At 44.1% G+C, this 143,502-nt stretch overlaps 3 protein-coding genes across 7 annotated transcripts; 1 reads left to right on the top strand and 2 right to left on the bottom strand.

Annotated features, from left to right (window-relative positions):
* Positions 1-21,435: 21,435 nt before the first annotated feature.
* On the bottom strand, positions 21,436-22,892 carry LOC118093130 (melanin-concentrating hormone receptor 1-like). The gene has a single exon (XM_035131958.2). It carries the CDS (start codon positions 22,485-22,487, stop codon positions 21,525-21,527), a length of 963 nt encoding a protein of 320 aa, XP_034987849.2. The 5' UTR covers positions 22,488-22,892; the 3' UTR covers positions 21,436-21,524.
* A 9,279-nt stretch (positions 22,893-32,171) lies between these two features.
* LDAF1 (lipid droplet assembly factor 1) lies at positions 32,172-42,900 on the bottom strand. Of its 3 annotated transcripts, none has more exons than XM_035131529.2 (5): positions 42,608-42,900; positions 40,203-40,341; positions 38,597-38,765; positions 36,251-36,389; positions 32,172-33,112 (listed from the first exon to the last, which is right to left on the bottom strand). In XM_035131529.2, the coding sequence occupies exons 2-5, from the start codon at positions 40,272-40,274 to the stop codon at positions 33,019-33,021; spliced, it is 474 nt and encodes a 157-aa protein (XP_034987420.1). In that variant the 5' UTR covers positions 40,275-40,341; positions 42,608-42,900; the 3' UTR covers positions 32,172-33,018. The 3 variants fall into 3 exon arrangements, with proteins under 3 accessions (XP_034987420.1, XP_034987418.1, XP_034987417.1); XM_035131527.2 differs by having other exon boundaries at positions 32,172-33,115; positions 42,518-42,894; XM_035131526.2 differs by having other exon boundaries at positions 32,172-33,115; positions 42,608-42,894.
* Positions 42,901-44,601: 1,701 nt separating this feature from the next.
* DNAH3 (dynein axonemal heavy chain 3) lies at positions 44,602-139,538 on the top strand. 3 transcript variants are annotated; one of them, XM_060282550.1, is made up of 63 exons: positions 44,602-44,709; positions 45,377-45,516; positions 47,585-47,620; positions 49,594-49,695; positions 52,599-52,824; positions 56,042-56,114; positions 60,085-60,274; positions 61,170-61,359; positions 61,747-61,942; positions 62,685-62,810; positions 63,647-63,842; positions 65,528-65,707; positions 66,880-67,016; positions 67,470-67,575; positions 68,286-68,464; positions 69,214-69,398; positions 70,398-70,521; positions 70,898-71,051; positions 72,887-73,031; positions 73,506-73,717; positions 76,286-76,377; positions 77,976-78,090; positions 79,167-79,283; positions 80,897-81,076; positions 81,823-81,959; positions 83,478-83,679; positions 85,402-85,494; positions 86,403-86,513; positions 87,068-87,182; positions 87,512-87,710; positions 89,384-89,492; positions 91,042-91,155; positions 91,836-92,012; positions 92,636-92,727; positions 93,358-93,577; positions 93,794-93,928; positions 94,279-94,390; positions 96,383-96,624; positions 98,517-98,617; positions 103,498-103,603; positions 105,420-105,549; positions 107,194-107,430; positions 108,605-108,708; positions 109,195-109,489; positions 112,228-112,407; positions 113,791-113,914; positions 115,774-115,930; positions 118,148-118,291; positions 119,377-120,043; positions 120,138-120,303; positions 121,361-121,577; positions 122,494-122,676; positions 124,292-124,490; positions 125,581-127,722; positions 128,910-129,129; positions 131,227-131,471; positions 133,018-133,134; positions 133,883-134,040; positions 134,528-134,695; positions 135,343-135,485; positions 135,903-136,107; positions 137,626-137,763; positions 138,986-139,538. In XM_060282550.1, the coding sequence occupies exons 2-63, from the start codon at positions 45,484-45,486 to the stop codon at positions 139,337-139,339; spliced, it is 12,252 nt and encodes a 4,083-aa protein (XP_060138533.1). In that variant the 5' UTR covers positions 44,602-44,709; positions 45,377-45,483; the 3' UTR covers positions 139,340-139,538. The 3 variants fall into 3 exon arrangements, with proteins under 3 accessions (XP_060138533.1, XP_060138534.1, XP_034987527.2); XM_035131636.2 differs by having other exon boundaries at positions 44,618-44,690; XM_060282551.1 differs by lacking the exons at positions 128,910-129,129; positions 133,018-133,134; positions 133,883-134,040; ... (3 more) ...; positions 137,626-137,763; positions 138,986-139,538 and having other exon boundaries at positions 44,602-45,516; positions 131,227-131,315.
* Positions 139,539-143,502: the final 3,964 nt, after the last annotated feature.

Genomic DNA, 143,502 nt, shown 5'->3' with positions numbered 1-143,502 from the left:
GTTTTTTAAAAAATTGCAGACTGATGTGGAGAACCAAACTCAAGGGTGGAAAAGGGAGAAACTGAAAGAAACCGAAAATGACAGATTCTCGTATGAGAACCAGTGTGGTGTAACAAAGGCCACATTCACAACATTCATTTAAAGCTCTGTGACGCCACTTTAAGCAATGATGGCTTCCCCCCAATAATTCTGGGAAAAGTAGTTTGTGAAGGTTGCTGAGAGTGGTTAGGAGACCCCTGTTCCCCTCACAGGGCCACTGTTTCCAGAGTGGTTGAAAAGCAATCCTTCACAGGGAACTTGGGGAATTATAGCTCTGGGAGGGAAATAGGGAGTCTTTAGGGAAGAAATTAGCCTTTCTGTGTAGGGGTGTGTGGATGGTTGGTTGTACATACATAAAAGTACGCAGCCACATTCAGACTCTGAAGTGGGTAGCAAAAAAGTGCTTTGTTTATACTATAAACTACACAAAGAGACCAGCTTATATCTCCTTTGTTTAATTGCACTTTGTCGACTATGCCATGGGGTGGAAGTATTAAGTTGGCTGATGAGTAACTCTGCTCAATTTTCCAGAAAATAAATGTGTGGAAACCCACTGCACATTATTTATTTATTTATTTATTTAGACCCAGAAAATTGTGGGATGGAATACTGCAGTGTTTCTCAACCAGTGTGCCTCCAGATGTTTTGGGACTACAACTCCCATCATTCCTGACCACTGGTCTTGCTAGCTAGGGATGGTGGGAGTTGTAGTCCCAAAACATCTGGAGGCACACTGGTTGAGAAACACTGGAATACTGGGGCAGACAAGTCACAAACAGTTCCCAGAGTTTCCACAAAAGGGAACTCACCGGGAGGAACACTTGACTAAGTTCAGTTTCCTGTTCCTCCAGACATGCAGATGAGATGGATTAGCTGGCAGATAAAACCCCTAGCCAGCAGCAATTATCTCTCTTAGCCATCTCTTCTTGAATGGGATCACATCTCCAGAGAATCTACAGTTAGGATGGTTTCTCTCTCTGCCTGCTGCCAAGAGAGAGACCAGATGGAGCCTCACTTTACCATGTAGTCTCCACATGTACATAAATGTAACTTTTCTAAGCAAGCCTGGATTTCTGAGATTATGCTGTTAACTCAGGATGTCATGTGAGTAAACTCTATCTTATTTTAAGACTATTGTGTCGTGTATTTCTTTTAAGAGGGATAAAAGGTGATTTGCCAGGAAGTATAATATTGTTGTATAGGTTTTTAACAAACCTAAACGCACACATCTTGCTGCGCACAAAAGGGGAATGCCACTCTGCTGATATTGGAAGCTTGATAACACAAGCTCGGATAGGATCTATCTAATAATATATCCTAATCCACATCCCTAACATTCCCACAAAATGACTTCTTGACCAATCTGTTTGCATTCCAAAAATAAAAGGGGCATTGCAGTTTGAGTCTGCATTGCCCTGTAGAGTATATCCAATTGAAAACAGAATGTGTGTGTATGCTAGGGTGGCCACATTCCCAAAAGTGAGCTGGTGGATATTCCATGTTCTTTGGCTTTGGGGAGTATGTGTAGGAAGAGGGCCGGCCCACATATGAGGCAAGGTGAGGCGACTGCCTCAGGCAGCAGGATTCACAGGAGCAGCAGATCCTGATGCAGATCTTTATCCCCCCTTGTTCCCGATGTAGATCCTCTCTTACCCCCTTCTTCCCTGGCAGGGTGGCATTTTGTGGATCGCCTCAGGTGCCAAAATCTATTGGGTCAAGCTTGTAGGAATCAACAAGACTGTACAGGGTTGTTGTTTTCAACAGTCATGGGGTGGGGTGGGGTCAGTTGATGGCCTATTACTGTATCAGATTCAGATTGCACAGTTGAAGCGGAGTTGGAGCGCTTGCCCAACAAAGCTATTTACCCCAAAGATTGGACCTGTTATGATTTTTTTTAAAAAAAGTGAAGGGAAAATGCACTGGGAAGTGTGGCACAACACTTTTGATTCAATGTCATTTAGGTAAAGGTAAAGGGACCCCTGACCATTAGGTCCAGTCGTGACCGACTCTGGGGTTGCGGCGCTCATCTCGCGTTATTGGCCGAGGGAGCCGGCGTACAGCTTCCAGGTCATGTGGCCAGCATGACAAAGCTGCTCCTGTGGAACCAGAACAGCACATGGAAACGCCGTTTACCTTCCCGCTGTAGCGGTACCTATTTATCTACTTGCACTTTGACGTGCTTTCGAACTGCTAGGTTGGCAGGAGCTGGGACCGAGCAACGGAAGCTCACCCCGTCGTGGGGATTCGAACCGCCGACCTTCTGATCGGCAAGCCCTAGGCTCAGTGGTTTAACCCACAGCGCCAGCTGCATCCCAACAATGCCAATTAACCTCCCTGCAAACAGTTCAGAATGAATGCTCGTTAAATAGTTGACACCCGGTTTGGGATGAATGTGCCTTAAACAAGCCAGCTTGAAGTGCCCTGGAAATAATTGTATGCCCTCCAGCATTTCTCCAATGAAAATAGGGATGCTCTATTCCATAATAATAATTTCACTATTTATTCCTCTTCCACCCCCCACCCCCCCATCTGACTGGGTTGCCCCAGCCACTCTGGGTGGCTTGCAACATATATAAACACATAATAAAACATTAAACATTTTAAAGCTTCCCTATACAGGGATACCTATAGATGGCTTGAGGGTCAGATAACTCCATACCCCCTCCCCCAACATTGATGAAAATAGGGACATCCTACCATACCCTCCAACATTTATCCGATGGAAACAGGGACGTCATAAGGAAAAGTGGAACATTCCAGTATCAGATCAGAAACTGGGACAGCTTCTGTAAATCTGGGACTGTCCCTGGAAAATAGGGACACTTGGAGGCTCTGTAATTGCATTAAACAGAGTGCGACTTGTACCTTTTCAAGGAACAGGGGTGAGGGGCCCATATAACTCAGTGAAATGTGAGCTGAGGTTCTATACTCGCTTACATGCATGCAAGGCCCATTAGGTCGCATGGGGTTTACTTCCGAGCAAAGGATTGTGCCGTTCCTTACAGGTGTCACCTGTAAGTTGATAGAGCCGTTTCCATCCTCTGTTCATGAGTAAAAATTGTACAGTGTGGGACATGCACTGGCAGAGGAAGAGGAGTGGGGGGGCGCACCGCCCCCGGCAGCGCGATCCCAGTGGGGTGACTTCGCGGCTGCCCCCCCCACCCGCACTGGGCACCATGCCCCCGTAGGCGGCATGCCCCGCCCCCAGGATGCACGCCAGCCCCGCCCCCGCCTGCTCTCTGCCCCCCGGAGAGGGACTGGGGACATGGTCACACTTAAGATGTAAAAAAAACCAAATAAAAAAAATTAATTTATAAGAGATCACATTCCTCTGTGTGTATGTTTCGATGTTTTCCTATTACATTAAGGCCCCGCCCCTTCATCCCCGAGGAGCCCAGGAGTGCCTTCACTTACATTTTGTATTTCAGCATAGCAGATTTTGCCAAAGATCACTCAAATGAACCAAATTAGTTCATTTTTGTAAAGGAACAAACATGAACTGAAATTAGTTCCTTTTTGGACATCTTAAACTCGTTCCTTTTTAAAATTAACTATCCGTGCTCTGACATGCAGCACAATCACAATCCAGAAGTGGTCTAGTCAACCTTTGACCAGACCTGTTCGAGACTCTACCAATTTAGGTAGTTTAAAAACAACAACAACAGGGAGTATTGCAACCTTCCTTATGTTTGCCCCAGGCATCTGCTTAATGAAGGGTACATCTGAAAGTTACCGTATATTCTGCAGAACTGAGGGGGTGGGTGTGTTGTTAATGGATAAGCAAATATTGAAAGCCTCCATTCTGAGCAACTGCAGTTTAGATCTCTCTCTCTCTCCCTCTCCCTCTCCCTCTCCCTCTCTCTCTCTCTCTCTCTCTCTCTCTCTCTCTCTCTCTCTCTCTCTCTCTCTCTCTCTCTCTCATCATACAGTCTACTAATCCTCCCTTCTGTCTCTTAAAATGAAAAGCTACAGGCGAGCCACAAATTGGAAGACTCATTAAGAACTTGAAGGAAGAATCACTGTGTTTGCCTAATCTCGGAACTGGAGAAAAGTGTAAGCAATTTAATAAACTATCTGGACTTATTAAAGATCTCAGCACTGTATTCCATAGTTGTTCTGCTTCCTGGCATTCAAGCAAGACTGGAAATAGATGCAAAGGAGCAGCTTTCGACTGGAAGAATTGAGCTAGAAGACTGTGCTCACAAATCCAGTCTGGCAAGTGAGAAACGGAAGGTATTTTTGCTGAGGGCTGCCGTGCCAGAGTCACAATGCAAAGGAAGCAAATTTGATGTTAACGAAGCTGTTATTTCAGTAGAGAGACCCTCAAGTCTTCTTTGTGGATGGTGTGCTACTCTTCGAGTTTTTGTAGATTGTCGTCCCAGTCCAGGGAAGCTTAAGGGTTTGACACACAGTGACCTGACCCGTTTCACCCAGGGAGCTTCAGGGATGAGTGGACAATTTGAACCCTGCTCTCACAGACCAACACGCTAACCAATACACTATGTTGGGGAAACTGTACGAATCGCCTGGCTCAATTGCCTGAATGCAAAAATCCAGTCTTGAAAAATGTAAGTAGTGGCCGCGGGGGGGGGGGGGGTGTTAGATAGGGAGGCAGAATTTAACCCTTTCCAACTATGTTATGGTCCTGAAGAAAATGGCCCACCACTTCCTCCTGTTGTCTATGCTGACTGGCAGCAGCTACCCAGGGTTTCCAGGCACCTACCTGGAGATGCCACGGACTGAACCTAGGACCTTCTGCATGCAAAGCAGATGCTCTTATCACTGAGCTGCGACCCTTCCCCAAACAACAGTGTGTGTGTGTGTGTGTGTGTGTGTGTGTGTGTGTGTGTGTGTGTGTAAATATTTGAAAATGCAAAGTAGATACCCATGGTAGAGACTCATACATCCAGCTAGGACAGCCCATCAGAAGACAAATGTCTCCAGTTGTTTCTGGAAAGTATAGATAATGAATACCTGTCATAACTCGACAGGTTTGCTGTTTCACAGAACAGGGGCAGCCACATTGAAATGGATACATTGATAGAGCGTATATTTTCTTCTATTCCCAGTATGAGTCAAACATCCCATCCCAGTGTCTCCAAATTCTCTTGCTATCTAATTTAATAGTCTGTAGCAGGAATGGGGGGACTGCGGTTACTCTAGATCAGGGGTCCCCAGACTACGGCCCGGGGGCCACATACAGCCCCCAAGGCTCTTTTATACGGCCCCCGGGGACCCCTGCCGCCCGCTGCCACCGCCTGCTCTTAGTGGCACGGTGCAGCGCGGCTGCCGACTTCCGACCCAGAAAAGTGACGGAAATAGCTTGTGCGCATGCGCAAGCGTCATTTCCGGTGTACTTCGGGGTCGGAGGAGGCTTCTGCACATGTGCACAAGCTATTTCTGGCACTTTCCAGGTCGGGAGTGTGCCAGAAATAGTGTTTGCACATGCACATGGGCGTGCACTCCCCCACCCTCCGGCCCACCACGCAATTGGCGCGGCGGGCATCCGGCCCAAAGCTGGGTAAGTTTGGGGACCCCTGCTCTAGATGTTGTTTGGCCGGGGCTGATGGGAGCTGGAGTCCAAAAAGATTTGGAGGGAGGAACAGAGCTTCCCCATCCCTGGCCTTTTTTTTTTTTTTGCGGGGTAGGGACTCTTTCTTCTTTCCAGTAACGCCATGAAGGCAAACAGGATCTCAAGGTGCATACTTCGATGAGGGCATGTGTTAGGGGACCACCAGAGGTCAGCAGAGAGCCCAGCCCAGCGATGCAAGGGCTCCCGCACAGGAAGGAGCCCAGAGAGATGGTGCAGGGGGAGAGGGATGCTACTGACTCAGAGTAGCCACAGGAGGTGTCGGGAGCATCAGAGCACAATTCTGGGAAAGGGAGGTTTCTGGGGAAAAGCTACTGAGCAGCTCAGGAGGGGAGGGGAATGTTGTCCCTCCATCCCCCCCCCCAGTTACGCAGAGGGGGAAAGCACCAGGAACAGAGGAGGAGATTTAGGGCGCCAAGGATGCTTTGCTGGAGAAAGTCCCACCGAGCGGCACTTCCAGATTCTGACTCGGACTAAACGGTCATGGACATTTTTTTCTCTGTCTTGTGTACATATGTATATAACAAAACTCTGTAAAAACCAGCTAAGGAGTTTGGACCGCGTTACTCATGAGAAAGCAACTCAGGACCATTACAGCATGAAATAGCAAATTACATGTTATTTCATAAGCAGTTTCAAAAGAAGCCAAGTGCTATTGAGTTCAATAGTGCTTATTACTAGGAAATCACACACAGGTTGATTGCAGTTATGCTGGTCCTAATAAATTGTGTATTTTGCAATGGCCTGTTGCTCTTTGCTCGCTCGCTCTCTGCTTGTCTGTATGTGTGATATACGAAGCACAATTATGATGAGAGCTCCTGCAGTTCAAAATCTATCACTGGATCTAGCTTGCCTAGTGTTGCAATCAGTCTGCTGCCCAGAAGGCAAAATCCTTTTCAAATGCTTGCTGAGCCACAGCACGCCAGTCTGAATTCTGTAGACCGAAATGTATTGATTTAATTCGCTTATGCAGAAGAAAACATTTTTCCTTGGCAGGACATATATGGGCTTGCTCTCCATCACCTTATCTAGTTTGGCTTCAAGTTCCTGATTGTGTGAATCATCGGATGGTGCTTTAGAGCAGGGCAGACTGTTTATCCATCAAGCTCAGCACGGTCTGCTCTGTTAGTGGTTCTTCAGGCCTGCAGGTAGTGGTGGCTGGTGTCCATTGGGATGGGTAGGGCAAAAGGCAAGGAGACTAACAGCATGTGAAGCCACAGCCAATGACGGGCAATGATTGTCTGTAACAGCTGGGGTAGCTCAGTTGGCAGAGCATGAGACTCTCAATCTCAGGGTCGTGAGTTTGAGCCCCTCATTGGGCAAAAAGATTCCTGCATTGCAGGGGCTTGAACTAGATGACCCTTGACTTAAAATTTACAGCATGCTGTGTGCTGAAGGAGAACTATATGAAAATGATGTATCGGTGGTATTTAACACCTGTATGAAATTAGCAAAGATGTATACTGTAGAACTGCCTCAAATGTATGTTGGAAATGTAAGACGAAGGAAGGTACGTTCTACCCACATGTGCTGGACATGCAAGATAACAAAAGCATTCTGGGAGATGATATAAAATGAGTTGAAAAAATGTTTAAAATAACGTTTGTGAAAAAGCGGAGGCTTTTTCATTAGGAATTTTAGGTGCAGAGATACCAAAGGAGCAGAAACGACTATTTATGTATGCGATGACAGCAGAGCAGATACTACTGGCCCAGAGATGGAAAGAAGATAAAGTCCCAACCAGGGATGAATGGCTGATGAAGATGATGGACTATGCTGAAATGGCAAAAATGACTGGGAAAATCAGAAACCAGGAAGAGAGGACCTTTACGAAGGAATGGGGGAAATTCACAACGTACTTAAGAGAACACTGTAAACAACTAAAAACTTTGGCAGGATTTGAGTAACAGTGTAACACTTGTAATGTACTAAAAACCAAGGTAAAAATGGATTATTTAAGAAAAACAGAGAAAATATATGAAGCAATGGGGGAAAAAATGTAAATGGTAACCATGGAAGGATGGAGGGGGGTCTAAGGCAGTGTTTCCCAACCTTGTGCCTCCAGCTGTTTTTAGACTACAATTCCCATCATTCCTGACCACTGGTCTTGCTAGCTAGGGATGATGAGAATTGTAGTCTCAAAACATCTGGAGGCACAAGGTTGGGAAACACTGGTCTAAGGATTCAGGGAATCCTAAATGAGGATGAGGATGTTTAATGTTTGAATTTAAATGTGCAATGTAAAACTTAATAAAAAAGTTACAGGTAGGTAGCCGTGTTGGTCTGAGTCGAAGCAAAATAAAAAAATTCCTTCAGTAGCACCTTAAAGACCACCTAAGTTTTTTTTTGGTATGAGCTTTCGTGTGCATGCACACTTCTTCAGATACACTTGAAACAGAAGAGTCAGACCCTTATGTATATACGGGGGGGGGAATGGGTGATGGGCTGATGGGAGTGGTAAACCTGTAGATGGCTGTTAACGACTGCTGATGACTGCAATTGGTCCTGCGGGGGAAAAGCAAGGGCTGAGGTGCTAAAGAAAGCTTGATCATGCATAATGAGATAAGAATCCTATGTCTTTGTTCATCCCAGGTGGCTCCATGGTTTTAAGCTTGGTAATGAGTTCCAAACCCAGATGCCAGCTTTGCTGCCACATACACCCGGACAACATCATTACTGGCCCCAACAACATCCAACATACCATCTCAGGACTATTTAATTGCTCATCTTCTAACATTGTGTATGCCATCAAATGCCAACAGTGCCCTTCAGCTCTCTATATTGGACAAACAGGCCAAACCCTACGCCAAAGGATAAATGGACATAAATCTGACATCAGGAACCACAAGACAGAGAAACCAGTAGGAGAACACTTCAGTCTCCCAGGACATTCTATACAAGACCTCAAAGCAGCTGTTTTATTACAGAAAAATTTCAGGAACAGACTGGAAAGAGAAGTTGCTGAATTGGAACTCATTATCAAGCTTAAAACCATGGAGCCACCTGGGATGAACAAAGACATAGGATTCTTATCTCATTATGCATGATCAAGCTTTCTTTAGCACCTCAGCCCTTGCTTTTCCCCTGCAGGACCAATTGCAGTCATCAGGAGTCGTTAACAGCCATCTACAGGTTTACCACTCCCATCAGCCCATCACCCATTCCCACCCACCCCCACCACCCTCTGTATATACATAAGGGTCTGGCTCTTCTGTTTCAAGTGTATCTGAAGAAGTGTGCATGCACACGAAAGCTCATACCAAAAAAAAAACTTAGTTGGTCTTTAAGGTGCTACTGAAGGAATTTTTTTATTTAATAAAAAAGATTATACAAAAAACAACTAGATTACCCCTTTGGTCTCTCCCAACTCTACAATTTTATGAGTCTGAGTTTCACTATGAGGAAAATGCAGGCTTCTGCTTTGGGGTGAAATGAATAAAAAATCTAATGAATGCATTGCTCCAAAATGTTTGGCAAAAACTACATGAGGAAGGAGTATTTTCCAAATTGGTCTTCTTCACCCTGGTGCCCTCTAGATGTTTTGGAATGCAACTCCCATCAGCCCTCGCAGCAGGGGAAGGCTGTTTTAAAGGTTGAGTTGGTGCTCAGGAAAAAATGTGAGCTATATTATGTTGCTCCCCTCAAGCGCAAGGGGGAAGCTAATGCAGGCAGTTGATGCCCCTTGGTCTTTGGACTGTCAAATTCTTCCCAAGTAGCTTCACACATAGCTGAAATGGCTTGGCCATCATCCAGGATTAGTGATGGCATACCTGTGTGCTAGCTTGAGGCTGCAATGTCCAGGTGAATAATGGTGTGGTACCTCATGGCAGGGCTGGAAAGATTCAAATATAAAGAGAATTCAAGCATCAAGTTGCCCAAAGGTCTCAAATTGCCTGGTAGATCTCCCTCAGGAGGGAGTTATAAAGTGAAGATCCCACATGGGGGAAGGGGTGTCTTTCTTTCTGTTTAGGTAAGGGTCTAAACCAGGCTTCCTCAAACTCGGCCCTCCAGATGTTTTTCGCCTACAACTCCCATGATCCCTAGCTAGCAGGACCAGTGCTCAGGGATGGTGGGAACTGTAGTCTCAAAACATCTGGAGGGCCGAGTTTGGGGAAGGCTGGTTTAAACCACTGAGTCTCTTGGGCTTGCTGATCAGAAGGTCGGCGGTTCAAATCCCTGTGACGGCGGGAGCTCCTGTTGCTCTGTCCCAGCTCCTGCCAACCTAGCAGTTTGAAAGCATGCTAGCGCACGTAGATAAATAGGTACCACTGCGGCAGGAAGGTAAATGGCGTTTCTGTGCACTGCTCTGGTTTCCGTCACTGTGTTCCGTTGCACCAGAAGCGGTTTAGTCATGCTGGCCACATGACCCAGAAAGCTGTCTGCGGACAAATGCCAGCTCCTTGGCCTGAAAGCGAGATGAGCGCCGCAACCCCATAGTCGCCTTTGACTGGATGAAACGATCCAGGAGTCCTTTACCTTTTTATTTTTTTTACCTTCGGTAAGGACAAGACCTGGCACCAACAGGTGGCATCCATGGGCAACTACCTAAACCCCAGTGCAATGTAAGGACCCAGTTCATTGGGTGACTACTCTGGGCCTCATGGCTGGGTTGGAGAAACACCCACCAATTTAATTTCCCAAGTGATCTGGAGGGATACTATGGAAGGGGGCACTGTGGGAAATTAAATGGGAGTTTGCTGTGGCAGCACCAGATGACTCGCCAATGGTAGGGGAGTATCCTTTGAAACTTTTGGATCTTTTGCCATGCAGTTCTCGAACCCAAAAGCCCAAACCCCCAGTAAGTTATAACCAATGCTTTTCCTACTCAGAGTAGACTCATTGGATTTAATAGGCATGATTCACTTAGTTTCACTCATTTCAAGGGGTCCATTCTTGAGCATGATTCGGTTGAATACAGTCCCATGTATGTTAGGGAAGATTGTGTATAAGGTAAAGGTAAAGGTAAAGTCCCCCTGACCATTAGGTCCAGTCGTGACCGACTCTGGGGTTGCGCGCTCATCTCGCATTATTGGCCGAGGGAGCCGGCGTACAGCTTCCAGGTCATGTGGCCAGCATGACAAAGCCGCTTCTGGCAAACCAGAGCAGCACATGGAAATGCCGTTTACCTTCCCATTTACGTTAGGAGAATGCACATAAAAATGGGCATGAATTTTCAGAGTTTTTTTTTATTAATTGCAAACAGAGGTGGAAATGGTGCAAACTGAACTTGAGATGGAAAAAAATTAGAAACCAAGGACTCCGCTATATAGCTGCAAATATAAAGTTTTAAGTGTGTTTTAAGTGCATTATACAAATGGGACACTAGATGGTGCTGATGGGCTAACGGCAAATTCCATATAAATTTTAAAACGCTTTTCACAGCGTTTTTAGTATCTGTGTAGATTTGGCCCAAAAATCATAGATTTATCCTAAACAATGAGGCTGGAAAAAAATGGCTGCATCGAGTGCTCACCCTACTCAAAGCAGACACCTTGAAATCAATGGACATATTCACTTAGGACGGTTCATTAATTCCAGCATGTCTACCCTGAGTAGAATGTAGTCAGAGTGGCACCGCGGGGCTTGTCAGCACCTTGGCGCAATTCTGTGCTGCAAAATTCCCCTTTCCTGTCTTACCTGACTCTCTCACTAATCGCCCACCTCCTTTCTCCTGTATATAGAAGTCCCTTTGAACCAGACAAGCATTTCATCTTGAGAAGGGGTGTGGGTGGAATGCCTGATGCTCTGTTACCTTCCTTGCACTTCTGATTAGGCCCTTGAGTTCTCTGTCTTCTGTCGGGGGACTTTTATTGCCAGGCCTGCGGTTTGATGCTGAAGCCTTTTCTCTTTGCATAATTCAGAGGATCAGTCGCTTTTGGATTGGCCTTTGATGTTCCCCTGCAGGCTGAGCATGGCTTCTTTTCCAAAGATAACACCGTTTCTGGTAACCCTTTCAATGCGCATGTACAGGTGAAACTCGGAAAATTAGAATATCGTCGAAAAGTGCATTTATTTCAGTAATGCAACTTAAAAGGTGAAACCAATATATGAGATAGATGCAGGACATGCAAAACAAGATATGCCAAGACTTTATTTGTTGTAATTGTAATTATTTGTCGTTTGTAAAAATTAAAAGAAAAATAATAAAATAATAAGTTGCATTAGTGAACTAAATGCACTTTTCGACGATATTCTAATTTTCCGAGTTTCACCTGTACACACATGCGCTCCCATGGGCCATGTCGCTATTATGCAGCCTCAAAATCCAATAAAATGCAGTGGTTCGGTGTAGGCAATAATAAAGTATGCTTCCTCCAAGGAACTCAGGGTGGTGTATCCTTGTCTCCTTTTTGTCTTCACAACTATCCTGATAGATGTTAGTTTGGTGTTCCCATACTGTCTTTGGACTACAATTCCCATCATCCCTGACCACTGGACCTGCTAACTAGGGATGGTGGGAGTTGTAGTCCAAAAACCGCTGGGGACCCAAGTTTGTGAAACACTGGTTTAGAGAAAAGATGAGTGAGGGACAAACTGATATGAGTTTATAAAATTATGGCAGGCTCTCCAAGTGTACCTATTTTCCAGGGACGTCCCTGATTTAGAGAAGCCGTCCCAGTTTCTGATTTGATCCCGGAATGTCCCGCTTTTCCTTAGGGCGCAGGCTGGGTGGCACAGGGCTCCAGGGCGCCGGGCCGCCAGGGGGGTGCGCGCTGTGCGCAGCGCCCGCCAGACAGCCGCGCTGAGAAACGGGGCGGGGGGGCGCACCGGAGGGATCACCGCACCACGGCACCAGGGTGCCAGATATGCTTAAAACAGCCCTGTTAGGGCGTCCCTATTTTCATTGGAGAAATGTTGGACGGTATGGAGTTCTCCATATCAATTGGAGAAATATTGGAGGGTATGGAGTTTTAAACAACCTCAGATATGCAGATGACACAACCTTGATGGCAGAAAGTGAGGAGGAATTGAAGAACCTTTTAATGAGGGTGAAAGAGGAGAGCGCAAAATATGGTCTGAAGCTCAACATCAAAATAACTAAGATCATGGCCACTGGTCCCATCACCTCCTGGCAAATAGAAGGGGAAGAAATGGAGGCAGTGAGAGATTTTACTTTCTTGGGTTCCATGATCACTGCAGATGGTGACAGCAGTCATGAAATTAAAAGACACCTGCTTCTTGGGAGAAAAGCAACGACAAACCTAGACAGCATATTAAAAAGCAGAGACATCACCTTGCCGACAAAGGTCCGTATAGTTAAAGCTATGGTTTTCCCAGTAATAATGTATGGAAGTGAGAGCTGGACCATAAAGAAGGCTGATCGCCAAAGAATTGATGCTTTTGAATTATGGTGCTGGAGAAGACTCTTGAGAGTCCCATGGACTGCAAGAAGATCAAACCTATCCATTCTGAAGGAAATCAGCCCTAAGTGCTCACTGGAAGGACAGATCCTGAAGCTGAGGCTTCAATACTTTGGCCACCTCATAAGAAGAGAAGACTCCCTGATGTTGGGAAAGATTGAGGGCACAAGGAGAAGGGGACGACAGAGGACGAGATGGTTGGACAGTGTTCTTGAAGCTACGAACATGAGTCTGACCAAACTGCAGGAGGCAGTGGAAGACAGGAATGCCTGGCTTGCTCTGGTCCATGGGGTCATGAAGAGTTGGACACGACTCAACGACTAAACAACAACAGCTTGTAAAGAAGCTGGTAAAATGTGGGCTAGACAATGCTACCATTCAGTGGATTTGTAACTGGCTTACTGACCGAACCCAAAGGGTGCTCATCAATGGCTCCTCCTCATCCTGGAGAGTAGTGACTAGTGGGGTGCCACAGGGTTCTGTCTTGGGCCCAGTCTTGTTCAACATCTTTATCAATGACTTGGATGATGGGCTTGAGGGCATCCTGAGCAAGTTTGCAGATGACACCAAATTGGGATGGGTGGCTAACACCCCAGAGGACAGGATCACACTTCAGAATGACCTTAACAGATTAGACAACTGGGCCAAAGCAAACAAGATGAATTTTAACAAGGAGAAATGTAAAGTACTACACTTGGGCAAAAAAAATGAAAGGCACAAATACAGGATGGGAGACACCTGGCTTGAGAGCAGTACATGTGAAAAGGATCTAGGAGTCTTGGTAGACCACAAACTTGACATGAGTCAGCAGTGTGATGCAGCAGCTAAAAAAGCCAATGCAATTCTGGGCTGCATCAATAGGAGTATAGCATCTAGATCAAGGGAAGTAATAGTACCACTGTATTCTGCTCTGGTCAGACCTCATCTGGAGTACTGTGTCCAGTTCTGGGCACCACAGTTCAAGAAGGATACTGATAAGCTGGAACGTGTCCAGAAGAGGGCAACCAAAATGGTCAAAGGCCTGGAAACGATGCCTTATGAGGAACGGCTTAGGGAGCTGGGTATGTTTAGCCTGGAGAAGAGAAGGTTAAGGGGTGATATGATAACCATGTTCAAATATATAAAAGGATGTCATATAGAGGAGGGAGAAAGGTTGTTTTCTGCTGCTCCAGAGAAGTGGACACGGAGCAACGGATTCAAACTACAAGAAAGAAAATTCCACCTAAACATTAGGAAGAACTTCCTGACAGTAAGAGCTGTTCGGCAGTGGAATTTGCTGCCAAGGAGAGTGGTGGAGTCTCCTTCTTTGGAGGTCTTTAAGCAGAGGCTTGACAGCCATCTGTCAGGAATGCTTTGATGGTGTTTCCTGCTTGGCAGGGGGTTGGACTGGATGGCCCTTGTGGTCTCTTCCAACTCTATGATTCTATGATTCTATGATTCTAACAACAACAACAAATGAAGTTATCCAACCCCCAAGCCGTGTGAAGGTATAGGGAGGTGTTTTTTTATGTTTAATGTTTTATTGTGTTTTTATATATGTTGGAAGCTACCCAGAGTGGCTGGGGCAACCCAGTAAGATGTGTGGGGTATACATAGTAAAATTGCCATTATGTAATGGGATGTCCCTATTAAAATGTCGGAGGGTATGCTATGGATGGCATGGGGAAAGGTTTTGTCTCTTTCTCATAACTCTAGAACTTTTGGGCAGCAAAAGAAGCTGAATATGGAAAGATTTGTGAAAGCTTGGAAGAAGGGGGCTGCCTCATTTCGCCTGTTAGAGTCAGCCCTGTCAAATCACATCTGCGTCAGTCCTAATGCTGTGGCTATAGGTGTGCCCCAGTAATCCCATTCCCTCTATGCAACAAATAAAGATGTGATCCACCAGGATCCACTAAAGAAGCAGTGGTTCAAATCTGAGCAAATAAAGAGTGATTCACAGCAAACAGGAACCTAACTCCCTCAGCTTAGCTAAGACCTCTAAGATTCTTAGCTCAGTGGCAGCCACCAGCTCAATTTGAAACCAAAATGTTGCTACTAAACTGTTGTTTTGATTTTTACAGAGAAGACATTCTGGCTTTGCAGAAGAAGATTTGACCTTCCTTGTGATATAAGTGAATTTCTCAGGGATTCTGTCTTTCTGGTGTATCAGAGCGGTGAATCTCAGGGGAGCAGAGGCGTCGGTCTGTGGCAACCAAACCAACAAAGAATATTGGGGCACCTTAAAGAACCACGTTATCAGAACCACCATGTTTAGCTGCACAGGGTCCCTCTCTCACCTGGTGGATTGAACATACAGAGAAGTGCAGGATGCAAATAGTGGGGCCATTTATCTGAGCTTTTGTTTATCACAAATATTTGTCTACCACAATTTCATAACCTCAAAGCATATTACAGCTGTGATAAGACAATGGAAAACACATAAAGATTAAAATAGATCACCAGCTGATGATAGAAATGTCACAGACTCACTGCCACCCCTTAATTTCATGGCCTAACATTTTACAATTTTTAATCTGTCTCTCTACTTTTTGCAGGGTGTCAATCTTGCAATTCCATTGACAGGTGCAAAAGACCCTTCTGCCTGTACATGCCTCTTCAACCACTGGAATATTTTAACCATTCCTGCAATCCTAGTGAAAAGAAGTCTTTAATGCAACGGCTGTTCCGTTTGCTTGTTAGGGCAGAGGATTAGGGTTGTTATAATGGGCTAATGGTCTTAGCACTGGCATTCTCTGCCCTTTCCCCTATAAGCCATTTAAACTGGCGTACCTGGATTTAAGCCAATTTACTTTTCGCAGGCAAGTCAACAGCACCAGACTGGAATGCAAGCAAGGGCCATACTTAGGCTTAATCGGTTTTTGGAACAAGCTGTATGGGAAGATAGGAGAAGAAAGCTCCCTAGCTCCTGTCAGGAATCAATCAATAGCTTTTAACAGCTCGTTGTCATTTTCTAAGTGGAAGTTGTTGAGTTTTTGTTGTTAGAAAATCTATTGGGGGAAATTGGAGTTTGAGTCAGAGTTTTTTATATAGGCAAGCTAAGGAACAGAGCTTTTATACTATCCGTGCACCATTGGCACACATAAGAGGTTGGGGAAACATTTTCTATTGATCAAAACTTTGGCTCTCTTGCATCATAAGAACCCTATTGCATCAGGCCAATAGCCCATCTAGTCCAGCATCTTTTACTCACAGTAACTGATCAGATGCTTATGGGAAGCCCGCAAGGAAGCCCTAAATTCAACAACACTCCACCTGCCTCAGATTGCCAGCAGCTGGCATTCAGAGACATATTGCCTCTGATAGCGGAGGTAGGACCAGTGCCGTAGTAATGGGGGCGGGGGGGTGCCGCCCCAGGCGGCAGGCTAGGGGGGGTGGCAGGCTGGACAGGGGTGATCACCTCCGACGGCCGCCGCCGCCACCATCGAGGAGAAGCCCCCATGTCCTGGCTGCAGGGGCATAGCCACCTGCCACGCGGCGCCGCAGCAAACCCCACAAGCAGAGCCGTCTTTCCTACTGGCGCCCCAGCAAGTGGGGGAGCTGTGTGGAGCAAGCGCCCCTCGCCACCCACGTGGAGGCGAGGCCGGGGTGCGCTGCAGAAAGAGCTCCAGCGGCTTCCGAGCACAGCTCCTCCACTGTGTCTCCTCCCTGCCAGAGGAACCGCCCTCCGCCGGCAGTGCGGCCCTCTCTCACTGACACGTACTTGCCCCCTCCCCCAAATCAGGGGTGCAGGCTCCTGGGGGGCGGAGGTACTTCCCCCCAAAGTTTTTAAGCATTGACCCCTCAATGTCGTTTGGGGCTCAAGTCACAGCAAGACAAGATGTGGGACCACACCTTGGTTGGCACATACATAACATTCCTGGATATGCCAACGTTTACTGCCCAGATCTCAGGTGTCCTTCTGTATCCCTCAAAGCTGTTTCATCGTTTGGCTGATGCATTCTGCCAAATATTTTGCATCTGAATTTAGCAATGCAGGTGCTGTATTGCTGTATACTTAATCTCTGTGCGTTTCATGAAGGTTAGCATTCTGTTGACTGTGAAAGAAATTGTCCGTCGCAGCTTGCAAAGGCAGAGGTACGCCGGACATGATGGAAATAGCACAGAGATCTCAGAGCTCATTTTCTGGGAGCCCTTTCAGGAGCAAGAGCTGGCTGAACCCTGACTGATATTATTTGTGATCTGTTGGCAGGCCATGATAAAACCAAGGTGGTTGTGTTTGCAATAGCGGCTCCAAAAAAATTCCTGTGATTTTCTAAAGACTTCCACTGTGGGCTGCAAAGAGGACCACCCACAACATAGTATATTGATGTTGTTGTTAATTTCAGTTTCTCTTGACGGTTATCACTGTCATATATTATTAGTGTGATTATTAGTGCTATATTTTGTCCCACCTTCCCTTGTGTTTTTCGTAGCAGGAATTTAGATTTCCTACCCATTTGTGATTGTAGGTACTTGTTCTATACGCATGCGTTGTAAGGGCCATCATGTCACAGATAAATATAATCGCTCAATTCCCAGTGGCATTTGAAGAAAAGCATTGGCTTTGGGAGTTTTCGATGAAAGTGTCTCTTAAATTAATTGCAGGCTGCAAGAATGAAAATGTTCAAAGTGCCCTTTTGCTTTTTTTTGTTTTGTTTTTAGCAGCTGCGTTGTATATATATATATGGAAGTGAAAGGATTTTTTTTTAAAAAAAAAATTGTTATTCCAGTCACGTCTGCAAAGAGAGTTTCACAATTCTGCAGACAATGGAAGATCTGGGTTCACCTGTTTTAACAGGGTCCAGACAGGATGAGCTAGATGACAAGATCTTTCCCCAAAGATCTTTAGTCTTAACAGCCATCATGACTGAACATCAGATGCTTAAGTGGTTCCAGTCTGGTGTGTAGGAAGAGAAGCTTATCAGTATATAGTGGTACCTCGATTTACGAATGACTCGACGTACAAATGTTTCAAGTTACGAACGGAGCTCCGTCCGCCATTTTGGATGCGGCGCAAATAGGATTTTTTCGACTTACGAATTTTTAATAGGGGTTGCCAGGGCCGTCTTAAGCCCATCCAGCGTCCTGGCGCTAGGTCCCTCCAGCGCCCCCCTCCAGAGCCTCTCCAAGGGCCCGGGAGTGCCAAGCGGACCACAGCAGCAGCAGGAGGCCACCTCCGAGGACTCCGCGCTGCGCCTCCTTCTCGTTTCCCCAGCGCTGGGTTCCGCTCAGTCAAGCTTCGCCACCAGCGCACACACTGCGGGACCAGCAAGAGCTGCTTGGGCGCTGTGTGCGCGCTGGTGGCGAAGCTCGACTGAGTGAAACCCAGTGCTGGGGAAACGAGAAGGAGGCGCAGCGTGGAGTCCTCAGAGAAAGAGAGAGATGCGGCGCAGCCTCTCAACTAGTGAAGTGCAGTCCTGGCCAGATCGCCGGAACCCTGCGCTCACTTGGCGCCCTTCCAGCGCCCTTCCAGCGCCCGGCGCCGTGGTTCTCCGCGCCACTAGCCTCTATGGCTAGGACGGGCCTGGGGGTTGCAATACGAAGGTCTGTTCGGAACGGATTAAATTTGTAAGCCGAGGTACCACTGTAACTGCCTAAGACTGGGATGAGGGATCCCGTGACAGTAAATTGGCTGAGGGACTGACAAAGGTTTATTTATTGATCACATTTATGTCTCACCTTCTCTCTATTTGCTCAAGGTGGAACTCGGTGTTCTCCATCTCCTCATTTATTTCATTTCCTCTTCATTTCATTTCGCTTCGCTTCACTTTTAGTTTGTATACCGCCTTTTTTTATGTCACTATCCCCAAGGCTTTTACAAGCTGAATAAACAACAAAGATCACACACCCCTTGCAACAATCGGATGCAATACAAAAATGTCATAATAAAAAAGCATAACTTTAAAATAAACAGCTTATGTCAAATAAAGTACAACTTAATAATCCTTGAAAATATAATAGTACACATAAAAAATAAATATCAGCAAATAATAAACAGAAATTCATTCTTAACAATTACAATAAATAATTTCTAAACCAGGCATCCCCAAACTGCGGCCCTTCAGATGTTTTGGCCTACAACTCCCATGATCCCTAGCTAACAGGACCAGTGGTCAGGGATGATGGGAATTGTAGTCCAAAACATCTGGAGGGCCGAAGTTTGGGGGTGCCTGTTCTAAACTATGATCGATAAAAATAACAGAAAGTCACAGTTCATAAAACAACACAGTGCAAATTGAGAAGCAAAGTTGCACAAAATTATTTTTAAAAAAATATCCCTGAACTCTTCTTCTCTCTTCCCAGCTGTTCTTCTGCCTGTCAGGGTTGGGAAAGGCTCCTGGAGGGTGCAGCAAGGCAGGTGGAAAAAGCCTTTGCCTGGCGGCCAGCACAATGTCTCTCTTCCCCTGGCCTTCCCCTCACCTTCATTGCTCTGTCCACTTTTTCCTCAGACCCTGCCCACCACGGGCATATGACCTTTGGAAGTTTGACCAAAAGGGAATGTGGCCATCAGTCTGAAAAAGGTTTGCCATTCCTACTACAACTTATAAACTTATCTCCCGCTTGGACTACTGCAACACGCTCTATGTGGGGCTACCTTTGAAGGTGACCCAGAAACTACAACTAATCCAAAATGCGGCAGCTAGATTGGTGACCGGGAGTGCCCACCAAGACCGTATAACACCGGTCCTGAAAACCTACATTGGCTCCCAGTACATTTCTGAGCACAATTCAAAGTGTTGGTGCTGACCTTTAAAGCCCTAAACGGCCTTGGCCCAATATACCTGAAGTAGCATCTCTACCCCCATCGTTAGCCCGGACACTGAGGTCCAGCTCCGAGGGCCTTCTGGGGGTTCCCTCCCTGCGAGAAGTGAGGTTACAGGGAACCAGGCAGAGGGCCTTCTCGGTAGTGGCACACCTTTCCATCAGATGTCAAAGAAATAAACAACTACCTGACATTTAGAAGACATCTTAAGGCAGCCCTTCTTAGAGAGAAAAGAGAGAGAGAATCTGCATTGCAATTTGTTTACTATTCTATTCCTTCTAGGGAGGGAGAGATGAGAAATGCATTTGGTTTCACCAATCTTCTCACAATAGCTCTGATATCAAAAAGGCTGTTGCATTTCATCCCAGAAACATTTCTGCGGCAGCCTGCCATCCGCTGAACCAAGGATGTTTTGTGTTTCTTCCCCCGCTCCCTTCAATCTTTTAATAAAGAACCAAAGTTTCAAACACTCGGAAAAATAAAAAAGAACCTTCACAGAGAGGGCTGTGGAAATTAAATGAATGCTTTTATGTAGGCAGTGGATTAAACCCAATCTTCTAGAAAAGGTTTAAATTAATATGTATGCATCGGCTCAGAACCCAAGACATGGCAAGTTCCTATATTCTTGGAAATTTAAGCTGCTCACACAATCCACACTGAATATTCTCTTTATTCAAAACTTTTCAAGGACACGGTTCAAATGAGCTGAAATACCTCCTGCACATCACGCCAAGCTTGAAGTGAAACCAAACAAAATTAAATTGTTGTGTAGCAGGTTCAAGTTGCAATCATTCAGTTGGTCAAAAAACCAATACAGGTAAACTCATATACTTAGTGTTAAAGAATATATAACAGGGTTCTCTAAATACGTTGTTAATGAATGGCACACATCCCAACCCACTTCAAAAAAGAAAAAGAGATTTTCAGATTGGTTCTCTAAATACGTTGTTAATGAATGGCACACATCCCAACTCACTTCAAAAAAGAAAAAGAAAAAGATTTTCAGATTTAGCCAACTTTAGGAAGTGTGTGTGTGTGTGTGTGTGTGTGTGTGTGTGTGTGTGTTTACAAGCTGGACACAACCCTTCAACAGCCTTGTGTGGGGCATGATAGAATCTATTAACAGGGAAGAAGGTCTTAGCATTCGGGGTCGGAGAGAACCCTGGCTGGCTTGTAGCCAATCCTAGCAGACCTGTTCAAATGAATGGGCATGCCTAGCCTAACTTAGGTTTATCCCAGTAGTTCCCTGTTTGAAGCCCTAGAGAGCTGCTGACCATAGGCACCAACTCTATGAGACCCTGACCACTTTGCCCCCCAAATTGACACTTCCAAGCTGCCCCAGCCTCCTCCTCCACGGCGTGAAAGCACAGTAGCCCAACCGCCTCCCAGTCTCCTGGGGTGCCTCCCCTCCCTTCCTCCCCTCAAATGGCCTTGGCCCTGCTCAGCATCTCTGCCTGGTTCCCTGGAACCTCACTTCTCACAATGAGGGAACCACCAAAAGGCCCTCAGAGCTGGACCTCAGTGTCAGGGCTGAACGATGGAGGTGAAGAAGCTCCTTCAGGTATACAAATGCAATCCCTGATCCTTGACAGCCCCTTGCTGCGGCTGATGAGAGCTGCAGTCCCACAATATTTGGAGAGCGCCATGTTGGCTACTCCTGCTGCCGACCCTACTGAGTTAGATGCATAAAGGTGAATGTTCTTCTCTTCTTCTTCTTCCTATCAGCGGACTATCATCAGTCCCTGAGGCTAACTGGACTATGAATGGCAACAAGGCTGCAACATTCTCATCCCTACCTGGCTGAAACAGAGACCAGATGCAACAGAGGCTGCCCAGACTCGCTGGGCTGCCCCCGTGCGCTTTTGACCTGGTTCTGGGTCACCTCCTCCCCGGCATCCGCAGGCCGGACGGAGATGACAATGCGCCTGCGAAAGTTCTGCCCGAGCAAGATGTAGATGAAAGGGTTCAGGCAGCTGTTGGCGTAGCCCAGGCTGATGGCCACATTGTAGGCATAGTAGAACGGGAGGGTAGGCTGAGGCACAGCCAGCTGGACCAGCTGCAGGACGTGGAAAGGGGCCCAGCAGACGAAGAAGGCCAGGCAGATGGCGATGGCGACCCGAGTCACCTTCTTGGTGCGGAGCCTGCTGCACCTCTGCCCGGTCAGGGCTTGCGAGGAGCTTGCCATCCTCAGCAGGATCCTTCTGTAGGCCACGGTGATGAGGGCGAAAGGGATGGCGAAAGCCAGGAAGAACTGGTACAGGGTGTACCAGTAGACGTCCCGCTGAGGGTCCGGCAGGCAGATCCCGCAGCCCAACAAGCCTCCGCCCAAGGGAATGAGCCTTGCGTACATCCACACGGGAGTGATGCTGAGGAAGGAAAGAGCCCAAAGGATGCAGATGGCCGAGATGGCTACAGGGGGCTTCCGGAAGCGTGTGGAAGTGAAGGGGTACACCGTGGCCAGGTAGCGGTCGATGGACATGGCAGTGAGGATGTAGGTGCTGGTGAACTGGCTGTTGGCATCCAGGGCGGTGATGATGGTGCACATGGTTTCTCCAAAGTGCCAAGCGCCGTTGCCGAGCAGCTGGTGGATGAGGAACGGCATGCCCAGGAGGAAGAGCAAGTCCACCATGGATAGGTTGATGATGAAGATGTCCGGGACGCTGCTGGTGGGGCTGGGTTTCTTGAAGACGGCGCAGATCACCATGCTGTTGCCGATGATGCCCAGCAGGCAGATGATGCCAAACAGGGTGGGCATGATGAAGGTAGAGTAGCTTGCGGGGCTGGGGTCGCCTTCCGACAGGGGAGCGGGGAAGGAGAGGAAAGACAGAATAACTTCAAATGATGCTCACATGGCTGTCCACAAAGGGTCAGGCTATCAATGGAGGCTAGGGTGGCTATGCTCTACCCTTCACTGTCAGAGGCTGACTACCAGTTGCTGGGGAAGCACAAGAGAGGAGAGGGCTGGTGAACTCGGGTCCTGTTTGCCGGTTGCCCACAAGTCCCTGGTTGGCCACTGGGACAACAGGATGCTGTTCAAGATGGCTTGATCCAGCAGTCTCTTCTTACCTTGTAGCATTATTTATTAATTTTATATCCCACCCTTCTTCCCGAAGGAGCCCAGAACGGCAAGCCTGTCAATAATAAAACATTACAGCTGCATGCTTCTAGAGACAGCGAAAACCTTCTTTTTAAAATAATAATAACCTATTCCTACAAAACAATGTCAAGGTTGGCCAGAACAGCATCCTTCAGACCATAGAATGTCTGAGCGAACAGGGATGTTTCAAAATCGCACCTGAAAGCTGTTAAATGAGAGAGACAGGTGCACCTCACCTGGGGGGGGGGGCATTCCACAAATGGAATGTCAAGGGTCAGCAACACTTGGGCACACACACCTCGCCCACAGTGGCAGCAGCACCAATAGGGCCTCCCCTGCTGATCTCGGGGCTCAAGGTGGTTGATACAGAGGAAGATGCTCTTGCGGTATCAAACAGCTTATGACATGCATTTTTTTGTGGACTGGGGTCCACTTGGTTAGATGCACAAAGTGTTATCCTCTAGCTTCATTCTGCCTTGTCCCCTCTATGAATTAAGGGCTATTGCAGGGATGGAGGGATGGATGTCCTGGACTCCAACTTCTGTCCTCAGCCATACTGTTTGGGGCTGATGATGGGAGCTGGAGTCCAATGACATGTGAAGGACTACAGGTTCTCCACCCCTGGTTTACAACAAGCTCCCAGCAAAGCAATGTTTTCCAAAGTTGATAAGCACCCTTTTGCAGGGAATGTCTTATTTTTGGTCAATAAAATGAATAAGTATCCAATGTCCCATAAGCCCTCCAGATGTTTTTTCTGACTCTGGTGTCCATCAGCCCCAGCCAGCACAGCCAGTGAGGATGGGAGTGTTATCCTGGCAACATCTGGAGGGCCGCAGGTTCCCCACCCCTGCTAATATCACCTGCCTCCTCTATTGAGCTTTCCTTTGCACATGTCTGGTTTGCACAGAGCCCATTGCACCCATTTGCAGTCACACTAATCTTGCAAAATGTGACTGGAGAGAAGCACCAGAAGAACTCAGAAGGGTCTATACTGTGCTTCTTCCATGGAAAAGGCTTCGGAATAGACACATAGCACATCCTCCTTGCCTCTTATTTACCAAAGCGTTTGGGAGAAAACAGCACCATTTATGTTTGTTACAGCAGGAGAAAGAGCATTTCTCGTGGACACATCGGACCATAACAGTGGTATAAATGTGCAGGAAATGCATGCAGAAGCCTCCGAATTAAAAGAGCTTTGCACACCTAACTAACTCTACATATTCCTATGCCACACAGTTCCAGAGCTGTGGCTGCCTATATAAATGCATACACTAGTTCCTGCACATAGACACACATAATGTTTAATGTGCAGCTATCACCTGCCCCAATTCCCTTTGCAATAAACCTAATGCACACAGACGTTGGTGGGTCTGACATTTGACTCTGACATGGAAAGAGATTCAGACACGAATCCATATAAAGTTCCCACCGAAAAGAATCCCTTCCTCTTGTCTCAAAATATTACGGCTCCCTCCCCTGACTTACCGTTGTGGGAAAAGTTTTGTCCTATCTTGGAGATATTTGGAGTGCTGTCATTCATGCTCACGGTGTGATTCACGTGGAAATCCATCCTTCGGGGAAGGGAAACTGGATCACATCAGCGGTCGGAAGATGCCATGCTTTCATTGCTGTTTCATACGGAAGAATGACAGGAGGGAGGCTGGATCCCCAGGAGAGCCTGTAAAACCAACATTCTCCAAGCGATTCCTTTTGTGCAGCTGGAAGCAGCAGTTTCTCTTGCCGAGTGGATGCGTTCTAAAGCGACTGCAAAGGCAGGGAGCGGTGGTGAAACCAGACTTTGCCTGCTCTCTGCACCACCCTCAGGACAAAACTGACACCAGAGTAGAAAGAAACAGAGTCTAGAATATCATCACTGCAACACCTTTGCAGCAGGCAGATGAAAAGGGGGATCCTGGAAATAAAGGAGAATTTTGCATGTTCATTCCCTCTCCCATGGCATTTCAAGCTACATTTACATAGTGGTGTTGGCATCAGAGAGGTGGGGGAATGTCTTCGACCAACCTCACCTGTATGGCTTTTTCTTGATTTCCCACCCTTGCAACTAGGTTTGGAAACCAAGCCTTATGAGGAACGGTTGAGAGAGTTTTTGCCTGGAGAAGAGAAGACTGAGAGGTGATAAAATAGCCATCTTCAAACATCTGAAGGGCTGTCGTGGGAAGCTGGAGCAAGCTTGTTTTCTGCTGCTCCAGAGGGGAGGACCCGAACCAGTGACTTCAAATAACAATGAAGGAGATTCCAATGAAATGTTAGGAAGAACCTTCTGACAGTGAGAGCTGTTTCACAGTGGAACAGACTGCCTCGGAGCATGGTGGTTTTTAAAGAAAGGTTGGATGGCCATCTGTCAGCAATTCCTTACCTGCGATTTCTGCATTGCAGGGGGGTTGGACTAGATGACCCTTGGAAGTTGGAGATACCTTCCAGCCCTACAATTCTATTATTCTAGCCTATCCATGAAGCTCTCCTCTGTGCATGCACGATTATCTGCACATGTACAATGCCATTTGAAATCTCACACCCCATTTAAGCATGAAGTGAATGTGGCTTAAATTTTCTAGTTGGCTGGTTTGAGAGAGAGAAAATCACTCTTCCTGGTGAGGTAATGGGTCAATAAGGTAGCAAAGGAAGAGGCTCAGTGGCAGAAAACACAGGGGTGACCCCCTCCCTCAACTCACTGGTAGCTAGAAAGACAAAGGCCAGAGCTGTGTGTGTGCAAGCTAGAAGCTAGGGGAAGAAGCAGGCTGAAGCCTGTGGTGGAGAGAGATGCCTGATTTCTGCTCACATCCAAGGCTGTGGCTATGAGAGAAGCAAGACCCTTCATAGGCTCAGGTTGTACATATGTGTAAATGAACCATTTATCATGAAGATATCACAGTCTCTGCTGCCCCTCATTCCAAAGGAAACACAAACCTTGAACCCCTGGAATCTTGCACCCTTCGGAGGTTGGGCTGGCAACCATATTACTTCTTCTTTGGTGAGCACTCATAGCTGAGTAAGATTGTCTTCCATGAACATGGTTTTAACAGTGAGTCCATAAGTGGCTTTGGAGGCCAATTCTGGATCCACACGTCCTTCCTCTGTGGGGACACTGGTTTCCAGGTGGGAGTTCATCACAGTGAGGGTTTGCCAAGCGTCCCTTCCTCTTAGCACATTTCTCCCTTCCGTCCTGAGTTCGGGTGTCTTCAAAGTCCATGACACCGTTGGTAAAGGCTGGTCTCCAATTGGAGCACTCGCAGGCCAGTGTTTCCCAATTGTTGGTGTCCATACTTTTTTTTTAAGATTTGCCTTGAGAGAGTCTTTAAACCTCTTTTGTTGACCAGCAGCATTACGCTTTCCATTTTCAAGTTTGGAATACAGTAGTTGCTTTGGAAGACGATCATCAGGCATCCGCACAACATGACCAGTCCAATGAAGTTGATGTTGAAGAATCATGGCTTCGAGACCATATTAAATATGGTGTCTTCCCTGCAACACTTTGAACACAACTTGGCTGCAGCCCCAAAGACCAGGGGTCACCAACAAGGATGCCTGCTGGTGGTGCATGGACCCACAGAGGCTTTCCCTTGCACCCCACAGCAGGGTCTCCTGCCCTGCTTGAAAGAAGGCTTGGGAGTGTGGTTGGTTGCTGTATGTTTGTGTGTTGGAGAAGGGGCTGCAGCTGAGTGGCAGAGCACCTGTTTTGCGTTCTGAAGGTCCCAGGTTCAATCCCCAGCATCTCCAGGTAGGGCTGGGAGAGAAGCTCCTTTCCTGAAATCCTGGAGAACTTGCTGCCAGTCAGTGCTGAGCTACGGTAGACGGACCCATGACTTGATTCAGTGTAAAGCAGTTTCCTTTGTTCCTATGTGATGCCGCCGGTTTCCAAAAGTGCCCACGGGCTCAGGAAAATGTATCGATCCCTGCTAAGGACGTTAATTGGGAGAGAGTTCTGTTGAACTCCATGGGGCTTCCTTGTATAGGATAGGATGGGCGTTGGCAGTTTTTATTTATTAAAGTGCAATCTCTGTCACTCCAAAGACAAGCACTATCTTCAGTCGTCTCTAAGTGCCCATCTATATTGAGCTTTCGTCAGGCCAAAACGTACTTGAATTTCATCAAGTAGCTAATGGGACAATTGATAGATGGCTGATTAGTGCTAGTCACCAACTACCGTAATCTCTTAGCTCTTGTGATGACTGCAGTATCAAACTTTTGAGATGCCGACTGCTGGTTTCGCAATTAGAAATGTTTCCCATTTCTTGCCAACGAGGAAGCCTGTTTGTAATTTATTTTATAGACTTTCAGGGCAACCCCCCCCCAAAAAAAACGTATGAAACCCTCCCAAGGCAGCTTATCTACCTGTATATATAAAAAGCTAGACATAAAAACAAAATGCCCCATTCTGTTATTTAAAACAGCAGCCTAAATGGCGGTTCACAATGTAGCAAGCAACACACACATGCAAACTCATTTGACACAATCTAGAAGAAAGTAAAAAAAATAAAATATGTACAGCAGCAATAGCAACCGTTGAAGCTCGACATCTCAGCATTTCAAAGCACATTCCCTAATACTCTGTTGCATTGTGATTTGCAGAGGCTTTCTTGTTAAATGCATTCACTCCTGAGTCCAGAAAGCAACAAATACTGCTTTGCATATTAAGCAAAATGCTTGATAATTATCTTGATACCAGTTGAAGGAAAAACAAATCAGTCAGATAATACAGGGAGGGGGTGGGAGAAAGAAAGCACTTAGCACCCATTGACTCCTTTCATTTCCCTACTCGAAAGCCTCCCAAAGTGCTTTTTAAAATAAGAAAAGGCAGTTTCAAAAGCACAGACCCTTCTTTGCCCTTCAAATCTTTAAGAGTTGGTTTATTTTGCTGTTCAGAGAATAACCCTCTCCACGGGAATTTCTACCATTAGAATTAACATATGGATGGAAAAGGGAAAACAGATTCTCCCTCTCCATTCGCTTGCAAAATTACAAAGCCACTCAAGTCCTGGTTAATTTAGTTCCTTGACAAAGGAGAAAAGCAAATAGGCTTTATCAATACTGTATTTTCATTACACATTACTGAGTCAGTTTCCTCAGGCAGACTTTTCTTTCTTTCCTTTTCTCTGTTTAGAGCAGCGATGGGGAACATTTGGTCCTCCAGATGTGGCTGAGCTACCACTCCCGACAGCTCAGCAACCAGGACCAAGGATGCAATTCAGCTACATCTGGAATGCCAAAGGTTCTCTACTGGTACTCCTGATTCAGTGGTCCAAAGTACAGTCACTGAAAACCAGCCAGCTGCTCTAAAGCGGGATGTGGGAAGTCTTGCTTTTAAAATTATCTCTGGACTCATTTGTACAGTGTAGTTGAGAGGGAACCTGAGGGTCATCTAGTCCAACCCCCTGCAATGCAGGAAATCTGCCCACAGCATGTCACGCTGCTGTAATTGCATTTTATAAGTTGGTGCTTTTTTAGATTACAGCTGCCCCAGGAGGGCTTTTTTTTACCTTGAAAAGTGATCTCAACATATTTTTAATGAAGCAATGTATCTGCTCTGCTTGTTGCTGCTATGGAATTGGATTTTTATGCATGCTCTCTCTCTCTCTCTCTCTCTCTCTCTCTCTCTCTCTCTCTCTCTCTCTCTGTGTGTGTGTGTGTGTGTGTGTGTGTGTGTGTGTGTGTGTGTGTGGCTCTGGCTTTGTAATTTAAGTTACTTGCATGATTATTTACAAATTGATTTTAGCCTGCCAACCCAGTGGAGGCTGGTCCATTAGGGCAAATGGGGCAGTGCCCTACCAACCTCAATCTGTCCTCAGGCGGCCCCCACCTGCCTGTCTACTGACAGCTGGTCTAGTGGGCGACCCTTGCTGTCAGCATCCCCCTCCTTAGTCTTAGTGTTGCCCTTGTAGAACTGAGCAGGGATGAGGATGAGGGCCTAACTAGAATGAGTTGGCCCTGCCTGGCATTGGCTCCTGCAGTGCCTAGTGTTGGCTTCCCAGACACCAGCCCTAACAGTCCCAAAGGGTACAAGCCACCATGGTGCTGACCACTTTGGTTTTGCCTTCGGGAAAGGAAAAGGATGCAGATTAATAAACAAATAGAAGGCGAAAGACAAGATAAACCAGGCATCCCCAAACTGTGGCCCTCCAGATGTTTTGGCCTACAACTCCCATGATCCCTAGCTAACAGGACCAGTGGTCGAGGAAGATGGGAATTGTATTCCAAAACATCTGGAGGGCCGAAGTTTGGGGATGCCTGAGATAAACCCTGGAAGAGACTCTGCCTAGGGATAATCCACCCACCCCTGTAGAAGGCTGGGTTGCTTTATTATATGGAAGTCACTGTGGTCTAAACCACTGAGCCTAGGGCTTGCCGATCAGGTGGTCGGCGGTTTGAATCCCTGCGAGCTCCCATTCCTCAGTCCCAGCTCCTGCCAACCTAGCAGTTCAAAAGCACGCCAAAGTACATGTAGATAAATAGGTACCGCTACAGCGGGAAGGTAAACGGTGTTTCCGTGTGCTGTTCTTGTTTCACCAGAAAGCAGCTTAGTCATGCTGGCCACATGACCCGGAAAAACTGTCTGCGGACAAACATCGGCTCCCTCAGCTAGTAAAGCGAGATGAGCACCGCAACCCCATAGTCGTTCGCGACTGTACTTAACTGTCAGGGGTCCTTTACCTTTACCTTTTTAGCAAACAAGATGGAGAATACATCCCAAGCAAGGGAGTGCAATTCTGCTTTCTACATTTGAAGAAATGTAAGGAAGGAAGGACGCGGGTGGCACTGTGGGTTAAACCACAGAGCCTAGGGCTTGCTGATCAGGTCGGCGGTTTGAATCCCCGCGATGGGGTGAGCTCCCGTTGCTTGGTTCCTGCTCCTGCCAACCTAGCAGTTCAAAAGCACATCAAAGTGCAAGCAGATAAATACCGGTAGGTACCACTACAGCGGGAAGGTAAACGGCGTTTCCGTGTGCTGCTCTGGTTTGCCAGAAGCGGCTTTGTCATGCTGGCCACATGACCTGGAAGCTGTACGCCGGCTCCCTCGGCCAATAACGCGAGATGAGCGGGGGTTGTTCTCCAATACCATTCATTTCCAGTCCAGGCGTAATTTGAAGCACATATAAACACACAAAAGCTGTCCTATGCTAAATCAGGCCACTGGGCCATTGGTACTGTTTGAACTGGCAGCAGCTATGCTATGTCCCAGTTAAGAGGCTTTTCACAGTCCACCTGGACTTTAAAAATTGGATTGGTTAGCATCTGCATGCAAAAGCTAAAGGCTATGCTTTTGTCACTAAGCCGTGGAACCTCCCAAGGCCTCTTTTTGGGACAGAAGCAGTTCCAGTGGGATCAGCATTCCTCCTGGGGCTCCTTACGTGGCAGCTAGGAGCAAGCATCCAGTGCTTTATGTAACGCTGCTGCTTTTTAACAGAGGGCCCTAGCTCACCTTTTCAACAAGGGAAGGCAGCCAGAGCAGCCAATTAGTGGCAAACTCTTTCACTATCCTTCAGCAAAATGTGTTTAGATCAATGCAAAGGAAACAGAGGGGCCTTAAATATTATGTATCAATTTAGCATGCTCCAGAGTTCGAAACTCCAGGGAGCCATCCATCAAAGGCGTTACAAAGACTCCATTTCAGGAGGATTTCAGAAGCAACAGTGTGTAAAGTCTATGGAAGAGACAGAATCACAAGAGTTGGCAGGGACCATGAAGGTCATCAAGTCCAGGGATGGCCAACTCCCAAGACACTGCTGGCAGTGATCTACCCCCTTTTTTGGGGTTCAGGTCAAAGTTGTTGAGCTTTTTTTTAGGAAGGAAAGCCCTGTTTTTTGGGGGGTGCAGGCCAACACTGTTGAACTTTTTTGAGGGGAGCCAACACTTTTGAACTTTTTTGGGGGGAGACAAAGTTGTTGAGCTTGTTTGGGGTGAGCCAGTGATCTACCAGACATCAAGTGATCTACAGGTAGATCACGACCTACCTGTTGGACATGCCTGAATTCTAGTCCAATCCTCTGCAATGAGGGAACCTTTTGCCCAAGATGGGGCTTGAACCCATGACCCTGAGATTAAGAATCTCATGCTCTACAAACCTGAGCTATCCCAGTTGCATAGTGGCAGAGCTTTGTGAGCTGGTACCCACAGATCTCATTATTTAGTGGAGGGCTGACCCACCCAACTGCTCTGAACGTCATTGTACACTTCCGCCCTAAGGGAGAACTGCACTGGCACACAAGTCACCTGACACCTTAGGGACACCTTCTAAAAAATGTCAGGGGTCCTTTAGCTGTGATCCCTGCATTGCAAAGGGTTGGACCGTTTGACCCTCAGGGTCCCTTCCAACTCTACAATTGTTGTTGTTTAGTCGTTTAGTCGTGTCCGACTCTTCGTGGCCCCATGGACCATAGCACGCCAGGCATGCCTGCGCAGTTTGGTCAAACTCATGTTCGTAGCTTCGAGAACACTGTCCAACCATCTCATCCTCTGTCGTCCCCTTCTCCTGGTGCCCTCAATCTTTCCCAGCATCAGGGTCTTTTCCAGGGAGTCTTCTCTTCTCATGAGGTGGCCAAAGTATTGGAGCCTCAGCTTCAGGATCTGTCCTTCCAGTGAGCACTTGGGGCTGATTTCCTTCAGAATGGATAGGTTTGATCTTCTTGCAGTCCATGGGACTCTCAAGGGTCTCCTCCAGCACCATAATTCACTCAGGGCTGATTTCCTTCAGAATGGATAGGTTAACTCTACAATTAAATGCTTCTAAATATGACCCCACCCATATATTCAGTATAAACAAATGCATGGGTGCTCTCTTCTGCACCGCCCATCGCCCCCATCTCAAACATGATCAGTAGCTAAATGAGACAGTGCATTCTCAGTAGCAGCACCAAGGCAATGGATTCTCTTTTGATGAAGGTTCATTATTAGTTCAAGCCATGCCTGGCTGCCCACTGGCAGGTTTCAAACTCTCATTGTTCCCACCTGTGTCTCAAAAGACATCCAGAGTCTGTGCAACTCGCACTGTCTAGAAACATGATGTCGCTAGTTCTGTTGCCCTATGGACTGGCTGGTTTTTGTCGCAACAACTGCAAATAAGCTGTGGCAGTGGCAAGTGCCATTGGATCCTTGTTAGAAGCAGTCTGGGTTTGGACCAAACACACAGATCAATTATGGGTTTTAGCTGGTTATTAACGGTCTCTTTCTCATATATGTACACACTCACATTCACTGGTGGCGCAAATGGATCCAAAACACAAAGACAGAGACAAGTTGGATAAACAAGTAGCTGTTTAGTGGCAAAGTATTTCTTACAATGGCATTACCAGTTAAGCAAGACAAAAAGTATTGTTATTATTTAAGAAAAAAAAGTTTGAGCAGGCATGAAAACACCCGGTCTGAAATACATTAATTTTGAAACACCCACATAAAATAAGGCACAATGCGTAACTGTCAGGTATTCTGCTAAGCCCCAAGCCTCTGGAAAACATGAGAAAGACCAAATTAGAAGTATATCACTTCTGAATAATTTAAAACACAACAAAAGTGCTCAACCTATTAAAAAACAAAACAAAACTCACTCATAAACCCTTTAACTACTTGTTTTTCACCTGTATCTTTGACAGGTACTAGCTCAATTATCACAATGTGTGTTGTAATATTTTTTAAAGTCTTGAATGTCTTTTTCCACATTCAAAGTATTATTAGCAGCACTGTTGAATATTACTTCCTGTTAGAAGGGTTTCATGCTCCAAGTTGAACAAGGTGTAAGACCAGCAGTACTCCCTCTCACACAAAATATCCACTGACCTACATGGGAGATAAACATGGAGGAAGAGAATGGGACCCTGTTCTATAGTGGCTGAGTTGTCCAGCACATGACAACACATTTAATGGTGGTTCAGTAATTATAATGACAACCGGAAGGAAAACTGGTCTCCAGGTCCCAGAAACAATAAACCATTCTGACAGGTAAACAATTCAATAATGTAACAGTTCTTTCAAAACTCTATATTTTTAAGTGCTACTGAAGAATGCAGTTCCAAGCACTGATCCAATTTATTCACTGTTCTTATCACTACTATCCCAGAAACCAAGACTTGAGCATTCTGACAGGCAAGGAGTCATGAAAATGTAACAATTCCTTCAAAAATCTGCATTTTTTTTAAAAAAGTGCTGCTCTTGGAAGTGTTTGGAAGCACCAGTTGAATTTATTCAGTCTTCTTATTAGCATCATCTTGGTCTAAGGCAGGAGGATTGCTGGGCAGAAACCCGCTTCCGTTAGCTATTTCTTTCTTTGACAGACTGCTGGGGGAGAGAGAAGGGGGGGGGGACAACACTTCAGATTTCTGATTTCATGGCTCACACAAATCCAAGTACCATAGGTTAGCATGCCCATTACTCAGAATTTCCAGAACAATTCTCATTATTGTCTCTCCTTAGATGTACCCACTCATCTTCAAAATGCTTTTCAATAGAGGACAATTTTGCTTTGAGAGAGGGATGACAATGCCGTTTTAGCAGTATCATTTTGAAAAGTAGTTCCAACTTTAGGTATGATTCCCTATTTGCGTGGAATGATTGACTTAGGCTTCATAAGCAGCAGCATCCTTGTCAAGAGAGATGGCTCTGCAGCAATGACCATGACAGCAGAACATACTGTATGTCCTTAATAGGGTGCCTTCCATATCTGACGAAGTGTGCATGCACACGAAAGCTCATACCAAATTAAAAACTTAGTTGGTCTTTAAGGTGCTACTGAAGGAATTTTTTATTTTGTCCTTAATAGGCTAAAGGCAAAGCACAAAGTAGAAACAGATTAATAAGGAGTACTGGGGTATATCTGACATGTAATTCAGTTCAGGAGTTCTGCTGCTTAACGTTGGTCAAACCAAAGGTTCAGATCTTGACATGGCAGCTGCATCATGTACTGCAACTGGTGACATATGTAGTTTTTTACTGTGAAATTAAAGCAGTGTATGGCCTCAGCCCAGTATACCTGAAGGAGTGTCTCCACCCCCATTGTTCAGCCCAGACACTGAGGTCCAGCGCCAAGGGCCTTCTGGCGGTTCCCTCTGTGAGAGTGAGGTTACAAGGAACCAGGCAGAGGGCCTTCTTGGTAGTGGCACCTGCCCTGTGGAACACCTTCCCATCAGATGTAAGGAAATAAACAACTATCTGACTTTTAGAAGACATCTGAAGGCAGCCTTGTTTAGGGAAGTTTTTAGTGTCTGATGTTTCATTGTGTTTTTAATATTCTGTTGGGAGCCACCCAGAGTAGCTGGGGTGGGCGGAGTATAATTTATTTATTTTTACTATTACTATTACTACCATTCTGTTCTCCTCTCTGCTGCAAGAGCAAATGCGATCCTAAACAGCTTAGCAGTAACAAAAGCAGGCTGATGGTGGCACTATAATGTAACATCTTACATAGTGCTTCTTCATTAGCTGTGTACTGAGTACAAGATTGCAATCCCATTTTTAAAAAGATACAGCATGCAACTGAAGCAAGGTAGGAGACCCATCACTCTCTCTTGCTCTTGTCCCCCAGCAGGAGGCACTGAGAGGCATACTGATAGCCCTATCCTCCATGAATTCCATCCATCCTCAGTTCCATCCAAGCTGCCAGCTGAGCTTCAGTAGCATGGAACAGCCTGCAGTGTGCTTTATGTTCATGCTCATACTGTTACGTGTGTGCGCATTAATTACACACACTTAAGAGATTTCACTTCTAGAGACCTAGGATGGAGGGGCTGAAGCCTGCAGACTAATGTCTTTGAAAAGGCACCCCAAGGGGGAAAATGCACATAATGATTTATCAGGGGTCTGTACTTGCGGCATTTCTGGAAAACAGGGACAGCTGGAGTATACGTATGATTAGAGCAAGTTGGGAATTACTATATGGAGAAAGATTATTTCAGACCATTGCTTCATGGAGTGCAGTACCGTCTATTCAAACCAGTGGTGACTGTTCTAGGTCTTTCAGAGGTGTGTCAAAGCACTGTTGCCTGAGATTGCTTAAGAGCAGGTACTTTTTTCTGAGCATCATTGTTCAACTGGAACTCTGTACATGCCTGGGAATTAAGTGTTTAGTTTGGCTCTGTTCTGAGCATGGTGCTGTTACAAGGAATCAGAGAAAGCGGTGGCAGCTGAAGTACCGTAACCTATAGCAGGGGAAGCTCCAGAGGTCCCCACCAAATAGCATGACTATAGTAACTGGTCTACAGGGGAGATTCCTCGCAACAGTGGATGTGAGGAATGATTATATGCGCAAGCTAACCACTCCCCAGTATCTCTACCATATTTAATGCCATCAGATGCCTTTAATTAGCATTAATAAGCAACAATTAATTGTGCTTGCTCATTGTATTTGAGTTCCCCCCCCCCGATGCATTCAGGTATCCACTGCTTTCTGTCTAGCTCCCTACTGCTCACTTACATGCCACGCAGGGGGTTTCTCCAGCTATTTCCAAATCATTAATCGAAACTATTTCAAATGTAGCCTGTGTAATTTATAACAATGAACCAGCTTGCTATTCTATCTTTCTGAACCAGGGCTTCAAGCTGCAAAGCCTTTTTGATTGCTGTCCGCCATTTTAGGAAAATGAACAGGGCCGTCTTTAGCAGATGTGGTATCGGGGTGCAAATATCCGCTCACCACCCCCAAATTACCACGGATGGGGAGGCGAAGCTGCACACTGCCAGCCATTGGGGGGGGGTGCGCAACTCTCCTCCATGCCGCTGCGGGAGAGCAACCCCCACAGAGGCTTGGGAGGCAAGCTGCACGCCCACCAGCCATATGTTTGACGGGGAGCAGCTGGTGGGCGTGCAGGGAAAGGGGAGGCTGCCGGCAAAGCTGCGCAGCTCCCCCATTCGCTGGGGCGCCCCTGAGAGGCCGGTGCCCTGGCACAACGAACCGCTATACCATATGGGAAAGACGGCTCTGAAAATGAACATTATGTTCACATAGATTGGCATTTGCTGTTCCTTGCCAATTTCCCCTAATAAACAAGGCAACAGTGGCATTCCTAAGGTAATTACGTCTACTGCGATAGCATCTACGGAGTACAGTTTTCTCCAGGAAAGATCCTCCAAGGGTTGCTTTCGTGAACATGCACGCCAGATACAGATTCACACACAAGCAGATCTGGTAATAGCATTACTTATATATGGGCAGGGTGCGCAATGTACAAATGACAAACGGGAAAGGTAAGACGGGGGCCATGGGAGAGCTCATTTACACTTCCTCCACGCATAATGAGTTTAACTTAAGTACCCCAGGACAGGGCCAGCCCAGTCATGAGGCAGGGTGAGGCAACCACCCACAGGAAAGTCTCTCTGAATGACTTCTAAAATAAATGCCTCCCGCCCTAACAAAATTATAATTGCTATTACAGTATTTCAGAAACACAATTCCTCGTGGTAGGGCCTGTGGACACTTACTCTGGAGTGGGCCAGTAGCTGAGCAGAGTAGTAAGAGACATGTAACAAACACTGAGCACTCCAGACACCGCCATTGATAGCATGCCCAATCCGCCAAGCACACACAGCAGGGTGAGTCCTCCCAACGAGATTACAAAACCTGCCAACAACAAAAAACAGTTTGTTCTCTCTCTTTCTTTTTTGTCTTTTTAAAGTTCAATAACAAACATGACTAATCAAAAATTTAACACTATTACAAAATCAAGACCGCAACTAACTGAAAAATATCATAAACAAAAATTCCAGTAGGTTTCTATGTGCATACAATTTCCCCATAATGCAGAGTTACAGTATTTAAATTCAGAAAGAGAAAACAAAATTCAGAAAAAGAGAAAACAAATACAGAGGGATTTTCCTTTTACAGTATTGTCAGATATCTTTTTAAGTGATAAAGCTTCATCAGTCCTTCACAAACGAGTTTCTATGTTTATTTCCTTTAGCTGATTCTCAGTTTATATGTACAGTACGTTTCTCTATTAGGGCTATCTGCCAAATCCTTTTGCGCCAAGCTGTTAAATTAACTCCTTTAAGATCCTTCTAAAAAGTGGCTGTATGGGACGCGGGTGGCGCTGTGGGTTGAACCACTGAGCCTAGGGCTTGCCGATCATGAGGTCGGTGGTTCGAATCCCCGTGACAGGGTGAGCTCCCGTTGCTCAGTCCCAGCTCCCGCCAACCTAGCAGTTCGAAAGCACGTCAAAGTGCAAGTAGATAAATAGGTACCGCTCCAAGCGGCCAATAACGCGAGATGAGCCCCGCAACCCCAGAGTCGGTCACGACCGGACCTAATGCTCAGGGGTCCCTTTACCTTTACATTTAAAAAGTGGCAGTAGTCATATGTGCAGTTACCAGTTAAGTATCCTATCAGGGGGTTATCTCTCAAGTCCATATGAAACTAAATTTTGTAGAGCAAGCTCTGGGGTCTTTATTAAGAAGATTGTTGAGTAATTTTATCCAGTTCATTGAAGGTTTGATCCCAGAACACTGATACCTCCACACATCTCCATCACATATATTTATAACTATGTTTATGGCCTTATAGGGTGGACTAATTAGATAGTTCTAGTAAACTGGGGTGACTTCTCTTTTCTTGACTGCTGGAGAGGGGCCTCTTGCCAGGTCTAAAGCAGCACCAGAGGTCCTATTTCTTGTCTACCAGGTGCACCCTTCATTCGGAAAGGAGGTGAAGGAGGTAATTTATTATCTCTGAATTGGGGGAGGGGAGTTTAAAAAGCCAGCACATGTAGCTCTACTTCTTATGTAGCACAGGTACGTTGCTGTCCTCACATATCCTTATGGGAGGGAGGTTTGCCAGTACTATGTGTACCCAGCTACAGAAGAACCTGTTTGTTCACCCAACCTGACACAGAAAATGCTACAAGCCACAATGGCTATGTTCTACCTCCACTGTTGGAGACAGTATGCCTCTGAATACCAGATTCTGTTGCATTCAGGTTAGTCTTGCAGGCTTCCTATGGGTACCCAGTTGGGTCATGGTGAGAACAGAGCGGTGGACCAGATGGCTACAAGGCCTGATCCAGCCAGGTGGTTCTTATGTTTCCATGCATTCTGTGGACCGTGAGCTGGCTGACCCTATCTTAAATACTACAGAGGAGGAAATTCATATAGAAACATTTACCTCTGAGGATAAGAATAAGCCAAGGTTCCAGAAGCATCTTGGCAATATAATTATCTTCCCCAGAGATAAGATTCTATGCGTCAGTAAGAAGATTTTAAACATGGCACAGTGTTCAAGTCAGCACTTCCAAGATATATACATTTCATGTGGGAAGGGATTTTCCAAAACACAAATCATCAGTGATATGCAGGCATGTTGAAGTATGTTTGACAGTGGAACAGAATCCCCCGGAAGGTGGTGGACTCTCTTTAATGGGAAGTTTTTAAACAAGAGGTTGGATAGCTATCTTGCCAGGGATTCTTTAGCTTTGTGACTCCTGTGTTACCAAGGGTTGGACTAGATGACTTGGGGTCCCTTCCAACTCTACAATTATATGTTTAGGGAAGTCTTTATTGTTTAATGCTGTATTGTGTTTTTAATATTCGGTTGGGAGCCGCCCAGAGTGGTTGGGCATACCCAGCCAGATCAGATGAGCGGTGTATAAATCATCATCATCATCATCTGTTATTGCCTGACAGTAGCCCCCCAGAGTTTCAGACAGGGGACATTTTCGGCCCTACCTGAAACACACTTTCTGCTGGCAAAGCATATGCTCGAATACTGAGCCATAACCAGTCCCTGGGTGGAATTCCACCAGTGTACAACATAAAAACAACAACAAAACAGAATACCTTCCATGACAATCACTCCAATGCAGGCAATTACAGTTGTGGAAACAACAAAAACCAGAAAGAACGCAACTGGAATTGCAGACGCTGCAATGAAGACCAACAGTGACAGCGCAACGAAAGGATGGTCATCTAAGTACTGGCCAATTCGAGAGTTCATAAAAGCAATAACCTGCAACATAAAGTGAAAAAGAAGAAAGATTCAAATATCTTAAGCAAATTAACAAACAAACAATTCTAGGAAGTGGTTACTTCAAGAAGAAATCACTTACTTAGCAATATTAATAGACAAATCTTCTCATACTATGAATATTACCATATTTTTCTGTGTATAAGACTAGGTTGGGTTTTTTAAAGCAAAAAATTAGGTTTAAAATTGGGGCTCATCTTATACACAGAAAGTGCTGAGGGGTGTTTTCTTAATTTGGAGTCCCCCAAAATAGGGGGCGTCTTATACATGAGGGCGTCTTATACAGTACGCGGAAAAATACGGCAGTCTGTCTAGAACAGCCTTCCCCAATCTGGTGCCCTCCCAAAATTCCCAGCTAGCTCAGTAATGCTAGATGGGGCTGATTGGAATTGTAGTCCAAAGCATGTGGAAGCCAACAAATTAAGGTAGGCTGGTGTAAAACGCTTTTCCTACATGCCTTATTTGACAGCTGAAAGCTTGACAAGTTCTATCCTGCATGCAATTGAAGGCATTCTCCTTTGATGTGCGTCAGTGCAGAAAGGTGGCTATTGTTCTCTGTTTTGTTTTTTTGTAAAAAAGCAGGTGAGTGTTGTGCAAATACGGGAGTTAAAACTAGAACTGGAGATTTAATTTGCAGGTTTCTTCTGAAGGTGAAAACAGGAAAGAGGAGTAGTTCAGAGGTCAGCGTTCTCACTCTACAGCAGCAGGTTGTTTTAATAATGCATTAAGGCTATCCTATTAAATATGACACTGGTCACCCCCAGAACCTGCATCTTGCATCAAGCACAAAGGGGCGGGGAACCCATTAAAAAGAAGGTATTATGTGGCAGATCCATTTAGGACAAGGCTCTTGACTGATTTTGTGAAGGTGAAACCGTGTTTATATAGGAGAATTGAAGTCACAATGTCTCTTAGAGCAAAGGCTAGTGGAGGCTTCTGAGCTACAGAACGCAGGCAAAAATAATGTTCTTTGACTAAAAGCTGGTGGAAAGCCCTTTCTGTTGTCTTCTGTACCATGTATACCAGGATGCCCTCCACAACAATATTCCATTCCACTTTGCCTCCACATCGTTTTTGGCTTCCTTTTCTTCAACAAATTATCAGCATCCCATGCATACTAAGCATGCTTAGTTTTCACGGGGCTGGTGCCCAACCCCACCCCATTATGATACTCTGTACTACTGGAATCCTTGGGCGGGTCGGCAAAACAGTCTCATGGGCCAAATGGTGAGACTTGGTAAGCCAAGTTTGGCCCACAAGCCAGAGGTTTCCAATCCCTGTTTTTATCAAACACTCTCAGGCCACTATACCAACTGGCTCAAAAATCACTTTTTAGAAATCTGCAGTGGAATTGTAATTGAGACAACCCCCAAAGACAAGAAAAAGTATCATAATCGAATGACAAAATTCATAACTCACATGTGGGTTGCTATGAACAGTTTCCATGACTGTGTGCCACCCTTTCTGGAGTTCTTTCATCTCTTTGGACATGATGCCGCTTTTAGGTCAAATATTGAATTGTGCTATAAATAAATCAGTGCATTTTTAAGCACCAAATCTTAAGAAAGAAAGAGAGGAAATGAATTATTATTTTTCGAATTATACTATTTTTATACCAAGTGCCTAATATTTGCTAGCAGAAACATTTTCTGATAGGCAGGTCAATGGAAACACTACAAAGGTAGTGGAACATATTGGGTTAAACTTATGTGAGCACATATTTTGAGCTTAAAGTGGAAAGTGAAGTATACCGGGTATTGTTGACTATTTGTTGTTGCTGCATTGTTTGGTGTTTCAAATAAATAGTTATACACTTAAAAAAACTTCTAACTATAAAGGTAGGTTTTAATCTGAAAATACTGTATTTAAACTAAACCTTGGAATTAGAAGAGGAGCATAAGGCTTAAATATAGCTGGTCCTCTTAATTCATAATGATTCTTTTATCTGGTAATAAATACACCTATAAACGTATACCATCCATGGAACAATTAATTTGTGATCAACAGACAGTCTTGTTTTATTTGTATGAAGGGCTGTCATGCAGGAGTTTTCAGTGTGTCATCTTCCAGATTGACCAAACAAAGTAAAAGGGAGGAGGAGAGAATGGAGAGGCACAGGAAATCCACCCTTAGCATAATAATATACAATATGTTTAATCAGAAATAAGTCTTATTTTGGCACCAGCCATACTTCTGGCTCCAGCACTGAAAAGATCATTTTCTTTGTAACTCTAAACAGACACCTGAAGAAGAGCCTGAACGAAAGATCTTGTTTATTACATATACAGTGGTACCTCGGTTTAAGAACAGCCTTGTTTACGAACTATTCAGTATACAAACTCTGCAAAAACGGAAGTAGTGTTCAGCTTAGCGATCTTTACCTTGGTGTAAGAACGGAAGCCAAACGGTGGAAGGGCACCAGCGGCAGGAGGCCTCATTAGGGAAAGCACGCCTTGGTTTAAGAACGGCTTTGGTTTAAAAACGGACTTCCAGAACAGATTAAGTCCATAAACCGAGGTACCACTGTATTTAAATGCAACTTAACACTAAGGCAGTTTACAAAACACAATATGCATATATAACAAACAAATGGAACTGAAGAAGTACCATACAACACAGTTTTCAAAAATAACATCCCCCAAAGTGAAACTATAGTAGCAGTTTTCAAAACAACTTAAACTATTTCTCTTCAGCCTCTTTCTTGCCAAAGCACATCCTGACTCAGCCTGCATATACACACGATACATGTAAAGCACATTTAAAGCATATTACACTTTGCTGAAATCTAGTCCATCTGTTGTGTCCACTCACTCTGCAATAAGCCTCTCCCTTCGCTGATTCACAAACCAAGGCAGTATTTGTTTTGCTGGCTAGTAATACAGTATAGTAAAATTTTTTAAAAATAAAAATAAAATAAACGCAGCCATACTTTTCTGATAAAAGCCATCACAGGTTAGAGTAGGCCTATCCTGTGCAGTGGGGGAGAGCAGGCTGCACAACTACACAAATCTCTGGTGACGCATTCACCTAAATCCCTAGTCTTCAACAGGTGGGTGGGGACCCACGAGTGGATCGCGGCCTGATCCAAGGTGGGTCGCAAGCAGGAGCACTTCCACCATGCTCACATATGGCAAAAAATTACCAAATGGGTCTCCGTGGCCAAATGCATGTTCGGGTTAAAGGAGGTGGGATGGGGTGGGGGGGGTGTCCTGGGTCTGAAAAGGTCGAAGACTAGGAACCTAAAAATGTGGTGACAAAGGCGCACACAGAGATTTAAGCCGAGGAAGGTTAAGAGCCGACACCTGAAAAGTGAAACGACCTGAAATGTTTAAAAGGCACCTCCCAAAGAGCAACAAAACCGGGGCTCAACAGGGGCGGGCGAGATAGGACAAGTTGCAGCATCCCGTTCCCATCCGATGGCCAGAGTGAAATATGGGGGGGGGGGGGGAGAGAGAGAGAGAGAGAGAGAGAGAGAGAGAGAGAGAGAGAGAGAGAGAGAGAGAGAGAGAGAGAGAGAGAGAGAGAGAGAGAGAGAGAGAGAGAGAGAGAGAGAGAGAGAGAGAGAGAGAGAGAGAGAGAGACTACGCTGCCCTGCTGAATCTCCGCCTGTTCGCTTTCCCACGGAGCACGGAGTTGGGTGGGTGCGGTATTCGGGAGAGCTGCCCGTTTGAATCCTGCTCCAAGGCCATGAAGTCACGAGAGCCCCTTGTCTGCCACCCCACTCTAGAACTGACCCGAGAGGGTGGGAGTTAGGAGAAGGCCTCGCTTTCTTTCCTCCACCGAGGCTGAGGCGGCCCTGCGACTTCCCTTCCCGGACCTCCTACCTCAAGCCCCGGCTCGAGCGCCGCAGCGGCCTGCCCGCCTCATTCTCTCTCCCGCCGGCGTCGCTCCCTGAGGAGGCCGGGCCCGCCTCTCCCGTCAGGGCCTACAAAGCAGCAGCGGCAGCAGCAGCGCCCGGCGAAGGGAAGCGGGCGGTCCTCGTGCCCGCCTCGCCGCCTCAAGCCTGGCTCGTCTCTCTGCGGGGCCGAGCGGGCGCCAAGCTTCCCTCTCTCGTCCTCATCCACAGGCGCTTTCTTTCCGCCGCCTCGAGGCAACCGATAAAATACACAACTCACACACACACCCAGTCGATATTCTAGCAAGGTGCTTTTCTGTGAGAGGGGGGGGGAGTGTATACAGAGGGAGGGGTATGCGTAACCTTTTTTTTTTCTTTATAAACGTGCGCGCGCGAAGAATGGTAAATTTATTTTTAATGGCAGTTTGTAGTAAGGCCACAGGGCAGGGCACGGTTAATATACAGTACAGGACTTTTTGAAAGCCAACGGAAGCTGGTGAAACGCCTCACGCGTTTAAAGGAAATTATTTAGCAAAGGAGGATTCCGTCGTTAAGTCCCCGCCTAAAACATGAATCTCTGGCAAGCAACCCGATTCGTAAGAGACCAGTGTGCACGTGTGCATATAGATAGAATCTTCCACAAGTACGGTATATCTGTATACATATTTGAACATTTTGCATGCCCCTACAATCGGCTGTAAGCGGTTTGCAAAGGTACAGAGAACAAAAATCAAAAAGGCAAAATTTGACTTCAGTTAAAGTGTGGGGATAAAAAGAAAAAGGATTCAGTAGGCTTTGGAAGTGCGTGTGTATACCAGTCAGTATATGTGTGTACGCACATGTGTATACATGCATACCCTTTATATACACATAAATTGTAATAGAATGTGCACATTAGGTTGGCCGCTTACATGTTGTGCCCAAAGATGAAGTGCATCAACAAAAATGGAATAGATTTGCAAAAAAAATGGATATTCTAATTTATATGTATATCATAATAACGAAAATTTAAATAGAAATGCAACACATTTCACCCTAATGGAGAAGGCTGTGCCCAGGTGAGTCTGCTCAGGTGTGGCTGCTTAGTCTCTTGTCGGGGTGCTAGCTTTTGACCATGGGCAACGTCAAGGGACCCCAGCCTCTACTTAGGGCTTTAAAATATTTAAACCAGATTTGGGCTCAGTTTTGACCTTCAAATAGAGGGCACCTTCAAATCAGACTGTCCTTTAAATAGAGGACAAACCAGCTAAAAGCATTTAGAAGCAATCACAGTTATGACTTCCATGGTTGTCATGGTCAATATCTCTCAGCCATCAAATGTCTGGGCAAACAGGAATGTTGATTAATTTTTTCCTGAAAACCAGCAATGAGGAAAACAGGCATACCTCACCAAGGAGGGAATCACAGCCAATAAAGCCCTGTCATCCGTCAATGCCAACTGGGCACCAGACAGAGGTGGAGGCACTGACAACCTCCCCTGCCAATTAATTGTAGGACCCAAGGTGACTGATAATTGGTGGAGTCACTTCTTTCAGGTACTTGGGTCAAAAGCCATTTAGGGCTAGTTGTATAAGCTAGGACTGCTGACACCTTGAATTGGGCTTGGTAGCACAGTGCCAGCCAATGCAGAACTATCAGGACGTGACAGACACATGGTTGCATCAGGCTGTCCTACTTATCGGCCAAGCAGCAGTCTTCTGCATTAGCAGAATTTGCACAACTAAATATTTCCCCATCCTGATGTATTAAGATTCCCTGCCATCCCGTTGACTCAACTCTCCTCTCAGCTCTGCATTGAGTTAATCTCCATCCTACCACATCAATGGGGCTTTCAGTTGAAACTGTCCTTCACAAACAGCAGCTTAAAGAGATCAGGACTAGAAAAAGCTGCTATTCCAGCCAACTGGGTAGATGGGGGGGGGGGGTGAGCTGGAACGGAAGGGAAGGGAGAGAGGAGTCATTCTACGTTGCCTAGTGACAATAATGCTGTCACCTTGGCTACCCAGACTGAGAAGTGAGAGTGTTATAGAAGTTCTTTTTGAGGTGCAAGCAGCCACCAGGCACAGAGGCAGGTAACTAGGGCAGCAACAGGTAGAAGTATACCCACTCCCCATTCCCTGATCCCTTAATGTGCACTCAGTAAGGGTATTGGGAAGGGCAGAACAGGCCAGGGTCCACTTTGCTTTCTCATAATCACTCTGGGATTGCATGAATGTCCAGTTCCCTTCTCTAAAAGTGTGTGAACTTGCCCTGTTTCCAACTATTCCACAAAAGGTGCGGGGAGGGGAAGTTGGGATCAGATTTGATAGGAGGATTAAAACACTCAGCAGGAAGGAGAAGTGGCAAGAAGTTGGAAAAAGAAAAGGAGCTTGGAGAGAAAGTGAGCAAGTTTTTATTATTATTAAAAAAAAATAACAAGCCAAGAGCAGGGATGACAAAATGGCATAGAGTGAGAAGTACAGATCAGGTGGACATTCAAGTTCTGGCAGTGTTAAAAAGTCACAAGTAAAAATTTTGAGCAGGGGAGGACTGAAGGACTCTCTGGAACTTCTGCCAAGAAAAATCAGCACCAGGATAAATCATTACTAGGATAGAAGGCATAGATTTGGCAAGCTTAGATAGAACAAAGATGGAAGACTCCTTTATTTCCAGCTGGTGGATTGAAAGGATGTTGGGAAATATACTTAGAATAACAGCCCCATAGGAATTTGAATTGAATATGGATCCTGAAACAATTCCCTAATCTCTGTGTTTCTAGGTGCTTAGAGCAAAGTGTTAGCTAAGAATTTATTGTAGGAAAGATACACATCTCACAAGTACTTTTGAAGCAATCCAAAAGCAGCTGGAGCCAAATACACATTCAAAATGAATCCAAGAGAAGATGCCAAGATTACAAAGGTGAGTGTATGTGATTTGACTGTGTTTGGACCTTGGGATGAAGACAGTAAGCTGAAAGGGATTTGAAAATCTTGTGTGAAGGCCCTCCTTTTCTGGTTAGGGGTACTTAATTATTCTTGCTACTGAATTTGGATTTCAGATGCTTTGTGGGATTAAATATTGGTGAGAGTTCCCTCCTTTTGTGAATTATGCTGCTGTCAGGTATAATAAGCTGGAAAGTATTAGTTTAGGGAATAGGCTTATCCAGTGTACATGTCTGGAAGAAAGAGCAGCTTCAAAAGGATTAGTTTTTCGTAGCATCTGTGTCTGCATATTGATTAGCTCCTGCTTAAACACTTTGGCTTGCCTAGTTTTTAAATGAAAGCATGGGACTGAAGCAAGAGGAACTAAGAGTTGGGTACCAGAGCTTGGTAAAAGACCTTTCTCTGCCTGAGACCCTGGAATGCTGCTGCCAATCCTAGAATCTCAGAGGTGGAAGGAACCTCAGTGGCCATCTAGCCCAACCACTGCTGATGGAGGTAGCCACCCAGACTCTACCTAATGAAGGAGAGTCCACCCCTTGCTAGGCAGTGTACTCCACTTCTGGGCAGGTTGGATACCGTCAAGAAGTTCTTCCTAAGGGTAGACGGTACTGGGCAAAATAGAAGACCGTTTTCCATGTGCATATGGATTGCACTGTTTTAGATTTCCAGTGGGATCTCAGATGATCATATGCACATCCTTAATAACAGTAATAATAGCCCTCCCCACTGGAAACTAGCACATCAGGGCATGGACCCAAGGAATGGTCTGAATGGACGTGATGTTGCTGCCTTCTTGGATTTCAGACTATCCATTCATATGGTTTCTCAGCTGGCTTTATATTTTTGGGTTGCTTTTTAGTGTTTTTAATCATTGTGATGTTGGTGCTGTAAACTGAACTGGTAGCACAACTGGTGTAGAGTGGTTTAGAAATTGAATGAATGAATTTCTTAAATGTAACCTGCCTTGAGTTCCATGATGGATGAAAGATGGAATATATAAATCACAATGGTTTCTTGTTGTAGCCTTTCCCAACCTCCAGATGCTTGAAACTATGATCAGCTGCAGCCAGCATGGTCGTTGGACTGATGGGAACTGTAGTCCCCAAATAATAATAATAATAATAATAATAATACGGTAATAATAATAAATACTTTATTATTTATTCCCCGCCCATCTGGCTGGGTTTCCCCTAGGGTTGCCAGACTCAATAGAGGACAGGACTTCTGTGCCTTTAATTGCCCTGCTCTCTTTTGAGTCTGGAAACCTTAAAGAGAAACCAGCAGACCCTTTGCTTGGAAATTAAACAAAGGGTCTGCTGGTTTCTCTTTAAGGTTTCCAGACTCAAAAGAGAGCAGGGCAATTAAAGGCACAGAAGTCTTGTCCTCTATTGAGTCTGGCAACCCTAGTTTCCCCAGCCACTCTGGGTGGCTTCCAACAAAATATTAAAATACAATAGTCCTTTAGATATTAAAAGCTTCCCTAAACAGGGCTCCCTTAATATTGAACTTGTGATGACTCAGTGAATTTGATGGGCAGTAGAATCACAGAGCACATAATTAATTTGTGGATAATTAACATCCCCAGGATGTGTGGATGGCTGCTGATTAGATGGATTTAAAATGGGATTAGACAAGTTTATGGAGAACTCAGTGGGTGTAATAATTAAACGGAACCTCTATATTCTGAGGAAGCTTCATCAGAGGCAGCGTATCTTGAAATGTCACTTGCTACAGAAAAACAGCTAGGGAAGGCAGTTGCATTCATGCCCTGCTTGTGAGCTTCCAGGAAGATGGACCTTTGGTCTGATCCCTCAGGAGTCCCCCCAATGCAAAGAGCTTCTTTTTTTAAAAAAAAATGTGTGAATAAACATTCAATCATAAGAGCCCTCTTCTGCACTCTGAAGTGATAGAGCTGGGATGGTTGTTTATAACCTTGGTAAGAATTTTACCTGAGTGTGTGTAAAGAAGAAGACAATCGTACACAGAGTTTTTTTAGAATACCAATTAGTTATTTATTTATTTTTTGTCAAAATATATCTTCACAGGAAAAAGAAGATATAGAAAAAAGAATGGGCCTGAGGGTATGTAATAAAGCAAAGTACCGTATTTTTCGCTCCATAAGATGCACCTGACCATAAGACACACCTAGTTTTTAGAGGAGGAAAACAAGAAAAAAAATTCTTTCTAGTGAGAGCTGCGCAGAGTGTGTAAGTGGCTCTCCCTTTGCTGGCTTTACAGTGAGCTGGGAGGAGGGGTGGAAGGGGCTTCCGTCCATCCCTCCTCTCGCTTCACTGTGAAGCATGCAGACCTTGAGGACAGCCTCAAGGTCCGCATCCTGCCATGCATTCTACGGAGGGCTGCCAGTGCAGAAGTTGGCAGCCAAATTGCTCACCAGGGCAAGACAAGGATCCTGGCTCGACAGCACCAGCTGGGCCCAATTCCAATGGCTGCTTTTAATGGAGAAAGCCTTCAACGGCTTAGAAGAAAGAAGGAAGGAAGGGCTGAGAGAGAGATAGAGACAGGAAGGAAGGAAGGAAGGAAGGAAGGGGTGAAGGAGGGAGAGAGAGAGGGAGGGAGGGAGAGAGGGAAGGAAGGAGGGAGGGAGGGAGGGAGGGAAGAGAGAAGGAAGGAAGGGGTGGGGGAGAGAGAAGAAAAGGAAGGAAGGAAGAAAAGGAAGGAAGGGGTGAGAAAGAGGGCGGAGGGAAGGAAGGAAAGAAAGAAAGAAAGAAAGAAAGAAAGAAGGGATGAGAGAGAGAGAAGGAAGGAAGGGGTGAAAGAGAGTAAAAGAAGGAGGGAAAAGGAAGGAAGGATGGATGGAAGGAGTGAGAGAAAGAAAGAAAGAAAGAAAGAAAGAAAAAGAAAGAAAGAAAGAAAGAAAGAAAGAAAGAGAGGGGGAAGGAAGGAAGGAAGGGTGGCTGGATGGATGGATGGAAGGATGGATGGAAGCTGGGAGGAGGGGCAGAAGGGGCTCCCGTCTGCCCTTCCTCCTGGCTCGCCGCAAAGCAAGCAGAGTGAGAGCCACCCAAATGCTGCACGCAGCTCTCGCTTAAGGTGTTTTTCCTCTTGACTGCACAGGCCTCTATTGGGGAGATCCATTGGGAAATTTTGGGTTCAAGCAGGCTTCTGTATTTCTCCCATACAACAAACAATGACTTCCTGACAATATGATTTGTAAAGCCTCTATGAATTTTCGCTTTCCCATACGCCAAATATGCATGCCAACCCCACCGGTTGTCAAAACCCTCCAAATCCAGTAAGTCCGGGTCCTGCAATGTACCATTCTTTCAACCAGGTGAAGCAGGCCGCCTCATAATATAGTTTCAGATCGGGGATTTCACAGGTATTTTGATACTGATGTGTCAACTCCTAGGCAGCAGTGCAAAAAAAGGCTTATGCCTGCATCTGGATAGTGGAGACTGGTCCATTAGGGCAAATGGGGCATTGCCCTGTCAACCTCCATCTGCCCTCAACTAGCTTCCACCTGCCTGCCTTTTTTCTTTCAATCACTCCAGAAGGTGGCTCTGACTGTCAGCCTCCTTGCCCTTAGTCTCAGTGTTGCTCTTGTAGAATTCAGAAGGGAGGAGAATAGAGTCAAAACCAGAATTAGTTGGCTCTATCTATCATTGGCTGTAGCTCAGCCAGCCTCCTACATTTGACCTCTATGACTTCTGCTCTACCAACTCCAATGGCCACCAACCTCCACTTATTTCAGTCAAGGAAATTGCCAGCTAGCACAACTGCTATTTTCCTTCTCCACCCCATTCCATTTTCAAAAGAGCAGTCCTGATTGTTGGCTCTCCCCTCTGTAGTCTCAGCATTGCCCCCTGTAGAACTCAGGAAGGAGGAGAATGGAGGGCAAAACTAGAATTTGTTGGCTCTGTCATTGGGTCTTGCTGAGCCTATCATTAGCCTACTTACTGTTGGCTTCCCTGCCTTCTGCTTTATCAATCCCAATGGTCCCCATCCACCACTGTACCTAGATGGGTTTTGTATATCTGTCTAGTCCTATAGGCTTTCTTAACACATTACTTTTTTCCTTTTTAATGACTCCTAGGAACAGAATGATTCCATCTATAATATGAGCCATGCCAAACAAATACCAGAGTTGCCACCTTTGCCAGGTTTGGCTGCAGAAGACCCCTCTGAACTGTATCAGGTATGTATAAGCATCTTATACTGCCCACTGGGTTAAAGGCATAGCTTATGGGAGATGATTGGTAATCTGGGAAGGCAGGTTCTTTGTGTTACGAGTCAGGGTTCCAGATCCTACAGAAGAAATATTCTTAATAAAGCATGGTTTCGTTGTTCTTCATAAAGCATGACTACAAGTGATTTGTTCCAAATGAAATGTGCTTTATGAGGATGTGCATCAAACAGTTGCATTTCTCAGAAACAACAGAATAGTTCTGCATTGTGAATAACGTACGTACATGGATTCAAACAGTTGTGGTGGGAGCGCACTGGAGCCAAAGTAACATCAACCCAGATAGCAGATGAACTACTGGGACTAGGAATGCTTCTTCTAATAAGCATGGCTGAGTCATAATATAGAGAGAAGGGAAGAAGTTTCTTTTGGATGCCTCTTTGCAATGCTTTTGTGTGTGGGATAAGTCTGGGCAAGCATAGAAAAGCCATTCCACAGTGGGGCATTGTGATTTTTCTGGCTGCTCTCTGACCTGTTACAAACTGACCTGTTATAATAACTGATGTGTATTTGTAGAATCCACTGGCCTAATAATGTGTGAGCTGTACCCAATCAGTCTGTTAGCAGTCTGTTAGCAGCATTTGTTACATGCAGTATAGGGTGCAGAGGAGCTTGGGCAAAATGCATACAGTGGGCCCCCTCCTTCCCACTCTCAACATTGCCCATTCACTGGTCTGTGATACTGGAAGTGTCCAATGGAAGCTAGTCCTGTAGGGCAGATGAGGCACTGCCCCACCAAGCTCAATATGTTCTCACCCAGCCCCCACCTGCAAACACTGGATTTAAGACAGTACAGGCGGTTCCCTCCACAGGGTGCTGAGCCAAGGGGGTGCAAAATAACAAAAACAACAACATATATATATATATATATATATATATATATATATATATATATATATATATATGGTTACGTACTGAGAATATCTGAAAAAGAACTGTACCAAAAGGAATTATTGTGAAAATAAGAAATATTTGGGGGTGTTAAGTATAATTGTTTAACTGTACATTGAAATGGAAAATAACTCTATATATGTCTGTATGTGTACTACTAAAAACATAGCATGGTTTGGAAAGTTCAATTGAGCTAAAACAAAAGCTCTCAGAGACATACCCTCCAACTCCCGGATTGAAAACGGCGGCGCAGTGTAGATGCCTAGTCCAGACATGCGTAGAAGCGACTTCTGGTGCCAGCGCTGCCCGATTTTCGGTGCCCAGACATGGGCAGAGTGACTTCCGGTGCCGGGCTGCCCGTGTCTGCATGTCTGGGCACCAGAAATCGTTTCTGCGCATGTCCAGACATGTGCAGACAGCCGGGAGCCAGGACATGGCCCCCGGCAAGAGCTTTGTGGGATATTTACGGGATATAATCAATTCGGGATAACAGCGGGAAACGGTAACAAAATACGGGGGTTTCCCATGAAAAACGGGAGACTTGGCAGCTATGCTCAGAGAGTTTAACAGATGCTGATTAACTGAGAATGTATCTCTGCTAGCTCCCACAAGGTGTTTAAGTTAGAACACATGAGATATTCAATAACAAATGTCCATTTTGGGTGTGTGAGTTAGGTGTTTATTCTTAGGCACTAGAGAAGAAAGGATGTGCAAATGGTTCTCTCTAGGAACACAGCCTCGAGTTAATGGAGACTGTGTTGGAGAGACAGAGCTTTGATTTCAGCTCTGAATGAAGTTATTTCATATTTCTAAGATGTTCTACCTGTGAGGTATCAGCACATGACATTATGTGATTATCTGGATGTAACATTATTTGTTTCATGTTTGTTTTGAAGCAATTTCTGTTAGTAAAGCTTTTGAACCATATTTTTGGACTGGACAATTTTTATTTCATTTTTTATTCATTCTGTTGCTTCTGAATGTGCAATATTAATAACCACAATAGGGGGCAGCAAATTTTGTCCTCGCTCAGGTTGCCATATTACCTAAGTCCGTCCCTGTACCTGCCTACCTTTTTATTTACAACTAGTCCAGCGAGTAGCACTGATTGTCAGTCTCATTGTCTCAGTGGTGCTCTTGTACAATTCAGTAGGGAAGATAACAGGGGCAAAATCAGAAATAGTTGGCTTCAGCTACCATTGACTCTAGCTCAATCAGTCATTTGTTTTTTGTTTTGTTTTTTTAATTAAAGTTTTTTAATCACAAGATTCACAACAAATGCATCGGGAAAAAGAAAGATAAAATAAAGATAAAACTTACATTCATTGTACATTACATTATTTCTTATATACCTTTCATGCTTAATCTTAATGTACAATAGCTAATTAAGCTATTAAGCTAATTTATTCTTGATAGATTGGTAGAAAAAGAAAAGAATAGATGTTAGAAATTTAAGAAATCATAAAGTATAAAGAAAGGAAAAAGAAAATAATTTAGAACAGACAAGTAAGAGGTATAGAAAAAAGAAAGAAAAATGATTAACAGCAAGATTCTTTATATCCTAAAACACTTCTACCGCTTTTGGCACAGTAGTTTTGTATTTTACTGTTTCTTTATTCTGTCTCATAATAATATATTATCTTGTATCCATAGAAATTAATCTAAAAAAAAATTCTCTTGTGTTTCTTGTCCTGCAGGGTTAGTCCAAACATAGCCATGTTTTATTTCCCAAGCCTGTTTTCTTTAAGTAGTCATTTTAAGTATTCCCATTGTTTCTTAGTCTTGTCTCTCAATTAGCCATTTGATATGGTGCCCCCTACTGTTGGCCTTCCTGACTTCTGCCCTACCCAGTCCCAACGGGCACCAGCCTCCACTGTCATTACATTATATCAGTTAAAGAAATTGCCGGCTAGCGTAACAGAATATAAACTGTTATTTTTCCTCCTCATCCCACTCCATTTCAGATGATTCAAAATAGCAGCTTTTACCCTACTCTGATGCAAAGAGCATCCTGGACTTTGGCAGCTCCCTTTAAAGAGCAGCGTCATTTCCGGAGCCCCAGCAACTCCATTGCCAATAATTACACCCTCACTGCACAGAACTTGAAGATGAAAGATCTGCGTAAGATAGTTTCACCTATAAAGGCAAGAAAGCCAAGAAAGCCAACTGGGACCACAAGATTTTCTCCACGTATCCTATGTGTTTGAAAACAGGCTTGTGTCTCTAGTCAAATGCTTGTTTATCTTCCCGTCTTTTTGTCTGGCAAGACTGCTCTGTATGTGTTGCCCAACCTTTGTTTTCCCCTCAAGCTTACAACTACAGTGGTGCCTCGCTAGACGAAATTAATTCGTTCCACGGGTCTTTTCTTATAGCGTAAAATTCGTCTAGCGAATCCCATAGGAATGCACTGAAATTTTTTAAAACTTTTTTTTGCCCATAGGAACGCATTAATTGAATTTCAATGCATTCCTATGAGAAACCGCGATTCACTAGACGAATTTTTCGTAAAAACGCATTCGTCTAGCGAGGCAACCTTCGCTCGAAAAATCCTTTCGTTAAGCGGAAATTTCGTTAAGCAGGGCATTCGTTAAGCGAGGCACCACTGTATTATTATTATTTATTAAATTTATATATCACCCTTCATTTGAAGATCCCAGAGCAGTTCACAACTGAAAAATATAAAATGAAAATCCAACATACATACAAGTGAAACTCGGAAAATTAGAATATCATCAAAAAGTGCATTTATTTCAGTAATGCAACTTAAAAGGTGAAACCAATATATGAGATAGATGCATGACATGCAAAGCAAGATATGTCAAGCCTTTATTTGTTGTAATTGTAATTATTTGTCGTTAGGCAGGTCAATTATAAATGGAATGTAATTAATGAAATGTAATAGCGATGCTTATTTTTGTATTATTGTAACTATTTGATTTATTACTGTGGAATTTCCAAAAGAAAGTATTTGTAAAAATTAAAAGAAAAATAAATAATAATAAGTTGCATTAATGAAATAAATGCACTTTTCGACGATATTCCAATTTTCTGAATTTCACCTGTATAAAAATTGATAACCTCCCTCCCACAACACATTTAAAAAGCCATAGAGTGATAATCAGCTGAACACCTGGTTGAAGAGAAACATTTTCGCCTGGTGCCTAATGATATGTAATGAGGGCGCCAGGCAAGCTTCTCTGTGAAGAGCATTCCACAAAGCCTGCCAAAGGCTGCCTTCGCACCATATACTGTATATTCCCTCCTCAAAGAATTCTGGGAACTGTAGTTTACCCCTCACAGAGCTACTGTTCCCAGGACCCTTAAGCTACTGTTCCCAGGATTATTTGGGGTGGAGAATGTGCTTTAAATACACTTTAAATGTATGGTGTGTATGCAGCAAAACTCTTCCGCAGTAGATGACACCACCACTCCTGCTTTGAAAAAAATATGGCCACTAGGCACTGCACTGCTGGTGCTAGCAGTGCTTTGCACACCCAGCTATTGGTGGTGCCATCAGGGAGAAGTCTATGTCTGAGCATTCCCTTTAGCAAAGTGCTCCAATGTGTTTGGGGAACACTGGTGCACTCAGATCCTTCTTACCGGCTTCCCATAAGCATCTGGTTGGCCACTGTGAGAACATGCTGGACTTGATGGGCCATTGGCCTGATCCAGTGTGGCTGCTCTTATGTTTTCCATGCCCCTTCCCATCTTGCTGAGCCTTCGGCTGCGGGGTTTTCTTGGCTTCAGTAGCCAAGCATCTATTGAGTAAGCAATTTAAGTTTTCCAAAGTGCCCCAATCATTCTGGGAAATTTAAAATTGCAGCTCAAACTTTTGAGTCAGGGAGCCCAGGCTGTTTTATGCCCTATTACCATCCAGGCAGAGGGACACGGGTGGCACTGTGGGTTAAACCACTGTGCCTAGGGCTTGCCGATCAGAAGGTCGGCGGTTCGAATCCCCGCGACAGGGTGCGCTCCCATTGCTCGGTCCCAGCTCCTGCCAACCTAGCAGTTTGAAAGCACGTGAAAGTGCAAGTAGATAAATAGGTACCGCTCCGGCGGAAAGGTAAACAGTGTTTCCGTGTGGTGCTCTGGTTCACCAGAAGCAGCTTAGTCATGCTGGCCACATGACCCGGCTCCCTCGGCCAGTAAAGCGAGATGAGCGTCGCAACCCCAGAGTCCTAATGGTCAGGGCTCCCTTTACCTTTACCATCCAGGCAGGTGTCCAAGGGTGCCGGGTACTGATGGGCCTGGGTGGTGTGGTGGGTAACAGAAGTAAAAGGGACATCTTCCTTCTCTTACCAATGACTACTGATATTCTGTGACTCTTCTAGCAGTTGCAAGGTCTGCAAACATTCTTTTGCATTAATTTAAAGCAATTCAGAGATTGCTGTCAGCCAAACAGCTTGTTATGCTGGGAGTCTCATGCTTATTTCCCCCATTATTTTAAAAATATAAACATTAAATGCACCTGTGCTATCTGTCCAGTGAGAGGGAGAAGTGAATGACAGCGAGGGCTACTTGCATTTGATCTGGAAAGTTGCAGCGACTGAGGCTTTTTACGCTTTTCCTATATGCCATTTTCTTCACCTAAATTGCACCACCTCCAGCTTCTATTTCCTAGTAGTGTGGTGAATTGCAGGTATAATAGAAGCTCTTGTATTTCCCTGCTGAGCAAGTAGTACCTTTCTGTGTGGCATGAAGCCTGCTGACCATCTTTAGCTGCTTTTAGCACACAAACACCCTTCTCATTTTAGTAGATGCTTGTTCATTATGGTGAATGGGGCACTTCTCCACCAGCCTCAGTCTACTCTCAGCAGCCCCCCCCCCCGCCTTCTTACTTAAAGCTAATCTAGGGAATGGCTCTTCCTGATATCAGCTCTGGCACCACCTACTGGTGGCCTCCTTGCCTTCCACCCTACCAATCCAAAGGGGTACCAGCCACTACTGGGCTGGTATCATAACAAGGTTAGGAAGGAGAGCATAGGAGTTTGCTTCACTCCCCTATGTGCCTCTTTTGTTATAAAAAACAGACTCGCCAGCCTGCTTTATAAGCAAATGGATAGTCCTGTGCTTAATAAACAGACACATGCATATTCTGGCTCTGTTTTGTATATTTCCAGTTTGGTTCCCTTTTGCTTGTGTACATATGTCTGCTCTGTTCCCCACTAAGCAATTTTTTAAAAGCCACATTAAAAATAGCAGATTAAAATTTTATGTACTGTATTTTGAACTGTTCTCCTAGTACAAAAGGAAGTACAAAAGCTGGTAACTTCAGTTCAAATCAACACATACCGGTAAGTTTGGGAGGTGCAGATCGGGCAGAATTTGCAAAGCTCAAGAGTCCCCAAATCTGGATTAGTCTTTTCCTTTTTTGACTAGTGTTTTTTCCCTTGACCAAGTCATATAGCTCCAAAAGAATATGCTCCCTCTGAGAAGAAGAAGAAACTTTCATCAGAAAACGTTGCTGATGACTATGACAGGTATTGTGTAGTTTATAAGCTGTGCATTTATCTGACAGATACTTAGGGACTTGGGTGATAGTTGTTCCATAAGCTTTCAAGCGACTCCTTGCCTTAAGCTACCCTGATGCTCCCCAGGTACAGGGCAGGATATGATCTCATCACTAGTACAGTGGTACCTCTACTTACGAACGGAGCTCCGCCCGCCATCTTGGCTGCGGTTTAGATAGGATTTTTTTCTACTTACGAATTTTTAGATAGGGTTGCTTCGACTTATGGATTTTTCTTCCCAATGCATTCCTATGCGATTCGACTTACAATTTTTTGCATTAAATTCGTAAGTAGAGGTACCACTGTATTGAATAAAGATTCAGCTGCCAGTGAGGGAGCGGAGGCGGATTTAGGGGAGCACAACCAGTTCGGTTGCACTGGGTGCAGAGCCTCCGATGCACCGCAACTATGATATAGAATGGAAGGTGAAAAACGGGGGACGGAGGCATGCGCCAAACTTTAGCATTGCACAGAGCACTGTTGAAATTTGAGACCCCAAAGTCCACCACTGAGGGGAGGCTGGGAGAGGATCCTCTTTGGCAGCAAAATGACTTTGCTGGGCTGACTTCCTGGATTTTTTCTGCCATTCACACTGAGGAAGAGGATCATCAAAACATCTGAGCAGTATGTGTGCATGGTGCTTGCTCCCAGTATACCATGATAAGCCAGAAACCTTGGTTCTCTCTCATGATGGGTTAAATTGGCTCATGTGTAATGTTCACATATTTCTTCCAGTTCCTTCTCTCACCCAGGTAACACATACCAGAAAGTAGCCCTTTATCTCAGGCAACTAAGAGCATGCAGGAATGAAAAACCAAGGAGCAAGGGAAGAAAATCATTCCGGACTGCATAGACGCTGCAGCTTCAAAGCACATTCAAAGCACATTCTTTCCCTCAAAAAATTCTGGGCACTCCAGTTTACCCCGCAGAGCAACTATTTCCAGCACTCCTTAATCAACTACAGTGCCCCAAATTCTTCGACATGGATAATGTGCTTCAAATGTGCTTTAAAGATATAATGGTTCCTCCTAAAGTGCTCAGATCTTGACCAGCCCACTGACCAGTCTAGCATCTCAGAACAAATCTAACAAATGGGGAACAAGGGGCTCTCCACAGGACAGAATATTTCCAGCACAGAGCTAAATGTAGAGTAGAGATTGTGATAGAGGCCTCCCGCACAGCAAAATATCTGGATTTGTAGGTTGCACAGGGTGGTATTCAACTAAGTTTTCTCAGAGTGGACTCATTAAAATTAATGGGCCAAATGTAGCCATGTTCATTAATTTCAGTGGGTCTGCTCTGAGAAATTAACTATGGGTAGTTAAATATTGCCCATAGACCTTACACAGGGTTGGTTCAGGCCCCATAAGACTCTACATTTGAAAACGGAAAGTCCTTCTCCCCTCTATTGTTCCTTATGGGTTCTTTTGTTTGCTAGCTTTTAAATTATTTTCAAGCACACAGATTTATGCACACAGCCAGCAGCAGATAGCTGCACACACCCATGTTTGGGCACTTGCTTACAATATTATCATTCAGTCTATCAAAGTGTACACTTTTGAGATACATCAAAGGCTATCATTAAGACTTGCAAGTTCCAAGCAGTAATTATCTCTTCATTACTTGCTGGTTGGTTGTTGCATAGGCTAATTTCATCTGGGGAAAGTGGTTCACATCCTGCATATAGTGGCAAGATAATGTTTTATATTTGAGCTGTTTGGGGCCCTTTTCCAACTGCTGTGATACAAGACTCTAATGTTGGCTTCTCCATGATTTTTACAGCCACGCAACAATTCAGTGTTTCCGTCTTAATATGCTGCAGTGTTCTTCCACCACCCTTTAATCCAGGCATCCCCAAACTGCGGCCCTCCAGATGTTTTGGCCTACAACTCCCATGATCCCTAGCTAACAGGACCAGTGGTCAGGGAAGATGGGAATTGTAGTCCAAAACATCTGGAGGGCCGAAGTTTGGGGATGCCTGCTTTAATCCAATGCTTTAATCCAATACCTGTATGATAGGGATAGGGAGCCTCAGGCTCGGGAGCCCTCCTGGACTCTATGGCCCTTGGGACTCCCTCCAGGTCATACCTCCTCCAAGCCACACCCTTTCTTCCCAGGCCATACTCCCTCACTAGTTCTGCTTTGCGTGAGTGTTATTTGCCTTCCTGGAATGCATCCTTGAGCTCTGGTAATGTCTCTTTCTGGATGGAGGGTAGAGAGGGGTGCATGAGTCTGTAAGGATACTTGCCAATTTATATTTCTTGTTCCACCCACTTTTGCCTCTAGTCTCACCCACTGGCATGTGACCCCCAGAAGGTTGCACGGAAGGGAATGTGGCCCTTCTGCTGTGAAATTCTCCCTGCCCATGATCATGGCTGGTTAATATTCTTCAGTCTTTTAAATGTGTTTGTAGAAGGGAAGGGAGTTATTGTTTTGTTGTTTTTGTTTTAACTATTTATTTGTGTTTTTATCTTGTATTTTTATATTGTGAATCGCCCTGATCTTTTGATGAAGGGCAGTTTATTATTATTATTATTATTATTATTATTATTAGTAGTAGTAGTAGTAGTAGTAATACTGGCTGTCCAGAATTTCAAACTGAGTTTTCCCCCAGCCATGCAGTTAACCTGATATCCTTTGTGGATAGGTGGAAGACATAACTCATTATCTCTTAAACTGTTCCTTAGGTAGAGATGCAAGAGGTCACTTTCTGAAACCTTTGTTCACACAAGCAAGTGGGCCCACCCCAGCAGAAATGGTTCGGTTTCTTTTGAGTGGCAATAATAGCTTCGTAACACACGAAGTGGCCCTCTATGCACTGACTGCAATAAAAATAAGGAAAAATGAGTTAGATAAAATTGCTATACATTGTTGTGGTGATTTGGAGGTTTAATGTGAAATCAAGCTGGATTTGAGTTTGTTGGTGTCTCTGGTAACTTCTCTCTCCTACATTACGTTGACAAATTGGATTTTTTTTAAAGGGGGGGATTCTAGAATTCTTGGAGCTGTCAGAGGTGCACAATGGAAATTGTGTTTTAATGCTCAGGAACTTGACAAAGTCTTTTTTTAATATTATGGATTTTAAGGTTGTGGATGTTTGTTCTGTATTATATTATTCATACTATTGTCTAAGATAAGTTTGTCACTGCCTCTGGCTAGAACAATAAACTTATAAACTTGAGAACAATGGTATCCTTTGCATGCAGAACATGCACTCTGTCCCTAATCTATGACTTTGGATATCCAAATCCCAAACCCACTTAATCCTTTAACCATTTAATATTTTATTTTGCCTGGTTGTAAATCTTAATCTAAGTTTTTATAGGAGTTCCTTTTTCCATTAAATAAAATAATGTGAGCAGAAAGGAAAGTTTAAATACATCTCTCCACCCCTCTTACTTTTCTGATGTATTATGTTACTTTTTTATTGCATTTTGCACAAAAGTTGTGCAACATGAGAGTTTCTGTTGAGTCAATTTTGCTGATTAGGATAGAAAAGCTCTGTATATGCCAATTTGATATTTAACAAACAAACAAACAACATACTGTACAATTCTCTCTCTCTCTCTCTCTCTCTCTCTCTCTCTCTCTCTCTCTCTCTCTCTCTCTCTCTCTAGAATTTGTTCTAGCTGAATTTGTTTCCCAACTACATATGCTTTTGGTCATCAGCCTAAGGCAGTGCCCTCTGGTGTCCTCCAGATGTTTTGGACTACAACTCCTATCATCTCTGAGTATTGGCCAGGCTACCTGAGGCTGATGACAGTAGTAGTTCAAAGCACCTGGAGGACACCAGGCTGGGGGATGCCAGGCTAAGGGGACTAGAAGAAAGCTTGAGACATATTGAACATTTGGGGACAGTAAATGTATAATAGGGATTGGGGTTGTCCAAAATGTCATTTCTGGTTACTTAGCCAATTCAGCTGGTGGCTTTTAATTACAGGGTGATGGCAGTAGAGGAAGCACACAGTTATGATTTGCTACTGACACCGGATAGGCAGATCTCTGAAACAGGAGTTATCCGTTATTCTGACAACCAGCCTCTAACTCCAGAAGAGCAGCTTGTTGTGATGCTCAGGCATGAGGAGGAAATAAGTAAAGGACAAACTCTACCCACAGAGAGTGATCTGGAGGTAAGTGAGCTGTTTCCGGAAACACAGGTCCCCTCCAGATGATTAGTTTATCCAGAGATCATCCTGCTTTTATCCATAAAAGGTAAAGGTAAAGGGACCCCTGATCATTAGGTCCAGTCGTGACCGACTCTGGGGTTGCGGCGCTCATCTCATGTTATTGGCCGAGGGAGCCGGCGTACAGCTTCCAGGTCATGTGGCCAGCATGACAAAGCCGCTTCTGGCGAACCAGAGCAGCACACGGAAATGCTGTTTACCTTCCTGCTGTAGCGGAACCTATTTATCTACTTGCACTTTGACGTGCTTTCTAACTGCTAGGTTGACAGGAGCTGGGACCGAGCAATGGGAGCTCACCCCGTCGCGGGGATTCGAACCGCCGACCTTCTGATTGGCAAGCCCTAGGCTCTGTGGTTTAACCCACAGCGCCACCCGCTTTTAATAATAAATTAAAATAAATAAATAAATAGCTTTTTATTTATGTCCTTTTTTGAAGCAAAATGAACCAATGTGAACCTGAACAGGAACTAAACCTGAATTAAAACTCTGCAGGTTTCTGGTTATAACAGAATATTGGGGGCAATATGGTAAGCAAACAGGAGGCAGGAGATTCTCAGGGCTGAGATGTTAGGCAGTCGTCAGATTGGAACAGGAGCCAAGTCAGGAGTTAGAGTGAAGAAGAAGAAAGACACTAGACAAACAAGAAGCCTTTTCAGCCTCTCTGGTCAGAGAGAGCCAGAAGCCAGCCTAAGTGGGTGAAGTTACTCCATTACTTGGGTACTCTTTCAGCAGGTGTGCAGAACCTTTAGCCTTCCAGATGTTGCTGATCTTATTTTCCTTGTTGTTATACTCAAAGCAATAAATGTAATTCTGTACATATATATCTGCATTTACTTTCTAGCGATACTGCTACTACATCCATAAAGGCATCCGGAAAGATATGCTGGCACCCCAGAAAAAAGAAGTGATGGATAGCATTTTAAAGCATATCCCAAGTCATTTTCTCGCCAATCCAATGCTGGAGACGTTACTGAAAGAATTAACAGAAGAGATTCAGAACGATTATCATATTTGGCTCATGAAAGACATTGGTAAGAGAAAAGTGTGGTTTGGCATGGGCAGTGATTCTTGATGAATTTTTATTGTCACGAGGTTCTGCAAGCTGAACACCGGAATTCTGCAACCTGGTTTCTAGGACTGGTCCTATCCTTAGGTAGATTGTGGAAGCTGCCTAGGTGGCACTTTTTGGGTGTGAGTATAAAATAACAAACTGTAATCACATTTGATTTATTAGACACAAAGTCTCTAGCATAATCAGAACTACAATTCTCAGCACCTTTAAAAACTACAGTTCCTAGGATTCTTTGTATGGCCTAGTGTGCCTTCTGCACATGCTGCATACACTTAACCATTGCTTCCAAACTGCATCCAAACGGAGTTTCCTTCTTCTTCCCATGCTTTGTGCGGTTTTACCCTAGTTGATTACATCTTGATGGATCCAGAGGAGAGGAAAAGACTCTTTATATACAACATTCCATTGCCTTTCCCTCGAAGACTGATTCGTGCACCAGTTCCATGGCACACAATCTACCAAGAAGTGAGAAGCTGGAACGAAGATCACCTCTTCACAGTGAATCCTATGATGCTTACTTTGCAACGCCTCTGGTTCTCAGAGTAAGTCGCCTGGCTTATAAATATCCCCTAGTTTCTTTTTAAGTAATAAGTTTCTATTTGCTTTCTGAACTATGCAAACTCTAACCGGCCATAGATTGATGAGATTGTGTGGAGTACAGTATCTTCTTGCTCACAATCACCTTATATTACTGAACAATATTGACTACGGAGCCAACTACCCTTCCCTCAGGTGTGAGTATAGATCAGTCCAGAAAGATTTCTGGTGGCTTACAGGACCAATCCCAGAGGACCCCTTGCGCTGTATACAGTAGGCAATTGCATTCAGTGCTATGCTGGTTCCAGTACAAGGGTTGTTGCTCAATGGCAGAGCATCTGTTTTGCATGAAGTAGGTATCCCAAGATCAATTCCAGCATCTCCAGTTATGGCTGGGAAATGCACCTGCCTGAAACCCTGGAGAGCTGCTTGCAGCCAAAGTAGATAATACTGATCTTGATGGACCAGTTAGCATCAGGCAGCTTTCTGTGTCCCTAAAGGTGGGACTGTAGCTCATCTGCAGAGCAGCTGGCTTGCTTGGAGAAGGTCCCAGGTAGGGCTGGAGAGCTGCTCCCAGTCAATGTAGACAGTACTGAGCTAAACAGACCAGTGAACTAACTTGGTATAAGGTAGCTTCCTATGTTCCTTAGACCGGGCAGGCACTGGTATGATTGCATTTAATCCTTATTCTACATCATTATGTCAAGTTCATCACAGCCATGCATTTTTTCTTCTTCCCTCCCATAGGTTTTGTAACCTGAGGTTTGTTCGTACCCAGGAAATACTCGAGGGTGATTTGCCACTACTGCCCAGCGAGTTTGAAGACTTGGTCCAAAAACATTGTCAAGAAGCTCATGATATTCTTCTGAACAGGTCAGAGTGCTTTTGGAAAACCTATGACTTTCTAGCTGGTGTTGCACTACAGCTCCCAAAATCCCTGATTGTTGACCATGCTGGCTAGGGGCTGATAGGAGTTGGAGTCCAACAACAGCTGGAGAGCCAAAAGTTCCCCACTTCTGCTTTATGTGAATTATGATTATGACATTGCTTTATTCATAGAAATGACCCAAAGCAACCTACTGTTAAAAAGATAAGAGTAACTTCTGTTGTTCCGCCCACTTTTTCTTAAGTTCACAGAGATGTGTGTGAACAGAATAACTGTGTGATTTTCTAAAACCTCACTTTTAAAGCCATTCATTTCTGTCTTTGATCATAGTAAATTCTGCAGGAGTCCACCTCATTTCAGAGGCTTTAGAGTAAATGCCCTGAGCAGCATGAATTAATGCTACTGGCAATCAAGCAAGGGAGGGGAACTTTTTTTGGCTTGACAGACCCGATTGTTCTTCCCACCCCACACAGTGTTTTGCAAAGCGAATCGTGCATGATTTCTCAAGTGCCTGGCAACCAGCTGCTCATTGGGCACTTGGCCAGTGCTCTGCAAGGGGATTTTCCAAGCCCCTTTGGGCCAAGCTCTGTCTTTACCTGACCATCTGACATCAGGGTTAGGGCATGTGGGCGTGACTTGCCCGAGTCATGGGCCAAATGGAGAAGCTTGGTGGGGAAAGAAGCATCCAAACTTGTGCTCTCCAAATATTTTGGACTCCGTCTCCCATCAGCTGTAATCCAAAACATATGGAGGGCATCAGGTTGGTGAAGGCTGTTTTAAAACAATCTTGACATATGCTGATAGGAGAATTTACACATTACAGGTGGATTCCAACATGTGCAGAACTGTTTGTTGAACAGAAGCAAAACTGGCTTCATCTTGCTCCCCAGAATGACTTTGACTCTTCTCAACTGATAGAAGAATATTTTGCTTCGGTAGCCATCCTCATGTCTTTACAGCTACGGGAGATGGTCATTAATTCATTAGCGGATCTCCTTTCCTTCTTTAGCATACATAAGGTATGCAGAGTTGACCGTGTCATCTGGACTGTCAGTGCTTTGTAGACATTCATGCAGTTTGATCTTACATTATATATTATGCGTTTATTGTAGTTGTACAGTCATACCTTGGAAGTCGAACAGAATCCGTTCTGTAAGTCCGTTTGACTTCCAAAACATTTGGAAACCAAAGTGCAGCTTCCGATTGGCTGCAGGAAGCTCTTGCAGCCAATCGGAAGCTGCACCAGATGTTCGGCTTCTGAAAATCATTCGAAAACTAGAACACTCACTTCCAGGGTTTGATTATTCGGAAGCCAATTTGTTCGGGAATCAAGGCATTTGAGATCCAAGGTACGACTGTATTGCATTATAAAATTTTAAAATAAACGGACAGCTCATAAACATCAAGTTGCTGTACAATAAAATCACTGGAATATCATAAAAAACCATAAATTAGAGAAGTGACCAACACTGAATCTAATTAATTCTCTAAAAATACTTGGTGAAAACAAAAGCATTTTCAGCAGGTGGTGAAATAACAGAATGATTAAAAAAGAGCAAATGCTGCCGTTCCATCAGATGGTAGTCAAGGTGTCATAACGAAGTATCAACTGGAAACATAGATGACAGATAAAAAGTATATAGAAGACCTCAAGTAAAAGTCCATCCCCAGAAATCCCTCACCTCCAGTCAAATGAAACCCTGGTTAAAAACAACAAATTGCATTTAAAATCCTAATTAAATGTACATTTGGGAAAGGGGATGGGGAAGAGGATACTGCACCTCCTTCTCCCCAAGCCAACCACACTGCAGAGAGGAGTACTGAATCCTCCACACACCAGCTGGTGATCTGAGCGTTTAGTGCTGCTCAATTGGGCTGTGTGCATGTTCCCCTGTTTGGAACTGGTGGGTGACACCAAATTTCAGTACAGGGCTGTTTGAAAGCCCTCTTGCAAAGAGCCCCAGGTTGCTCTCAGTACAGGCTGCCTGCCTTTCCTTCTTACCTCGCCTCCCCATCCCCCATCACCTATTGACAGCCCTGGATTGCCCCAATTAGCCAGGGGATCTGGGACTCTCTTGACTCAACTTGGCTGAAGTCTGGTTCTGTTTGGATTTACCCAATTTGCTTCAAGTTTTAGGCTTGGGCAGACTCCATTGGACAGCCCTAGTATTTTCATTCTATTGCTGTTGGATGAACAATATACAATCCTGCCAAATTTGGTTAACTTTCGTGTAGTTTGGAAAGGTTCAGTCTATCATCTTGATTCAGAATGGCATCTGATGGTATCAAAATATATCCTTCTCTGGAAGGATGGGGTTTCATATTGGGTGATAATCACTGGCAGAGGAACAGGGGTGCGGGGGGGAGTGCACTGCCCCCGGCAGCACGATCCCGGTGGGGTGACATCGTGGCTGCCCCCCCATGCTGGGCGCCATGCCCCCAGGATGCGCATCAGCCACGCCCCCGCCTGCTCTCTGTCCGCCCCCCCCAGGATGCGCGTCAGCCACGCCCCCGCCTGCTCTCTGTCCGCCCCCCCCCCCGCTGGAGCTTGAAGCTCCGCCACTGGCAATAATATCTTCAGAGGTGTCTGCATGCATAGAGAACAGGTGGACAGACAGACAGACAGACAGAAAGACAAACAGACAACTTTCCAAATATATAACAGAAGAAGATTCCCTAGATGTAACATGCTTTCTCTCTTGAGGACGGAAATGACTTTGGAGAAACTTATCATGAAATGCAATTCTTCATACCACAATTGTTGGTCATCAAACTGGAAGTGCACGAGCCTGATATTATATTTGAGCCAGATGTGGGAACTTGTTGGGATTTACTGTATCGCTGCTTCATGGAGGTCCTGAAGAATTCTGAGGGTCTTCCAAAGGTATGTAAAAGTAAGATTAAGATCAAAATCATGTCCATGTTTGCTCAGAGATCAGCCATATTATGTTCAGTAGGACTTATTCCCAGGTAAAGGTACATAGGATTACAGACTTCAGCTGCAATCTTATGGAAAGCCTAATTGAAAACAGTGACCTAGATGCATGTAATGCTAAGCCATGCTTTAATTTGACCAATTTGGTCCAGCACCTTAACCATAGGGTTTTTTTTATTCATGGACAAACCACGCTCATAAGCCATGGTTGGTTAATATTTACTATGGTCAGCACTATAGTTTAAGGGACGCGGGTGGCACTGTGTGTTAAAACACAGAGCCTAGGGCTTGCCGATCAGAAGGTCGGCATTTCGAATCCCCGCGACAGGGTGAGCTGCCGTTGCTTGGTCCCAGCTCCTGCCAACCTAGCAGTTTGAAAGCACGTCAAAGTGCAAGTAGATAAATAGATACCGCTCTAGCAGGAAGGTAAACGGCGTTTCCGTGTGCTGCTCTGGTTCGCCAGAAGCGGCTTTGTCATGCTGGCCACATGACCTGGAAGCTGTACGCCGGCTTCCTCGGCCAATAACGCAAGATGAGCGCCGCAACCCCAGAGTTGGTCACGACTGGACCTAATGGTCAGGGGTCCCTTTACCTTTACCTAAGCATTATGTGTGAACCACAGGCTTTTGGGAACTGATTGCTATTAAATGAAAGGCCGGGTGCTGTGCTGTTTTTATTGTAATTATTTGTATGTTTAAAACAGTTTTTATATGTATATACTGTTTTAATTCTACCAATGTTTGTTTTAAAATGATGGGGGTTTTTCTATGTTTTTAGCAATTCTTGTTTTTATCTGTAAACCACCTTGAGGTCCCGTCAGAGGAAAAGGCTGAGTATAACTAAATATATAATAACAACACTAACAACAACAACAACAACAACAACAACAACAACAACAACAACAACAACTGTAACTTAGTTTCTAGTATGCTATCATATGATTGTGCTATCGTTTAATCATTTACAGTAGCGTATCAAATGAATTCTAGGATATTATAGGAGCCAAAAAACTATAGTGTAATTCCCCAAATTTTAGGCAAGAAACAAGCATTTTCTCTAAGATGCATTCATACAGTGTTTATCCCTTTCTGCTCACTATGGTTCTTGCCTCCTCTTTCTAGGTACAAGTTAAACTATTCCCAGAATTAAAAGGGGATGACCTAATTCTTCGTACTGTCCAAGCAGATGAATCATTGGTTTCAGAATATGTGAACAAAACTGCTGAGATATTTAATCGCAATCTTGTTGGTCCGCGAAAGTAAGCATATGCTGGTAGTTTTCTCAATCAAATAGTTGAAAACCTGCTCCTTGATCTCAGGAACCAAAATCTGGCCTCAGTATCTTAAGAAGCATCCAAATGCATATTGAACAGGGGGAAACCCAAACAACTTCCCAAAATGTATAGTAGATTTCCCAGACATTGCGTTCTTTCATTTTTTGTCTCAACAATGGAAATGACTTGGGAGAAAATCATGCAATATTGTTATTCATACTGCAAATACTGGTCTGGAGGCACATGAGGTCACCATTTTGCTGAAGCAAATCAGATCTGGGTCTGGTCAGTGCCTGAATGTGTGACTGCCTGAGAACCACATTTATGCCACTTTGAATTCCATGCATAAAAGTACATAAAAACATTTATTCATTACCATTGATCCTGTTCTGGAGAATTTATGTTTCTTTTATCTCCCCCCCTCCCCTTGTGTTTAAGATACTTAAGCGTGTACCAGAAGTACAGCGATCTCTTGAATAACAATGCAGAAAATGACGTGACTGAGTTTTTAAGCAAAAGACATGAGCTGGATGATTTTGTGGAGGTAATGACTTATAGCATAACTAAAAGCTGATTTACAAATGTATCCTGGAGAAATTTTCATTTGGAGGTCATGACTGCAAGGAGGTCAACCTGCACTTCTGGATCAGCACTTTCAAGCAAGATCAGGTGTGCAGAAAGCCAGGCCTGTGGAGAAAGGCACAACCTTGTTTATGGCTTTTGAGCACAAGCAACACCATGGGGTTTCTTTGCAATGGACTGCATGAGTGTACTAAGGGACCTGAGAAAGGTTTTTATAAGATGCATAGATATTGCAACAGACACTTAATGCCCATGTGTTGGAGAGGATGCCCCATTATAGAGACAAATCAACACATGCAGTGGGAGTGTCCTACACAAACACTATGCAATAGAACGAAATATCAAATTTCCCCTCATCTCTCTCCCCCTCTCTCTCCTTTTCCCCAACCACATAATGCATATGATAACAGTGTCTCATAGTCCTACTGAATGTAAATGAATTGGTGAAAAAGACTATGAATTGAAAGTGAAGACACCATATGTACTTTCCTTTGTTTGTTTGTTACACAAGAAAAGCATGAATAAAAAACTAATTAAAAGAAAGAAAGAAAAGAAACACATTTGTAGACTGCTCTTTTCTCATTTTCAACATGTCTGAAATAGCCTAAGATAATGTGATTGTTGTTAATGTTGTTGTCACCATATAACCATGGCAATGTCATCCATATGCAGAAGATTGATGGTTTGACGAAACTGAAAAAAGAAATTGCGTCTCTGCATGTCACAGTCCCTCTGGCCTTGTTCTGCCTCGATGCATTAAAGCTGAATGCGGATCTTTGCTGTCGGACTCAGAAGCTGAAAGACAGGCTGATTGAGTTCCAAGTGGAAGAAAACAGGGAGGTAAACCAGAGGTATGTGCAAATAAATGGGGCATGACCATGATTTTTTTTTGGGGGGGGGGAATCTGTCCATTTTGGTTTCTCTCTGCCCCCCCCCCCCACTTTTAAGTTCAGTTCTCCACATTGCCACAACAGATTGTGGATCCTTTTTATATTTTTAAAGAAGTCCTTATGACAACGAACCACATTTTAGTACAGATTTCTCTTAATATAGGGACGCAGGTGGCGCTGTGGTTAAATCACTGAGCCTAGGGCTTGCTGATCAGAAGGTCGGCGGTTCGAATCCCTGTGACGGGGTGAGCTCCCGTTGCTCGGTCCCAGCTCCTGCCAACCTAGCAGTTCGAAAGCACATTGTGTAAGTAGATAAATAGGTACCGCTACAGCGGGAAAGTAAACGGCATTTCCATGTGCTGCTCTGGTTTGCCAGAAGCAGCTTTGTCATGCTGGCCACATGACCTGGAAGCTATATGCCGGCTCCCTCGGCCAATAATGCGAGATGAGCGCCGCAACCCCAGAGTCGGTCACGACTGGACCTAATGGTCAGGGGTCCCTTTACCTTTACCTATCTCTTAATATACACATTTTAATGCAATCACACTCTCACACACACACTGATGGCTGATGTAACATAGTTTTGTATGTCACTTTGCCTAACACATTTGTTTGTTTGTGCAAATATTTATATACCACTATATCATTAAAAAATTCATTCATTGTGATAGATGTTTAACAACATGTCCCTCTTCTGTTTCCAACTGTAGCATTTGCAACCAGTACAGCATAATTGCAGACAAAGTCAGTGATGTGCCAATGACCACTGAGGAGCTGGTTGAGACCACGGCCTATTTGAAAAAATCCAGTGACGTCACTGTCTTTAAGTTGCGTCGTGAAATCAGGGAAGCTATCTACAGACTGGAATTCCTGATGGACTATGCTGATCTTCCTTGTACGTTTTTGAAAAGAAAAATACAACAAAGGAAGAATTCAAGCTAAGGGCTGGTCTTAGGACTGTCACCCAGCTAAACAAATCTTAGTTGATGAATTGCATGAGGTTTAATTGATTCATTTGTTAAATTTGCTCATGAGGGAAATTAATAATTCTGAAGCAATGTTTTAAAATAATCCTTTATTTGTTTTTAAGTGATACTGAAATATACTTGGAGTCGAGAGTGAATTTCATGCTCTTTATCCAGCTTGTAGTAGCAATAGAGGAAGAAGAGAAGAATGGCTCTTTCTCCAAAAACGTCTGCTTATATACATTATTTACACAATGGGCCTTGCGTGATTGGCTACTTCAGGGCTGCACCTGTGGGCCAATCAGGTTGCGGATTGACTTCAGCCAGCAGCCTGATTGGCTGCTCCTGCAGGTCAATCAGGTTGCTGATTCACTTCCACCTGGAGCTGGATTGGGTGGTTCCTGCGGACCAATCAGACTGCTGCATTCTGGATCCTATTGTTCTAGGATCCAGCTCAGTACATAACAGATACATACACCTGTGAACATGAGAAGGGAGGGCACCTATTTTAGTAGGGTGCTTTCAATCTGCCATTTTTATGAGAGCCAGTATGGTGTAATGTAGAGTATTGTTCTAGGACCTGGAAGACCAGAGTTCAAATTTCCACTTCAGCCAGGAAGTTTCCTGGGTGACCTTGGGCCAGTACCTCACAATGCTGTTGTTGGGATTAATTGAGTAGGGGGAGAATAATATATGCCACCTTGAGCTCCTTAAACAGGAAGGTGGGATAGAAATGCAATAAATAAAAAATAAACACCGTACTTGCATTAAAAACCAGAGCTCAGTCAAATATTTTGTTAGCTTTCAACTTAGTTTATTTGAGTTAGCTTTTTAGTGCAGCAGCATCACAAAATGATGTACGAAGGAGTGCAAGAATAGCCACAGCAGAACAGATGTGCAGATTAATTAAAGGTATAATATTTTCCTAGATGATGATATAAAGCTGAACAGTACTGTTCTGCATTGGCCGGATGAGATTGAGGTCATCTTTGACTCCGCAAGGAATCAGCTGATGAACAGACGGGATCACGTGGAGCTCTGTCTCATCAAAAGGTAAGTTACTAACTTAGGAGTGGGTTGCCTCAGAAACTGCCGCCTCCCATTTGAACCTTCCCAAACCATTAAGAACCTTCCCAAACCATTAGGAAAAGTGAGCCAAGTAGATTACTGCAACGGTTCGGAAGCTTCAGCGGATGCAGAATTCGGCAGCCAGGTTGCTCACCCTCTGCTTTGCAGAGTTAAGTTAAGGGTCCATTGTTTATTTATTCAATCTAGGCATTTTATATCCCACTTTTCTTTAATAGACTAACAAAACCTCCAAGTGACTTCATTCTTCACTTCACTTACTGATTTTTTGGGTGTTTTTTTTTTAAATTGAGGAGCAAGTTATAAGATGAGTGAATGCTTTGCTGTCTTTACTTATAACCAGGTGCTCTGAATTCGAGGCTATCCTAGAAAATTATAACAGAGAAGTCGAAAGCTTCCGAAAGAAGGATGTCATGACTATGGAAGAAATGAAGAACAACGTTGAAAAGTTTAATGAGTTGTCTAAGAATTTGGACGCTGCTCTTTCTGAATATGAAGTTAGTCTCTCCGTAGCTTTAAATTTGCAAATGCTTACTTAGCATTATCCTACCCATGCCTGCTCCATAGTAGGTCCTACTGAATTCAATGGGGCTTACTGGCAGATAAGTGAGGTTAGTATTGCAGCCTTACAGTGCCAGCCTGTGCATGTTCATGCAGAAGTGAGCTCCTCTGGTTTGCATCCATCTATTCACAGTAGACCCATTAAAATAATTGGACCTAAGCTAATCATGCCTATTGATTTCAATGGCTCTACTATTCTGAATATGTCTGATAGTGAGTGCGATTATGCAGCCTAAGGTATTGAGAATGGTTGACCAGTGGTCTTTTCTGGAACACAATTGTGTTCACAGCACCTAGCTTTGAATGGTTTTTTTATTTACAGTATTAATATTTATCATTGCAAAAAGAGTTTGTGACACTTCACAAAGTGCAAGAGGGCAGGTCTCTGTCCTGAGGAGCTCACAGTTCAACCCAAGTGAAGCAACAGAGGGAGGGGAACATAAGAACCTGCTGGATTAGGCCAATGGTAGGGTTACCAGACATCCCTGGTTCCCGGAGACAGCCCCCAGTTTTGCAAATCTGTCCCCGGACAAATTCCGTCTCTGGAATGTCCCGAGATTTGCAAATCTGTCCCCGGGAAATGTGGCAGCAGCAGACTCAGCAGCCTGGAACTAGCCTGGTAGCACAGTTGGCTCTGCCTGGCTTCAGGAGCTGCTCGCTGCTGTGGCGCCCACAATTTTTCCTTGCCAGAAGTCCCCATATGATGTGTCTTGTGCACAACACATCATATGGGGGAAAAATGGCAAGTGCCACGGCAGCGGGCAGCTAGCAGCTCCTGAAGCCAGCCAGAGCCAACTGCACTACAAGGCTGGCTCCGGGCGGTTGACTGCCACTTCCGCCACCACTGCAGAAGGGGAACTGGGGATGTCTGGTGGTACAGATCTCCTGCCCCCTTCCCCTATGACTTCCGAGCATCCCCTAGTCTCCTGCCCCCTTCCCCCTTTTTTTGACTGATCGGGGGAGGCTCGGGAGTCACGGGCGGGCGGCGCTCCGTTGCCCAGTTTTAAAACAACTCTGTGCATTTATGTTTCGCAGTGTGCGAAAGAAGGGCTTTGCATCTTTATACAATATGCATGTGTGCTTGGGCCCAGGGTCTTTTTGCCTTACCACCCCCACTACTGACTCCCTGTTGCTACTCAGCTTCAATTAAAAAAAATGTCCCCGGATAAATCTGGTAACCATACAATGGCCCATCTAGCCCAGCATCCTAGTCACACAGCAGCCACCCAGATGTTTGTGGGAACCGCCCCCCCCCCGGGGGCAGGACATGAGTACAAGAGCACTCCCCACACTTGTGATCCCCAGTGGCTAGTATTCAGAAGCATTACTGCCTCTGGCTGAGGAGGCAAAGCATAACTATTGTGGCTAGTAGCCATTGATAACCTTTTCCTTCACGGATTTGTCCAATCCTTTAAAATCACCCAAGTTGGTAGCCATCACTGCCTCCTGTGGGAGTGAGTCTCATAGTTTATGCACTGCATGAAGATGTGCTTCCTTTTATCTCTCTTGAATCTTCCAACATTCAGCTGCTTTGGATATCCCTGACCTTTAGTGTTCTTCTGTATGCACAGACCATGTTGTAGCAAATTTTGATAAGGAAATGATGTGGGGAGACTTAGATCTGAATGTCCCCCTTCTCTAAAGAAATGGTTTTAGCTCTTTTTGTAATGCTGAATTGAAAACACCCACCCACACACCCCAATAGCTCCACACCAAATCATTAAAATAGTGTGTGTGTGTGTGTGTGTGTTTGTTTGTTTGTTTGTTACAGGCTATTAATAAGGAAGAGGAGCTACTGGAACGAGAGAAAAGCCAGTTTCCACTGCTGCAGACTATCATCACAAACAAAATACCCTTTGAACAGCTTTGGGTGACTGCTTACAACTTCCATACGAAGTCTGAGGAATGGATGAATGGTGAGGTTTTTCCTGCACAAAGATAAGTTGCTTGCAATTGAGTTGGGTGTCTTAAAAAATATGTTTACTGATTTTTATGGGAGAAAACAAAAGGTGTGCTCCCTTCCCAAAAAGCAGAAGATATAATAATAATAATAATAATAATAATAATAATAATAATAATAATATCATCTGAAGGCATTTCTAAAATGAAATTGCCCTCACCCAGATAGGCATTTGTCAGAAAGTAATGTCCCATTTTCTTTTCTCTGCAGCTATGTGTACAGCACCTGTCTTGAGGTAGGATATCTCTGAGCCTGAGATATTCCTGCATGGCCATGTATTATTTAAGGCAGTGCTTTTGGTATTTAACTAGGAGTTACTGATTTTGGCTTTGGTTTTGTTACAGTGCCTTCAACACCTGCCAGTAAATCTTTGCAGAGAAAACTTGGCTTTTGAGATTTACAAAACGCTTGTTTTCTTTTTCACATGCAGGACCTCTCCTACATCTGAACGCTGAAGAAATCAGTGAAGAGGTTGCCACCATGTGGCGGACAATGTACAAACTGACAAAGACCTTAATAGATCAACCTGGACCGAAGCGTTTAGCAGAGAACGTGAAATTTAAGATCGACAAGTTCAAGCAACATCTTCCTGTCCTCTCTATTGCTTGCAATCGAGGGATGAAGGATAGGCATTGGGAGCAGGTAGCGATGGGCTCAGTACTGCATGTTTGCACATCAGTTTGCATACGAAGTCCTTGTGAAAATTGATCAGCATTTTAGTTTCAATTTCTCCTGTGTTTGTGTGCATTTTTGCCTAATATACTTGGCCACAGTAGTTCATGCACTGGTTACTTCAAGACTGGATTACTACAATGTGCTTCATGTGGGGCTTCCCTTGCACCTGATCCAGAAACTGCAGTTAGTATGGACAAGTGAGGACTTGTCAGCATCTAACACCCATGCTCAGAGATCTGCACTGGTTGCCGATTTGCTACTGGGTCAGGTTCAAGGTATAAGTATTAATACATGAAGCCCAGAACAACTTGGACCCAGTTTCCCTGTGAGATCACCTTTAACCCATATATGCACTTGACTTGTAGACCTAGCACTGCCAATCTTTTAGTGTGGCAGCATCCAGGGGCGTAGGAAGATAGGGGCGGTGGGGGTGGGGTGCCCCGGGTGGCATGATCCCAGGGGCGCCATCGTGGCTGTACGCCCCGCCCTCAAAACGCCCGCCCCGCCCTCAAAATGCATGCACGCCCCTGCGCGCGGCGCATCCCGCCCGCAAAATGCGCGCCCTGCCCCCAAAACACATGTCCCTCCCCTGCGCGTGGTGCGTCCCACCCCCAGAACGAGCGCCACGTGCCTGGGGGCAGCATGCCTGCTCTCCGCCCTGTCAGCATCTACACTTTGGAACTCCCTGCCTATTGAAAACCAGGCAGGTGCTTTCATTGTACCCTTTTTGGCACCTGCTAAAAACTTTTTTGTTCAGAGAAGCCTACCTAGATATCTAGAATGTTGATGTCTGCTTTAATCGGTTTTTATTTATCACAGATTTTAATGTTTTGTATATTTAAAGTAGTTTTAAACTGTTTTAACCAGTAATTTTATTGCTTTGTTCTTTTGTAAACTGTTTTGAAGGTTTTTTTATTTAAAAAAATCAAAAGTATAAATTTCATTAAAAAATAAAAATAATACAGTATACACATTTTAAAACTAATATATGCATTTTTATGCACACTTTACCTTAGTATATGCATTTTTGTACACATTGCTTGGCTGGAGCAGAGCACTGCAAAACTTTTGAGGTGTGGATTTCAAAGGACAGCTGAGTTCCTGTTTGTGTATTCTTTTGTAAAGACAAGAACACATTCCCCTCAGCCAAAACGTCATCCAAGAGTGAGCACTTCCTCTCTGTATAAGTGATTAGGCTCTGACCGGATAAAGAACTCAAACTCGGAGTATGATCTCTGCCAAAACCTTTAATGCTTGGATCAGTACGATGCATAGGCAAAATAAGGTTCAGATGCACAGCAGGAGCTAACACATGACTAAGCAGACTAAGACGTTGATCCAACAAGCAACATACCTCCTTGGGTCCCACTTCTTTATGCTCCTCTTTACCCTGTTTTGGGCATTTGGGATGTGTATTTTTAGGACCCACCCTATTTTTGTAATCCTAAATTGTTTCAAACCATTTTTGATTTTGTGCAACACTGCATTTTAATATGAATGTTGTGTTTTAATTGTAACATGCCCTGGAACCTTACGGTGAAGGGCTGGAAAGATATTGTGCTTTTAATGATCATTAATTGTAAGGGAAGAGGCAGGGCAAGTAGGCAAGCAAATGGAAACTTCTTGAGAGATGGACCTGAGCCATCTGTTCATGCCTGCGCTGGCATCTCGGTGATCTAGGCGATGGCAAAGACAGCAACCACTGCTCAGAACCAGATTGAGCACCTGACTCTTCCTGAGCGGATGGGTTAGGGGAAGGTGCCAGAGGAGGGGCCGAGATCAGAGCCAAAGCAAGCACAAATACGGGGGGTGAAGAGGGCACAGGGTGCCTGGGCAATGTAGGAAGGGAAGGGGTAAAGTGGAGCACTGGGAGACCCTTCCTACGGAGATCCTTCCCGGGATCTGACTTCTCCCTCATAATTCCCTCCCTCTTTTAAGGTCATGACACAGCCCATTCCTAAACACTGGTCCCCTCTCCAAACAGTTCCTCCAACTCTCTCCCTTTCCGACCAGCTTCTCCTCGGTGTCTCTTTGGGACTCAGGAAAAAAGGTGTCACTCTCATAAGAAGTTATTCTTTTTAAAAAATAAAATTAAGGCATGATTGAGCAGAGGGAAAGTGTCATTGTTATCATTGATGTCAAGTGCATTAGCTAACTGTAGTGTAGACTTTTAACAGGGGTCACGATGCATTCTACAGGACAGGGCCGATGACACAAAAGGTTCCATTTTGTGTTGATATCAAATAAGCCTCACCAAGTCGGGTGTCTATTGCTTTGGGATGTTTTATGGGAAACAATTAGCTAAGCAAATGAAGTCTGTAAACCCCAGAAAAGGACATCGTAATATACAACACACACGTTGTTGGCATGTGTTTCACTGCAATTATGATTTCGGTTTGATAAATATGTCTACGGATATGGAGAGTAATGTTTCATGTAAGCATTTCAGTAATTCTTACAACAGGCCCATAAGATGGACCAGTATTCCATGCCCGTACAAACCCCTTTTCTGTGTTTTGTCAATTTTTTTTCCAGATAAGTGAAATAGTTGGATATGAGATAAGACCTGATGAAACTACATCACTCATGAACATGTTGGAATATGGCCTATCAAAATACATTGATAAGTAAGAAGATAACACCCAGATCTTTTAGTCTGGTTAATATTTGTTGCATGCATTAACAACATTAGAGTTTGATTTCTAGTTGATAGTTCCGGAAACTGTTTAAAACCTTGCAATTCTGCCCACCGCCCCTGTTATTTTTTGTGTGGAATAGTAGGAAACTCTTTAGAATCGAATCAGAACTTTTCAGTAAAAAATGTATGTGGGGAGACTTCTCGTTTTGCTCCAGAACAATGTGGAGCTAGTTCATGCAATTCTTGTGCCCATTGTGCTCCAACATGTGTGCATCTGGAAAGGCACTCAAAACCTAATAGTGTGGTCCTATTGTATATTTACTCAGAAATGAGCCCCACTGTGTCATTAGTAAGTGTGTTTGGGATTGTAGCCTAAGGGTACAATCCTGTGCACTCTTGCTTGGGAGTAAGTCCTATTGAACATGAAATGGGCCTGATGTGTAGGGTTGCTTACGGTACTATTTGCATCTTTTAAAAAACCATACACTTGAAATGTAGAAATGCATATAATGTCATGTATAGTTTTCCCATCAACCCCCTATTTCAAGCAGGAACCCAGTGTGGGAAGGTGCAGGTCAGGCAAAGAAAGAGAAAACTTCTTAGCACCAGAATCTTACATTCTTTTTTCCTTTGTTCATTTAAAGCAGTGGTTTTCAACCAGTGTACCGTGGCATCCTGTCCTCTGTCCCACTTCCCTTCCCTTCCTTCCTCTGATGCCTTCTCATGTCCCTGCCTCCCAAAGGCTTGCACAGCTGTTTGTTGCAGCAACCCTTGCTACAAGCTCCCCAGGCGAATGGTGCCTCTGGGGCTGGCCAGGGGGTGCTTCCCAGGCCCCAGTGGGGCAGTGTGAGGAGGCACCTCTCTTTGGAGCAAGGGAGGGTGGAGCTCAGAGTCTAGGGGCAGCAGCTGCTGCTACCCAGAGGACTCCAAAGGAGAGGGGAGAAGAGGATGGCTGAGGAAACACTCCACAAGGGAGGGTGTTCGAAAAGGGGTGAGGGCCTGCCAGCTCTGCAGGCAAGTGGTGACATAACTGGGCACCTGAGCCCCACAGGGGTGCCGCAGAAAGAATGTAGTTGGTCAAGAGAGCAGTGGACCCAAAAAGGTTGAAAACCTCCAATTTAAAGCACTACTGTATTTCCCTTAAAAAAATTATTGAGCTGAGGGTCAGGACCATGGAGAGCTCTCTGTGGCAGAAGCTTCTCCAGATAACAGCCGTCTTCTCTGGACACACCTCCATTTGCTGTGGACTCACTGTAATTCCAGTGCTGGATCCATCTTCATACAACATGATTCAAAATACATTTGCATCCTGTGCTTTGTTATAAAACTTGTTTGTTCTGTTGTTTCTCAAACCAGCTTCACCCTCTCATGATGACAGTCTCTAAGTCAATTAAAACCCCTCCAGACTTCAACTCCCAATCAGCCTACTTGGCCATTGGTCACTGATGGGTGTGTGTGGGTGTGTGTGTAGTTCAGTGACATCTAGAAGACCAAAGGTCCCCCACCCCGGCTTTAGATAATTGCAGCTTTGACTGAGTAAATCAATTTTAAACTCACATCTTTGCTTTATTTTCCATTTTCATTTAGACTAGAGCCTATTGGAGCAGCAGCTAGCAAGGAGTACTCCCTAGAGAAAAACCTGGATAAAATGAAATCAGAATGGGCAAATATCTGTTTCACTTTTGTAAAATACAGGGACACAGTGAGTACATTTTCTGCGATCGAGCAACTGTGCTTGGGACAATAGTTATTTTCTCAGTTATGTTACTTTACTGAGGATCAGTGGGTTTGTTTCTGGTTGAATGACGGCTGTCCAGAGCTGCTGGAATCTGTGTGTTGCTGCCCTAGTGGGGAACCAGTGAACCAGAGGTGGCAGTTTCCTTAGACTGCACCCACCCAAGCTGGCCACCAGGTCTTCATGGGCAGGAAGGAATCTAAAAGGCCTTCCTTTTCCAGCTGAGCCTTGACTGAACCACAAGGTCTCCTGACCACTGGCATGTACCTGTATTCTTTGGCCCTGGCACCTGGCTTGTTCTTCAGTCCTGCTTCTTGGTTTGCCCTCCAGTCCTGGCTTGCTCTTTAGTCCCTGGCTTGTCCTTCAGTCCTGCATTACTAATTAGTTCTGCCCATTGGCCTGGCTCACAGCTGGCTCCTCAATCACCTGAGGCTGCTGCCCATTGCCAGTCTGACCGTAGTGCCTTTGCTTGTTTGTTTGTTTGTTATATAACCACTTCCACGTAGCAGCTCTGAAAACAGAGGCTGCTATTTGTATGCCTATTGCTGTTTGTATTGGCTGGAGATTCTCTATCCCAGCACCATGCATTCTTGTAATATATGGTAAATGGGAAAAGAGCAGGTTACCCACATGTAATGGCAGCAAAATTGTAAACCTGGCAGCAAGAGTCATATGGGGAAGAATAGGAGTGTGTGTATCATCATTCCATCTATTTCTGATGTTCAGGCTGTGAGTGTGATTGCTTATATAGTCATAAGAACATTGGAAGAACCTGCTGGGTCAGGCCAATGGTCTACCAGTGCAACATCCTGTTCTCACAGGGGCCAACCAGATGCCCCAATGGGAAGCCCCAAACCAGGACCTCAACAGCACTCACTGGTGATTCCCAGCAACTAGTATTCAAACTAGGAGTAGAAAAGAGGGAGCGGGGTGCTTCAAGGTGTGTCCAGAAACAACATATTGCTGCAGGCCCTACTTGTGCATAACACAGTGATAATGGGGTTTTAAATAAGTTGCCTCAACTAAGTGTGGCTTCTTTGCAGGACACCAGCATTCTGTCTGCAATCGACGACATCCAGCTTCTGCTGGATGATCACATTATCAAGACCCAGACAATGTGCGGTTCTCCATTCATCAAACCGATAGAGGGTGAATGCCGGGTAAGGAGAAACAGGGTTGTCTGTGTTTCTGTGTGCCTCTAGAGTCTATGCAATGCATTAGCATAAGAACATTCCCCATGACGTATTGGGATGGGGTGAGCAGCTTGCCTATTGGGAAGATGGGACACAGGAATCTGCATTCTACAGTACATCTAAAGCCAAAAGTGGAAATTCTGTGGCTCTCCAAATGTTGCTGAAGTACAACTCCCATCAGCCCCAGCCAACATGGCTAGTGGTCAGGGATGATGGGAGTTCTGGCTCAGCGACATCGGGTATAATAGATCACACTGGGGAACTGTATAACACACCCCTGTTCTTGCTGCAATATATACCACTCTCTGCTTTTAAAAAACAACAACATCCCAAACAAGGCTAGCCATCAGATCTCTTAGCAAAAAGCACAATTCTGTAACATTCTCTGATATGCAGTCAGCACATTTAGAAAGTCTGTTAGTTGGTATGTTAGGCTGTAAGCCTAACCCCATTTCTCTCAGAGTAAACCCCATTGAATTCAGTAGGACTTCTGAGTAGACAGGGTTAGGATTGCAGCTTGAGGTATTCAGAGAAGACCCACTGAAAATAATGAGTATAATTTTAACAGGTCTATTTTGAGTAAAACTTAGCTGACTACCGCTCTGCAACTGTACAGTACTCTGGTGCCTGCATTACAGAACCTGTCTGTAGCCACTTGACATTTAAGAAATCCACACAATTTTGAGTATTGTTTTTGGTGATTTCCCCTGCTGTTTAGTGTGATTCATGTGCTTGGTTGAATTTGAGGCTTCCCAATGTGACTTACTGATGAAAGGAGGAGCGAAAAATAATGGATTGTCAAAGGGCTGCTCCAACCAAGAGTCCAAAGGGCTTTTCCTATTAATATTTGATCATGGGCTGAAGCGTTACCTTTAACTTTGACAGCTTCTTAGTGCTTCCTCGCCCTTAACACAAGATATCTCTCGTTCCTTCTCCAAAATTGCTTTGTTCCTATCTTTCCAGCTGAGCTTCACCCTGTGATGTGAACAGGATAGGTAGTCTGCAAAATACAAACCTGGCACTGCAACTTATGAAAGGCTTTGACAACTTCCAAACAGTAGTTCTGGGAATTGGTTTACTGGAGAGATAAATTGGAATCTTATATCCCTATAAAATTGCAAATACAGTATAGAAAAAAATGGGCTTATGTTTAAACTGACCACTTTAGCAAGGACGCATTCTCTCTCTCTTTTTCTAATAATAATTTTTATTATTTACATTTATACCATTATCACATTCCATTAATTCATCTCATCACCAAAAACATTGCTCAGTCTGAGCTTCTCAAATGACATTGCTGAGGGTCCACTTTATAAACCTTTTTTAAGGGAGGGTGGTTGTTTTTTATAGAAAAAAAGCTATTTCCAAATGATATTTAAAAAACAAGTTTGAGAAGCACTGTTAATCAGTTTTGGGAGGGGAGGATTGTTACAATAGTATGCAGTTTTGTAGGTACACTGATACAACAGGAGATATGAAAGGAGGGGGGGAATGAAGCCTGTTATTTAATGTTGCCTTAAGTCTGCCGAGTGAGAATTAAAAATAGTGCCTTGAAGACCTTTACATTGATCTCTTTACAGAGGTGGGAGGAGAAGCTTGTTGTGATGCAGGAAATTTTAGACAATTGGTTAAAATGCCAGGCAACGTGGCTTTATCTGGAACCCATATTCAGCTCTGAGGACATTATTGCTCAAATGCCAGAGGAGGGAAGGAAGTTTGGAATAGTGGACACGTACTGGAAGGACATCATGATGCAAGCAGTAAGTAGACAGTTGCACTTGGGATTCTGCACACACACAAATTGTATAGTCGGAAGGGACCCACAGTGTCATCTAGTCCAACCCCCTACAGTGCAAACATATCACATGCATGCATAGAGCATTTCACTTTCCCTGTAAAAGAAAGATTGCAAGTTTTGAGCCAGGTTGCTACTCACCAACAGTGGTAGGGCTTTAGCAGACAAAATGGTTGGGGTTCTTACACAGCATACCATACCTGTTTGGTACAGTGGCAGCTGTGTGATGTAGCACAGTTCTAGTGTTGCATAGAGACTGGATTCACATTCCTTGCTCAGCTGCAAAGTTTACTCTCGAGTCACTTCTGCTCAGTCTAATCTGTCTCATAGAGTAGTTGAAGTGAGCCTTGGCGAGGCTATCAACATGGCAGGCAGTCTTCTCCCTCCCAAGGTGAGTGTCCTGTTTTGAACGGACAGAGCCCACAAACAACGTGAGAGATATGTGGTCCAGCCAGTGGTAGCAGGAACCAGGTTCAAAGAGAGCCGTCCAGTAAGATACCTGCAGGAAACACAGGAAGTCAGTATGGGCCCAAAATGCAAGAGAATCGAGATGGTCAACTACAAATCTTGTAGAACCATGGGCAAATCGCTAGGTGTGCTAAACTTGTTCTGACTGAGTCCTAGCTGCAAATGATGCTTTGTATCAAGGATGAGGAGCCTTTGGGGGCTCAGCTTCTTTACAATTGTATGCTTTTTTAAAAAACAAAATAGGTGAAAGACACCAGAGTCCTGATCGCCACTGAGCAACCAAAGATGTTGGACAGACTTCAAGAAGCAAATATGCTTTTGGAAGACATCCAGAAGGGTCTGAATACTTACTTGGAGAAAAAAAGGTTATTTTTCCCAAGGTGGGCTCATTAACAGGTTTCAATTTAAAGCAAATCGATTCTCATTAAGAAATTAGATTTGTGGATACACATGGCACAATGACTACACAGGAAGCATTGAGTTCAGAGGCCTTGGACTCTTAGAAATAAGAAGCTGGACTGAGGCTACGGCTATTAAATGAAGAGGCTTATTTCAGGGAACTTTCCTTGCTCACTGTTGCAAACAGACTGATGTTCTCCTTCCAGAATTATTTCTTGAGTCCTGAAGTAGACTAGTCTATACTTAGGCCAGAGTATTCTGGAATGGTGGTCTGGATGAAGAAATGGATCTGCCATAGACATTACGCTGAGCAGTCAAATTAACCAGATTTTAACAACCAGAGCCCTACTGGATCCATTCAAAGGCCTATCTAGTCCAGCATCCTAATTTCCACAGCTGATGCCTCTTGGGAAGCCTACAAGGATGCCACAGTCTTCAGCTGTTGTTCCCCAGCAACTGGTTTTCAGAGGCATGGTCCCCCTGATCACGGACATAACATACACCCACCATGGCCAGTAGCAACTGATTGCCTTATTATCCTCCATGAATTTGAATAATTCCCCCTTTAAAACTAAGTTGTGGCCGTTGCCAACTCCATAGTGGCCGTTGCCAACTCCATAGTTTAGCTATGTGCTGCATGATGGGGTACTTCCTTTTCTCTGTCACATATCTCTGACCAGTGAGCTACACTGAATGACCCTGGGTTCTAGTATTAGGGAGGGAGGGAAGAAAACTCCTCTCTACACACTTTCTATATGACATGCATAATTTTTAAAGCCTTGGTCATTCCTGTCTTACTTTCCTTTTCCTCCCACTTGTACAAAACTCTCTCATACACGGTTACATTTCATTCTGAGTAGTGGTTAGGGAGCAAACAGCAGCCATAAATATCAAGAGGAGATGCAGAAATCTCCTCTGGCTTTTGAGTTGTAGTAAGATGCTACCTACACATTTGCTAAGCTTATTGCCACACAAGAGATAAGCTTCTTTTATCTGGCCCTTAAGACTTACCCCAGGCCACACACCCTCTTCCCAGCTCCAGCTCTAATTAGCCATTTCCCCACTCTCTTTGAGTGTTTTTGTCTGGCTGCAAAGTATTATTGAACTCTGAGAATGCCTGTTGCTTGCCTAGATGGAAGACAGATAAGGGTCTATGAGAGTGTGTAGAAACTATCCTTTTGTACCAAGGTAATATTTGCATAAGTTGTTTTGCTTCACCCACCATTGGCACATCCCCATCCCCCAAGGTTGCCTAGACGAAAATGCAGCCATTTGGTTGAAAGCTCCACACCTCTGACCTACCAGCTGAGATTCTTTTAACTGAAGGAGCAGACATGGGAGCTGGGACTCCCTGTATTTGGCATAAATGCTATTCTGCTGAGCGATGGCCCCTCCCCATTTAGGTCAGGGGTCAATGAAGTGATGACCACCAAACTATGTGACTTCTGTGCCATGAAAATTAATGTGGATGTTAAAAACAACAACCCTATTTTGAACAGATTCTTCTTCCTTTCTAATGACGAGTTGCTGGAGATTTTGTCCGAAACCAAAGATCCTCTCCGAGTGCAGCCACACTTGAAAAAGTGCTTTGAGGGAATCGCAAAACTAGACTTTACGGAGAACATGGAGATTATAGGCATGATCAGCTCAGAGAAGGAAATTGTACCTTTTATCAAGACTATCTACCCAGCACAAGCCAAAGTAACCTTTGCATAGAATTTTCTTGTTTTTCTGTTTCATAGCTTGGCCATAGCAATGTGCTTATTGGGGAATAAGCTCAATGGAAGATGCCAGTTTTTAGATGAAAAAGTGAAGAGCATTGAAAAGTGGTCATTTTGTCCATCATCAATTCTCTTTATCTGGGAGCAGGGCAAACCAGGGCTAGGAATGGGAAAGAAACTCTATTCAGTTTGGATTTTAAAGTGAACCTACATAATTCATACTTTATGAAACAATAAGCAAACTGAATCATAGCCACCCTTCTAAATTAGCATTTATCTGAATTTTGCTGTGCAGTTCTTCAACCAAGTAATGTGCACAAATATGCATGTGTTAGGTAAAATGTGCAAAGAAATGCATATATTAGTGGGTGGAAATACACTTTATTAAGGTGACTTCTTTGTGGAAATGTGTTTGTTGGGCAAAATTCCATTGAAGAGTGTTCTTGTTAGGAGAAATTCTCATTAAAATGCTTGACAAATTTTAATGACAACTTAAACAAAAACTAATTTTCCAACTGATGTTAAATGTGGAGAACTGAAGACAAGGAAAATGGGAAACTGAGAGAAACCAAAATCAATTCACCCATCCCTAGGCAGAGTTGAAGCTGCCCATGCGAGTGCAGTAGGGAGCATTCCTTCCAGGAGAGGCTCAGGGAAGACTCCTCACCCTTCCTGATCATCTGCTGTGTCCCAGTTCTGGTCCTTCTCTGGCTATTCCCTCCTCCCAAGTATCCCTAGTAGCAAAGCCCTCTGATTGGCAGGCAAGGCCTGTTCCACTGGTGCTGGACAGCTACTTTGAGATCTTGTATAGAATGTCCTGGGAGACTGAAGTGTTCTCCTACTGGTTTCTCTGTCTTGTGATTCCTGATGATTCCTGAAGGATAAATGGACATAAATCTGACACCAGGAATCACAAGACAGAGAAACCAGTAGGAGAACACTTCAGTCTCACAGGACCTGCTATACAAGATCTCAAAGTAGCTGTCTTATTACAGAAAATTTTCAGAAACAGACTGGAAAGAGAAGTTGCTGAATTGCAACTCATTACCGAGCTTAAAACCATGGAGACACCTGGTCTGAATAAGGACATTGGATTCTTATTTCATTATACATGATAAAGCTTTATTTAGCCATCTCACCCCTTGCTTTTTCCTGTAAGACCAATTGCAGTTGTTAACAGTCTTCAACAGGTTTACCACTCCTATCAGCCAATCACCCATTCCCACCACCCTTCTGAGTAATACCCCTCCCCACCCTCTGACTATACATAAGGGTCTGGAGACTTCTGTTTCAGTGTATCTGAAGAAGTGTGCATGCACATGAAAGCTCATACCTATGACACACTTAGTTGGTCTCTAAGGTGCTACTGGAAGGATTTGTTTGTTTGTTTGTTTGTTTGTTTTGACTACGTCAGACCAACACGGCTGCCTACCTGTAACTAGTAACATGTAATATGTCACATATATATATTGCTTAGAAGCATAGATTCCTTTTCATTGAGGGCATTTCCAATTAAAATCTTATTAACAATGAATGTATGAGTTACTGCACAGAACCTGTTCTGTGCCAGCCCTTTGAAACGAACCACATATATGATTCCTCTCCAGTGTTTGGACTTTCTCATTGTGAAAATTCCCATTCAATCATGGTATGGTTTTGGGTTCACAGATCCTTCATTTTCACATTTATCTTTTTTCCTAAGGGCATGGTTGAGAAGTGGCTGTCACAAGTAGAACACATGATGCTGTCCAGTATCAGAAAAGTCATAGAAAGGGGCATCGAAGGATATGATCAGGTAATAAGCAATGATTTGCAGTGACACAGTTGTGCAGGTGAAACTCGGAAAATTAGAATATCTTCGAAAAGTGCATTTATTTCAGTAATGCAACTTATTATTTTTTACTTTTCTTTTGTTTATTTTTTATTTATTTTTCTCCATGGGGCAGGTTCACATGCTTATCATTAAAAAATGTAAGGGATCCCTTCACCAATATTTTATCAAGCCCTGACCTATGTCTTGAAGGTGCAAGATCACTCAGTTAGCAGAACCATATGCTGCAAAGTTTTGTTTAGAGTACCAACATAGATTACAAGTAAGGAATAGCATGTTTGAATACTCAAATAAAAAAAAAATCCTTCTGTATATAGAACACTTGCAAGTTAGGGACACAATTGGTTTTTTTTAATTCAGTTGTAGTGGAGCAATGGAGACAAGTTTTTCCTACTGTCTGGGGATAGGCAATTTGTGGTAATATCACAAATTTTATGGTATGGTTTTTTTTAAGTATACCTAAAATCCTTTGCTTATGAGGGTCCTTCCCACATTTTCTTCAAAAAATTGCTTTGCGCAGGTAACTACCATGGAGTTATAAAAAATTTCAAAAGTAGGGGGACCTCAGTAATGAGCTAATTGGAAAACACTGTTCTATGGAGTCAGGACTTCCCCTTTATTCATATTATAATGTTAATCATTTATGTTGGTGTCTTTTTACATGTGCACGTTTAAATTTGTTGAATGTCACCTAGAGACTGCTGGTATTATTCAAGAAGCAAATAAAATGAAACTAATATCACATTGTAGATCAGGGAAGTTTTGGGAAACATTTCATCCTCCCATTTAGGACCATAGTTTTGCCTTGATATTAAAATCTCAGAGCCCTAGTTGGCCATGGCAGTCTAATGTTATTCGCTTTGTTTTTAAAGGTTCCCCGGAATAAGTGGGTGCTGCAGTGGCCAGGACAAGTAGTTATCTGTGTATCATCCATCTTCTGGACAAAAGAAGTATCAGAAGCCATACAGGGGAAAACTCTACCTGTAAGATTTGGGGGAGGGGATTGCTGTAACATTGGTCTATTAATTTCAATGGGTCTGCTCAGAGGAGGACATAGTTGGAGACAACCCTCTATATATTGTTCAAATACTCTATTGGGCAGAGAGAGATTGACTTGTATTGCATTGATCTGGAAGCAGCTCTGGAAGCCTTTATCAGCTGAAGAGTAGGTTAAAATTACAGTGGTACCTCTACTTACGAATAACTCTACTTACGAATGTTTCTACTTACGAATGGAGCTCCGTCCGCCATCTTGGATGCGGTTTAGATAGGATTTTTTCTACTTGCGAATTTTTAGATAGGGTTGCTTCTACTTACAATTTTTTTCTCCCAATGCATTCCTATGGGATTCGACTTACAATTTTTTTTGACTTACAAATGTGTGTTCAGAACGCATTAAATTTGTAAGTAGAGGTACCACTGTATTTATATGATAAATAATCAGGGACAATCCCCTTAGGGGTTGGGAAAAACACTGCAACATGGTGCTTCAAGTCCTACCTGTTGGTAATAATAACCTTCTTTCCCCCCCCTGCAGGCATTTTTGGAGAAAAGCAACAAACAGATTGGAGAAATTGTTGAACTGGTCAGAGGGAAGCTGTCAGGCGGGGCCCGGCTCACCCTGGGAGCCCTCACGGTCATTGATGTGCATGGTAAATGCCAAGGTCGGGAAGTGGGAGAACAGCAGGATACATAAGAAACTGAAATGCCCCTTCCAGTGAAAGTCAAGAGATGGAAAGAGAGCTAGGGTTATAAATGGAATGAGTATTAGAAATATGGAAGGGGGTCTCAAAAATGCAATCACCCCCGCCCCCACTTCTCAGATGAAGTTGCCTTCAACTGAAAAATTAGCCCATTGATACCCCTAGCTTAGCACTATACTGTCTGGCAGTGGCTTTTTCAGGTTTTCAGACAGGAGTTGAAGCTCAATGTTTGGCTTAAGTGTACTGGTCCATTTGACAAAATATCTTTGTTCCTGCAGCACGGGATGTTGTCGCAAAACTGTCTGAAGACAAGGTTTCAGATCTGAATGATTTCCAGTGGATTTCTCAGCTGAGGTATTACTGGGAACAGGGAGAAGTGATGGTCCGAATGATTACAACTGAAGCCAGATATGGCTATGAGTACCTGGGCAACTCCCTTCGTTTGGTGATAACGCCGCTGACCGACCGATGCTATAGGTAACACCCCTCCCCGCTTTTTTTTTATGTTCATGTTTTTAGTTCACAAGACATGCTCAGAACTGGAATGTCAGCAGGATATATGTTAGGAGTGGTGAACCTGTGGCCCTCCAGATGTTATGGGACTCCAGTTCCCCTTATTGCCATCCAGCATGGCTAGTGGTCAGGTATGAAGGGATCTGGAGTCCATCAACATCTGGAGGACAAAACATTGGCTACCCCGGCTTACACATATGAAGTCCCAGGTGATTGATTAAATGATAGATGATAGATGATAGATAGATAGATAGATAGATAGATAGATAGATAGATAGATAGATAGATGATAGGTAGATAGATAGATAGATGAAGGTAAAGGGACCCCTGACAATTAAGTCCAGTCGCAAACGACTCTGGGGTTGCAACACTCATCTCGCTTTACAGGCCAAGGGAGCTGGCGTTTGTCCGCTTCCGCAGACAGTTTTTCTGGGTCATGTGGCCAGCATGACTAAGCCGCTTCTGGTGAAACCAGAGCAGCGCACAGAAATGCCGTTTACCTTCCCGCCGGAGCAGTACCTATTTATCTACTTGCACTTTGATGTGCTTTCGAACTGCTAGGTTGGCAGGAGCTGGGACCGAACAACGGGAGCTCACCCCGTCACAGGGATTCGAACTGCCAACCTTTCAATCGGCAAGCCCTAGGCCCAGTGATTTACTCACAGTGCCACCCTCGTCCCAGATAGATAGATAGACAGACAGACAGACCACACTTTCCTAAAAATACAGCAAGATGGAACACAGCATATAAAATTACTGTATCATCAGTAAAAACATCAGTAAATAGTGGCTTGTGGTTTTTTTTTTTTTAAAAAAGAGTCACATTGCAAAGGCCTGTCTGAATAACACTATTTTTAGAAGGCGTCCAAAAAAAAAAGGCAGGAATAATTATAGTCAAACCTCTACTGGCAGGGAGTTTCACAGGGCAGGGCCTTCCACTCTCAAAGTTTGATCCCAAATAAAGGCCACTTGAACCTCAGGACCATAGGATCCAGTGCTAAAGGTTTTTAAAAAGCAAGGCTACCCACATAAGAAACTAGAGAGCTGCGCCCAGTTCTTGGCTGAATGTTCCATTAATCCACCTGGCCACTGTCATATCGTAAAATACGCATGGTATTTGGGTTGGGGCAGGGCAAATGTCATGGGGAGATTCTTGTCCCTCTCAGCAATTGCATGCAAGCTTACAGATTTGCATACTTCCCTTTTTTGAAAACGCTGGGTGTTCCAAAAAGTATAATATTTCATTGAGAAATGCACATTGTTCTGTTTAACTTTGACCATTTGACTGTACTGAGAGGGTGAGAATATTGAAATTCTTATGACTTGCTCAAGGAAATAAAGCAATAATAAATAAACCCACCCACACGTTGAAGGGCCAGTGTCTTAGCATTGTGTAACTCGGCAGACAATCACCAAAGTCCATGGAGAAAGAGGAGGTCCTAATTTGTACCTAGTGCATGTGTGTGCATAGATGCAGAATCTAACTCCCAGCAGCCCAAGCATCCAGCAGGGGTAATCATCAGGGAGGATGGGAGTTCTACTCTAGTAGCATTAGGAGGGCCGCAGATTTCCCCACCCCGGTATCCTAATTTTTAAAATATATATCTGTGCTAATTCCTCTCTTTTCTGTTTCTTAGAACATTAATGGGAGCTTTGAAATTAAACCTGGGAGGTGCTCCAGAAGGACCTGCGGGAACTGGCAAAACTGAAACCACCAAAGATTTAGCAAAAGCACTAGCTAAGCAGGTAACAAAACAATCTTTTTGCTGATATCTATGTTTTTCCTCCTCCATCCCTCCCTCTCTTTCTCTCTAAAATTAGTTTGAGGAATCATCTTTGTTTGCTGAAGCTGTGGATCAAAAGTTCATGAATACTTGAAAAAGAAATGGGATGTATTCCTATTAATTCATATGCAGCAATTCACATCCCACAAGTCTCTGCGGTGAATATATAACACCCCACACACATGTGTCGTGGAAAGAATGGGCCATCCCATTTTTTCACATGAGTTTGTGGTGGCCATTTTGTGTGTCATGCTCTTGCGCCATGCTCTCGCCACAGAAAAAATGCTTTCTCAGGTCTGCGATCTTGCCCAGCACCCAAAAATGTGCCACATTCCTCACCCCTAATGTAGAGAACCCGCAGCTTACTATTGTATAATCATGGTTTGTTTGTAGTGTGCTTTCCATTTCTCTTTGTAAGTTGCTGGAGTTGTAGCTCAGCTTGCCAACTTCTGTACCGGGGCTCCTGTGCCTTTAACAGCCACATGACACACTGAAATTAATCACACAAAATTTCGTGCAGTGATGGCAATGACCACTCCACACATCAAATGGGGGGGGGGCGACCTTTGCGTGGTCGTGCGCAGCCCCCTGATCCCATAAGGTGACTCCCTGGTAGTTCGGTGCTGGCACTGCCTTCCCAGGTAGGATGCCAGGGGTCTCAGCCTAGCGTCCAATCCTGCCTGGGGAGGTGTTGCCAGGGGATAGCCAGGTAAGGGGAGGGACTTTCCATCTCACACAATAGAATTTGAATCTTACCTCCAAGCACCAGTTGGCTCCAGAGCTTCTCCCACCCTCCACACCTTCATTCAAGTTTCTTTTGCAGGTTAACCATTTTTCCACAGGTACATAGGCACTGCTACGTCAAGGTCGCTGTTGAAGGGCCGGAAAGGAATTTTCCTGCATTGGCAGGTTTTGCCTTTCCCGTAGCAATACGTCACAACTTTGGCGGTTTCAGGTCTTGGGCGCAATTCTTTGGCGATTTTCCTAGAGGGAGGGGCGTGAGGCGGAGACTTCACCCCCTTGCGGCGACAAGATCCGGGTATTGGGGGAAGCGTTGACCATACCAATAGGTGTCTTCGCTTCCCCCTTTCAGCGGCGGTGAATGGGGGGCGGGCTCTCTCTGCTTGAACATATGTTCTCCATAGCCAGCCCCAAACCCCATACATTTGGATAACCCCGAAGCCTCCCAGAACCCCGGCTGGGGACTGGTGAGGATAACGCCCAATGCCTGAGCCAAGGTCTCCCTACATCTGAATCTTAATAAAGTTGTGGCCAATTTGAATCCCATAGCATGTTGTCTCGTGTCATTATTCTGCTCAGGGGGTCGCCTGGGGTTTGGGGGACTCCGCCTGTCAATGCAAAACCTTCACCTGCTGAATTCCTGCTCATTGCACAATTGTTACAGACGCAGGAGCCACTCCTGGAAGAAATTTAAGTGGTTGACAATGTTATTATTGTTAAGTAAAAAATTTGCAGCAGCTTTGAACAATATAATATGTCATTTGTTTTAGTGCGTTGTCTTCAATTGCTCTGACGGTCTCGATTACAAAGCCATGGGGAAATTCTTTAAAGGACTGGCACAGGCTGGAGCTTGGGCCTGCTTTGATGAGTTCAACAGAATTGAGGTAATGACTTCCTCTATTTCCGGTGCTTAGACTATGAGTGATGCCACTTCTGTAACCAAAACAGTACCACCCTCACACAGGGGAGATATAAACAGGGTTGGAGAATCCCAAGGTTTGCTGAAATACTTTTTAAGAGAGAGAGAGAGAGAGAGAGAGAGAGAGAGAGAGAGAGAGAGAGAGAGAGAGAGCGCCTAAGGGGGAGGGGAAATATCTGAAATAGCCCAGGGAGAACTTAGCCTGTTCAGTAGTCACAGAATGCTGCCTGACTATTATGGGAGATGGAATGGAAAGAAGTATTGAAGAGGACATGGATGGTTGATTGGAACAATGAAACCCTGGAGATCTATTGCTAGTCAATGCTAAGCCACCAATCGTCAGTATGAGGCATTTCTCTGTAAAATTTCTGGCTATAGCCAGTTCTCATTGATTTATCACACTATTTCAGCCTAGCCCTAACACAGTTTTTCTCAAACTTGAGTCTCCAGCTGTACTGGTCATCCCTGACCACTGGTCCTGCTAGCTAGGGATGATGGGAATTGTGGTCCAACAACGAGATGGGGACGCAAGTTTGATAAACACTGCCCCAACGCATTGTTCAGGTCACATTTAGTGGTCCCTTTACATTGGATTGAAATGCGTGTTTGAAATCTGAAGTATTATTTTCTTTATATTGTTGTTAGGTTGAAGTTCTCTCTGTAGTGGCACAGCAGATCCTCAGTATTCAGCAGGCTATTATTCGAAAGCTGAGAACATTTCTCTTTGAAGGCACGGAGATTTCACTTAATCCAACCTGTGCAGTATTCATCACTATGAATCCTGGATATGCTGGACGGGCAGAACTTCCTGATAACTTGAAGGTGAATTGTTATACACTGAGAAAGTGAAACACCCATGGGTGGCTGGGCAAGACCAGAAGAAGATAACCTGGAAAAGGCAGTGAGCAAAAAATAGGTAGTCTGGATGAGGAAACAGTATGAGGGAGACGGTAACTGACATAAAAGCACAATTCAAAGGAAAGTGTGAGAGTTAGGTTTCAGAACCTGGGATAGCTCCCAGGGTTCATAAGTGTTGCTCTGACAAAAGCATGTGAAGGGTATAGAAAGGGGCTGCACCTTTTGACACAGGACTCTACCTGGCTCCACCCCAAATGTCCATGTGCAGAGGCTTTCCTAAATTCTGGAACTCTATGCAGTCAAAGTTCCAGAAGGTAAGCCTCCACATGTAGAGATCTGCATGCCTGCCTCTGTTCAGAACTGCCACATTCTGTGCATAAATCCATTTAAACCATATTCCTCTACTGCTAGACAGTTCCTGGCAATCCTAGTTCTTATTCCTTAACTAATTGCTTCTGAAGTCATAGGCTCACAAGTAACTGTCACTGAAGCACAACATACTTGGACAACAACCTTACCTATTGCTTTTTGTTTTGAGAATACATTGTATATTGATTATTTATTTTCCCCCACTTTCTGTTCTTCAGGCTTTATTCCGTACTGTAGCCATGATGGTTCCAGATTATGCTTTGATTGGTGAAATTTCACTTTATTCAATGGGATTCCTTGACTCCCGAAGGTAAGTTAGTCGGTTTTCAGGTATTATACAGGAAACCTTCACTTGGGTGTATGTGGAAGGTATATGAGCAACAGAAGTTCTCTTGGAGTCTTGCCATATATAAATAAGTCTTTTCTCATAAACACTTTCCTATATTTTAATTCTATTATTATTATTAATTGCATTTGTATACTGCCGTATACCTGTAGATCTAAGGGCAGTTCACAACATAAAATTACAGTATAAAAAGAGGTGGCTCTACCACTACCAACATGCCCCACTGCTGCCAGGCTGGGAGTTTAAGTCCTACCCATCCAGTGCTTCCCCCCCCCAGGGGGTACTCAAGGGTACGCAGCTCTCAAGGGTACCAGCACTTCTTTTTTTCTTGTTAAAAAGTGTGGCATGTACTGTAACAACTTCATAATGAGTACCGGCACCTATTTTTCTAGGAAAAAACACTACCCACCAATAGCATCCCCTAAGTAAGAGGAAAAACCTGCCATTTGATTTGTCACTTAATCTTTTATAAACTTACTTCGTGATGTCTGTTTGAATTATTTATCTATTCATACATGATGTAGACATTTTATCCTCTTTTCTCCATTGTGTTTGCTGTCCATAAATTGTAACGTGTTGTAAAATCTTTCACAGTCTTGCCCAGAAGATTGTTGCTACCTATCGTCTTTGCTCTGAACAGTTATCATCGCAGCATCATTACGACTATGGGATGCGTGCTGTAAAATCGGTCCTGACAGCAGCAGGAAACTTAAAACTGAAGTACCCAGATGAAAATGAAAGTGTCTTGCTGCTCAGGGCTCTACTGGACGTTAACTTAGCTAAATTCTTGGCACAAGATGTCCCCCTGTTTCAGGTAAGATAATGAAGTCATTTAGATGCTGATAACATGAACTGTTGCTGCATGAATGTAGGCAAGCAAATGTAGACGACAGTGTTATGATTAACTAATAAGAAAGATTACAGTACCGTATTTTCATTTGCTTAGAACAGCTTGAATCATGTTTGTGTACAACCAGAAGTTCCTGCCCTTAAATTGCATATTCTTTTTTCTTCTTCTTACATTTCACAGGGAATCATATCTGATTTATTTCCTGGAGTGATTCTACCTCGACCAGATTATGATCTCTTCATCCAGGCACTGAATAACAATATCGCAAAAATTAATCTTCAACCAGTTCCATGGTTTATTGGGAAAATTATTCAGGTTTCTTTAATTTGAATATTTGCACACTGGAAATGTCTATGTAGGCCAGATCCTTAACCCCCTCCCTCAATTGCAGGCCAACTTTGGTGGGTGGAGCCACTAATCTGTCTTTGTTACTGAGCCAACTTAGGCTTTATTGATTTCCCTTTTTTAGTTTCTTGACTTAAGGCTACACCTTTCATATTTGCACAGTTCCTATGAAACAATGCTGAGTGTGTCTCAAAGTGCTTTGAGGATTTTTATTGAATATATTCATGTCTTCACACTTCTGTGGATTTCCGATGCTTTTATAAGGCAGAAAACTTCATCTACGCAATGTATTTTTGACAACGCTCATTTCATTGGCACAGATTTATGAAATGATGATGGTTCGTCATGGCTATATGATTGTCGGGGAGCCGATGGGAGGAAAAACCTACGCCTACAAAGTGCTCGCTATGGCCCTTGGGGATCTGAGCCAAGGTATATATCAAATTTAATTCTGCCCAATGCCTTCTTAATTTAAAAAAGAACTTTAACTTCATCTTCTCTTTCCCCAATCGGGTGCCCTCCAGATGTTTTGGACTGCAGCTAGCTATTACCTGCCAATTAGCTATCAGGCTAAATTCATGGTGCTGGTACAAAGCCCCCCTACAGCTTGGGACCAAACTACCTAAAAGATTACATTACCCATTATGTATCCAACCAATCACTGTGCTCTATAGAAGATGGCATCCAGCAGACACCATCTCATTAGGAGGTTCATTCCATAAGATATAGAATCTGGGTCTTCAGTGTTGTAGTGGCCAACGTTTGGAACACCCCCGCCATGTACAGATGTCACCAATCTATTATCTTTTGACACCTTCCCATTTCAAGAAGCCTTTATAAATTGAGATACTCATCCCAGTCTGTATCTGCGCTGGATTGGAAGTTATTTTTCTGTGCACAAAATTTTTTATATATTTTTTTTAAAATATGAAATCTTTTCATATAGGTTTTTATTTCTGATGTTTTAATTGTTAAATTGCTTTGAGACATTTCACAGGAAGCAATTCACAAATGAAAGGAAATAAATAAGCACCTATCTGCTGTATCCTGTATAGCAAGACTGATCTTGAAAGAGAAAGCTTACATCTTGAGCACTTTCCCCCCCTCAATTGCCTGTTGTTTGAGAACAGAGGAAGGTTATAGGTACAAGAATGGAAAATTGCTAATGCTGTTCTTTCCACTCTACACAACAGAGAATTTCAGTTGTCTGGAAGACAGATTAAAGGTTGCATTGGCAGAAACATGTCTTACTTTGATCCAAACCTTGAGCTGAATAAGCAGTAAAACCACTTACACATTTTATTAAGCCAAAGCCATCTTTGGTTCCCAGTGTTCTGAAAATGTTGGACAATTTCCCCTTGAAACTCTCAAAAATTATTTTCTCAGCCTGCCACCTGAACTTTCCCCATCTACTTTCTTTTTCTCTTTCTTCCTTGTCTTTGTCACTTCTTCTGTGGCTTATAGAGGGTATGCTTAGAGGGTTGTTTTTTCTCCTCTCTGTACTTAAAGGAAGGATTGAAATTGATATTCACCTATTAAGTGGTACAAACCTGGTTGTGCCTGCCCAGAGTAGTTCCACTGAAGTTAATGAACATAACTAACTGAGATCCATTAATTCCAGTGAGTATACTCTGAATAGGGATAGCTCTGCCATCAGTCGAAGTGAAGGATTATGAGAGGATGTAATGAAAGGGCAGCAAATTGTTCATTATTTAACTTGTCATTACTGTACTTTTTAAGCCAGGGAGGAGGAGAGGTGTTTGGGGATTTTCTAGCCCTGGTGCCAAAATAACTTGGTTGGCCTTGGTTGATGGGACTGCTGCTCGGCCTCAGCCTGCAAAATGTCTTAGATCTCAGGGTCAGTTAAAGCTGGGTAACTGAAGAGTGACACCAAGTCTTTGAATTTAAACAACAACAAAACAAAACAACAACAAAAACGGGAGAAAATAATATACACCAAGAGTGTAACATCTACTTTTGGTCTGAGAAATAACTTTGGGATAGCAAGGCTTTTTAGGCATCAATTTCTGCCAGTGAGTTTGCCTTCTTACCAGTCAGAGATCAGAATTGGCAAATCTGTCCATTTTAGATTCTCCCAATTTCTCACATTTCTAATCTTTTTTTTTTTTAGTTCTCCACATTTCACCTCAGTTTTCAAATATTTATTGTTAAAAGTCCACATGAAAATCCATCACCATTTAGTGTGAATGTCTCTTAATAGACACATTTTGCCTGATACACATTTTTGCAGAGCATTCCCCCCTGATCCGGCATATGCATTTTTGTGCACACTGCTTGGCTGTATTGCAAAATTCAGAGAATTTCAAATGTGTTTCAGAAAGCACAAATTGGGCAGATTCACCTTTAAATGAGAATTGAATTCCTCCCATGTCGCTAACCTAAGATACATTTTTTTTGTCTCAGACCCTTCAACAGAAGAATCTGCAGTTGAATATAGAATTATTAATCCAAAAGCTATTACAATGGGACAGTTGTATGGGTGTTTTGACCCTGTGAGCCACGAATGGACAGATGGCGTTCTTGCAACCACCTTCAGAGAGCAAGCCAGCTCTACAACAGAGGACAGGAAATGGATTGTCTTTGATGGTCCTGTCGATGCTGTTTGGATAGAGAACATGAACACTGTGTTAGATGATAACAAGAAGGTAAGGCTGTAATGATAGAGTTTGTAATTTAGAGATTTATTCCCTTAGTATTAAGAAGGTAATTTGAGGACTAAGGTTGCATGATTCAAACAGTTCCAAAGGCCTAGAGCAGTGGTGGCCAAACTTGGTCCTCCAGCTGTTTATGGACTACAACTCCCACCATCCCTAGCTAACAGGACCAGTGGTCAGGGATGATGGGAATTGTAGTCCCAAAACAGCTGGAGGGCCATGTTTGGCCACCACTGGCCTAGAGGTTGCTGCACATGTTTGAAGAATAAAGTTGTTTCAAGCTATTCTTCCTTCCTCTAGTTTGTGGCTTCAGAATCATTACACTGTAAGAAGTGTAGAATGAGGACTGCACTGAATCAACTGGGAGCAATTTTCTAGATGTACCACTAGACACATATGGTAGTAAGAAGCTGTGGGAGCCACACCCAGTGGTAGATTCCAACTGGTTCATTTATTATTGTAATTATTTTTAAATAAACTGCATTATTTGCTTTAAGATAACCACTAACTCCATATATCTGGAATTAAGCCCCATTGAACTGAGTAGACATGGTTAAGATTGTGCTGTTATCAAAAGCAAAGCATATCTGTAGAAGTGGGGAAGCAGAGAGTCTCTGTAGCTCTTTCTGCCTATATGCATAAATATGGAAGCATGCCACCATCCTGCAATTTGCATGACCACAGATATGCAGCTGTGTGAACTGCAGCACGATAATAGAACAGTGGGTGGATGGCCAAAGCAGCCAGGTGAATGGGTGAGCATTCCCGGCAAGCTCTGCTGCTGCCCACCTCACTCTGACATTCAGTGGGTTTGGCAAGGTTAAGGGACAGGAAAAGGGTTTGGGAGTGGGGTTGGCCTGGTGTAAAGGAAGCCGGAAGGAGATTGGCAAACACGTGGGGGTCTGGTGGGTGTAGGCAGGTTTGGCAAGTGAAGCAATCAGAGGCAACACTCCCTAGTATAGAATAACGCGGTTCTAATGCAAGGTGGCAATGATTTAAATTCATTCATTGTTTTTTACAAGACTCTCAAAGCAAATTTCAAGGTAAGATGTTTTTAAAAGTGATTTCTTATTTACATTATTTACTAGGTGGCAGCTTTTATCTGTGCGCTTCCTGTGTGTGAACAAAAGTTGTTAAAGGGCCATACTATAAATTGTCAAGGCAGTGCACATTTTTGTTAATTATAGCTAATCTCAGTTTTTAATTACAGATTAAATTATTTCACTTTTGTTCACATTATTTCTAATGTGATTAGAAATATCACGGTGTGATGCTTGATAGTGGATTTTTTAATATAGTTTAGTTGTATGTACCTGTCTTAATTATTTTAGATCACAGTCAGGGAAGTATTTGTCTAGTAATAGATAGTTTGCTATGGGCTTCTAATATACAAATAGCTCTTTGAATCATGGCCTTCTGGGTTTCCAATTAAATATCTAAATTGTGTACGTTAATTCCAACAGGTCTACTCTTAGTAGGACTAGCATTGGCTTCTACCCACCACTGTCTTTTTAATATCTGTGTGTGTTTGTTTCTGCGTGCACACACACTTGCACATGCATGCAGACATTAAACTGTGATTAATATACAACAGAAAAAGAAGTTTCCAGTGCAGCCATGCTGGAAGAAGAGAGAGGGAATTGCCCTTCTTATGCTAAATCATGGTTAAACATTACATGCAAACCTTTCATTATCTCATAGAAGTATGAGAAGAAGCAAATGAATGATGTTCACCCTCTTACAGAATGTCACTGTTGTTCATGTGCGTGACTGTAAAATGACTGAAACTCTGTGTGACACATGCTGCAATAGTGCAAGTCTTCCTGTCACAATCCCTACCGTACACATGACTGAACCATGGTTACATGATGTTTTCATTCTAGCTGTGCCTAATGAGTGGCGAAATAATTCAGATGAGTGCAAAGATGAGCTTAATGTTTGAGCCAGAAGATCTGGAACAAGCTTCTCCAGCTACTGTCAGCAGGTAACTTTTGCAAGCAGAGCCAATAGCAGTTTTGTGTGCCTCTCTATATTGTTATAGGATTGGTAAAAAGGTAAAGGTAAAGGAGCCCCTGACCATCAGGTCCAGTCGTGTCCGACTCTGGGGTTGCGGTGCTCATCTCGCTCTATAGGCCGAGGGAGCCAGCGTTTGTCCGCAGACAGCTTCCGGGTCATGTGGCCAGCATGACAAAGCTGCTTCTGGCGAACCAGAGCAGCGCACGGAAATGCTGTTTACCTTCCCGCCGGAGCGGTCCCTATTTATCTACTTGTACTTTCGAACTGCTAGGTGGGCAGGAGCTGGGACCGAGCAACGGGAGCTCACCCCGTTGCAGGGATTCGAACCGCCGACCTTCTGATCAGCGAGTACTAGACTCTGTGGTTTAGCCCACAGTGCCACCTGGGTCCCTTATAGGATTGGTACATACATACATACATACATACATACATACATACATATTTGTATCTGTATGCTGCCTTTCTACAGTTCAAATCATGCTCAAGGCTGCTTACAACATAAAAAAGCACATAACTACAACATAACAGAAGTAGTCATCAACAATAAATAAAACATTTAAAAATGCACAACCAAACTGAACAATTTCCACATAAATTACAAGATCTAAAACGAAGATACAAAAAATCAGCAACAACACCCCCAACCCAAAAAACCCCAAACACCCCAGTCCAAAAATCTGTTCAGCAGTCTCAGCTTGGGGTGCTGGTGTCATAACTAGAGCATAATGTCAGCCAGGAGTTATCTAACAGACCTTTGTGAAAGATAAATCTCCCATTAGGGTCACTTGGTATGTATTTTAACTGAAAGCCACGTTGGGGAGAAATCAAGAATGCTGACCCTCCTGCTTTGGGAAATACCTTGTGAGGTGTACCAATCTCCACCTTCACTTGGGGGAAGGATTTTGTACCAGTATTGTGTTTCTTTTTAAAAAAACAAACAAACACATGTCTCTTTATATAAAAAAAAGGTCTGGGTTATCTCACTTTAAAGCCGACCGTACTCTTATTTTAGGGACGTATCTTTTAGGTACGCGGGTGGCGCTGTGGGTTAAACCACAGAGCCTAGGGCTTGCCAACCAGAAGGTCAGCGGTTTGAATCCCTGCAACTGGGTGAGCTCCCGTTGCTCGGTCCTAGCTCCTGGCAACCTAGCAATTCGAAAGCACATCAAAGTACAAGTAGATAAATACTTGTACCTTCCGGCGGGAAGGTAAACAGCATTTCCGTGCACTTCTCTGGTTTGCTGGAAGCGGTTTAGTCATGCTGGCCACATGACCCGGAAGCTGTTCGCCAGCTCCCTCAGCCAGTAAAGCAAGATGAGCGCCACAACCCCAGTGTCGTCTGCAACTGGACCTAATGGTCAGGGATCCCTGTACCTGTACCTTTACCCTTCTTTTAACTGGTGTACCAGACCATTTACATTCCAAGTTACTGCAGTTAAGTGTGGCATTATAAGGTTTATTTAAAATTATGCAGCATATACCAGGAAATAGATTTATTATGCATTATAGCAATTTCAGTGTTATTATTGTGGTGGTGGCCCAAAGGGCCACAATAAATGTGATAATGTGTGCCCCTGGAAATCCTTGAGTGTGCTTCTAATAGGGAAGTTATGGTAACCTGTTGCTTTATGAAACTGATGGTTTTGCAAGTTGCTGCCCCCCATTGGGGCAGGAATACAGCTAATATGTGAATCACAAAGATACAGCTGAAAGCTAGAACATAAATTGCTATATGGTGCAAATGGCTACACGTAACGCAGGTTCCCAACATGCATACTAACAAAATGTAACAGAACACGGTGGGAAGCGGTGAGAATCAAAGCTTAGTCAGCAAAATTGCCAGTGTGAATTGCACTTGTTTATTAAACATAAAATGAGGTAGTGATGTACATGATTGGTGAAAATTGGAATCCTTTGTTTGAAACTTTAAAAATATCACTGCCTTAACCAATGGGCGTGGTTACAGTTTTGCGAAACAATTCAACTGTAAAGGTTGGACTCTTAACTCCTCAAGCTTCTGTGTTTTTATTGGCATAAACTCAGGAGATAAGCCATTATTGGCTTACAGGCCCGGCTCTAGGTGTAGTCCCGGTGGTGCGGGGGCGCCGGAGCGATCTCCGCGCCTCAGTGCCAGGGCGCCCGACCTGCTCGAGATGGCCCTGTTGGCTTACAACATTATCATATTACATCTGCACAAAATAAAGATGCTCTGAATTCCAAAGGGGATTAACTTCAACATTCAAACTCCCCCTCCCTCCCCCACCTAATCCCCCAGCCTTCCCAACAGAATAACCCCTACACCTGTGATTGTGGGAGGAATACTCCATGTCTTCCTTCGTGAGCCAAATGCTCATGAGCTAAGGTGAAATGGTGGGGTGTAAACATTACCCCCTCCCTCCTTCCCCCAGGAGCAGAAGATGTTTCACATGGTTATACTGCAAACAAAAATAAGATAATAAATTCTTGCTCATTTTGGTTTTAGAGCTCATAGCTCTTCATTGAACTTATAGTTACAGTGGAAGCTCAGGCAGAGAGAAGCTGTCTCTGTGTTGTTTTTGCTGTTGTTACTTCTTCTTTGTTTTTGCCCGTGTCTTTTTTGTCTTGTTTTTCTTCCCTTTTTTCCATTTGCCGCTAGTCTCTCTCTCTCTTTTTTTAGTTCTGTGTCTTCCTCTCCACTGCCTACTTCTCTCAGTTGTTTGTCTTCATTTTGTTGCAACCCCAGTTGATTTAATTTTTATTTTTAGCTTCCAGTTCTGTAGCGGCAGCTTTAGTTATTCATTCATAAAGTTATTAGGAGTTGGAATCGGTAAGCCTATTGGTACCTTAAGCCTGCTTCATGGAAGTGCTGCAGCGTAAATATTAAGTTCTCATCTGCATTGCAGCTTTTGTTGTGCAGAGATCCTGGTAGATGTTTTATCGCTGAATTTCTGTTGTGATTTTTTCCAGTGTTCTGAACTTTTGAAATAAGTAATTTTCAATTATGAAGGCGCTAAAAGTGAACAATAATGTTTCTCGAGCACTCACTTTTTTTTAAGACAGAGTGCTCTGTGCATCCTTTCAGTATGGACTGCTTGTATAATGGCATCAGAAAATATTTCCTTTCTCCAGGACACAAAAGCCTCATGTAGTTTGGTGTCTCCGAAGCTCTTCGGAGCCTCTCAAATGCATATATTCTGGTAGCAGCCCTGACCCTGCACATCCCCGAGCTGCAGTTTTATGTCAGATTGAGGTTTGGGAGAGAGAGAGAGAGAAAGAGTCTTAGTTCTGTTCTTCATGCTGAGTTCCACTGCTTCATTAGCTGTTGTGGAAACACCTGAGACTGTTGGGTTTATATCTCCATCTATCTATCTATCTATCTATCTATCTATCTATCTATCTATCTATTCTCAGTGGTTTCAGTGCTTTATCCCAGTTCTCAGTCAGATCTTTTTTAAAATTAAGGCAACTAAAGCTGTTGTGTCAAATGGAGCTTCTGGTCTCTCATAAGTTGTCTCCCGCCCAACTGCATGGAGCCCTGGCATCCATTTCGAAAAGGGTTGTGGCCTAGGCTTGCAATTCCCCCATGATCTGAGACAGAGGTGAAAACCACTCATGCAGAGTGCTGCTACTTTGTGATCCTCTGATTCTGCGGCTCATAGCTCGCTTGGGGCAGTTAAAACTTTGAGCAAGATTTTGTTTTGGAGCAAGCTAGGCTATTTTTGCTTCTGGGGAAGGAAGGAGCAGCAGATCAAAACTCCATCTTGCCTCAATGATGTCACTGCCTCCCCCCCCCCCCCCAACAACAAAAATTGGCCTATGGTTTTATATCAGTAAAATGGGATTCTGTAGAAGAAGGAACTACTGAAGTGGTCTCTTTGTGGAGTTAATGGCCCTAGGCAAGTCTCTTAGACATCTTAGTAACATAGGAAGCTGCCTTGTCATGAGTCAGGCCATTGGTCCACCTTGCTCAATATTGTCGACGTTGTCAGCAATTCTCCATTCATTTTCTGTATTTAAGGTAGATGCTCTACAACTGAGATGCAGTCCTTCCCCATTTTTACATGACCTGTTTGTCAGATTCAAGAGTTTGCAATAGAAACAACTAGCTGGTAATGCTTCTAGAAGGAAGCCCCATGTGGCTGGAGGCCAGGGCATCCGAGATGTAGGAGAGCATCAGGACCAGAGGCCAGTCTTGCCTGCTCTCTTCTGGAGGAGCTAGGAAGACACAAGACAGTTGGCTTTCTCTCCATACTGAGTCCAAAGCTATGGCTTTGAACGGAAGCCTAAAGGGGAAGAAGCAATGTTGTGAGGCCTTTCATCGTAATGCCCTGCCTGTTTGTATGTGAAAATAAAGCCTTATATCACAAAAGATCCAGTGACATTCCTTCCAAAGAAACCAAACTTGGAGTCTTTGTTGGCATTCCTGAAATCTCTTACACCATTCAGAGAGATTGAGCTGTATGGAACAGTGTGTGAGAGAGAGGCGGGAGGGGAGGGAGAGCAGGAGAGAAATTTTGATCAGGGAAAACTACATAGGGAGAGGGGTCAAATACCATGATGCTGGAGAAAGATATCCATGCTCAGGGAGAGAGAGACATGACCTTACATACTTCCTTCATGAGGTTGCAAAAAGGTCGAGAGTTGGTGCCTTTCCAGTGTCAAAGAGGGCAAAAATAGGTGTCTATTTCTGCCTAGGAATGGTGGTGGGGAGAGGGAATTGATCCAGCTACAGTAAATCTGTTAAGTTCATAAGGTGCCACAAGAATCCTAGCGATTGCTCAGTGTCATCTGAAGGCTGAGTCAACTTTCATAAGTCTTACCCCCTCATTGCAAGCAAATATGTGCAAAAAAACCTGTTAATTCTTCCAGGTGTGGTATGATCTACATGGAACCTCACCAGTTAGGCTGGAAACCTCTGAAGGATTCTTATTTGAACACATTGCCTCCAAACTTGAGCAACGAACACAGAGAACTGGTTTGTGGGCCTATCATTTAATAATAATAATAATAATAATAATAATAATAATAATAATAATAATAATAATGTGGGGCTTTCATCAGATATTTGGGGCCTAGGTCGCTTAGGGTCTTAAACACTAATGTGAGCACCTTGAATTGGGCTTAGAAATGAACTAGCAACTAGTGCAGCTGGAATTATATGAGATCTAAACAGGATCTAAACATTGATTTGGCTGCTGGATTTTGGACCGTTTGAAGATTCTGAGTCATCTTCAAGGGCAGCCCCATGTAGAGCACATTGCAATAATCTAATCTGGAAGTTAGAAACTGACAAATCTCTCATACAAGAGAACAACTGCAGTGGGCAGGAAGGCAATAAGGGGGGTGGGTGAGCTGTTGCTGTGGCTGCATAGCTAGAAAACTGCTCTGTGCTGTTTGCAGTGGAGGTGGAATGGTACCGGTAAGTGCTCTCGTTTTGCCTCTTACATGACAACTGAACAGAGTTTGTTTTCACCTTGGGAGGAACATGTTGATTGTAGAGCTGTTCAATAATGTAACAATTTTGGAACCAATGGTTCCACCATCTTGGCACCACCAACAAGAAGGGCCTATCTCTTGTAAGCTTGTCGTAAGACATGTATGGTCATGTAATAGCTCTCGTTTATGTCTCATAGCCAAGGAGGGTCTCCCTAGTAATTGTCCATCACTCTATTAGCATGGCATCTAGTAAACTTCACCAAAAGACAGGGAAATGCATCCTCCCCCCCCCAAAGGCATAGATTTTCATAAAATTTCCATATGCTAATTTATATGCATAGATTCAAATTTAGACATATGTACTATAATTTTTAAAAGAATGCAGTACACCCCACTATGGTGAGGGAAACTGTGTCCAAGTGCCCTTTGTGCATGCTCATTCTGCTGTTCAGGTGCTACCTGTCGATGGACAAACCTGTTCTCCTTTTAAGGGTTATTTAAATTGAAATCGAACTTGTACTGGACAGCTCTTCAGATAGGGGACTGTCCTTTGTATAATAGGATGCATGACCAACCTACACTCTATCCAATGCTTATGCAAATAGATAACAATCAATAACCCAGTGGAGTAGAGCTGTAACACTAGTTCCCAGGATGGGGGGTGGGGCGGGGGGTGGGGCAAGGCAGCGTGGAGATCCGGGTGGTACAGGTGCAGCGGTGCAATAACTCCAGCACTCCTAACATTCCACTTGCACTGCACCCGTCTCCCCACCACCTCCCTCTCTCCCTCCTGGTAAATGGCAGAGATACCACTACCAATGGAATGTTAGGAGCTAGTGTTACAGCTGTGCCCCTCCAGGAGAACCACTTCTAGACTCTTCGGAACAGCAGTAATTGAGGGTCCCATGGTCACCCTAGCTTTGTGATGGTAGTCTTACCACCTGTACTGGAAGAGCTGGCCGTGTACTAGGCAGCATGAGGGAACTGCCTCAGGCAGAAAGTCCTGGGGAACAGCAGCAAAGTTTGTGCTTGGTAAGGATCCCGTGAGCTTCATCTTCCCACTTGCCCACCCCCACCTTGCTGTGCCATTTTGCCTGTCCTGCACCTCCTAAGTGAGCCTGCTACCCTCAGATGCTGGTGGAGAATGCTGCCCCATTGTAAGACTCAGCTGCCAGTTCAATTGGCTGCTGTACATCTAATGGGATTGAAGAGACACCGTTTGTTTTTGCTTTTTGCTTGAGGCAGCAAAATGTATTGGTCCGGCTCTGCATATTGACTGTTAGCAAACTGTTCCTATTGGTAATAATGTAACTTCTGCTGCATTTGAAAGCCATTTGCCCTTTTCCAACTTCTAGGTTGACGACTTGTTCATGTGGCTAGTTCAGCCTTGTTTGGAATTTATTCGCCATCATTGCAAGGTCATGGTTCAGACATCACCCATCCATCTCACTTATTCCATGATGACACTGTATACTGCTTTGCTTGGTAAGGATCCTGTGAGCTTCATCTTCCCGCTCGCCCACCCCCACCTTGCTGCGCCATAAGATTGGAACAACTGTGTTAGTTCTCCCAACTAATTTGTGCCCCAGAAAGATATAGCAGTGTCACTGAGGAAGCCCAGGTTGAGCTGGGTCCAGGTTAAACTGCAAAACACACTGGCACGTGTATGCAAAGGAATTAACTGAAGAAACTTAAAACTGTGGTAAAGCACATATGCTGCAGTTCTGGAATTTTTTGTTTAGAAATTATTGTAGTTCAGGAAGAGTGGGATGTAGGAATGCTCTGACACAAACCAGAATAACAGCTGTACTTAGCTTTGACACTTTCTTAATGGGAAGCAATGCACAACTCTAACAAACCTATACCTGTACAATGAAAAGCTGCAATAGGTGAAGTCATCTGGCCTCCCCAGGCTAAGCATTTCTCTTTACCATATGAAATGCGCCTTGCATTGAAATCCATAAGGGTATCTTCGTATACAGTATAATCTAGGTTTATTTCTCTTCCAGATTCTCAATATAGTGCATCTAACAAAATGATTTTTAAAGTCCACATTCACTTTGACCTTGTCATACCACAGATATCCATGTTATCCAAACCTTAAATCATGACCTTCTAGTTCCAAAATCCTCCTATTTCTTAGGATCACCCACTCCTTCACCCACACTAAGCAACAGGTTGCAAAATACAATTTCGAATCAGGCAGTTCCAATCTCTTGCAGTACTTTCATTTTCATTTTAACTCATGTTTTTTTTTACATTGCCATAAACTTAGATAAATCTTTTTTGCCTTTCTTTAAACAGTAAATCAGTTGCAATAGGTATTGTTTGAAATAAAAACATCATTCTAGGTAAAACATTCATTTTTATTACTGAAATTTTGGCCAGCAATGACAATTTGCCTGCAAACAGATCGGCCCCGTTTGCAGGTTTTGCCTTCCCCATAGCAATAGTCACAACTTTGGCAGAGAAGGCATTGCATGGAATCCTTTAAGTCTAACATCAGGCGGGGTGGGGTGGGGTGCAGTGGTGGATCAACCCCACAACAGAACAGTGCAATAAGAGGGTACCGCCTTAGAGGGGTCTAGTTGGCCAAGGTGTATGGCAGATGGGCCACAAAGCTTTCTTCAGTGGCTTGGGAGGGTCGTCCATGTAGATCTGTGTCTTGGGGAGGGCCCATTAATCCTAGGATCGACTCTATCATGTGCCAGCTCTCCACCAGCCCTCCAGTGCCTAAGCCAAGTCCAACCTACACCTGGAATCAATAAAGTTGTGGCCTAATTTCAAATCCTAGAACATTGTCCTGTCCAGTTTGTTCACCTGACAAGTTACATCTTTGCAGGGTGCACTGCATCAACTGAAATGCCCTCTATGCTCAATATAAACTTAATATAGGATTGTGATGTAAGCTGACACCCCTTGCTTGAATCAGTATCTGAGCAAACAGCAGAGGAGTGGGAGCTGAAAGTGTTGGCAGCAGGGGTGCCAACTTGAATAAAATATGGGGGGGGGGGGGAGGTAAGGCCTGCCCTGCATAATAGAACACATGACACAGTACACACACACCATTTGAAGTTGTTGACCATGCCTTCTAAGAACAATCTTAATCTGCTCTTTTTAAAAAAATAGATGAAATAAAGCATTCTGGCGAAGACGATTCCGAGACCATGTCCAGCCAGCAAATCACTCTGTGGCTGCAGGGACTTTTCCTGTTTGCCTTGGTGTGGACCATCGGGGGCACCATCAATGCTGAGGGAAGGAAAAAATTCGACCATTATTACCGGGAAGTTTTGATGGGAATGGACGACAACCATCCACGTCCCAAAAGCGTAAAGCTGACAAAGAACAACATTTTTCCAGATAGAGGTCTGCTTAAACACATACACTTATGCAAATTTAAATAATTGGCTTTGTTTATGCATCATGAAGCATCATATCTCCAGTATGGGCATTGAATTGTTTTGTAATAGGTCCCAGAGATTAAGAAAGGAGCTGATCATCCTGAACACCATGGATTGGGAATCTCCAGCTCCCATAAGGCTCAAGTAGAATGACCTGGGATTATTTATGCTGTTATTTTATTTATACCCCACCCTTCATCCTGAAGAATCCCAGAGTTGTATGCAACAATTCATAAAATTGTGCATGTTGATACAAAGGTCATAAATCCAACACTATAAATAAAAATATAATTTTAATAATAATAGTAATAGAATGGTGAGAGTTCATATTCAACAATATCTGGAAGGTCATATGAACTCTCTGAAAGCCTTAGAGCAGGGGTCGGCAAGGCTTACCAGCCATGGGCTCCTGCGAAAATCATCCGTGGGCCAGGCCGGTGCAGCGCGGTGCCAGAAATTGCTTCTGCGCATGCCCAGATGCCAAAAATTGCGGCGGCACAGAAACAATTTTCAGTTGGGCATGCGCAGTAGCAATTTCTGGTATTTGTGCGTGCACAGGCGCGATTTCCTGCACAGCTCGGTGAGTCCCTGTGCTGTGCCGGTTTAGCGTAGCATGCGGGGGATTCACCGAGCGGGCAGCTTGGTTTGGGGGCGGCTTGTGGGCTAGTAAAAACGGTCTTTGTGGGCTGGATCAGGCCCATGGGCCGCACCTTGCTGACCCCTGCCTTAGGGTAACTGAAAGAGAACTGAAATTGACAGAGCCTTCCATCCCTGCCTCTGAGTGCAATTTTTCCACCTAGGAATTTGTTTTCAGTATCAGAACCCAGTTCACAGAAAATCCATTCCTGGTCTTCCGTAAGGTTTTCTTTACTTTTGCAGTGTAATTTGAAAGTCGTGTGTTGAATGGGGAGTTGATGCTATTGTTACACAACTGGGGGACAGAAATTATTGGCAGGCTACTGCTGTAGTTGCCCTTCTGTGCCAAAATCATGATTTGGCAACATTTGGGTTGTTTCTGTTTGGTTAGAAGGTATACGTAGAGACATACTGTATCCAAATTTTGCAGTCTGAAATAATACCCAAAGTCAGCCTTGCTGCCTTGAACTGAGCTTTCCTGGCTGCCTTTTCCCCTCAACCAGGGACTGTGTACGACTTTTACTTCCACAAGATAGCCAGCGGACAGTGGAATATGTGGACAGAGTACATTACAAAAGAAGAGCAAACCATCCCTGCTGGAGTAAAGGTAAACCACTTGCATTTATTGCTTCATAATTGCTCAGGCTGACCTTATCTGAAGGGCCAAATTAACAAGTCCTGACCATTACTTTCAAGGGGTCTCCTCTGAGTAGAATTAAGTTGGATAGAACCATTTATTATTATTGTCCCCATCCTTTTCCCTGCTGAGTTATACAGGGGCAAAACTTAGACTAAGGAATGAGCACGAAGCTGACAGTGTTGTAAATTGGAAGGCAGGCAAGTGGCGGCTAGTTGAGGACAGAGTAAGGTTGGTGGGGCAGTGCCCCATTTGCCCTAATGGACCAGCTTTCATTGCATGCATGGTGTGCAATGTATATGCCACCCCACCAGGATCCTTGTAATGTACATGTCATAAATACATTATCTCTCTTTCTCATGCACACACTCCCTTCTTGCAGTGATGCAGATTTTTCTACTTACAAATGTGCACGATGTGGTTTTTACACCTACGGTAACCATCTCTTCGTGACAGGTCTCCGAGCTTATAATTCCAACCATGGAAACAGCCAGGCAGAGCTTTTTCCTGAAAACCTATGTGGAACATGAAATCCCATTACTCTTTGTGGGAACCACTGGTACAGGGAAATCAGCGATCACCAACAGCTTCCTGATTCATCTCCCAAAGACAAAGTACACGCCCAACTTCATCAATTTCTCTGCCAGAACTACAGCCAATCAGACCCAGGACATTATTATGTCAAAACTGGACAGGAGAAGAAAGGGACTCTATGGTCCTCCAGTTGGGAAAAAGGCTATTGTATTTGTAGGTAAGATCACATCTTAAACATTTCTGTTGCTACACATTACAGTTTTGAAGCATGCTGTTACAAAGCAGGTGTACTTCCTTTCACAGAAATAAGCTTTCAGGGACCCCAATCCAGGTAGGAAGGGAGGGAGAAAGACCAGGGGGTGGGGGAAGAGCTGGGTGTTATCAACTTTTCAACATTGTGATGTATCACCACGCTAACAAAACGATGTTGAAAAGCAGTGGGAGTAACAAGGTGCATTAAGTCTGGCCCCGCAAGGTGCTGGGGTGAAACAGCCTCAGCTCCCTCGTTTGGAGAGGCAGCGATTATACCCTGGCACCTCATAGGGCTGTGGCTGATGGAGCTTGTTTCTCCCTTGGGGTGCAGGGCCCTGGCGACAAAGGGAGTCCCTCCACTGCCAGTGCCCAGCGCATCAAGTGAAAAACAAGCTCCATTGGCTCTGGTGCCTCACAATTCATTTCTCCCTCGGTTTGAGGGCCAGAGTGCAATGGCACCTTCACCCGGTGGTATATCACAGGTGTAACCACTGCCGCTCCTGAGCGCAATATACTGCCAGGTGAAGGTGCCTGGTGATGTATTGATACATCGCCCAGGCCTAGTGGGAGGTTCCCTGTGCTATTTTACTTCTGAAAATCAGTCCTGCCCCCATGCTGCTTTTGGGGGGGAGGGGAAGAAGAAAATAGCATTTTGATAACTAAATAAAAGTTTGTTTGTTTGTTTGTTATATTTTTCATTAATTATTCATTTACATATTCTAATCCTTTTATTTACATATACTGTATATATATATATATATATATATATATATATATATATATATATATATATACCAGACAATATCCATAAGACATCACCAGTGACTTCCCACCACCTCATTACAGCTTCTTATACCTTCTTTCTCCTTTCAACTGTGTTGTTTATGTTCTATTACCTTTCTGTAACATAATATATAACTTATCTATCTGTTCTTAACTTTATGAAGTTTATTCGAAACGTATCAAGGGTTTAATTTGAGAACAATGTTTCTCCAAATAGTCTTTTACACATTCCCACTCTTTTAAATTTTTTTGATTTGGCCGATGCCTAATTGCCACTGTCGTTTTTGCCGATTCCAAATACTCACACAATTTGTTTTGCCATTCTCCCTTTCCAATTCCTAGCAATTAACATTCTTGTTGCGGTTGTAGCATACAAATAAAAGTTTAATCTAGATAAGGCTCTGTTCCTTTCTCTAAAGAGCATATGAAGAGCCCTCCTGGGCCAGGCCAACAGATTGGCAGGCTTTCCCACCAGCCATTATTTGAATTCTGGCCAATACAGCCAGGCTAAGTGCATGGGGCAGGGCGTGGAGTGGAGTGGAGCAGGTTTCACTCTGGTCTGCCCTCAGTCTATAAAGACTGACTGTACCCGATCCCAGTCGGCTCCTTTCCCCCTCCTTTCCCACCCTGTTCAACAATGCTGTGGGGTTTTGTATGTTACTTTTGCTTCCTAGGGTATTGCCTCTGCTGTTGTTCAATAATGATTGCTGTTTTCGGAACCGGGAAGCAATTTGCCTGCAAACAGATTGGCCCTGTTTGCAGGTTTTGCCTTCCCCATAGCAACAATCACAACTTTAAAAAATTTCTTCAGTAGCACCTTAAAGACCAACTAAGTTTTTATTTTGGTATGAGCTTTCATGTGCATGCACACTTCTTCAGATCTGAAAAAGTGTGCATGTACACGAAAGCTCATACCAAAATTAAAACTTAGTTGGTCTTTAAGGTGCTACTGAAGGAATTTTTTTTATTTTGCTTCGACTCAGACCAACACGGCTACCTACCTGTAACAATCACAACTTTGTCAGAGAAGGCATTGCATGGAATCCTTTTGGTCTTAACATCTGGCAGGGGTGTGTGTGAATTGATGCCCCCACTGCAGAGGCATCAATAGGAAGGTACCCCAATGGAGGGGTCTGGTTGGAAATCTCTGTCCACCACGGAGGCTGATAGAGATATACACTCATTGCTCAAGCCAAATCCAACCTACACCTGGAATTCACCTAACAACTTATCCCTTCTCCCTGTTGACTCACATAAGGTGAAATGCCCTCTGTGCACAAGATAAGCTCAATAGAAACTTAATAGAGGATTCTGATGTAAGCTGACACACATTGCTTGAATCAGTATCTGTTAAATACTGTTAAAGTTAAATACATGGGTATTACAATGACAAATATGAACTGTACATTGTTTCAAAATAGTTATGTCAAAACATGGGTTGAAGTTAAAAAAGATATGTCAGTATGGGAAAAGTTAAAACTGTCATTTCTGGGCAAAATTTCATAATAAAAATGACCATTTTAACTTTTCCCATCTTGACATATCTTTTTTAACCATATCCCCTTTCCAATTAACCTTCTTGCTGCGGTTGTAGCATACAAATAAAAGTTTAATCTAGAAAAGGCTCTGTTCCTTTCTCTAAAGAGCATTAGAAGAGCCCTCCTGGACCAGGCCAACAGCCCTTCTTGTCCAGCATCCCGGCTACCCTGATGCCTCTGGGAAGCCTGCAAGTAGACTCTGAGCACAAGAGCACTCCTCTGCTCCTGGTGTTGGTATTCAGAAGCATTGTTGCCCCTGACCATTGGGGCTAATAGCCCCGTCCTTATCCCCACCCTTTCTTTGCTTGCTTGGGTAGAGGGAGAGGGGTAGAGAGAGTTCTTTTTTGTCTTTGGAAAATAAAAGTATCATTATTCTTCCTAGATGACTTAAATATGCCTGCCAAGGAAGTGTATGGAGCCCAGCCTCCTATAGAACTCCTTAGGCAATGGATTGATCATGGCCACTGGTACGACAAGAAGGACACCTCAAGGCTCGATATTGTTGATGTTCTGTTCCTTTCAGCAATGGGGCCTCCTGGAGGTGGAAGGAATGATATTACAGGTATGATGTCAGATTAAATGCACTAGGGCAGCCTTTCTCAATCTTGGGTCCCCAATGCTGTTGGACTACAACTCCCATCATCCCTAACTAGCAGGACCAGTGGTCAGGAATGGTGGGAGTTATAGACCCACAACATCTAGGGACCCAATGTCAAGAAGGGCTGCAAAAGGGCACCATCCTTCCCACTAATAGCAAACTTGACTGGTGAATGTTAGGATTGTAGCTAAGAAAGAGCCACTGAGAAAGAAGAAAATGGGGGGAAATGTACAAACACAAAAGCTGGTGCCATAAGAACTGGACATGTTCATTACCCAGGGAATACTGATAATCAATTGGGGTGGGGAGGTGGAAAACATGGAGGAAGGAGGGGTCACCCTGACTAGAAGCCTTAACAATAGCACTCTTATTAGAAGGTGAGGATGCCCAACATCTCTCCCCCTCTAATTTCAAACTCAGATTGTTGCGTGTCAATCAGTCTGAAAGCAATCTGGATCAACCTCAAAATTGTAGCTCTCTGAGGGATCTCCTAACAACTCTCAGCACCTTTAACAAACTACAATTGCCAGGATTCTTTGGGGGAGGAAGCCATGGCAATTTAAAGTGGCATAATAGTACTTTAAATGTATGGTGTAGATGTGATCTTGCAACCAGCAATTTAAACTACAGTGGTACCTTGGTTCTCAAACTTAATCTGTTCCAGAAGTCCATTCCAAAACCAAGGTATGCTTTCCCATAGAAAGTAATGCAAAACGGGTTAATCTGTTCCAGACTTTTAAAAACAACCGCTGAAACAGCAATTTAACATTAATTTTACTATCTAACATGACCATTGATCCATAAAATAAAAGCAATAATCAACGTACTGTACTATAAAATAAATAAGACAGTATTGTAGATGATTAAAAAAAAAAAATTCTTACCTGCACTGATGATAGTCATTGTTTGGATGGGGGCCTTTTATCCATTTCCGCAGTCACACAATCAGTCTATCAATCAGTAGCTGAACTGGGTTCCACACTGTCAAAAAAACAAATTAACAAAAAAAGCCTCAAAAACAAAAACGCAAAATAAATAGCAAAAACAAAAGCGCTAAACTTAATTTGTTCTGGGAATCAGTTTGACTTCTAAAATGTTCAAAAACCTAGGCGCAGCTTCTGATGGGTGCAGAAACAATAGGTGACAACCGCATTGGATGTTCGGCTTCCGAAGAACGTTTGAAAACCGGAACACTTACTTCTGGGTTTTCGGCGTTTGGGAACCAAGGCGTTTGAGTACCAAGGCATTTGAGAACCAAGGTACCACGGTATCTGCCTGGGGTCATCAGAAGGAATAGCAAAGCTGCATTGAGACTTAGAGTGCTGTGTCTTCCTTTGTGTCTTACAGGACGTTTCACAAGGCATTTGAACATTATTTCCATCAGTGCCTTTGATGATGAAATTTTAACAAAGATCTTTGCTTCCATCGTTGACTGGCACTTCAGCAAAGGGTTTGAGGCCACTTTTCTGAGGTAAATGGACTGTAAGGAATGTGCTTCTCTTCAAGAGAGCACATTTTGTGGTATTTATATGCGCAGAAGCTGCCCCAGGTCATTGTACCCTTTTAAAAAAGTATAGTTCTCTTTTTCTCTTGTAGAAAAGACTGTGCAAGACTCTCTGTTTAGAGTTTAAACATAACACATTACTTTACTTGGTATACTAAAACATACAGTGCCTTTTCTCTTAAAAATGTTTAGGGGTACTCTCATTTTGACTCAAGAAAATCACCATTTTATAGTTCAAATTGGGGAAAATAAATACAGTAAATACAACAAAACTGACCAATCACTGTGCTAGATTCCAACTCCTGCTCCACACATTAAACACTCGCTTCTGTCTGAGACTCAGGAAACACCATGACAGAAAATGAGGCCGCCATCGGGGGTAGCAACGAAACTGACAGTTCACCATGCTAGAGAAGAAACTAATTTTTTTTAAAAAAATTGTTTCTTCTCCTGTTACATTCAAAAACTGTTTAGGGGTACGCGTACCCCTGCATTCCCCAGAAAAAAAGCACTGAAAACACACACACACACACACAAGAAACTGGCAGATTTATAAAAATATTCTTTCAATAGCACCTTAAAGACCAACTAAGTTTTTATTTTGGTATGAGCTTTCGTGTGCATGCACGAAAGTGTGGTATCTGTGCAAGTGTGCATGCACACGAAAGCTCATACCAAAATAAAAACTTAGTTGGTCTTTAAGGTGCTACTGAATGAATTTTTTAAATTTTGTTTTGACTCAGACCAACACGGCTACCTACCTGTGGCAGATTTATGAGATTTTAAAGACTTATTCTGAGGCACATAGCAGTATAAAACAAACTCCTGCTGCTCTTACAGTAAAACTCACTCTCTCACTCTCTACACTTGATAAGACACCTAACTGAAAAAAACTGCCTGCTGTGGTGACATCCGAGGATTCCATAGCACATTAACTCTTTCCATAACATTTTGGATGCAGCACTCCCACACATTTCTCCTAACAACATCTAGCTACTATCTACTACTGCCTCTGCTCTTGCTATATAATCCTGTATTGTTGTGTGTTTGTTATCTGAAGTGACACTTGATTTAGGATCAGGAGGTTGATAAAAAAAAAAATCCATGGTTAGCAAAATAGGAAGCTGTCGTTGGTCCATCTAACTTAGTGCTGTCTGCACTGACTGGCAGCAGCTCTCCAGGGTTTCAGGTGTTGGAGATGCCAGGGACTAATGTGTAAAGTCACTTGCTTTGCCACTGAATTATGAATGGGGATGGGGGAAGAAATAATGAGCGGTATCCAATTAAACCATTGTTTCAATACAAGGATTTCTGCTTGTGCAATGGAACTCCCCCTAAATATGTTCCGCCAACCCTTTGGAATAGATTTGGGGAGGGTTTGGGATAGATGCATGGGGTGAGGACTTTTGTTGTGCAAAAGGAAATCCTTTGCACTTTCCCAGTCTTAACACTGCAGTTCTCTGGCCAGGTTATGTATGCAAAATGCATATACTAAGGTAATCCATGCACAAAAAAGCATATACCGGTATTTCTGACAGTAACATGAAATGAATTATATTGGGGGAAATTGCTTGCAAAAATGGATATATAAGGCAAATACATGCTAATGATTTTTTTTGGGGGGGGGAGTTGCAAACTGGTGTGGAAATTTGCAAAATAGAACATAAAATTGGGGAAATGAGAATCCAAAATTAATGGATTTGCTCATCCCTAGTGATGTCTGCAACTCTTCACCATGGCAAAGTGGGAGAAGAGAACCTAGGGGCAGGGGGCCTGGTGGAAAGAAAGCTCAGGGTTACATTTAACTTTTTTGCTCCTTTTCAAAGGCTTGGCAAAATGATGGTTCATGCTACCATGAACATTTACAAGATGGCTGTGGAAAACTTCCTTCCGACTCCTTCAAAATCTCACTATGTCTTCAACCTGCGTGATTTCTCCCGGGTCATCAGAGGAGTGTTGCTCTGCCCACATACCCATTTGCAGGTGTGAAAGCTACACTTGCTTTTATTTCATCAAGGGGGGCACCATCATCACCATAAAACTTAGCATTTATAATTGCACTTTAGGTTTCCAAGTACTTTGTATCCATTGCCACATTGCAATGATTACAAGAACTCTGTAGATTAGGTGACTATTGTATATTGAAGATGGAGGAGTGCAGAGCAGTTGTGGCCTACTGGAAGCCCCCAAGAGGGTTTGTGGCAGAGGCAACTTTTGACCTAGAGATTTCCTGATTTATATCTTAACCCAGGCATCCCCAAACTGTGGCCCTCCAGATGTATTGGCCTACAACTCCCATGATCCCTAGCTAACAGGACCAGTGGTTGGGGAAGATGGGAATTGTAGTCCAAAACATCTGGAGGGCCGAAGTTTGGGGATGCCTGTCTTAACCAGTATGGGCTGCATCTAGTATTAGTCCTACTCAGAGCAGACTCATTGAAATGAATGAGCATGACCAATTTAGGCCCATGAATTTCATTGAGTCTACTTTGAGTAAAACTTAGTTGGATGCAACCCTGTGCACACAGTTGCACCTCACAATGGACCACACTGCTGCTGAATCTCCAGAAATAACTTCTCTCTGTAATTCCCATCTCAAAAAGTGATTTATCTGCATGGAGAAGGATCAGAGCTTTTCTCCTGCAAAGGCTTGAGCTGGTTCAGTCTAAAGTTCTTTATATTGTTACTAACTGCAACATAGGATTCCAGGGGTCTTGGCCCTCAACCAGTGTTTGTGCTCTTTGGAGAATTGAAGACACGGTAGAGGCTGTTGTAGCTTTAAGAAATATTATTTATTCACATATTTAGACCTGAATTTAGGTGGAGGGAGTACATATCCTACAGCTTGATCATCTCAAGAGAGGCTTGTTATCCACAGCAGTGCATTACTGGAGCCCAAGGCATCTCTCCCAGCCTCCCTTCAGCCAGCCTGCCAAAAGATAGATCTCTGTCTTTGTTCTCTCCCTTCTTTTCAGTACAGCTTGCTAAAGTTACTCTCTCACACACATACATATCCCATCACCTTGGGATCCTCTGTCTGCCCAAGCAGGGCCGTCTTAAGGGTACCCAGCGCCCTTCCCTTCGGCCTGCACGGTTCCCGGCTCTGAGTCACTCACCTCTGGTGGCTCCGGATGCTCTCCTCGGCGGCGCTCAGCTCAAGGCGCACGGGCCGGCCCAGCTCACCCAGCTGCGCTTCCCTGCCCAGCGGAGGCCTGTTGTACATGGGCCTGCGAAGGAGCTGCCGGGCGAGCTTGGGAGGCTGCTGCAAGGGGAGCGTGACTCTGCCGGCCTCGCTGAGCTCCAAGTCCGGCAGGCCCCGTTGCCAGCCCAGCACCCCGTCGCTGCCACCAGCAGGGCCGCCGCCAAAGCCAGAGGCCCTCCCACTCGGGACACCCGCGACCGCCACTTGAGGAGCGCGGGGCAGGACCCGAGGAGGAAGGGCCACCCCGCCACCGCCAGGCCTGGAGCAAGGAAGCGGCCTTCTTTGCAGGAGCAGCCGAGGTGCCTCAGAGGCCGCGCGGCTCCTGTCCTCGGAGGTTTGACAGCCTTCCCGCCAACCCTGGCGCTGCGTTTCATTGGTAGAGCTGCTGCCATGTGGCATCACCTCTACCAATGAAACGCAGCGCCGGGGTGAGGGATGGCCCTGCAGAGCGAAGCAGGGTCCTAGTGCCCCTGCTCCGCTCGCTTACCTCCCTGCTTTCCCCTGAGCGGCGCAGCTGGCGGGGGGAAAAGGGAGGCCACCGCACAGCTCCCCCGCTTGCTGGGGTGCCCCTCAGTGCCCCTCAGCGCCTCCTGAGCACCCAGGCGCCCTGGCGCCCTGCGCCACCGGGGGTCTACCTAGAGCCGGCCCTGTGCCCAGGCCCAAGATTCCTTTTAGATGGCCATCAACACCTTTTGTCATGTTAACGTCTCTATCCCAGGTCAGGCACTGGCTTGGAAAGGAAGCTTAGCCTGTTTTTGTCCACTGGCCTGCAATCTTCCCTTCAGTACTCTAAATAATCAAAAATCCTACCGTTTAATAATTTCTAGTGTTTGGGGGGGCCCACCCCCAAACCCATAACAATATTTACTGATTAAATTCCTGTTGGTTGGCTTCCACCTCCCAGTGGTCAAGAAGTATCAAGATCCATGTGTGTGTGACTATGTTCATATCTGCTTCAAAACCAGGCATGGATTGAGGTCCTTCCTTTCTTTTGATAGGATGGGGAGAAACTGATCAGGCTTTGGATTCATGAAGTTTATCGGGTCTTCTATGACCGCTTAATAGATGACGATGACAGGAAGGTGTTTTTTCACATGGTGAAAGAAACAACTTCTGATTGCTTCAAGCAAAGTGTTGATAAGGTATGTTCATCTTCAAGCAGTGAGAGCTGTTTGAATAAAGAGAGAACAATAGCATATATTTAGAGCAACTGTTATTTTGGGTGCACTGGGCTGAAGAGCTCCTCCACCTCCACCCCAGTTCCACAGGGTATAAAAGTGGCAGAGGGATTTCAGCAATTTTCTGGAATCGGGAAATTTCAAGGATGGAACTCAAGTAACAGTCACTTCTTATTCTCTAGCTTCTGTTTGAGTGGTCAGTGGTAGCAGCTGCCATTTATCTTTGCCCAGAATTTTTCTTGGATTGTTGCTACATCATGGTTGGTTGGTTGGCTGATCGATCGATTGATCAATCAATCAATCAATCAATCTATTGATGAATACATAAACAAACAAACACTACAACTGATAAATTATGGGTGGGATGCTATGTTAGTCCTACTCAGAGTAGAACCATAGAAGTTAACAACATGACTAACTGGTCCATTAATTTCAGCGGGTCTATGCTATGTAGAACTCAGTTGGATACCACCTTATAGGTTTTAGTTTAGAGGGGGAGAAGGCAAGCAAGGGGAACGTGATGGAAGCATGTAAATTACGCTCAGTGTGAAGAAAGTTGATAAAGAAACATTTCTTCCCCTCTTGTAATATCAGAACTTGAGACCATCCAAGCTGAAAAGTGGGAGATTCAGGTCAGATAAAGTGCATAGTTCAACTATGGTGTTGGCTATGACAAGATGAAATGATGGCTGCCAACTTGGATGGCTTTAAAAGGGAATTAGAGCAAATCACAGAGGATAAGGTTATTAGTGACTACTAGTCATGGTAGCTATATCACGTGTAGTTCCAGAGACAATATGGTTCTACATACCAGTTGTTGGAGATCACGAGTGGGAGACTGCTGTTGCGCTCATACCCTCTTTGTGAGCTTTCCAAGACATATCTGTATGGCCACATTGGGAATGGGTTACTGGACTAGATGGGCTTTTGATTCAACCCAGCAGGGTACTACTTATGTTCTTAGTGTGTCTTCCCACATCTGTTATGTCAGAGTGGTGGTGGGCAGATGGAGTCCAAACTGCTTATGTATCCCTCACTGCCTTCCATAGGTATTAAGCCACTTGTCTCCAACCGGAAAGATCCGTGACGATAACATCCGGAGCCTTTTCTTTGGAGACTACTTTAAGCCACAAAGTGATACGAAGATCTACGATGAAATAACAGACTTAACCAAGCTGACGTCTGTTATGGAATACTACTTGGAGGAGTTCAACCAGATCAGCAAGGCGCCCATGTCTCTGGTTATGTTTAAATTTGCCATTGAGCACATCTCAAGGATATGCAGAGTACTGAAGCAGGATAACGGCCACTTGCTGCTGGTGGGCATCGGTGGAAGTGGCCGACAGAGCGCCACCAAGCTCGGCACCTTTATGAATTCATATGAACTCTTCATGATCGAAATCACAAAGTTCTACACCACAAATGACTGGAGAGAGGATATCAAGAAGGTCATGTTGCAGTCAGGGGTGGCAAACAAAAACACTGTGTTCTTATTTAGTGATAACCAAATAAAGGACGAGTCCTTTGTAGAGGACATTAACATGCTGTTGAACACGGGGGACGTGCCTAACATCTTTGCAGCAGATGAGAAGGCCGACATCGTTGAAAAAATGCAGGGTGCAGCAAGGACTGAAGGCAAGAGAATCGAAGCCACCCCTCTGGCCATGTACAACTTTTTTACTGAACGCTTGAAGAAAAACTTGCACATAGTTTTAGGTACAGATAAAAAAAAATAAGTTACTTTTTCATTCTGATTTCTTCTAACATTTGACTGGGCTTGTCTGAGAAATAATGATTATGTCCATTGCAGCAATGAGTCCAATTGGAGATGCTTTCCGGAACCGCTTGCGAATGTTCCCTTCGCTGATCAACTGCTGCACTATCGATTGGTTCCAAAGATGGCCCACGGATGCTTTGGAAATGGTTGCAAACAAATTCTTAGAGGATGTGAAGCTGGAAGATGAAATCAGAAAATCGTATGTCATAGGATGCTTTGCAAAGCTGCCCTGCACCCTCTCTAATATAACAAATCTAAATTGTCACAATTTCTAGAAGGCATAGGCACGTAATTCTATTGCAGCCAAAATCAACAAAGGGTCTTGAGGCACCTTAGATGCTAACAAATTTATCCCAGCCCAGTCTTTTGTGGACTTGATTAGGAATGAGGGAGAAATTTGATTCAGATCACATTCAAAGGCAAATCTACCAAAAGTCACACTTTCTGAAATAATACATGAATGGAAAGAACATCTTTCAAAATTCACATTTCTCTGAAACTGCTACTAGGGAAAAATATGCGTTCAAATGCATATATTAATTAAAATAAAATGCAAAGATGCAATAAATTTGCTGAGATTGCTTTCTAAAAATGGAAATATTAGGCAAAGTTGCATACAAAAATCTGTATATTAGAAATTCACGCTGAAATGATGATGAATTTCCAGGTTTGTTTTTTTTAAATATAAAATGGAAACTGAAGTGGAAATGTGAAGAACTGAAGATTAGGGGGGGAATGAGAAACTTGAGAGAAACTGAAATTGATAAATTAAATCATCCCTAGTCTTAAGTCTACTTCAGAGATGGCTCTCCAGATACTGTTGAAGTACTACCTTATCATCCCTGTTTACTGACTTTACTGACTGGGACAAGCTTTGGTGCTTGTATTGCCGCTTTTGATGCCTTCATAATGACCTAACTGAACTTGGTTTGGCCTGACATGGTCTATGGTTAATATTGAGCAGGGCCGATTTCTAAGAAAGGTATTAAATAGCATTGTAGGCCATAGATATGGAGAACAGTTTTTGAAATTATTGCAGAATGATGTTGACTATTGTCCATCACCACAAGGCTTTCTGATATGGTTAATTAGCATGTCATAAAATCAGCTCTTGGCGTGTCCTCAAATAACTTTTATATCTTGAGCCAAAGTTTTACCAGAAAAATTATGTGGCTCTTATACAATGTTCATGGACCACACAAAATTTAACTCATTGTTTGTATTAGCTGCCTATTAACATGTGTTTCTCCCTGTAGGGTTGTGTCCATGTGTAAGTATTTCCAAGAAAATGTGAGAGAACTCTCCGTCAGCTATTACAGCACTCTTCGAAGACACAATTACGTAACACCAACATCCTATCTGGAATTGATTCTGACCTTTAAGGCGTTATTAAATAGTAAAAGGCACGAAGTGGATATGATGAGAAATCGCTATCTTGTGGGCCTTCAGAAGCTTGATTTTGCAGCTTCACAAGTAAGTGCGGACTGAAACAGGTAGATTGTATGGAAACTTGTAACTGCTTTCATTATCTGTTGTATCCATTGCAAGCTCAGTATTATTAACAGGGCTGTTCAAAGACAATGGTTGTATACACGCCATATATTTAAAGCACATGACTTCCTCCAAAGCAGGCATCCCCAAACTTCGGCCCTCCAGATGTTTTGGACTACAATTCCCATCTTCCCCGACCACTGGTCCTGTTAGCTAGGGATCATGGGAGTTGTAGGCCAAAACATCTGGAGGGCCGCAGTTTGGGGATGCCTGCTCCAAAGAATCCTGGGAACTGTAAATGGTAAAGGGACCCCTGACCATTAGGTCCAGTCGTGACCGACTCTGGGGTTGCGCGCTCATCTCGCATTATTGGCCGAGGGAGCCGGCGTATAGCTTCCAGGTCATGTGGCCAGCATGACAAAGCCGCTTCTGGCAAACCAGAGCAGCACATGGAAACGCCGTTTACCTTCCCGCTGTAGTGGTTCCTATTTATCTACTTGCATTTTGACATGCTTTCGAACTGCTAGGTTGGCACGAGCTGGGACCGAGCAATGGGAGCTCACCCCGTCACAAGGATTCGAACCGCTGACCTTCTGATCAGCAAGCCCTAGGCTCAGTGGTTTAACCACAGCGCCACCTGGGTCCTCTGTATCTGGGTCCTCTGTATCTTACAGAGCTACAATTTCCAGCACCCTTAGCAAACTACAGTTCCTGATTAGTTAGAAAGCAAAATCACTGGCAGGTTCTGGTACCTAATTGCACACTAAAATGCTGATGCATTTTTGTTATGATCCCCCCACCCAATCTGAAATTGATTATGAAATGTGGTGATCTGAAGATTGGAATAGTAAGGAATTAATATCTTGATTATGCCCTCTCCCTTGGTCATCCTCTTTAGGTTGCAGTGATGCAAAAGGAGCTGACTGCTCTTCAACCAGAATTGATTCAGACCTCCGCAGAAACGGAGAAAATGATGATCCACATAGAAAAAGAAACTGTTGAGGTGGATGCCAAGAAGGAGCTTGTGGCTGCAGATGAAAAGGAAGCCAATGAAGCTGCAGCTATTGCCCAGGGTATTAAGGTAATTGTGCTGTGCAGCATGGCGCTCCCTCCCCATTAGAGCTCATCTTTCCAACAGTGCAATGTAATAATTGAGAAATCCAAACTAAGAAAGGTGTAAAGTGCTAGCCGTGATGTGTTGTTTCTGACCTATTTATTGTTTCCCTGGAGGAATGTATGCAATGTTAGTCCTTCTCAGAGTAGTCTCATTGAAATTAAGGAAAGCAAGTTAGTTCTGTCCTTTAATTTCAGTGAATCTGCTCTGAGTAGGACTAGCATTGACTCCAGGCTTCAATCCTGTACCTCAAGTGTGGGAATGTTTATCAGCCCAAGGGCCACATTCCCTTCTGAGCAACCTTCTGAGGGCCGCATGCCTGCAGTGGACAGAGCATGGGGCAGAAGTGGATGGGGCGACAAATGCAATTTTTACCCTTTGTACAGTTGACTAGTTTCTTCGTAGCCACAGCATCCAGACAAGCAAGTGGCATTGCCAGAGTTCATGGACACAGTCCAGTCAGACAAAAACAGTTGGGAGACAAAGTAAGAGGGTGTTGCCAGAGGAAAGCTCTGAGGGCCAGATAGAGAGGAATAGAGAGTTCTCCATCCTCTGCTATGCCAACTTACCTGAGAGTAAGCTCCATTGAACTCAATAAGACTTGCTGCTGAATAAATATGCACCGGGCTGCACCGTCAGCACATGATGTGCCCTTCCATGGTTGGTTTTTAACTAAAGAGCAGCCACTTAAGAGGGGGTGGTCACACTGGGAACATGATGCCACTAAGAGGGAATTCAATCCCTTGCCCCCACCACAGTTCTGATCTGCCTGCCCAGGCCTGCTACTTATGCCAGAGCAGGGAGAAACTATTTCTCCCAAATACACATATGCAGGGGACCCAGCTGGCGCTGTGGTTAAACCACTGAGCCTAGGGATTGCTGATCAGAAGGTCGGCGGTTCGAATCCCTGTGACGGGGTGAGCTCCCGTTGTTTGGTCCCAGCTCCTGCCAACCTAGCAGTTCGAAAGCACGTCAAAATGCAAGTAGATAAATAGGAACCACTACAGCGGGAAGGTAAACGGCGTTTCCATGTGCTGCTCTGGTTTGCCAGAAGCGGCTTTGTCATGCTGGCCACATGACCTGGAAGCTATACGCCGGCTCCCTCGGCCAATAATGCGAGATGAGCGCGCAACCCCAGAGTCGGTCACGACTGGACCTAATGGTCAGGGGTCCCTTTACCTTACCTTAAAAGTAATGTTGGGCTAAAAATGCCCCCCTTTTGTGGGGTCACAAGAGAGTGAGTGTGATGCAGCTAGAGTGCTAGGCCAAGGGAGGCCAGGGTTCAAATCCCCACGAAGTTATAAAACTCACTGGGTGACCATGTGCCCATTGCACCAGGGAGTGTGTTTGACAGGTGGGGAACTGCCACCGAGAGGGCCCTCAATCAGTTCCGATCAAGGCACATCCAGTGGGCAGCACCTGCAATGAGAAAGGAAAGGGCTGTTATTGCAATGTTGTTTCACTGGACTGTGCAGTGGCATCCTGACAATGTGGTGGGAATATATTTGATGTGATGACATAAAAAAATAAAATAGATGTCCAGTAGCACCTTGAAGACCAACTACGTTTGATGTGATTACAGGAAGAGTGCGAGGGGGACCTGGCGGAGGCAATGCCAGCCCTGGAAGCTGCCCTTTCGGCTCTCGATACTCTGAACCCTGCAGATATCTCCCTTGTCAAATCCATGCAGAATCCACCAGGACCTGTCAAGCTGGTCATGGAGAGCATTTGTGTTATGAAAGGAATAAAGCCAGAAAGAAAGCCTGATCCAAGTGGAAGCGGTAAAACAAAACACACACACACACACACACACACAAAAAACAACAACCAAAAATCATTTATTGGGAGGGGTTGTCATGTGCTTCTTTGTGCATATTGAGCATTGCCATCATATCACTTTATATTATATATTAAGACATTCACCCAGTAGAGTTTAGTCCGTTAGGGCAAGTGCTGCACTGCCTTACCAAGCTAAGCCTGTCCTTAGCCAGCCCTACCTTTGAAGGTGACCCAAAACTACAACTAATCCAGAATGCGGCAGCTAGACTGGTGGCTGGGAGTGGCCGCTGAGACCACATAACACCAGTCTTGAAAGACCTACGTTGGCTCCCAGTACGTTTCCAAGCACAATTCAAAGTGTTGGTGCTGACCTTTAAAGCCCTAAACGGCCTCGGCCCAGTATACCTGAAGGAGTGTCTCCACCCCCATCGTTCAGCCCGGACACTGAGGTCCAGCTCCGAGAGCCTTCTGGCGGTTCCCTTACTGTGAGAAGTGAGGTTACAGGGAACCAAGCAGAGGGCCTTCTCGGTAGTGGCGCCCACCCTGTAGAACGCCTTCCCATCAAATGTCAAGGAAATAAACAACTATCTGACTTTTAGGAGACATCTGAAGGCAGCCCTGTTAGGGAAGTTTTTAATGTTTGATGTTTCATTGTATTTTAAATATTTTGTTGGAAGCTGCCCAAAGTGGGCGGGGTATAGATTAATAATAATAATAATAATTACTCCTGCTCCTCCTTAGCCCCAGTGTTGCTGTTATAGAACTCAGCAGGAAGGAGGATGAAGACAAAGCCAGAATTAGTTGACTCTGCCTATCATTGGCTCTAACTCCTCCTGCATTCTGCCCTAAAAGTCCAATAGGCCTCAGCCTCCACTGCATTCAATGCAATAAAATAGACCATAGATACAAGTGTTATGGGAAGTGAGTCATTATATCACCACCTCCATTTGCTTTGGCTTAAGAATTACCTGGATGCTCAAAAAACTATTTCAGGGGAAAGAACAGGGAGATTGAAAATCTTCCAGATTTGTTAAACGAGATATTTGTATTTTGAAAACATTTTAATATATATGTATTTATGTGAAATTTCAGGTAAAATGATAGAAGATTACTGGGGAAGTTCCAAAAAGGTTCTCGGGGATCTGAAATTCCTCGAAGGCTTGAAGACTTATGACAAAGATAATATCCCACCAGCTGTAATGAAGAGAATTAGAGAGAAGTTCATCAACCATCCGGACTTTCAGCCAGCTGTCATAAAGAACGTATCATCTGCCTGCGAAGGCTTGTGTAAATGGGTGAGAGCCATGGAAGTGTACGACCGTGTTGCAAAGGTGGTAGCCCCAAAACGGGAAAGACTCAGGGAGGCTGAAGGTTTGCTCGCTGTACAAATGCAGAAGCTCAATACAAAGCGAGCAGAACTCAAGAAGGTGATTGACCGCCTCCAGGACCTGAATGATGAATTTGAAGACATGAATAACCGGAAGAAAGAACTCGAGAATAACATTGACATATGCTCTCAGAAGCTGGACAGGGCTGAAAAGCTGATCAGTGGCTTGGGAGGTGAGAAGGATAGGTGGACGGAAGCAGCACGCTTGCTAGGAATTCGATACACTGACCTCACCGGGGATGTCTTGTTATCTTCAGGGACGGTGGCTTATCTGGGAGCCTTTACCGTTGATTACCGTACAGAATGTCAGAAGAAATGGCTGGCTTTGTGCAAGGAGGAGAAAGTCCCATGCTCTACTGATTTCAGCCTGAGTAACACTTTAGGGGACCCAGTCAAGATCCGTGCCTGGCAGATTGCCGGATTGCCAATTGATTCCTTTTCAATTGACAATGGCATCATTGTTTCCAACTCGAGACGGTGGGCTTTAATGATTGATCCTCAAGGGCAAGCCAACAAGTGGGTCAAAAATATGGAAAAGGGCAATAAGCTTTCCGTTATCAAGTTGTCCGACACCAACTATGTAAGGACTTTGGAGAATGCCATTCAGTTTGGAACCCCAGTCTTGCTTGAAAATATTGGCGAGGAATTGGATGCATTCTTGGAGCCGGTGCTGCTAAAGGCAACTTTCAAACAGCAAGGTGTGGAGTTCATGAGACTGGGAGAGAACATTATCGAGTACTCAAGGGATTTCAAGTTTTACATAACGACACGCTTAAGGAATCCTCATTATCTTCCTGAGATTGCTGTGAAGGTTTGTCTGCTCAATTTTATGATCACCCCTCTAGGGCTTCAGGACCAGCTTCTTGGGATTGTGGCTGCAAAGGAAAAGCCTGAGCTGGAAGAGAAGAAGAACAAGCTGATTGTAGAAAGTGCAGCAAACAAGAAACAGCTGAAGGAGATTGAAGACAAAATATTGGAGGTTCTTTCCAAGTCGGAAGGAAATATCTTAGAAGATGAAACAGCCATTAAAATCCTCTCTTCTTCCAAAGAGTTGTCTGAAGAAATTTCTGAAAAGCAGGAAATTGCCACTGCTACAGAAATGGAAATAGATGCCACCCGAATGGGGTACAAGCCAGTGGCTGTTCATTCAGCAATAGTCTTCTTTTGCATTTCTGATCTGGCTAACATTGAACCAATGTATCAATATTCCCTGATATGGTTTATTAACCTCTATGTCCAGGCTCTTGCCAATAGCAGGAAAAGTGACGTTTTGGAAGAAAGGATTGAATTCATAATTGACTATTTCACAATCAGCATCTACAACAATGTCTGCCGGTCCCTGTTTGAGAAGGACAAGCTTCTTTTCTCCCTACTTCTGACTATAGGGATCATGAAAGGGAGAGATGAGGTCGATGATGAGGTCTGGCGTTTCCTACTGACAGGTGGGGTTGCGCTTGAGAACCCATATGCGAATCCTGCCCCAGAGTGGTTGTCTGACAAATCGTGGGCCGAAATTGTGCGTGCCTCAGGGCTGAAAAACCTGCGTGGGCTGTTGGATCATGTGGAGTCCAATGTCATGGAATGGAAACTGATTTATGATTCTGCCAAACCTCATGAAGAAGAGTTTCCCGGTGAATGGAATCTGGCCACGGGTCTTGACCGCATGGTCATCCTCCGATGTCTGAGACCAGATAAAATAATCCCAGCCACCCAACAGTTCATCTCAGACAACATGGGGAAGATATATATCGAACCCCCAACATTTGATCTTGTTGGAAGTTACCACGATTCTAACTGCTGCGCACCTCTGATTTTTGTCCTGTCGCCAGGTGCCGATCCCATGGCAGGTGAGGTTTCTTAAATAACTCAACATGAAATCCTCCTTTCATGATACTGCCTTTTAGTTGAACAAGGCTATAATTTGCACATTTCACTATCCACACCCTGAGCAGCAGCTCAAACTCTGACCCAGAGGAGGAGTGCACAGCCAGATTTTTTTATTAAAAAAATGGCAGTGTAAGCAGATGAGGTGCTGGACCCAGACCTTGGTCCCCAATTCTAAACCTGAGCCAGAGATTCCATGGTCAGAGGCAGTAATGCTTCTCAATGCCAGTTGCTGGAAACCACAGGAGGCAAGAGTGCTGTTGTGTTCAAGTCCTACTTGCGAGTTGCCCACAGGCATCTAGCTGGTTGACCATTATGAGAACAGGATGCTGAACTAGATGCTGAACTAGATGGGCCATTGGCTGATCCAGCAGGCTCTTATTATGCTCTTATAAGACCCTCAAACTAGGATCCCCAGAAGCAGCAGATTCATCTATAGTCATCTGGGTCAGATTCATCTACAGGTCAGATTCATCTGGGTCAGATTCATCTATAGGTCCAACCTTCCCCTCCACCCCAGGGCCTGTTTTCCAGCACACAAAATGCACCCAGAGGAAACTCAGTGGGGAAAGACCACAGCTCATAGTACCCTTTTCATGGAGAGGGTCCCAGGTTCAGTTGCTGGCATCTCCAGGTAAGGCTAGGAGAGAAATCTGCCTGAAGCCATGGAGAACTGCTGCCAGTCTGTGTGGGCACTACTGGGCTAGATGGACCCATGTTCTGACTCTGTATAAAGTAGCTTCCCACTGACATTCCTTAATTTTTCTATATGTTGGGTGCAAAAGTCTTTGCAACAGCAGCTTGCCAGAAAGTCCTCAAAAAAGCATTGTAATTCCCCATCACCAACTTCTTCTTCTTCTTCTTCTTCTTCTTCTTCTTCTTCTTCTTCTTCTTCTTATTATTATTATTATTATTATTATTATTATTATTATTATTATTATATCCCTCCCATCTAACTGGGTGGCACTATGGGCAGCTTCCAACATTTTTAAAAAACATAATAGTATATACAGGGCTGCCTTCAGATGTCTTCTAAAGGTTACAGTTACTTTAACTGGGAAGACTCCATTTAGGTTTCTTGAATAGCGTTCCTGACACTGAAACCCTGAGCATTTATTAAAATGATTTGTATTTAAATATTTGACACTAGGCTTGTTGAAGTTTGCTGATGATCTCGGCATGGAAAACATCCAAACTATTTCACTTGGCCAGGGCCAAGGCCCAATTGCAGCAAAGATGATTAATCAGGCTATCGTGGACGGGACTTGGGTTGTGCTACAGAACTGCCATCTCGCAACCAGCTGGATGCCTGCTTTGGAAAAAATCTGTGAAGAGGTCATAGTACCTGAGAGTACTCATGACAAGTTCAGGCAAGAATTCAGTATCTATTATTCAGCCTACATGGATGCTGTAGAAATTTCATTTCCTGGGCTCCTGACATCCTCTTTTGCTGGTCAGGAAAGGGGTGCAATGAGAGTTCTGATCCCCTGGGGTTCTGGGGTCACAGCAGGCTTTTTAAAAGAAGGCAGTATTACCGTAGGTAAATATCTCTTCCCACTGATGCCATGTCAGATAATACCGGTATCACAGTGAGCAGGGTCATGCAGGTAAGGTCAGGCTCAGTAGCATGTGCCTCGATTTAGCAGTATCAAGTTCAGGGCCAAGGTCAAGTATATATGTTGGTACAGTGGTACCTCGGGTTACAAACACCTTGGGTTACAGACTCCGCTAACTCAGAAGTAGTACCTCGGGTTAAGAACTTTACCTCAGGATGAGAACAGAAATCGCGTGGCGGCAGCGGGAGGCCCATTAGCTAAAGTGGTACCTTAGGTTAAGAATGGTTTCAGGTTAAAAACGGACCTCCAAAACGAATTAAGTTTGTAACTGGAGGTACCACTGTATATAAAGCCCTTAACAGCTTGTCACTAGTTTACTTGTGAGATTGCCTTATCCCATACATGCCTACGCAACTGCTTTGATCTGTGGAACTGGCACTGTTACAAGTGCCACGTAATACTTGTTCCGCATTTGTAAGAAATTGATATTTTCAGTTGGAACTCCCAAGCAGGTACCTTCACTGTACTCTTTTTGGTGCTTGCTAAAAACACATCCATGAATGTAGAATCTTGACTTACATTTTAATCTGCTTTCCCTCCCTGCCCCCATCATTGATTTTATTTATTTTTGAATGTTTTCAATAGTTTTTTTTTCTTTTTTTAGATGATTTTCTTTTTATGATTTTATGATTTTACTCTTTCTGTAAACTGCTCTGAGGTTTTCTTGCAATCGAGTGGTATATGGATCTTGTGAAATAAATAAAAATAAAAATACGCCCAGATTTAGGCAAGCCCTATCAGGACCATGGAAAGGTCCTGTGGCCTCCAGTGGCTGCAGTCTTCCCTTTATTGTGGTTAATGGGTGGATGTTGTCTCAGCAAAGAGGTTAAGGTTGGCAAACCCTGTCCCGCAATTAGCCCTGCCTTTGTAGAGGAGCTGGCTGTGTTCTTTAAAGGGCCAATGTCCAGTTCCATAACTGCTAACTTCTACAAGACTGAAGAGATGAAATGCTACTGTGGACTCATCCTAAGGGTTTGAGGGTGGCGGGAGAGCTACATCCTCTGGCTCGAAAGGCATGGGAGGAGGTGCTGAAAGATCCCCTACTTGCACAGGGCTGCCTGCTTCACCTCTTCATCAGAGTCTTCCTCGGGGCAGGGTGGGGGCCCAGATTAGGGGATCATTACATTTTTTAGAACTTTTTCTATCGGAAGCAGTGGTTTGTGCAGGGTCAACACAAAGGTTTTCCTGTAACTGCCCCTCTGCAGTTTTCACTTTTTCACTGACACTACCACATGTCTTGGTGGATTGTACTCCTGGCTGCAAAGAGGGGGTTGAGGTGGGGTTTGTGATGGTGCTTTGTGACAGTGCTAGTCTCCCTTTCTCTTGCACATAAGACCTTTCTATGTAGCAGGATCCCCCTTTTAAAAAAACTAAAAAAACACAAAGGTGCATTCATTCCTCTGAGCTCCTGTCTTGAGTATGATGTGGTATGGTCCAGACACAGGTTGACCACCTCAACGAGAACCAGGCCTCTAACACATTTGTTACAAAGGCACACACAAGATACTTAACCATCATTCAAATGTGTGAAAATAACCTTGTGTACCATCCAGATGTTGTAGACCACAATTCTCACCAACCCCAGCCAGCATAATAATAGTTTTATTATTTATACCCCTACCATCTGGCTGAGTTTTCCCAGCCACTCTGGGTGGTTTTCAGCACATATAAAAACATAATAAAATGTAAAACACTAAAAATTTCCTGATACAGGGCTGGTGCGTGGCCAGTAGTCAGGGTTGCTAGTTGTCTAAAACATCTGGAGGGTGCACACAGTGGCAACCCCTGATCTACACATAGACAGCATCCACGCCATGTAACCAAATTTATTTCTGCTCCCAACTTCTTTAGATTGTGGCTGACTAGTTATCCATCCGAAAAGTTTCCTGTCAGCATTCTCCAGAATGGAATAAAAATGACCAACGAGCCACCTAAAGGAGTGAGAGCAAATCTCCTTCGATCCTACCTCAACGACCCAGTTTCTGACCCCATGTTCTTTAACAGTTGCGAAAAGAAAGAAATTTGGCAGAAGCTGCTGTTTGGTCTCTGCTTCTTCCATGCTCTTGTGCAAGAAAGAAGAAACTTTGGTCCATTAGGTAAGATGTTGTGTGCTTTATTGTTTTCAAAAACAATTTTGTTTTTGTGTGGTAGATGGCTCTGGGGAGGTGGCAACAGAAAGTCAAGCCAGAGGAGGTTTGCATATGGTCTTCACCTGCATCCGTCTTTCTCCTTGCCACCCAAGACAATGTAGGTGGTAGGTGGTTCTGTGGCCAGCAGAGGCTGGAGCAGGCTCTGAGATGATGCCTGTCCAATTCTTCGTCCAGGATGAAAGCAGTATAAATGGTTCCTATCTGCTCCCCTCCCCACTTTATCCTCATAACAACTTTGTGAGTAGGAAAGTCTGAAAGAGTGTGACCCAGTCATTCACTGAGTGTCATTCCTCAGTAGGGAAGGGGGAGAAATCCAACTCAGTTCGCATTTAAAGGCAAATCTACCTTATTCACAGCCATCCTTCAGAATTCACGTTTCTCCAAATTTTGCAGTTTCCCCAGTCAAGTTGTATTTACAAAAGTGCACATACTGAGGTAAACGGTGTGCAGAATTGCATATGTACATGAAAATTACATATGAATATGCATTACGTTCAGGGAAGTGGCTTTGGGGGAAATGTATTAGGCAAAATTGCACACAAAAATGTGTATATAAGAAATTTGCACTAAAATGCCAGCGAATTTTTGTGAGAACTTAACAACAACAACCTCAAACTTGCATAGAAATGTGAAGAACTGTATTTAAGATTGGAAATATTAGAAACTTAAAGTGACAGATATGTTGTTGTTTAGTCGTTTAGTCATGTCCGACTCTTCGTGACCCCATCCGTGACAGATATACCCATCCCTATTCCCAAGAGAGGAATTTAAAGTGGATCTCCCGGATCTACTGCTCTGTCCACAACACCATACTGATGCTATGTGCTGCAACTCTAAACTAAGGAACAGCACAGCATGGATTAAACAGGCTCTGGCAACAGCTTTTGACCCCATGCCAGTATTTGTGTCAGTCTGTGATCCAGATCCCACAGTTCAGTTTTGCATCAGTACGATAGCTCTTTCTACCATTAAGCTGGGGCTTAGTTTTATTGAAGATTTCCTCATGTATGTCACTCACTGCCCACCGGGCCATTTTTGCTGCCAAAGGCACCCCAGATAACAAATATAAGCATTTTTATGTGGTTACAAACTTGGATCTCTTGCTCAGATTTCCTAGGTGGCGATATAGGGAGGGAGCTTCTGTTCACATTAACCAGAGGCACTTGTGCCTTTTCTGTGTCCATCAGAATGCAGCTGTTCAGTTTTGAGCTCAGCAGTTTTCAAATGACAGCTGAGGGGCACATAAATAATATTTAACATTAGCGGCTCAAATTAATGTAAGACCTGGAACACATCGTTGCACTGTAACAGAAGTTAATTAAAGACAAATATCTCCCTCTTGGATACAATATTGAGACAAATGCCTGGGCTTCACTATAGTATTGTTTCAGCTTAGCCTATTAGCATTGAACGGCATTTTATTGTTTGCCATCAGCAGAACAAAGCTTGCTGTATTGCAGACTCACTTTTCCCCCCACTCTGACCTGGACAGGTTGGAACATTCCTTATGAATTCAATGAATCTGATCTGAGAATCAGTATGCGGCAGATTCAGATGTTTCTGAATGAATATGAAGAAACCCCATTTGAAGCTCTCACATATCTTACAGGTATGGACATTATGGCTACATTCAGACATAATGCTGGTTTAGCATCATGAAAATGAGCTTAGCGTGATTTAGCTAAACTACAAATGTGAGTGTATTACAAAAGTGAGCTGAAAACATGGCATATCATTTATGAAAATGAGCCCCCAAGGCTTGCATACATCCCTTCCCCATTTGCTATGGTGGCCATAGCAAAACAGCTGGAAAAGAGGAGAGGAGAGAGAGGAGCATGCAAGGCACACTGCAGTTCAAGTGATGCTGCTTTATACAAAGTCAGTTCATTGGTCCATCTAGCTCAGTATCGTCTGCTCTGACTGGCTGATACCTTCCTTTGTCACAGGCAAGGGTTTCTCCCAGCCTTACCAGGATATGATGGCGATTGAATCTGGACTCCTCCCCCAAACCACAGTTTCCTGTTACATCTGGGCCACAGTCTAATAGCCGCCACCCTCCACCATACCACCCTTCCAAGGTGGATCCAAACTAGCCCAAAGTATATGGGGATCCATGACGGGAATCCAATTCTGACATAACTCCATCATCCCTAGTAATGCAAGGCCAGCTAACATATGGCTGCTTATTAAAGATGTCCCACTTGTAGGTTCCAATTTCCCCCTGAGCCCACTGTATGTGGGCTCCAGTCACCTTGTGAGCAGAGTCTTCTTGGTCTCCTGTTTTAAACAGAAGGCATCTCTGCATGCTGCATAAACATCTTACCATTTTCGTTCTAATGTGTTGTTTCTATTCCTAGGCGAATGTAACTATGGTGGGAGGGTAACGGATGACAAGGACAGGCGTCTCCTGCTCTCTCTTCTTTCAATTGTGTATTGTAAAGATGTAGAAGTCCTGGAAAACTATCAGCTTTCCCCAGGGGGGGAATATTTTGTACCATCCTTCGGGACATACCAGGTAAGAGAGCAAAAGGTGTGGATGAAGTACTTTTTCACACAGCGCCTAGTAAAACGATGGAATTCTCTCCCCCCCCCCCCAAAAAAAAATAATAATGATGGCCACCAACCTGGATGGCTTTAAAAGTGGATTAGGCAGATTCATGGAAAATAAGGCTATCAATGGCTACTAGATACAATGGCCATTTTCTCTCTCCACTATCAGGGACAGTAAATGCCTCTGAATACCAGCTGCTGGGAATCACAAGTTGTGCTCAGGTCCTGTTTGCGTGCTTCCCAAAGGCATCTGTTTGGCCGCTGCAAGAACAGGATGCTGATCTAGATGGGTCTTCAGCCTGGTTGTGCAGGGATTTTCTTATGCTTTTATAAAATGCGGGCATCACAGTCTGTACCAATTGGGGGCAGTGTGAACAATACCACCTCCTTATCTAGCAAACCTGCTTGCAGGTGATGATGCTTAAAATACACATATTGTTATATATTTACAGTCCTACATAGACTACTTGAGAAGTCTGCCAATTATAACCCACCCTGGAGTATTTGGGCTACACGAGAATGCAGATATCACAAAGGATAACCAAGAGACCAACCTGCTTTTCAATAGTGTCTTGCTGACTTTGCCCCGACAAGCAGGTGGTGGCGGCAAATCTCCACAGGTAACAAAATGACACAGTGGCTTCATTTAGTGCTTCAAGCAAAAGTCCCTTTTGGATGTTAAGGTTGGCAGAAGGGGCCTATTTGGTTATTTGGTTACCTTCAGGGGTGTTGGTAGCCTGGGAGAGGGCATTCTTTGTTGCATCCCCAAAGCTGTGAAATTCCATTCGTTTAGAGCTGTGTCTAGCAGCTTCATTATGTAATTTTTATCATATGCTGAAGATCCACCTATTTACTCTGACCGTTGACACCTTACATACATAAATGCATCACTCTTACTATGATGTATGTATTTAGTGCCGTGCTAGCAGTTCGAAAGCACGTCAAAGTGCAAGTAGATAAATAGGTACCGCTCCGGTGGGAAGGTAAACGGCGTTTCTGTGAGCTGAACGCCGGCTCCCTCGGCCAATAAAGCGAGACGAGCGCTGCAACCCCAGAGTCGTTCGCGACTGGACCTAACAGTCAGGGGTCCCTTTACCTTTACCTTTAAACACAACTAAAAGCATAATAAGCTCAAAAGGGCCAATGAGTTTGAAAAATTACGTATTTGAAGAATAACATACATAAAGATGGCAGGTTATTAAAGAGCTACAAAAATGCTATTTTCAAGCATATTCCATTTCAAAAATGTTCAATTTCCTGATTTTAGGAAACGGTAGAGGAACTGGCACAGGACGTCCTGTCCAAGTTACCACAAGACTTTGACCTAGAATATGTGATGGAAATGTACCCAGTACTTTACAGGGAATCCATGAATACAGTTCTTAGGCAAGAACTTATCAGGTTCAACAGGTAGGATTCTGGGTTTCTTCTTCTTCTTCTTCTTCTTCTTCTTCTTCTTCTTCTTCTTCTTCTTCTTCTTCTTCTTCTTCTTCTTCTTCTTCTTCTTCTTCTTCTTCTTCTTCTCCTTCTATCACAGATATTTGCCCACCTGCTATTCCATATACAAAAGGTGATGGGACTAGCAATTGACTGTGGCAGGACATGCAGGCCTCTACTGCACAAAAGAGATCCACCCTCCAAAACGTTACTCTCACCCCTATCATTTGCCAATCCACTGTGCCTAATAATAGGACTGGCCCTCTTTCCTCATTGAACATTATGCTTAAGGTAACATGGAAGCCTCCAGTTAACCATAGGTTTCCATTTCATCTGACCCGAGAGCTAACAGATTCAGGACGAATTCAGAACCATTTCTTCTCCCTCTAGGCTTACAGAGGTTGTACGCAGCAGCCTTGTCAACCTGCTTAAAGCCATCAAAGGCCAGGTGCTGATGTCTTCAGAACTCGAGGATGTCTTCAACAGCATGCTTGTAGGCAAAGTGCCTCCTATGTGGGCAGCCAAATCCTACCCATCCTTGAAGCCTATGGGGAGTTACGTGTCTGACCTTCTCATGAGGCTGGTCTTCTTTCAGGTATGCTTCAGCTCTCATGGTTCAGTGTTGTTGTCAAGATCATTTACACATAAGTAGAGATGGAGGAAGAATTCAATTTGGTTTGCATTTAAACACAGACTTCCCTAATTTGTGTTTTCCAAAGCAATGTGTGAGCCAAAACACAGCTAGCCTTCAAATTTTGCACTTTTCTAAAGGTTGCAGTGATGATCTCCAGCCAAGTAATGTGTACAAAAGTGCATGCATTGTGGTAAAGAGTGCATAGAAGTGCATATATTAGTGAATATAACAAAGCAAAATGCATTCATTCTATTAGGGAAAATTGCTTGCAAAAATGTGTATATTAGGAGAAATTTTCACTACAATGCTAATGAATTTTCATGAGCACTTTAGAAAAAGCTCTGCAAAGTGATGTGGAAATGTGGGGAGTTGGATTTAAGACTAGAAAAATGAGATACTGAGAGTAACCGTCTATCAATTGAGGTTGCTTTTCCGTCACGGTTTCCTTTTGGACAAATAAATGTCCAGCCAGAACTGCTTTTTTATGTATAAGTGATTTTACATTGTTTTTGTTCTGAGCTTTTAAATTTTGGAATTTGGTGTTTTTGTCTTGATACTGGTCATTGACTAATAAAACGATTTGATTTGACTTGAGAAACTGAGAGAGATCATCCCCAGACTGCGGCCCTCCAGAAGTTTTGGCCTACAACTCCCATGATCCTTAGCTAACAGGACCAGTGGTCGGGGAAAATGGGAATTGTAGTCCAAAACATCTGGAGGGCTGAAGTTTGGAGGTGCCTGATCTAAGCAGTGTAAATGGAGGCAGAAAGTAGAAAGCAAGCTAGGTGATTAAGAAAGAGCCACAGATTAGAACAGGCATAGGCAGCCTTGGCTCTCCAGATGTTTTGGAACTACAACTCCCATGATCCCTGACCACTGGCCCTGTTAGCTAGGAATCATGGGAGTTGTAGTTCCAAAACAACATCTGGAGAGCCAAGGTTGCCTATACCTGGATTAGAAGAACTGTTGCAGGAATAAAGGTTAAAAAAGCTCTCGCTGTTAAGAGATCTTGGGTTGCATAGAATGCTACCCTACTCCAGAGTAGACCCATTTAAAGTCCATTAACTTCAATGGGTCTGCTCTGGAGTAGGACTAGTTGGTGACATCCCTTAATCATTAGATAAGCTTCAAAGAGAGACAGCAGTTGCCAACAATAAATTAATTAATAAAAGCCCCAGAAATAGATGCGTACACCAAAAAGTGTGTTAAATTTAAATATTTTAAATTATATTTATATATGCTTAAGAATCATGCTGGTGTTTTTATCTAAGTGCAGTGTCAGTTTCTTATCCTAATATTTATAAATCCGGACGTAAACCTTTACAGATTTGCATTTGTTTAATGTTAGAGACTGACGGTTTGAGATTCCATCACCCCAAGCTCTTGGCCTTCAAGACTTTACAGCTGACCATATGCAGTTGCTGTTTCTTTTAATCCCACATTATAACTATTTGCTTTGCCGATTCATGTTAAACCCAGGAGTGGATCAATCACGGACCTCCACTTGTGTTTTGGATTTCTGGTTTCTACTTTACTCAGTCCTTCTTGACAGGAGTTTCACAGAACTATGCCAGGAAATACACCATCCCAATAGATCACATTGGATTTGAATTTGAGGTAAGTAAAACAATTTCATTCTGTGTTTAAGAGTTCCTGTATACTATGCAAAATGAAACTTGGTAACCTAGGGTTGTATCCAATGAAATCCTACTGAGAGTAAACCCACTGGAATTAATGGACCTACTTTGGTCATGTCCATTAATTTCAGAGGGCGTACACTCAGAAAGTTTGTCTTCCTTCCATCGCCCTCAGCCAATCCATCTGTAGAGATCAGAGTTAGGCTACTGAAGATTGGGGTGTTTGCATGAACTGGAATCTAGGGAACAATAAAGCATATCTGCCAGTGGTATAGTTAGGTAATTTTAGAGTTCGTGCACTTGCTCCCACCCATCTCTCCTTAAATACCAGTGCATATTATATCACTTACTGCAAAAAGGCCATCCTACTGCATTTTTGGGGAGGGGGGGCTGCTCATTCTGTTACATGGAGCCCTGGGCACATCTTATGGTACCACTGATCTCCAATGTAAAGCACTGATGCTGGTAAAAAAAATAAATGTTCCTGCCTTCCTTCCTTCCACAAAACATGGATTTCTGAAGCTGCATCCTCCAGAGTCCATTCAGAGCTTTCAAAGGCCAGAAACAACAGAGGCCGTTTTCCTACTTAATTGATCCCTTAGTGTTAGAAGATAATAGTAAAATGTTAAATAATTGATGGCATGTTGTTAGAGAAGGGGGCGGGGAGGAGCTCAGGGATTTACCCTTACCCTGTCTCAGAAAATGCCTTTGGGGAGCTGTGCAGAGTACAGATTCAAAAGTAATAAGTCTGGAGAGCATTATGAACTAACGCGTAATGAGCATTTAGAAATATGAGAACCAGTGTTGGGGGACACACTGGGACCTAGCTTTTGCAAGCATTTGTAGATATTTCTCTTCCATTCTTTATGTTTAAGAAGCCCATAGTGAGCTAGTGGGATGGGGAAGAATGCATGATGGGCAGTCCCCATAGATACTCGAGGACCTTCTGGGTAGATGAGTCACAGAGGATTGGGTGTGATGTTTCAGCACGTCCTGCTTCAGTGCTTCAGATCTACAGGAGACATTCCTTGCCATGGCTAACAACTAGCACTGGATAGAACCTCCCTTCTGCAAGACCTAGGCCATGTTTTAATACACCATCTCTTCCTTCCTTCCTTCCTTCCTTCCTTCCTTCCTTCCTTCCTTCCTTCCTTCCTTCCTTCCTTCCTTCCTTCCTTCCTTCCTTCCCCCACCCAATTTAGGTGATGACACAGGAGCACAGTATGACTCAATTGCCTGAAGACGGTGCCTACGTGAAAGGGCTTTATCTTGAAGGGGCCCGCTGGGACAGGGAGACCATGCGGATTGGAGAGTCTTTTCCCAAAATCCTCTACGACTCCCTGCCCATCATTTGGCTGAAACCTGGCGAGAGCTCCAAATTTTTGCATGAGGGGATTTACCTGTGCCCAGTCTACAAAACCAGTGCCAGGAGAGGCACCCTGTCCACCACTGGCCACTCCACCAATTATGTGCTCTCCATTGAGCTCCCGTCCGATTTGCCCCAGAAGCACTGGATCAATAGGGGCGTAGCTGCGCTTTGCCAGCTTGATGACTAAATGGTTGGTGTCACATGCCTGCGCTTTCTGATGAAAAAGCGCAGCTACAACCATTGCCCCTTTGGAAATAAAATAAAACTTTAAGCTTGAGCAACTTGTTTTATTGTACATTCATCCTGATTTGTTTCCAGGGAGGGTAAGACAGCAGCTGCATCTACACCATACATTAATGTTTGCATGTATGTATGTATTTCATAAAGTTTATATGCTGCTTGATTCTAAAAAACAACAACCCTCAAAGGGGCTTATAAAAAGAATACAAAAAAATAGTAAAAAGAATTTAAAACATTCAGAAAATTAAAACCAGCAGTAAACTAAAAACACATCAGTATTTCAGATAGAGGAGTAGGCCTGTCTAAACAAGAATGCTTTAAGTAGGTATCAAAAAGACTGCACTGAAGCTGCCAGCAGGATATCAATAGGCAGGGAGCTCCAAAGTATAGCGGCCACCACATTAAAAGATCAGTTTCCTACAGATGCAGAACATCTGTAACAGTGCCAGTCCCACAGGTCCAAGCAGTCCGAAAGGGCTTGTATGGGGTAAGACACTCTCACAGACAAATATGTAGTTTGTTAAGGATCCTGGGAATTGTAGTGCTGTGAGGGGTAAACTACAGTTCTCTAGGTTCTTTGGAGGAGGCCATGTGCTTTAAATGTATGCTGTGCATGTGAGTGATGTTGCTTCAAGCCAGCATTGTCCCACACTTTGCAGTGCACTTTCTCATCTCTTATTGTAAAAAGTCCATTCTTGGGGGGGGGGAGTGGGTTTGTTGTGCAAGGCCTCCCAGTCGCCTTTGACTGCACAGCCAGGATTTGCTGGGATGTGGCTGAATCTCACCCAAGACTAGTGATGGTCTGGAGGTACTCTTTGCTTTACTCTCAATTTGCTTTCTCTCTTGTGTTGAGCCATTTTACAGTGAGCATTGAGACGTGGGCCCTTCCTTTTCTCTGTTCTAACAGCCACACTCACAGCAACCCGTTTGCTCTCAGGGTGACTCAGGAGACACCCACAGCAGCATAGAAAGCAGTAGGATAGATAAGGAACTTCAAAGGGGGAAAGCTGTTATTGTAGTCAGTTGGACAGGAAGAAATGACTGGATGTAGAAGAAGCAAGAGGATGAGTCAAATATGACACATAGGCTACATGTCTGAATCTGGAGCAGCAAGGAAGACGTACGGAAGGATGGAAAGACACATGGCAGAGCATCTGCTTCCAGGGAAATTATCTTGTGCCAAGGTCGAAAAACTTGGAACAGGGCCCACTTGGTTTGCCAATTATATAGGAAGACTGCCTTTGACCAGGTTAGAGTATATCTCTGCCTAACACACTGTTACCTACTCTGAAAGCCTGCAGCTCCCCAAACAGGGGCTTTCTCTTATCACCTGCTGCTGGAGATTGACCCTGGGAACCTTCTGCATGCAAAGCGATGGTGAGCAATGGTGTTCCCCAAATATCAGAGGACAATATGGACTTGCCTAAAAACAAAGGCTGACGGACTTGATGGATAAGGCAATCAATGGCTGCTAGCCACGGTGGCTGTGCTCTGCTCCACATTGCCAGAGGCAGTCTGCCATTCAGTGCCAGCTGCTGGGGATCACAAGTGGGGAGGGTGCTGTTGTGCCAATAGCCTATTGGGCATAGATGAACTATGGAAGACACTGCATTGTCAACCATTCGGTTTCACTGGCTGATTCCATGGCTCTAGTATTATGAAGGGGAAGAAATGGAGGCAGTGAGGGATTTTACTTTTTTGGGCTCCTTGATCACTGCAGATGGTGTCAGCAGTCACGAAATTAAAAGACGCCTGCTTCTTGGGAGAAAAGCAATGACAAACCTAGACAGCATCTTAAAAAGCAGAGACATCACCTTGCCGACAAAGGTCCGTATAGTTAAAGCTATGGTTTCCCCAGTAGTGATGTATGGAAGTGAGAGCTGGACCATAAAGAAGGCTGATCACCGAAGAATCGATGCTTTTGAATTATGGTGCTGTAGGAGACTCTTGAGAGTCCCGTGGACTGCAAGAAGATCAAACCTATCCATTCTGAAGGAAATCAGCCCTGAGTGCTCACTGGAAGGACAGATCCTGAAGCTGAGGCTCGAATACTTTGGCCACCTCATGAGAAGACTCCCTGGAAAAGACCCTGATGTTGGGAAAGATGGAGGGCACAAGGAGAAGGGGATGACAGAGGACGAGATGGTTGGACAGTGTTCTCAAAGCTACGAACATGAGCTTGACCAAACTCTGGGAGGCAGTGGAAGACAGGAGTGCCTGGTGTGCTATGGTCCATGGGGTCCCGAAGAGTCGGACATGACTAAACGACTAAACAACAACAAGTATTATGAGAGGAGAAGAAAGGGTTGTCCATGTCCATTTTCTCCTCATGATGCATAATTGTATCCACTTTTATTATGTCCTCGCTTTTTTGGTGAGCTAAAAAGCCCCAAATGCTGTAACCCTTACCGGGGGAAACATCAACAAGGGAGACAGTCCACTTTAAGTGTGGGGGCTGTGAGGCACAAACAGACAGTGTGGGGAAACCAGCCTTGCCCCTCTGGGAGGGGGGAAACCCTGAAGCAGCAGCAGCTCCTCCTTTTAGGTATGCACTTTCTGCTGGGCTGTACCTTCCAGCCTTCTCCTGTGGAAGCTTTAATTAACTGTGTGAAACTGTTTTCTGCTTATGCAGAGTCTTTTCTCAAAGAAGCACAAAATGCTTTGAAAGGGGATCATAGGTGTAATAACTTCAGGTTTTCAAAGAGCAGCAATTTCGAGACGCCCTGATCAAATTTCAAAAGCTGAAAAGCTGTATATTGTTGGGCTCGGTTTTGTTGCTCTTTTTTAAAACCAAGTTGCATTTTCCCAGGAGTTAACTGGTTTGGATGCTGTTTAATTCATGAATGTTGAAGAGAGACCCTTTTCTGATTGCCTAGGGCCATCTAGTGAGCCGCTTGCAGAACTGGGTGTTCCACCCCTGAACTTTTGCCATAACCAGATAGGAATATTGACTCAGCTAATTAGGCCACGCAATACCTCATTGCACCAGCTCACTTGCCTTATGTATATACTTTGGATATTCAAGCTTTTAGTTCCTTTAAGCCCAGAATTCAAAAGATGGAGATTCAAAGGGGGGGGGACCCGCTGCACATCTGTCTGTGGTTAATAGACAACATATATACAGTGGTGCCTCGCTAGACGAAATTAATTCGTTCCACGGGTCTTTTCTTATAGCAAAAAATTCGTCTAGCAAATCCCATAGGAATGCATTGAAATTTTTTTGAATTTTTTTTTGCCCATAGGAACGCATTAATTGAATTTCAATGCATTCCTATGGGAAACCGCGATTCGCTAGACGAATTTTTCATAAAACGCATTCGTCTAGCGAGGTAACCTCCACTCGAAAAATCCTTTCGTTAAGCGGAAATTTCGTTAAGCAGGGCATTCGTTAAGCGAGGCACCACTGTATCAAGCAGTGAATGGGCTGGACACATTTTAGAGGACGTGTGCAATGACTGAAGCTACACATTCTGGGGAAGAGTAATTCAGGCCTCTTAAAATGACGTTCACACAAGAAACAATTCAGCCTTAACAGAGATAAAAGAAGAGGACTTTGCATTTCTGCATTGTAGAATTATCTGATAGGATAAAGGAGAACCTAAGTTGTGCTTTCAAGTCATCTGCAAGAAAAGGGTTTCTTACTTGAGCCAGACCCTGTTGACACAAGTTGCTACCAAGAACACAAAACACTTGAAGAAGTGTTCATAATCTGCTGTTCACCGCATCACCCCATTCAAACGAAACAGCTCAGCTGACCTGTGTTATTCCTATGGCAGCCAGAGACACCACTATCCTGCTAACCTTAGGTGGATTATTCCATGCTTTGGAGTTCTGTTTATGTTAACAATTGGCCGGTACCATCTCCTGACATGGAACAGTATGTTCTTAATAGCAGGGCTGATTTTGACCCACACGCAAATCTAGATTAGACCTTCCACTATAAAACACGGAATCTGTGGTCTTCCAGATGTTGTTAGATTACATGGGGTCACAAAGAGTCGGACACGACTAAACAACAACAAAATCCCTGACCATCAGCTATGCTGGCTAGGCCTGATGGGAGTTGGAGTCCAACAACATTTGGAGGGCCACAGGATCTGTATCCCTGCT

Source organism: Zootoca vivipara, chromosome 14 (genome assembly GCF_963506605.1).
Source record: "Zootoca vivipara chromosome 14, rZooViv1.1, whole genome shotgun sequence".
Classification (NCBI taxonomy): domain Eukaryota; kingdom Metazoa; phylum Chordata; class Lepidosauria; order Squamata; family Lacertidae; genus Zootoca; species Zootoca vivipara.
Note: the sequence above shows the minus strand (reverse complement) of the source record. Positions and strands in the feature narration are given on the sequence as shown.

What these genes read in the sequence shown, in the direction of transcription:
- LOC118093130 (XM_035131958.2), bottom strand. Translation starts at nt 22,487, where the DNA reads ATGCCCACCCTGTTTGGCATCATCTGCCTGCTGGGCATCATCGGCAAC.
- LDAF1 (XM_035131527.2), bottom strand. Translation starts at nt 40,274, where the DNA reads ATGTCCAAAGAGATGAAAGAACTCCAGAAAGGGTGGCACACAGTCATG. An exon ending in TGGAGTGATTGTCATGGAAG is followed by an intron (nt 36,390 to 38,596) that starts GTATTCTGTTTT and finishes TGTTGTTGGCAG; the next exon opens with GTTTTGTAATCTCGTTGGGA. An exon ending in AGCTACTGGCCCACTCCAGA is followed by an intron (nt 33,116 to 36,250) that starts GTAAGTGTCCAC and finishes TCTCTCCCCCAG; the next exon opens with CAGTCTGTCAAAGAAAGAAA.
- DNAH3 (XM_060282550.1), top strand. Translation starts at nt 45,484, where the DNA reads ATGAATCCAAGAGAAGATGCCAAGATTACAAAG. An exon ending in TTGTAAAATACAGGGACACA is followed by an intron (nt 78,091 to 79,166) that starts GTGAGTACATTT and finishes GCTTCTTTGCAG; the next exon opens with GACACCAGCATTCTGTCTGC. An exon ending in AGGTGCCGATCCCATGGCAG is followed by an intron (nt 127,723 to 128,909) that starts GTGAGGTTTCTT and finishes ATTTGACACTAG; the next exon opens with GCTTGTTGAAGTTTGCTGAT.